The sequence below is a fragment of the Myiozetetes cayanensis genome, unplaced genomic scaffold (genome assembly GCF_022539395.1).
Source record: "Myiozetetes cayanensis isolate MyiCay16 unplaced genomic scaffold, myiCay2020 scf5-8, whole genome shotgun sequence".
NCBI classification, from domain to species: Eukaryota; Metazoa; Chordata; class Aves; order Passeriformes; family Tyrannidae; genus Myiozetetes; species Myiozetetes cayanensis.
In genome coordinates, this window is record NW_026087742.1 from 27,719,538 (window position 1) to 27,863,716 (window position 144,179).

The 144,179-nt window shown below is 39.9% G+C and overlaps 1 protein-coding gene and 1 gene segment (V, D, J or C); both read right to left on the reverse strand.

The window, feature by feature from the left end:
• Positions 1 to 25,073: 25,073 nt before the first annotated feature.
• Positions 25,074 to 110,688, reverse strand: EPHB6 (EPH receptor B6). 3 transcript variants are annotated; one of them, XR_007630879.1, is made up of 18 exons: positions 110,109 to 110,478; positions 91,606 to 91,824; positions 81,139 to 81,203; positions 76,229 to 76,925; positions 63,239 to 63,394; positions 60,802 to 61,140; positions 49,967 to 50,091; positions 48,758 to 48,920; positions 47,845 to 47,959; positions 45,109 to 45,164; positions 44,874 to 44,993; positions 44,237 to 44,484; positions 43,090 to 43,305; positions 41,940 to 42,089; positions 41,598 to 41,791; positions 40,206 to 40,361; positions 38,504 to 39,151; positions 25,074 to 25,303 (listed from the first exon to the last, which is right to left on the reverse strand). XR_007630879.1 is itself a non-coding variant. In XM_050332095.1 (17 exons), exons 2-17 carry the CDS (start codon positions 91,697 to 91,699, stop codon positions 39,043 to 39,045), a joined length of 3,003 nt encoding a protein of 1,000 aa, XP_050188052.1. In that variant the 5' UTR covers positions 91,700 to 91,824; positions 110,581 to 110,688; the 3' UTR covers positions 25,074 to 39,042. The 3 variants fall into 3 exon arrangements, 1 of the variants encoding a protein (XP_050188052.1); XR_007630878.1 differs by having other exon boundaries at positions 37,525 to 39,151; XM_050332095.1 differs by lacking the exon at positions 110,109 to 110,478 and adding an exon at positions 110,581 to 110,688 and having other exon boundaries at positions 25,074 to 39,151.
• Positions 110,689 to 137,482: 26,794 nt separating this feature from the next.
• The window catches only part of LOC126649562 (T cell receptor beta constant 2-like), a 15,426-nt gene continuing 8,729 nt past the window's right edge, over positions 137,483 to 144,179 (reverse strand). Inside the window, 4 exon segments of the C gene segment in view lie at positions 137,483 to 137,793; positions 139,541 to 139,647; positions 140,732 to 140,749; positions 141,155 to 141,490. Coding sequence covers positions 137,767 to 137,793; positions 139,541 to 139,647; positions 140,732 to 140,749; positions 141,155 to 141,490 — 488 coding nt within the window.

A 144,179-nucleotide genomic window follows, 5' to 3' on the forward strand; every position in this document is an offset into this window, starting at 1 on the left:
CTGTTTCATATGGGAGAAAATGAAAGTAAGGAAAAGGAAAAATTATCAGACTAGAAATGGAGGAATAGAAGACAGAAATAGAAGAGAGAAAAAAATAAAAAGAGAAAGTGTTAAGTGATTTCCTAAAAGGTTTAGATCACAACTACATTATTTTGTGTCAACATTAAAATAAGGAAAAATTTCTGTAAGATCATTACAGAGGGTGGTGAGTGCTCCCTCTAAAACACATCTTAAACCCTATTTACACAGTACACATGATCACATACCTTCAGGGAATAGTGATGTTTCCACTGAAGAAGAAAGTGTGGGGTTTCTACACAATGATAATATGATCTGCAGTTGCAACTTCAGATGTAAAAAACCAAACGACCCAATAAAAATATTGCCTCTGATTTTCTTCTTTCATTTTGTAAACATGGGGCATATGAATTTACCAACACCCTAACTAAAACTGCTAAAACATCACAGTCTGAGACAGAAGAAAAGAAAGACCTCCATCTTCCATGGTCCATTTTGCCTTAATCTTGTCTTGAACAAGTGGAGTGTATAATGTCTGTAAAGTTATATTAGTCTTGGAGAAGGCATGACTTTCATAGGATGTTTATGCATAAGCAAGTGAAGGTCTGCTCTACATCACTGGTTGAACACTTACTGAAGGACTTGAGTTCATACAGCCTTGGCTTAAAAATCACAAAAAGGGAAAGAACTTCTGTAGACATGCCAACAGAGTGAGGACGAGCTCCTGCTACAGACAGCAGAGCACTGCTAACTCCCAGCATTCATTCTTTCTCATCAAAGCAATAAAAAACATCTGAAATATTTTCTTTATGAAAGGACAGCTTGGAGGAATCTGTTTAGCATCTCTTAAGTTTGTTCCAGAACTGTGTGTATGATTTATTTCTCATTTGAGAAAACACGTGAATCATTCCATCTGGAGATGTGGTTTTAATTATTCCAATTCTTCTACTGCTATGTGGTGTCCTCTTTGCCAATTTTCCTTTCCAGAAACTGTTTCTTCTTCTGTTTGTCAAAAGACAATACACAAGACAATAGACATTGTTTGACAATGTCTATTGTCTAACAGAACAATGTTGGGGGTCTTCCAAACATTATCAGAAGTACCTAGTACTTAGAAAGTAAAGGCACCAGTTACTCTTTCAAGCTACAACTCAAAAAATAAGTGGAAAAGAGAGAATTGATGATTTGTTAGGTCCAACATTTCCCAGATTTGCTAGAATTGGAGTGCAAATTATTTTCATTAACATATATTGAAATCCTGGCACAGCAGAGATCCAAGTTAAGAAGGATTAAAAGAAATTTGAAATTCTGAATTTTCCATTTGTGGCTGAGATTTTCCTCATCAGCATTCTTAGCCAACCCATGGCTAAAATGAGCAATGAAAGCTGAATCTCATGAAAGTTGTTTCCCCAGCTTAGAGACTGACAGGACATATGTGAGAGAGAGATGTTTCCCAGAGACATGTAGCAAATGTGACAGGAAACCCTAAAACATTGTGACATGAGAATGGATCCAATACATTGCGCACATCAGACTTTGCCAGGTCTCTTTCTTTATGTTTTCTGCTTAAGGCATAAATAGAAGACAACAACAGTCCTCAATAACTTGTCTGCCAGATGTAGTGTGAAGTATGGTTTTGGCTTAACCTTAAAAAGTCTTAAAGATAAAAGTAGAAGATAACAGAGGATCAGAGGGGTTAAAGACAGATACACTATTTACATTTCTCCCTATGAACTCAGTGACTCCAAAGAATGCAGAAGTGAAAAAATCCTGCACAGACTGAAGAAGGTAAAAGAAGAATATAGCTCTGATTTCTCATTACAGACAGAGAAGTGGCCACCAGGACATGGAATGAAACAGAAAAGAAAGCTGGAAAAACTGTTGACTATTGAGGGGAACAGTTGACTCCTGGCTGTACCCTCAGTGCTTGTTAAGGACAGCAATTTCCTTATAGAAGATAAAAATAAAAAATGTTATCCTTTAGGTAAGCATGTAAAGGACTCTGAGCTTTGGCTTCATTCGTGTCTGTGTGCCTGTCACTTTGTGAATATTCACGTGTGTACAGTCGTGTATGCACTACCTTTCAGCAATAATATTTTCCTTTCAGTACCTGTGAAAGATGAATGTCAGTCTGGTGGCAGTCTTTTGGGGATACCTTTATATCTTGATGATGCTTTTAACTGAACAGTGTCATATTAAAAGCTTTTTCTCATAACAGCTGCCTATTTTACTTCATAAACTGTCAAATTACTGTTGACAGTTCCAGTACCTAATCATGTTGGGTCATGTTAGTATTCAGATGTCCGTACTTCAAAGAGAAGCAAAGTATGAGTCAGGCTTTTACTCTGAGGAAAATATGAATGCTGCAGAATGATAATGAATAAGTTGAACTGAAAAAAAAAAAAAAAAAGAAATTAAATACATTTACTAAATCAAATAAATTAGGACAAAGAACTGTGGAGTTAACTTTGAAGGTAACTGTGGGAAGAAAGAAAGAATTGAATTTGTGTTTGTGTACATATGTTGGAGGCTGCTGACTGCTCTGATTAAATCAATGACGAATGTAAAAAGTAAAACCAGATTTTTCCCTTTTAAAAAAAGGCCACTGGAAAATATAATTTTAAATAAATGTGCAGAAAGTCTACAGCTATTGTTAGTGTATGCAAACCTAATATATAGAATTGTCATGTCCTTTTTTCAAAAAAACTGATGAAACCTCAGAATTCTGTTTACACAGATTTAAGCACATCAGCCTCAGCTACAGTCTCAAGTGATATCCAAATATTTTGTTTCATATTCTCACTGGACTTGATTGTGGTCATGCCTGATAAGACAATATTTCCTCTCACCAGCAGAGAACTTACCTGCCCACCCTTTTGAACAGTATTGTCTCTGTGCTTTCTAGGAACAATCTCATCATACCTTATTTGTTAACCTAATAGTATATCTTATTTTTCTTACTTAGACTGTAAAAATCTTTCAATAGGCAGTGCTCTGTAGTAGTAAAATTCCCTCCCAATTTACCACAGAGCAGCATCATAACAGAAGAGCTTATGCAAAATTCAATAGTCAAAATACGGTATCTAAATAAAATATTTGCCACAGCAGCTCCAGTTTTATGCTTGTAATAGTGCTTTTATCCCAGAGTCACCAACTGGTTTGAAATGATAAAACGGATCAAACAAAGGGACATTTTAACAGGTATTCATTTTTCTTATACATAAAACCATTAATGAAATACAGACACTTGTTATGACATCACAGAAATCACTGATGATTAAAATTATAGAATAGAAATTTTGCCAATGACATGATTTCTAGCACTTTTTTTCTTTCAGCTCTTGACATAAGAGCAAGTCTCAACTCCGTTTTTTAAGGTTATATATAAAAAATTAATTACAACATACAAATTAATTTATAAAAAAATGTATGCCCCACTCCAGGAAGTTAAATTATCGTAACTTCATGTAAGAAAGGGGAAAAGACATTTCTGTGTCTTCATATCTGAAGCTATTCACATGGTCACTTGCAATACATGATACGAAGTGTTTCCAATGATACTGGTGATTTTGCACATGATGATCTTTGTAACAAATGAAGCACTAATCATCCTTTTCATGCAAATCCAGTTGTATGCTGATCACTTACATGGTTTCTGGTTTTGCCTTTATAATTATGTTTTCCAAAGCATTGAGAAAATTCAGTGCTGTAAAGTATATCTTTAACCAGTTTAAACTATCATTTCCTTGGTAAGGTAAGTAATTTAAGTATTTTTAATTTAGTCCAGGGTACTTGTATTTTCACATGTAGAAGAGGGATGACTGGTAGTTTGGTTTTGTAAGGAAAATTTTGTTCTTCTGATGTGACCTTACCAGTATGCTAGCTCTTTTTGCCCTTCCATATTGATAAGAAACATGATACTCCTCTGATTTACAGGAGTTATTAGAATGGAAGAGAGAAGACAATGAGTTTACATTTCTCCATAATTCCTATCTTTTAGGTGCAATTTCTTCAATATCTTTATAAAAGTTGCTTTGTAAATGTAAAACCTGTTGAAAACATTGAACATTTCCCCTTAACAGACAACTCTTCTGCAGTACCTCTCTAAGACAATGTCAGAATCAGTACTTTCAGGCAGCAGATTAAGCACATCAGAAGTCCTGTACTATAGAGCTCCTATTCTCTGGATACCAAAGGAGGTCAGAATAATGAAATAAACTGCTCAGCCTTTTTGAAACTGTGGCATCTGTTACAGTTCTAGACACTTGCTGGCTGTTCTGGTAAAGGCTTTCTTTAATGAGTAAGTAGACTGTCCATGAAGAGTGGAAGCATCCATTTTGCAGATTCAGGAGAGAAGAATTCAGATGTATAATGCTGGACATATGCTCCTAATTTGTAATTGCATCTTGGTCTATAAGACAAAATCATGTGATCAGTTCAATTCAAAACCTTCCTCATGTTTGGTTTCAGGAGTGTGTAATATATAGCAGGCTTTCACCTACTTTCCTGTCAATTTATCTTGACTGTTGAGTTGTTATTAACATTTTACATTTCTTTCTTGCATAAGAATTACTACTAGACATCAACACAGAAAATTGTTCCTCTCTTTGTTTTCACGTGTTCCAACCACAGAATTGTCTTCCCATCATGACCTTATTCAGCAATGTCATGTAGTCTGGTTTTACCGAGACTTTTAATGTGGGTCTTTAGGAATGAGCCTTTCCTGTACCACAGCATCTGATTTAACAGCAGTTTGGCACTTACTTTCCAGGGCAGCAGGTAGGGTTAAGTTGTTTAATGGCAATTTTCCATGTTGACAATGCTCTTTTCCTCCCATAAATATCTAAGTAATTTACAACTGCCTCTTACTCAAGATTGCTTTTCCCATTGAACATATAGAGAATTGATAGTGCTGCTGTGCATGTAGGAACATTCTAAAGCTGTTTCTCATATGGACAACAACTCTGTCTGCACAGAATCTTTAAGGTATACTTTTCTATAGTTTTCTATATTGTTTGTTTTTAAAAAGAGCAAAATTCCAGACACCACTGATGGCTTTCAGCTTCTAGTTGTATGAGGCAAATTATGCTAATGATACATAGCTAAGTGATTATGTTTCTCTGTTTAGAACAATGATGTCCTAACAATGTGTTCAAGTGGGGCTGTTTCCTCCAACAACCCCTTTGTATTTACCTTGTCTAAAGCCTCTTTGTTCAGGAAAGTGATGCAACTGAATAACACATTAAAAGTGCTTTTCCTTCATTCCTTATACGCAGGTGATACCAGTGTTTGATCATATCACTATATTTAGAACTTGTTTTCAAGCTGGAGGCTTTTCTTTTGTTAGTGCAGAGAGGTAAAAGATTCAATGGTGCTAAATTATATGTAATCTGTGCCAGGAAGGGTCATGGAGGGTGATTCCTCACTATCATTAGACCATACTACCTTAGAATCCCGCTCACAAACTTACCAAGCTTTAAATAAATCACAGAAACAGTAAAAAATAAAGAAATCTCATTTAAAAAAAATACAGGATCATGAAAAACAAACCAACAATTACAATGGAAAACAGACATATTTCTGTAAACAAGATCATCTGTTCGATTCCAACTAAAACTGCTTAGTTAATTTCCAACATCAGGCAGTGGATTTCCCTTTACTTTAACCATGAAAGTATTAGTTAGCTGCTCAGTGTTAGGTTTTCTCAATGGTCAGTGGTGGGAGACTGCTTCAGATAAGAACTCATTTTGCCTTCTCTCAGTTATAGAGGGAACTTGTCGGCTCTCTGACTGTGACATACAGACGTCTACCATTTAGAATAGATGCCTGCCTCTGCAGCAATCAAGACTGATACCTTGAGCTTCAAGGAAGTTTCTTTCCTTAGCTCTCACTTACTTAGCAGGATCTTGCTGTGGTAAGATACTTGTTACTTTTAAAAACACACACGAGTGACTAGTCTAAACTAACAGTAACTGCAGGTTAGCGATTTTTTTTTTTATGACCCCTGAAAGCAGCAACTGTTAGTGGTGCAGATTTCAACGTTGATTTCTCTGGAAGTGGTCTACTTTTTGACAGTAATTTCATCCTCTTGGGAGTCCTTTCTATATTATGATAAAAATTTAGCTAGCTGCATTTCAATCAGAACTACAAAAGGAATGAAATAGTAGATAAAATTTCATGGTTTTCTTTTCAATTTCCCTTTAAGGAAGGTTTATAGAATGTCCCCTTTTTAAGTGGGAAACGCAACACATCAGGTGTCATTTGGCGTTCTTTGAGATTCTAGTGAGTATTCATTTTATTTAACATTTGCACTTCACATAAATTGTAGTTACAGAAAACAAAGGAATTTGACTCTATTGCTTAGCTCAGTATCACTTTGGAGATCTGCCTTCTGCTTTGACCTCAGTAGCCTCATTTAGAGTATGAACTGAATGCCTTCAGATCTCAAAGTTAGGGCTAGTTTTCAATCAGAAATCCAGAAGAGATTTTTAACATGTCAAGACTGCTTACTGGAAACTGCTGGACCCCTAGTAGCCCAGTTCTAATGAAGGACATTATTTCACAGGTGTAAAAGATTAATATTTACTGTAGGTAACCCTCTTGAAATGAGATCAAAATTTATAATACTTTAATACCAACTCTCTAAAGGTTAATTGACAGATTGGAGTTACACTGATTCCAGGTTTATTTTCTGTTAATGCTCTTGCCTTTTGTGTGTGTGTATTTTTTGTTTGTGTTTATTTGTTTGCTTGTTTTTCCTATTTCTTGAGTGTTTTGCATGTTTTCTATTTCTGAATTTTTTCTGGGTGGTGTGTTCAGTTCTGTTTACTCACTAAACATTTTCCCCATTCTGAATGTCTTTTGTTTTCTGTCCACCCATCAAAATCCTTCCATTACCCATGTATTTTTCATTAGCTCAGCCTTTTCTCTTTATCATCAATTCATTATGAGAATGTTACTTTAGCTTGTTCTCCCCATCTTCTACTTCAGAAAGTAGCAAGAGTTGCAAAGGTAACCAGAGTTACCAATAGGGCTAGAACTTCACACATTTTGGGAACCTGGCCATATTGATATTCAGTGATCTTATTGAACTACTGAATATGGTATCCAGAGATAGTTCTCTAATTCTTCAGAGAAGGATTTGTGAACATCACATTCCTTACCCCGTTGTTGTTCCTGGAATACTTTTTTTCATCAAGAAGAGTTTGCTTATTTGAAGTGGTTTTTATTTCCATGCTTTAAAAATGTCAGTAATCCAGTCAAGGAACAGATCCATTACTATATAATAAAATCAGTGTCCTCAACCACTGCTAGAACAGGCTGGAAGGAGGGCTACAGAGGTGATCAGAGAACTGGAGCATCTCTCCTATGAAGACAGGCTGAGAGAGCTAGGGTTGTTCATGAACAAGAGAAGGTTCCAGGGAGTCTTTGTTGCCTTTCAGAACTTAAACAAGGCTTATAAATAAGGGGAAGAGCAACCTTCTACACAGGCAGATAGTGACAGGATAAGGGGAACAGTTTTAAACTAAAAGAAGAGAGATTTCGATTAAACAACAGGAAGAAATTCTTTACTGTGAGGTTGATGAGGCACTGGAACAGGTTTCCCAGAGAGGTTGTGGATGCCCCATCTCTGGAAATGTTCAAGGCCAGATTGGATGGGGCTTTGAGCAGCGTGGTCCAATGGAAGGTGTCCCTGACCATGGCAGAGGGGTTGGAACTAGCTTGGAAGCTCTCTTCCAAACCAAACCATTCTATGATTCTATGAAATACCAGATTTTTTTGCTCTTGTCTGTTTACGAAGGGAAGGGAAAAATAGAAATTCAGGAATGAATTTTCATCTAGAGTTAGCTAACTAATGATAAAATCCTAATTGAGAGAAGGTTCTTGTTAGCGTTACTCTTAAAAGGTAGTACCATAGCCCACTTAGGCTTAAACATGCATTACTAATTCCAGGGCAAATTATAATCTTCCCACACCCTGCAGTAGTTCATCAGCACAGCAAATTCAGTATGTAATTAATTGGTACTCTTTCTGTGCCATGGACGATAACTCTTAAGCATTTCCTACATCTCTTGCCTACAGAGAGCTGCAAATACTAAGAACATAAAGCTAATTTACCATAGTAGTATTTGTGATTATCATTGAAGATTGGGAGCTAATTGGTCATGCTAAGACAAATAAAATTTAGTGTTACTGCTCCCATTTTTTATGTGATGGAACTGAGATATAGATCTGAGCTGCTCAAGGAAATAACAGTATTTGGCAGCATGGCTGCTGTTATGTTAATGTCACTTTAATATATATACCAGAGATAAATATAGTGGTGTAGAAAGTAAAACATCTTCTCTTCAATCCATTCTACTGGGTATATACAGTACATACTGGGTGGGCTCAGATCAACTTCAGGGCATACAGAGGGATGGCAGGCTGGAGAAATAGCCTGACAGATCTCCAAAAAGTCCAACAAGGGGATGTGCAAACTTTTGCACCTGGGGAGGAGCCATCCCATGTATCAATACATGCTGGGAGCCACCCAGCTGGGAAGCAGCTTGGCAGAAAAGGCCCTTGAGGTTCTGTTGGACACCAAGCTGACCTTGAGCCAGCAAAGTGCTCTTGCCATAAAGAAGGTTGCTTTAGACAAAGTGTTACCAGCAGGTCAAGGGAGATGATCTTTCTCCTCTGTTCAGCTCTGGTGAGGCCACACTTGGAGTTCTGTGTCCAGTTTTTGACTCCCAGTACAAAACTCTTTCAAAGCACATAAATGGTTGGCAGAGAGTGAGAGAGACTTTGTTCTGATCAGGCAGGACAGGATTTTACCTCTTCTAGGCCTTTTCCTTGTCAAAAGTCAGGCCCTAGCCATTTAATCACTTTTCAAGGGACTATTCTTTGGCTAAGAGGACTAAAACAAAGTATGTTTGTCTGATATTTCTAGTAAGTGCTCCTGAGAACACAAGCATCACTGCTATCCCTAAAGGAACCATCAAAAGAGCAGTGAAACATAAGTTTGCTGGTGTGAATGCATGTGCTCCTACCTAATCTGAACCTGAGCTTATAAAAGACCCTCAGGTGACAAACATACCGATTTACATAAGTTCCCCTGACCCCTTTAAAGCCATTCATCTGTTTGGACAAAGGCAGATGTCTCATCCTGACTGCCCCTGATGCAAGGAGGCAATAGAGGTTTATGTTCCTGGTCACTAAGGTTCTCACCCTTGTGCATGTACATCTACCTCCAGACACAATTCCTTTGAAAGGAAGGCAGTGGTCATCTGTCCACAAGGGTGGTGAGACTCCCTGAGTTCACAGGGTGTATCCTCATGCAGCTCAGCAGACAGGGTGTACTCAGAGACCTGGCTCAAGCCAGCCTGCCAAACCTGCAGCAGATTACAGTCATTCCAACTCATACTTTACATATCAAAACTAGTTTTCTTTGATTTCTGGTCATGATTACAGTATGAAGCTGCCATCCTTGATTTATGGTGACAGCTAGATGATACTGTGGCTTTGTTATATCTTTTTAACAAGAGATCTGTAACTTAACTGAGCCTCATGCATCAGTTTTGGATTACTGTACTTCTCATGCTCTTGCAATTGAGTTGCATGAGAGAGATGAAACAACAGCCTGATTCCCGGGGCCTCACACTGGTTTGTTTTTTTTTTTCCAATCTAGCATGATCAAATTTTCATTCAGGGATAACAAGTACCTGCAGGGATATTTTTGTAGGCGTAACAGAAATCTGTATTAAAGAGATCTTATGGAGATAGTTCCATTTTAGTCTCTCTGCTGATAATCTTCTGGTTTAATGACTCAAACAGGGGGAGAAGACCATCTTAAGATAGCTGAAGGGCATGGGCAGCTGTTACTCAGGACTGGGTTTGAAGTATATGCATGTGGGGCTACTTGCAGCAGAAAGAGATGAGAGAAGTTTGCCTCAAACTTAAAGCAGAAGAGCTTTAAGCAAACCTTCACATTTGTTCTGCTGCTGAAGACAGGGACGAAATACACCTGAGAGAGAAAAAAAGTGAAATTAAGAGGAGGTAAAATGGAGCCCCTGACAACTTTGGCACTTCTCTTGTAAATCTGCTGTTTCTTTTTGAAATCTATTCTTGAAAATAGGTGCTGCAAGTCCTGTGTGGAGTATAAACATGACTATTTGGGGAACACAGTAGATTTCCTACAGCTTCTCTTTAAAGCAGAAAGTAGTTTGGGAGAGAGGTGCTTGCTTGCCGTCACTCAACAACTCTCCAGCAGGCTGTCTCTGAAACTCAGCCAAATTGCCTGCCTTAGCCAGGTGTTGCAACTCCCTGCCACTCTTCTGCACCAACATTTTCTATGGGAGCACGTTTCCCACTTGGGTAGTCTTATCCCAGGTGGAAAAGGGAAGTGCCATTTACACATTAGAGGGAAAAAGAGATGGAGGTGATGATTTGAGTTCAGCTGAGGAGGACACAAAACCATGGGAATGGTCCTGCCTAAGTATCATGGGTTGCTCCTCTGGCTCTGGAACTCTTTTTTACACACCAGACAGGGTGAAAGAACTCAAGTTAGGTTCTTGGATGAAATCAACTTATTGTAGAAAACAAAAGGTATGTCCAAGGCTTGCTGTTCCTTTCTGCCTTTTGCTTCGGTTTTTGAGTTTGTTTTTTTTCTTGTCTGGTGTCCCCACCTAGTGTTTATCTGTTTTCTGCCCTGAACTCCTGCCCTAAACTTGCTCCAGAATTGCTGTTTCCAGGCAGCTTGGAAACAGTTCTTCCTTAACACCCATATTTCATTGGGTGTTAAAAAATTTGGCATTCCAAAGAGGCTAAAAACCAGCCAAAGGACACTTCAACTCAGTGGCCTAGCTGATTTGACAGCTGAGAATTCAACAGCTCCAAATTGTGAGGGAAAGCACAATAGAGATCATAGGAATCTTTTACCATCATTATTAGTGTGTGGTCTCGAGGGAACCATACTCTGAACTTTGGCCCAATTGCAACCAGAAATTTGATGTGTCACACCCACAATTATTATTACTTGTCTCTGACTCCTCTCTGCTGAAACATTTGTGGAGAAGGAAAAAATTTTAAAGCATTTTAAAATTGTTTGACTGTGGAGAAGAATAAACCAGAAATTACAGGAATGTTCCACCATCCCCATGCAAGGTCCTAGGGGAAGAAAGTGAGCCAATGAGAAACTGTATTTCCCCTTCAGTGAGGCTGAATGTGGACATGAATGAATGTGGACACAATATCCCAAACAACCTACATCCACTCTATTACTCTCCTTGTGCCAGCACCAATGCTGAAGTTGCTGTGCTGCAAGCTGAAACAGAGATGTGAGTTTGTTGCAGAAAAGAAACCTGAGAAAAAGAAACCCGAGGTTTGTTTTCAGCTGGATGGATTCTTGATGTGTTGTGAGCTGAACAAGAATTAACACTAGCACAGGTGACTTCATACCTGAGGCAGAGATAAGGGTGAAGCTGAATCCTTCTGACTCTCCCCCTTCCCACCTCCAGTTCATCTGCATCCCAAGACAAAATATACCAACTGTTGATGCACCTTGCTCTGCTGCCATGCTTTTGGTATCCTTCTTTTCTGATAGTGATGCCCAGTGAGGGGGGCATAGCCAAATAGTCTGAAATTGGGCTGGTGAAGGGACTTCCAATTCAACACTGAACTGTGTTTGGTGAATGGGCACCAAACTAGTTTCTCTAAGTTTTAGCTATCTGAAAAGTATCTCATCCTTAATTGCAGGGACCTGCACATAACAATCATCATTGTGACTAATTTTCAGGATCCATAGCATAGGGACCATAGTGTCAGTGTTACTGAAACAGTATTTAGGAAAGAGAGGGGATGACCAATGTTACCTGATGGTCTATGGTTGGGTGGTCAAAATACAAGCAGAGGAAAAAAAGTATTGTCAGGGTAAAAAGTTTTCACAATGCTAACATAGTACCTGCTGTGGACCCTATTCTTGCAAGATATTTGGGGAATCTGAGTACTGCAATGTGAGTGATTATTTCCTGTGGGTGGCCAAATAGGTGAATCACAGGACTGGCTTGATCAGTTACTTATTCTATTAAGTCTTAGGGTGTGCATACTGTAATTCTATTTGGCTTAATCATGTTCAAGGCTTGCACACAAGTAGCTCATGAACATAGAGGAGGCAGTAAAACTTGGCTTGAGAACTGGAGTCCAGAGGGCCAGTGATTGCACAGTAACTAGAAGGTCAGCAACTGGAAACCTTTCCTCTTAGCCCTCCTGCTCTATTACCAATGTTCACTGCCACTGAATTAATGAACCTTTCAAAGCAAATTGCAAAATTAATGGAATGTGTCTGAAAACAGGAAACGGGTGAGATGTTAGAATATTTTCATTGTTAGCAACTTAAATTTTTAAACTTTGGCCTATTTAAGAGTAGGAAGAGAGTAACAATGACAATATTATAATATTCTAGCCCACTTAGGGCTAGAAGCAGCCACAAACTGAATGAGAGAACGGAACAGTTACAGAGCCAACATCCTTCGGAAAACTTGCTCCTGCCCCATCCTGTAAAGGAGTGACACAACTTTCTGCTGGACAGTTGTGTTTAGCCTTGGTTATGGTATCTCAATAAATAGGGTGAATTTAAGAATGGGTGCAAAAACTTATTCAAAGCATAAAGCAAATATGAACGTGGGACAGAGTTAAAATTGTTTGGTTTAGAAAGAATCGAAACTGGGAGGGTGAAGAAGAGAAGAGGACTCCCTAAAATCATGAATGAGAAAGAAGATGATGATCCTATCCTTCTTGTAATGGAAGAAATAAGAGAAGTTTTCAACTAAGACAAAATCTGCTTTTTACAGGAGATGAAATTTACTTCTGGAACAGTAAATTTTCTACAAGGAAAAAATTAAAGTGTAGAGAATCCAGAGGCTGGGTTTTTTTTTGTTTTATTTGGGATTTTCTGTAAGTTAGGATACATTCATACCATGTCTGGAAGCATGAATCCACTGTATGCAGCTGGAGATTTGAGAGACTTGTTTAACAGCATTCTCAAGGTGAAGCTCTACCAGGAAAGGGACAGTTAAATGTACTGCAGATTCTCCCACCATCAATGCTGGTATGACAGTTTACAGGACACCGACCCCACCCCCCAACAGGCACACTTAAATGCCTTATATACTTGAGCGCATACAATAATTTATATACATGAGTGGATCTGATCCTGATATAAGCATTTAAGAAGCATCTGTCATCTTTCTTCATCATATATGTCATTGGTCAAGTTCTCTGACAGAACACTGAGTGAATGAACTGCCATTGTGTCACAGTATGGCCAAGGCTATGTTACCCTACTTTCACAAAATGAAAAAGGAAATCATTACAAGCATCAGGCAACCCTGAAATTTAAATCTGGTAAATGGCCTTGGATAACTTGTATTACATCTCCCCATTTTCAACCTTAAAACCTGCAGGGTAGAGCTTCCCTTTTGGTTAACTCATGTCTCCCAGTAGGCCTATGTTGATTAAAAACTTTGACTATATCTTAAGGGGTAACATACTGTAATTGCTGTCTGCATTAAAAAGTGGACTTGAGGATTTCATTTATTTAAATTAATATATATATTTTTTGACTATGCATTTTCAAATTATTGTATATCATTAGATTACACACATCAGTAGAAAATGCACAATATTTTTTTAACAATACATACATTACTGATGTAGGAAAGTCTAAGTGCTATCAGTTCATGTTTCATATTACACCGAAGTTGTTTATTCAGATATCTAAAAAGCACCCCACTACCTGGCAGGAACTGGAATTTCATGTAGAACTGTCTGGGACATTCTTCTAGATGATTACACAGATAACATGCTGAGGAATGCAGCACTGCTAATAGAGTATTAGGAAAGTAGTCATTACCATAAATGACTGTATTTTTAAGAGTGACTTTTTCTAACAGGTTTATCTAAAAGGTTATTATGTAACACAAACAGCCCACAGCCGTTGCATTTTTATGAGGTAAATCTGACTCTCAGTGACACTGTCTAAACCCATTGACCTCAGTTAGCCCGTTCAAGTGGGTCCAAGAACAGATGACCTTTTGACCAACATTCACCTCTTCTGTTGTCTCATGAGGCTACACAAATAGTTTAGGGTGTTTTTTTTTTTTTCATGTTTGAAATACAGCTTTGTTTTCTTTTACATTAGAATAGAATACTATAATTCTAGTTGGAAGGGACCTACAGCGATCATCTAGTCCAACTGCCTGACCCCTTCAAGCCTGTTATTAAGGGCATTGTCCAAATGCCTCTTAAACACTGACAGGCTTGGGACAACCAACCCCTCTCTAGGAATCCTGTTTCAGTGTCTGACAACTCTCTCAGTAAAGAAACATTTCCTAACATCAACTCTAAACCTCCCCGGGTGCAGCTTTGAACCGTTTCCCTGTGTCCTATCACTGGATCCCAGGGAGAAGAGACCAGCACTTCCCACTCCACTTTGACCTCTCACGGAGCTGTAATGAGCAAGGGGGTTGCCATTCAGCCTCCTTTACTCCAAATGAGACAGAGTACTCAGCTACTCCTCATAGCATTTGCCTTCTGGCCCTTCCACCAGCTTTGTTGCCCTCCTCTGCACACATTCAAGTGGGGCACCCAGCACTCCATGTGAGGCCCCACATCAGTGCTGAGCACAGTGGGATAATCCCCTCTTCTGACTGGCTGGTGATGCCGTGTTTGCTCCCCAGGACGTGGTTTGCCCTCTGGGCTGCCCAGGCACACACTGCTGACTCACACTGAGCTGCTGCCCACCAGCACCCCCAGGGCCCTCTCTGTAGTGCACTGGCCAGCCACTCCTCTCCCAGTTTATACTTGTGCCCGGCCTTACCCCATCCCAGGTGCAGAATCTGGCATTTGTTTCATACCAGTGGTGACTGCCCAATGTTCCAATCTATCCAGATCCCTCTGCACGGCCTCTTGTCCTTCCAAAGAATCGACAGCACCTCCCAGCTTGGTATCATCAACAAACTTGCTAATGGTGCACTCAACTTCTGCATCCAGAGCAATTATTGATAAAAAGAATTGGCCCTGGAACTGAGCCTTGAAACACTGGTGGTGACCAGTCACCAGCCAGATGTATCCCCTTTCACTAGAACCCTTTCAACCCTGTTGTCCAGCCAGTTCCTCATGCAGTGCAAGGATTCTCTGCTAACCCCCCTGATGTGCTAGGGAACCAGGTTATCAAAAAGTCATGGCGTCACCAATGATCTCAGTGAAGCACAGAACATTCCCTAGCAGCAAAAATATCTGATAGTGTCGTGCTACTGGTATGTTTAAGATATCTAGTAAGTTCTCTGAGGTAAGAGCCACATGATCCAGTTAAATTGCTCTTGAACCCTGTGACTGGCTGGGTGATCATGAAAAGCACATGAGGTGTGCCTGCCGCGTACTAGAAATCAAGTTCCTTTCTGTGTATAAGGCTAGACACAAACTAGAGGCTGTGGCTATTTGTTGCATCATTCTGTTCATGATACAAGATTACAGTCAGAAAGACAAGCTTATTTGAAAAGAGAACACATTATTTTCACTGTGTTTTCCATGTCAAATACCTGGGGATCTTTTCAAGGATTACCCAAGTACCTGAGACATAAAAAGACATATTCTGTCCAGAGCTACAGAGTCCTATAACTGGTTCAGGCCTTGTCCAAATCCACTATGTTGTGGAAAGTACCAAATCTTTTCTCAAGGACCTTCTGAGTGTAATATTAGAGGATTGGTGATTCGGTACATAATGAGACTCAGTCCCATTCCAGGATAACCTGGTCCTTGTAGACTTCACTGTCCTTCACCAGTGATTCTCCTTTTGCATGGAACAATAGCAGGATTCTGCTATGCCAGAGAAGAAAATGCAGGGAAAAAATTCTATAAAAGCAGAAAATTTTGGATTGCCATCAGGCAATGCACTGAGTTCACAATATGCAAAGCATGAATGAGATATACATCTTTGTGAAGTAATAAAATGCTGTTTTTTATGACCCATGTGCATACAGAGTGTTTGCTGAACAGCATTGCAGCAATAACATATCACAGATATAAAATATGATAGTGCTGGCTTCAGTTCTGTGCTGAGAGATGGTCTGTAGCTAGGGATAATGATAGAGAATGGGAACAAATTAAGATAACTCCCATTAGTCTGCTTTTACCCAATCTGGAATTGCTGAACCCTGGTCTGAGCCATAGGCAAAGAAGAGAAAATAGTGAATTGCTCCAGAAAAAGTTTCTATGCTGAGCTCCTCTTCTACCGACAGCTCTTCAAACTTCTTTTCTGATTTGATTCCTAAGAATCAAGTCTAAAATGAAACACTCCCAGAGTAATTTTGAACTAATGTCAAAGCAGAATCAATCACATTTTTATCATGCAAGTTCTGATTCTGAAAAACTGTGTATCCTTAGGGTTGGAGACAAATAATCTGGGCACTATGTGTGACCTGAAGCAGTTGATATTTAGAAATGCTGAAGTTCTAATAGATGCAGTTGATATCTCTATAGCTTTAGTCACATCATATGCCTTTTTATGTATGACTTTCCCCATGTGAAGATACTGTGATGTTGTGTAAAAGGGATATACATTCTACTTTGTCACAATTATTTAGGAAACATACCACCAAAGCAGTGTCTGCTCTAGTGATCACCTTCCTGTCTTCCATCCTTCTTTCTGTCTTTCTTTTTCTAAAGAAGTTTTGCCACAGGCCTATGGAAATATTTTTCTATTTGCTACACAAAAGAGCATCAACAAACAGAACTTCAAGTGCATCAGTTCCATTGGTTGCCATTGCCTTGGGTATAATAAAATAACTGAAATTACTCAAGCTCAATAAATGCCCCTGGGTTTGTGTGTGTTTAAACTTTCTCAGATTCTGTTGCAAAACCTCTATAAAGTGCAAAGAAAAAGGCTTAAAATACATCTTGCTCTCAATAGTGACCTAACTAAAGTGAAAGAAACTAGTCCTTTGGATTAATACAATAATTGACTACATTGGATTAATACAATAATTGACTACATATGCACACAGATTACAGGGCTACAATTTGAGAGCAGACTAACTGCTGTTTTTCAGAATTATTTTATTCCAAAGGGACAGGGAACCATTTCTATTCTGTTTTCAAATAGTGCAGAGTGGTGAATATGTGATGTGGGAAAACAAAATTCTAGGCCAATGCTTGCTTAAAGCAGCACATAAGGTAAGAAGGCAGCAAATAGTATCTGTGGCTGAACTCTTTAAGACCAGAGCATTGCTCCTGTTATTGTTTAGTCAGTCTGTTGGGAAGATGGGAGAATGGAAAATGAGACCTTATTCTTTTGCTCCAAGGTTCTCTTTCAGGTTTCACTGCAAGCTTAGTGCAAAACTGGATAACATAAAGATTAATGAAAAGAGACAAGGAACATATCGCTGCTGTTCACTGTGTCGTCAGTGATGCAATAATAAACAAAGATTAAAACAGAGGGTTTTTTGACAATCTGGATTCCATACATAGGAATGCCAATTTTGGGCAGGTTTTTTGTTTGTATGGTTTAGGGGTTTTCCTTTTTGGTTGGTTTATATATGGTTTCTGCTTTGTTTGTTTGGGGTTTGGGTTTTTGTTTTTTATTATAAAGCTAAATAAAACAAAATTATTAAGGAAGAAAGCTATCTATAACAATGGACTGGGTGTGAGGGGGGAGCATTGACACTGAAAACCATTTTAGGGTAGTAGAGTATAAAGAAATCAACATGACAGTCAATGTGAAACTCTTGGCATGCATATTAAAAGTATTATTCAAGAGAAAGAATGTAAGTTGTTAATTAATATGTAAATTGTTAAAGCATCTGAAAAGTTAAAAAACTTGTTGAAGGGAACCCTAAGAATGAATCAATGATTGGAAAAACATGCCTAGCACTAAAAAGCTAAGAAATACAGTCCATAAAAGTATTGAAAAAAATAAAAATGAGAAGTGCCACTTTACAACTGTTAAGTGTCTTCATAGGGAGAAAATGCCACATTGGCAACACCTCTGTAAAGTACCTGAGAATGATGTAACAAGAATCAGTGGTTTAGAACTTAAGCCAATGTTAATTTTAAACAAAAGGGGTGATATTATCTGTAACAGCAGCGTTGATTAACTGGGGAACAAAATTCCTCAACAAATGGTAAATTTTTAATCCTCAATACTTTGTGGAACACAAGTTCTATCTAGATGTCTTTACCCAAATCCCTGATATATGTGTGGAGAGATGTAAGAATCTAAGATATCTGGAAGGTCAGGCTATGTGGTTTTCGGGTTGCTTCTGACCTTAAATTGTAATAATCCCCTTAATTTTAAAGAAGTAGAGAGCTCAAGCTCAGTATATATGAGAACAGGGGTGGAGAGGAAGGATAGTGGGGGAAACAAAGGAAGGTAGAAACAGCTACACATTACCAAGATCAGAATTTATCATGTACAAACATCACCTTCTGCCAAAATGGAAATAAAGCACATTTTGTGCTTGACCTTTTTTTCTTGCCTTTGTCCTCCTGCCCTGGCTAAAGCCAGAGGTGGAGAAAAACCTGAATTCTGAGGAGTTTGTCAATGCTGTGCTAGTCACCTAGTTTTAGTGACTGGGGCTAAGACAGTTAGTATCTGCTGTCTTATAACTCTTACATGCTTCTTTACTGCACATGATAAAGGTATTTGCCTTGAAAGCTGTAGAATTTAGGATTCTGAGCACAACTCTGTGTGACAGAGAGAGACCATCGTGCTTTGTTGGAGAGTGGACTGACTACAGCAGGACCCACCCATGAAATAACTGTTATTCAGGATAAAGTGAAAGCTAATGTGAGATAAGACTTGTAATTTCTGGTACATATTATTTTATCATCTTCCCTTTTCTAGGAGTGTTACTTTGATGTGATCTGTACTGTGACTGGAATTCCACATCTATAGAGCACAAACCAAAAGAAGGCTGCTGCAGTGCCAGAGCCCTGTGCTGTGTATGAGCCCACAGACCTGGGTATTGAGCTGGTCACTAGTCACTCTTTCCTGAGAGAAACTCTCTATGCTAGTATGTGAATAACAGCACTGGTATAAGGGGACAAGATGGACTAAAGACAGCTCAGGTTTTTTCATGTTACTGTAGAATTTCTCAGTCAGCTTATTTTTCTCAGTATTTTCAAATCCTTCTGTTTTCTTATTTGCAAAGGTAAAATTCCATATTTTCCTTCCTGTATTTCAAGGCCTGGGTGGTGGCTTTCTGAGTGGTTATCTGTTTCAGAGTTTTTTTTTAAGCAAGGGATTAAATGCTGCATCAGCCTTGATGTGTAGTAGACCAAAAATTAGAAAGACAATAGAACAAGAAAGTGTGAAGAAACTCCCCGTGAGAAAGCTTTTATGTAGGAATGTTTGTGGTAGTTTAGCTGCCTGGGATTAACTCATTTTTTTTAGCAGGTTTTCACACCTGTAGTGATGTCTGTGCTGCCTTAGTTGGCATTTAAAGCTTGCTCAGGTAAATAAGATGGAAGACACAGTAGTGACATCAGTTTAAAATCTCCCAGTAGGATAACATTTTCAGCTACTCAGAGAGAAAAATAGCTGTTTTAGCTGTCAGTTTAATAGTTAAGCTGTTTGGAAATGCAGCACACACAGAGAAGAGATATGGAACTCACAGGACTACACAGCCTGTATTCAAAGACAAGATGCATTTTGAAACTGTTTGGTTTGTATCACCAAGGGGCAGAATGCAGTGGGTATCGAGTTCCTGGCATTGATTTGAATACTTCTGTGATGTGGAAGAAAGTGGGCTCATGCATCAACTCCCTTCAGAAAACAGCTCAACACATTCATTCCTGGCCTTTGGCATCTCTTTCACTCTGGAATACAAAAGCCCAAGGGTCTCACCTGGATCGCAGCTGATTGCAAACAAATCTATATTCAGCATCTATAATCAGTGAAGTAGGATTCTGGCACAAATTGGTGTAACTAAACTCTGAGGGATTGGCCCAGATGAAAAAAGTTTCCTTTTTGTATAGAATCAAACTTCTTCACTTTGTACTAGAAACAGATTAAGTAAATGTAAACTCTCTTAAGGGTGTCTCAGGCCTCTGCTTTATGCAGAAAAGTTTTAATTTCAGATTTTTTCTAATTGTCATAAATATATTCAAAATAAATTGTCACATAAACCAGCAAAGCTTTGTATTTGCTAAAATGGAACCATCTCAGGTGGAGAAAATAAAAACCAGTTTATGTTGTGCTGTTATTACTTCTTAACAAGAACTCTGTTTCAAAGGAAAGCATCACTTTAGCAGGTATGTAGGACATAGATATCAGAACTATTCTAGGTCCAAATACAGATTAAATAATTTCTGTTTGACCGAGCATTTTCAACAATTATTATCTTCATATTCAGCTGATCTAACATTCAGAAAAGCTGAACTTCTATGAATTCTGATGGAGGGCTTAGCCACAGAGCAATAGATACCACCCACATAGAAGACTTCTTGCTAGTTAGGAGGACATGTATGCTAACCATCACTTACCATATTGTGAGTCAGTGGAGAGAAATCATGCAGCAACTGATGCTTATCATGATTAGTTTGAATCACCTGTCTCATTCCCCTCTGCTGCTACCTGGAAAGTTCTACTGACACTTCAGAATCTTAAGAATAAGTCCAAATCATCTGGTCATCTATGTATGCGATTTTTTTTTTTAATTTTAGTTACAGAACAATGTAAAATGTTTTATCCAAAGGTAGCAGGATTTTTGTGGGGAAAGAGGAACCTCGCTGAAAACTCTTTTCAAGGAGTCCCTCAGCGTCTCAGACTGCAAATCATTATGTAGAGCACGACATTCTTTTCTTCCAAGGTGAATCACTATGTTCCAGATATTTTGGATGAAACTGGCTCTAGCTACTAGTCATCGTTTCATGCAAATGGCTTAACTCTGAGCAGCATGGAGTTTGTACTGCGGGCTCAGGAGCCAAAAGTGTGCCGCAGTTCAAGAGAATGTGATTAAATCAAGCAGACAAAGAAGGATGCATTTAAAAAAATTATTTATTTCTATTACAAGAACTCTGTTAACTGATAAAGTAGCATTTTCAAATTAACTAAGTGAGACTCATTGTCTGAGCCAAGGTGCAGGCAAGCCTGGGAATAAGAACAAGGTATATAGTTTTATGGATGAACTCCCTGACATTTAGAGGTAGCAGCTGCATTCCAAGGTTGTAAATTTGGCCTCATAAAGCCTGTGCACTTTTTATACATGGGCTCTGATAAACACCCAGGTGTCAATGGCTTAGCTAAAGATGACAGTTTAGGTGGGGATTAGGTTGATGTCTGTAGTCACTTGAACTAAAACCTAGTTCAAATGGCTTGTATTTCATTGGGGTTGCCAAATACATATCTTCTCCAAACAGAGATATGCTGAGCAAGTATCTCAAGTTCAGGCAGAGATGAATTCCCTCAAGCCCTTCCTGTTCTCCACTCAGATCTCTGCTGCTGCCTTGTGTTCATTTATTCTCATTGCAGCAGAATGGCTACGGCGTTCTCATCACTGAGCTGCCTGTGGTACTAGAGCAAGACTGAGATTTTAAAGGTTTAAATAAACATTTGAGGTAGTTGTTTGAGGTAGGCCTTTTTGTGCTGAGTTGTTCTAGGCATCTCTCAGTTCAGCACCTTTTTTTTAGTGTTAGAAAAATAAAATAGACTGGTCTTCCTGTCTCAGACCAAATTAATTACATTTACTTTCAAAAAAATAAACCACCACCAACACTAAATCTTGAGCCTTTACATGGGAACTGATATGAAGGATTGCTTTCTGGATGGTTAGGAAATTTAGGTAGATTTATTAGTATCTGGGTTATTTTCAGTCATCTCATTTTTCTCACGTGTCTTTGCATTTGTAGAAATTTATGTAAAAAGGTTGCCCATTTAGGCTAAAAAGCCATTGTCCCTGCCCATATGTGTTGCTTCAGATGTTTTTTCTCCCTCTTTAGCATGGAGGAAACCTCATCCATAGAGTCTTCCCAGTCCAGTGAGAAAAAGAAATACAAGTTTTGTGCAAAGTAAGTGTACTTCTGGGAAATTCTCAAGTTCAGTTTTTGCTGTCCTGAGAAGTTCACATACATCTGTCTATATTTGACACCTTTTCCATAGGCCATCAGATTTGCTGCCATTTCAATGTTGAGCCTGTTTTCCCAAGGACAGTATTGCTAAGTCTTTGTGGGAAAAGGGGAGGAGAAGGGGAGGAGAAAGGAAGGGAAACGAATACATACCTTCCCCCGCCCCCCAAAAAAGAAAAAAAAGCACTGCAAAAATAAACTGGTCAATATATGTATCCTCCTGCTCTTATTGCCAAATCCATGCTGTTCAGCTCTGTGTCCTGGGCAAAATTAAATATTTATCTTTTGCAGGCCACTAACACACTTGACAGAACTATTGTTACCTAAACTATCATGCAAGACAGTCCTTGCTGGACTGAGGCAGCTGTTTGAGTAAGAGATGGGTGAATGAAACAGCACCACTTCTGAGATACCACTAAAGTACTGTGTAGAAACCTACAACTTTCCTACCAAAGGGAGCAGATGCTCTGTGTTCAAATAAAAGCAAGTGAAGTTCTGTCCTTGTTTTAATACTGTGACACTGTTACAGTATTTAAACAGACATACATGGAATTACATCCTCAAAAGATAGCCTGGAAAGGCTATCTGAAAGTCAAACTGAAACCATAATTAGTGACCAACCCTCAGGTTTTAAGGATTGCTTCGGGGGTTAATAATGAAACAATAAACAGCTTTCATACTGATATGTTCTTCCAAGAGAAGTGACAAAACCTCATTGCTTGAATCATCTTAATATGAATAATTGGTGACTAACAACAACAAAAAAAAGAGTAAGCCTAGTGAGGCATGAGCTGAGATTAATTCCAGTATTGAAAGGTAGGAAGGACACAAAAAGAGGGAGCTTCTCCCTGTTCTCTTCCTTTGTTGACTGGGACTTCACTACAGATTAGCAATAACATTTCAGAGCATGGAAGTACCAGGTGAGTGATACTCTTCATTATAATTGTAATCAAAATATATTTAATGCTTCTTTACTAAATGATCAGGTTTTCACCATTTTCAAAATTGGACTTCTATTACCTGAAGAAAAAAAAAACTCTAATAAAGGAACATAATTTTATAATTCTGGGACACTTTCACAGCCTCGTTACCGAAGTTCATCAGACATGTACAACTATCTAGCCTTATATATGCATATCCAATCAGGTGATGAGCACCTACTTTAAAAATAATTTCAAATAATATATATTTTACAGAAGTTTGATTAATGTTTTAATTAAGGGATATTGCATTTACTGCATCTTCACAGAATTTTAATGGTAGACTTTAAAAATTCATTTTAGGCATTTTAGTATCATAAACAACCTGCTGAGAATAAAAACAAGAGAATGATAGGCACAGATGCAAACAATTTAAGGCAAAGGGAGAATTATACAGACAGTGACCTTATCCTTAAAAATAAAGCAATAAAATTATTTAGAGTGGCCCAAAAGAACACAAAGAACAGAAACCCATAAAATTCAGGTAGAATGGTAAGAGATCCTTCTCCACAAACACAGCTCTGTAAGGCTACAAAACAGTCCCCTCAAGCACCCAAGCCCAAGCATTTGTAATCTAAATGACTTAGACTTCAGAAATGGCTAAAAGTGTGATTTTGGACTACCCAGGGTAGATCCCAATGAAGTGACATTCCAGGCTTTAATGTATATTTTCTTCTGAGAAAAATTATTATGTTAAGCTTGACTTTAGACCATATTTTTAATTTCCTGTAACTCCACGTTCAAATTTTCAATTATTCTGTAATCAGCTGGCAGGGCTTTTTTTTTAATTATTATTATTATTATTATTATTATTATTAATTTTTATTTTTCCTTTTTAAAAAATGTTAAAATTTTTTTTTCTTTTTTTTTTCCCTATATATAATTCAGATTTAATCTCAGTTCATTCCTGACTCTCTCTCTGGGAGTAACAACTAACAGGGAGACACCATCAATTTTCTTGAGGAACCTGCTAAACTGAAGGACATCTACATTGTTGCCATCTACTTTGCTGCCTATTTCTAACACTGAAGACATCACACTCTGCATGGATGGAGAGAAGCAGAACAGCCCCTTTTTCTATGAAGTACTCAGAAACCATGGAGAAACATATGAAGGGAACTTAGAAGTCTTGGTAGAAGGGTTTCTCCCATCTTTTTCTGGTATTCTTATGGAGGATCAGGACCTACTTTCCATAATGGATTGAGGATAAATGATGAGCCCTCTATCTTTCAGTGTTTCATTGAGACTAACATCCAAACACATACACATGATATCTTTGTTTCCTTGTGCTGAAAGACAGCAAAACAGAGGTCCTAGATTGTAACTGCAGAGGTTTATATTACCCACTGGACCATTAAGGAACTATTACAACCACTTTACCTTAACAATCTTTTTAATTAATCAGGTATCTCACTGCTGGTAAAGATGAGTTGCTGACAGCACTCCTAGTGTTATGCAGAACCAATGAATGCTGAACAAGTGCTGACTATCAATTCAGGCATACTCCAGTCTTTTTCTGTATCCTTTCAGCTCTTTCTTCTTTGGTTTCTGTATGGCACTTTGCAGATGCAGATCAGAGGGATTGTCCTTTTTCTAATTTGGTTCTTCAGCCTTGTGTATCTGTGGTGCAATACCCGTTGAAAAATTCTCTATTACCTCAGTCTTGCCCTTTCAGCATATTTGTCAGGCTTGACTTCTCAATTTCTTAAGCACAGCCCACCCCATTAAAAGCAGGAAGGGTTTTTACTTGTTCCTTATGAAAAGCATGATGCTGATTACATTGTCTTAGGGTATCGCCTTAATTTACTTAAGTTAACAAACTGATGAAGTAGTTTTTTGTTTTTTTTTTTTTTTAATTATTTAAAAATATTTTTCTTTCTTTCATTTTGGCAAAGAAACCTGGCTGGGTCCATACAGTCAGAACCCCTGTGGCTCTCAGTATCAGAGATAATTACAACAGGCACGCAGCCAAGCTTTATTTTTCCAAAAAAATTATTTATTTCTCTTAACAATGACATCTTTATCTTCAAACTTTCCAGAGGGGTCATTATGTATTGTATTCAGCTGAAGCTCCCATGCTGGGATGGAGCAAGATGAAAGGTTTGAATCTTTAATTAGGATTCTTTTTTTACCCAAATTTCCTGGTTAGAGCAGAAGGATGGGAATCAAAGAGACAGCTTTGTGTTCTCCCAGTGTATTTCCATCTGTCAGAAAGAAAGCATTTGGTTACTGAATTTTGTACTGTGACAAGAATCACTGATCCTATTTATTTGAGACTGGTTGATGAGCTTGAAACAGGAACAGAAATACAGAAATAATGCCAGGAATATGTGTGATTTCTGCATGGATCTCAGATGTCACGTGCTAGAAAATGCTGAGGCCTGGCGGTGTAAGATTTGAAAGTAATTTGACACCTTGTATAAAGTCTGGTCAAGTGTAGTAAATGTGCAATAACCCTGGAATGCTGAATTATATTTCCTTTGTGACATTTTCATCAGATCTCTATTCATTTGAAAGCTAAATTATCTTCTGGTTATGCAAAATGTCTGATTTATAAAAGGCAGATAATTTATATATGTATCTTGAGAGTTCTCAAGTGTCTGCTGTCTTGAGAACAAAAACCTCTAACCAAGTCTGGTTTGCTGATGCAGCAAAACTCATTTCCTGTAACAAATGTATTTATTTTAAGACCATGAAGGGACAATTTTTATTGTTCCAGGCTCTGGCAATCTCCCCTGCTCCAGTCCTTGAAGGGTAACGAGCTATTCAGAAACTTCTTGCTTGTAAAACCTGTGGTACTCATCAGAGGGGTAATGCCTCTGGGGCCTGTATGTTTGGATAATGGGCACAAGACTGTAGCTGTAGCAGAGAATAAACTTAACAGGCTGGACTGGAAACGGCTGAACAGTGGGGATTCAGCAATGAGATGGTTAATTTATTTGTATCTCTGTAGGTGCAGTAGGGGAGAGAGCCCTTCATGTGACTGCCTTGTAGGACAAAGTGGATGCTGCTCAACTTCGATGGAGGCAGCCCCAGAGCTTGTTATTGAAACAACATCTGAGCTGTAAACAGGTATAAATGCTGAGCTGAAAGGACAGTATCAAGATACCCAAATGATAGAAAATGATCCAATAATGATCCAGAACCGTGTTAGAGATTCACTGAGGATCTCAAAGAGCTACCAAAAATTACCTACTTGAGAATGTTTTATTTTATTGTCCCATGACTCAGTTTCTTGGTACATCTGGATACTCTGCTCTCACTCCAAGAGGTAAACTGTGTACCTACACTGTCTAAGAAACCTATGTACCTAAACTGTGTACTTATGATAATCTAAAAAGCCCATAAGTTAATTTTTTCCTTGAAATCTATCCCATTTTCAACTTTTTTTCACAGTTTCTCATTCTGATTTGATTTGTCTGGATTGATAATTGAGAAAGATCACATTGTGATGACCTCTGCAGACATGTTTCAGTGCTGTGAGGTGCAATATGGATTCAGATGATGCTGCTTTTCCTACCTGAAGCTCATTCTCACAGATGTTGCTACACAGACATGCCAGAGGAAGCAGTGTAAGCAGTCTTAGGGAGGAGCCTCCTCTATGAACAAACACAATCCCTGAGAGGAAAATGCATTTGAAGTTCTTGTACATTCATGTAGCCCTCAGGAGCAGTAGTATTTATTTTGTGGGTTCACCTAAATTTAAGGGTGAACATTACATTTTGCTCCATGAATTTTTCCAGGAGGATATCACCTTTTAGAATGATTTCACAGCAGCTCTGTGCATTGCATGAGAATTACATCCTCCTATTTCAGAAAAAGTCTGAAAAAAGTAGTGAATATAGCGATTTATGTGCGAAATCTAGCTATGGTCAGTTTCCTATTTATGAATAAGATTCTTCATTTCTCTGTGCCTCAATTTCTCCATCTGTAAAATACAAATTATTTCAGAACCATAAACAAAGGCTGATTCAAAATTTGGTGAAGTAACATTTCCAAGTACTTGAGATACTCACATAGAAGCTATTAGAGAAGTGTGAAAATATGAGTGGGAACAGAAGTGGAATAAACAAGGTGCTAAAACACTTTAATGAGAAATGCTGACAGTGAGTATTGTTCTTTTTGAGTGCCAATTTATTTCACAGTTGTAGTATCTGCTTTTGGGTCAAAGTAAAATGAACACTGCACAGATGATAAACCAGACCAGATCTTATGGTCCTTCCCACAGGACAAAACCCAGACTGTCTTCTACAAAGTCACTCCTAACAAGAAATGAGGTGAGAATCTTGAGAATTTCCTGAGACTTTAAAGAAATCCTACACTTCATCTCCCTTGTTCCATGGATACTCATCACTTATTCTCATGGAAATCTTTGAAAATCCTGTATTTTCCCAAGTATCTCTCAGTATATCTGTGGCTGTGCTGTGGATTTCTAGCTGTTGAAGTGCTCCTGGCACATTTGATATGGTGTGATAGACAATAAGGAAATCAAGTGTTGCAGGAGAGGCTGCTCCTCACAGTGCTGTGATGAAAGAAACCAGCAGTTTGGTGAAGGCGATAATGGAAAAAGGAGATGATGTCAAGAGTCCTCGGGCCACTGAATAAATTTGCAGACACAACCATTACAATCTCATCTACTTGGATATTCACCTGTGGGCTAAACTGCTCTGGTGTCTTTATTTCTGACATGCTAGCTGGGTGTCTTTGCATCTGTCCTCCTTTTCTTCCTCTTTCTATCAATCTGTCTAATCAGTAGCATGTCCGTGTGTCTTCCACAAACCCTAACTTCAGAATTGTCAAGGCAGGCAAATCTTGTCAGAGAACTTTTCTCCAGAAGTTTGGTCTTCATTAAAAAAAGAGGTAGTCTTTAGTTCATGTACCCTAGTGGAACTGTTACCCACAGGGAAATGCCTGCCTGAGCCTGCAGGCAGCCTGATACGGTGAAAAGAAGCACCAAACTTTAATCGCGGGTGTGAACTCCGTAATATAATGGTACTGACAAGAGCTGTTAATGGCTTCACTATCACCCATTACAACACTAATACAATTAATCTGTAGCTTCATACCAGATTTTCTCTTGTGCTCAAGAGTATTAGCTCTTCAGATGCAACTATAAAAAAATTCTGCAACCTCAACTGTGAATGGAATTATGCAATATGAGGTTCTGGTGTCTGTGGAAACAAAGTCAGCACAAATATTATCTAAAAACCTCCAGAAGGGCAGACTGTGCAAATGTATCCATATTGTTAATAATGTTTTCTTTTCAAATGGAACTGTTTTTCTCCGGGTCCACATGTATTATAAGGTGATATTTGATATCAGCTGTGGCTTCACAGTTTGTCCCTTCAATTCATACAGATCGCTTTGTGACAGTGATATTATTAATTTAAAATACAGCTGTCTGAAAGTATGTATATATGAAATATTCACATAATTTCTTATCTACTCTTTTGAAATTGAAGAACATTGCTCCAGAGTGCAGAGACTTGTGATTTTCTTTTCAAAGTTGTCTTTCCAATGTCTTTCACCTGTGAATGTATTTATTTCTTCCATTCTCTCCTGTAGTCTTCGTGTCATGGCACCTCTCATCACAACACATCATCTCATCTCTCCTAATCATACACTTCAAAAAAAGTATACAACAGCCATAGAGAACAAATTTTCAAAAAGGCCTCAAAAATTCGACAAAAAAAGGATTGAAATATGATAACCACAAGTGTAGGCTGAATATCAGGAAATATTTGTGACAGTAAAGAACTGGGGATATAAAGTATTAGGTAATTAGCAGACATTACAAAGCACTGGTCACTTAAAACTAGAGTAGAAAAAGTAAAGAATTATTATATGTTTGCTAACACTCAGTAAGGCTCTTTCTTGACACAAACCATCTATCTGCCTCTGATAAAAAACCCTCTCTTTGAAATGCTGGAACATTTCTGCTGACAGGATTTGACAAGCCAGAGAACATCAGCATAGTGCTTTGTTGCATGAGAGAATCATCTTTTCATTGTACTGTTAATCTGAATTATCCCTGAAGAGCAGAAAATCTCTGCAGGACAGATGTAAAAGAATGCAAATCCAAAACAACTGTTTTCATGTCTATATTCAATTTCAGTTTTCATTTCTCCAAATTCTATACCTTGCACTTTGTATTTCTTTTTATAAAGTTGGGGCTTTTCCTCAAGATGCTACTGGGCTGAAATGTCATTTAATAAAAACTGGAATAGTACAATAAGTGCCAATAGTTAATTTATGTTAGACAATGATCTGGCCACCATACTTGTGTGTCAGTGTTTCAATGCCACAACCTATGAGTGTAAGGAATTAAGTTTAGAAGAGAAATTTTCTACTACTTTTCATACTGACCCATCAATTCCTTTTCAGTCAAACATCTCTGTGGTGTATATATGTATATACCTGTGGTGTATGTATATATTATATTTATATATGACTGTACTATGTGTATATTAGAATTTATATCATTGTCTTTCCTGGCAACATCAAGATCTACTCCTACTGAAACTAACACCAGAGATCTTTCCATCCCATTGAGTTTTCAGTATTCTCCCTTAAAACTGTTACTGGTCCATTGTCTAATTTCAGATTAAAAAAGCATGAAAGCTTCCAAAAAATGGTCACTTATCTCTCCATCTACATGCTTAATGAAAGCAACTTTTCAGACAGTTAGATACCTTTCAGATGAAATCTGCTACAGATGGTGGTCTAATCTTACTCTTGATTACTTCACTGTTAATATAGTGACATTTCATTGAAGTAAAGGCATTTTAAATGAACTACTTTTATGAGGAAAAAAAATCTGTTTAAATAGAGCCATTATGAGGCTGAAGAACTCCTTTACATCCTACTCACACTATAAAATAAGATTGAAGTGGGATATAAGCCTTTCACTGCTTCTCTGTGCATGATGAACTGCTCTTACATGATGAATGCTAAGTAGGTACATCCACTCAGGTTCCATTTTGCCCTGTTAATAGAGATTGTAAATAGGAGGTAAGATTATAAACAGGGATTAAGATTAATATAAACTGTTTATTCCCTCTTTGTTTGTCCTTTCTAATGTTTGTAAACAATTATTATCTTTGTTATGCTTCCACTTGCATTTCATTATATGAATAGTTCTTTTTCTTCAACCCCCAAAATCAAGAGGAAATTTATCCTTTAACTCCTGCACCAAAATGAAACACTGAAAAAAAAGAACCCTGTTATAAACTATGCCTGTGGCTGTATGGCTTTGCAGAAAAGAGTCTGGGGGTCCTGATGGACCACAAGTTGAACATGAACAGTGTGCCCTTACCACAAATAAGGTTAATCCTGAGCTACATTAGGCAGAATGCTACCAGCAGGTCAAGGGAGTGATTCTTCCCATCTGCTCAGCTCTGATGAGGCACCACCTGGAGTCCTGTGCCCAGTTCTGGGCTTCCCAATGCAAGGGGGACATGGAGCTGCTGCACAGGGTCCAGAAAAAGGCCACTAAGACAATTTAGGGAGTGGAGATTCTTTCCTGTGAGGTAAGGCTGAGAGAACTGGGACTGTTCAACATGTACAGAAATCTGATGAGAGTGTTTAAAGAAGGCAGAGGCAGCCTCTTTCAGTGGTGTCCAATAGCAGAAAAAGAAGCAATCAGCACAAACTAAAATGCAGGAGGTTCCATCTGAACATCAGGAAATGTATTTTACTGTGAGGGTAATAAAGCACTGGAGCAGGTTGCCTAGAGAAGTTGGGCTTTGCAGCATTTTCTGTTGAGGCTGTAGGTCCAAAGCAGTTTCTTACTTTTAAAATTCTTCATGGGTTTGCTTGTTGTTTGTCTTTTATGTTCTTTCTGCCCACTCTGGAAGTTGTTCTTACTCCCCCTACCTCTCCTCTGATGAACATAAATCTTTCATGTGCTCAGTCTTTACTCTCTGCTATGACTTGATTCTTTTCAAAATGATTTTCTCTCTTTCTCAGGCAAACCCCCTAGACTAGTCTACTGCTTTTGCCTTCAGCAAATAATTTTGGCCTGTTGTTGTGGGAATTTCAGATGAAGTGGTGGTATGTAAATGGAGACAATTTTTGACACGGAGTCCTCCCCCTGGATCGTTTGAATGATTCAAACTCAGGGTGAAAAACATTCAGTCTAAGACACTGGTAGACTACAAACTTGAAGAAAATGAAATTAGTTCTCCAGTTTACATTCATTAGATTAGGGATAAATCTATACTTCTTTTTGCCTAATGCTGCCATCTAATCAGATGATTGAACAAGACAGAGGAGATCCAAGAATGGATCCTTGAGCTAACTTGGTATTCCAAAAAATGAAAAAGCAGGGGAGATTGATGACTGGGACATTAAGGATGCAATTACTTAAGAGTAGCTCATTATTGTGGGATCTCGATTACAACAGATTGATTTGAAGAGAGTACTGGAAGGGGTGGATGTTATTTTTTATTTCTCTCGTCAGATTAGAAGACTCAAAAATTCACATGGTTACATGCCCATGTGAATGGGATCACAGATCCCAGCTGATGTATGGAAATAACATCGAGTTGCTATGATGGAACACATACATCATAGTCTTGTGCAATCCCAACAGCACAATTAGAGTTATATAACAAATGACAGGATAATTTTACAGCATGACTATCCAGATCCACTAAAAGACTAGAACACCTAAATGCCCAAGCCTGTGATGCACTGTTGCTCTGCCTAATCTATTTCAGTGAGAAGATGCAGTTGTTTAAGATTTTGTTGACGGATGTATTTAGATCCTAGGATACTGCTGCTGTGCTTACCCATCAGATCACAAATATGTGACTTAAGAGTTTATCTTGTCTATGTTTGTTCTAGCTGTACCTTGTAAGGGACCTGATCTGATAGGTACTCTCTGAATATACCTAAAAACTCAAAGCAGGCATGGAAAAAACTGATACAAACCAGAAGTCATGAACCAATATATGGCACGTGGTAAGGCCTACCTTTGATAAGGCCAATAGGGAGACTAAAGTTCTGGATCACTTTAATTTTTAGACATTTTATATTTGTACATTCCTAACTGCGATTAAAATAACACTAAGAAATAGGCCCAGGATTTGTGACTTCTGCCCTTAGAGTTTCAGAAAATTGAAGTCACAGGTTCATTCTGTACTGTATTTAAGAAGGGTTTACAACCCAGGAATAGCTAGGTGCCTGATTATTCTGACAAGGTCCTGAACAAACAAAGGAAAACTGTGTTTAGGGAGGAAGTGGCAGACAGTGATATATTTTCCTTAATTAAGGTGACTCTTGCGAGTATTTAGTTTGAGATTTGGATAGCAAAGCTCACATAAAATTGATCTCATGTGGTTAAACTTGACTTATGGACCATTTTATGGTCTATTAGATTGATAATTCTGACTAAAAACTGCTTAGCATTGTAGAATGCCAATATAGGTGACTCCATGATTCTATAAAGATCCACTTTTTGAGAACTCTCACCCAGGGGTAGTCCTTGACAACTGGGAAAAAAGAGTGCACTTTCTATCTACATGGTATGTGTTCCTAAAAAAAAAAAAAAAATTATGTCAGAAGGATCAGAATGTCCTAGTAATCAAAGAACTCAATTGTGAAAGGCTTACAGTGATCTGTGGGTGAATAAGTCAGTGTAAGAGGCTCGTTTCCTGTCCATGTATAGTAATAGTGAGACTGGTTTTGTCTGTTCTTGATATTCTCCTCTTAAAAAGGAAGCCCAAACATGTGATGAAAAAGAGAACCATAGCAATGAAGGGAGAACTAAAAAAGATGTGTGACAGGGAGACATTTAAATATTTCAACTTTAGAGTATAAAGAAGTGAATATGTGATCCAATGATGGTGGAAAATGCAGAAATATCAGATCACAAACAGCTCTTTATACCAACTGGGTAGTGTAAAAGAAGTGCCAGGCAAACATCAATTAAAAATCATCATATCCATAGGAAAAAACAGTCCAAGGTATCTTGCAGATTCATTATTCCTGAATTAATCAAGATGAGATGCCTTTCTAGCAATGATTCTTCAGTCAAGTGTAAGGTAAACTCATCTGTGGGTCAAGAGGTGAAATGCAATGTCCTTGAGGGTAAAGATCAATGTTCCTTCTTCTGCCTTAATTTCCATGGCACTATTCTCATGGCTTTTTGTGAGAAGACTTGGTCTGATTTCTAGTACTTTGTATAACCTGCAGATGATATTTGGAGGCCCCATGTTCAGACCTGGGTCCACAAAAGGAGGGCTTATTCAGAGGATCTAAATTCAGGATATGAGTTCAGAAGAACAAAAGATATTTAGTCTCCTACTTGGTAGCTCTGATAGAGCAATAATATTTTACCTGTCCAAAAAAACCCAACCATTGCTTCTCAGTACAAACTCCAGGCAACCCAGCTGTTGACTGTTCTTACTGTAGTCCTCTTCATTGGGGAAACCCACATTTGTTTACCATGATAATTGTTATTAGTTTGTTCTTGTTATGAGTCCAGAGAGATGACAGGTTAAAATAGCAACAGTTTTACAACTTATAGTAGAGACACTAAGGGTATACTATAATTACTGTCCTTTTTAACAGAACAACATGAATAGATCTATTTTTAAATAGCTTATTTCAGATAGTGCCTTCTCATTCACATCTGTCGAACTAGCTGACTTGTCTGAATAAACCTGATTTTCTTATTTTTAATCTCCTGTTCACTTGCAGAGTCAGTATGCTTCAAAGAGGATTAGAGTCTGTTCTCAGCAACAGAATTGTTTATAAATGCTCAATCTGTTACAGCTGTCCAAATGTATGGGCAGTATAGGTTTGGTTAAAAGTTACCAGAATGCAGTGAGAGGGAGTTGTACAGATGTAACTAAAATTCTAGTATTAGCCAGCAGCGTGTATAATTTCTAGAATCACTGTAAACTAGAAAAAAAATCCAACCTTACTTAGCATGGCCTGAATTTAAGGGATTAGTTTTCAGAAGCAAACAGCTTTCCCACTGTTAGCTAAGTACACTTGGCCTTGTATAAGAAAAATAAATAATAGATCAAATTGTATTAACTGGTTGAGGCATAGATGCCAACCCATTACACTCATACTTGTGACTTGCTTTTATAGCAGTTGACTAAAGGACATTACATTACGTTATTCTTTTCATTCAAGGAACAGAGATCATGGAAGAAACCAGAAAGAAATCTCAATATGTTTTCATGAATCTGCATGTTTTAAGTGAGAATATTTCAAGAACAGAGTTTTCTTATCACTTGAAAAAGGGAAATGAAACAGCTAAGCTCCAAGGCTTTTAGAGAGCAGTTCTGTATTTCAGCACACCAGGGGGAGAAATTCCTCTTTGAACAGGTCCCAGTTACAGATCAGAAGGGTCTAGAAGACACAGTGATTTCTCATTAACTCAGTGCAACCCTTTCAGTAACACTGAAGTGGAACAGCTTCATACACACAGCACGATGACCTTGAATGCCAGAAAAAAAGTAAATTCCGAGAGAGGTGCCATTTTTTCCATAGATTAGAAAAGTGAAGGATTAGACTAGCTTTCTAGTTGGGCATGAGGTTTGCTCTTCCATACTGTTTTTTAATGATATCCAGAGATTCAAATTTGCATGGGATCTGCAATCCTTAGGATGCTCAATACCTATGAATAGTTGCTAGCATGAAAAACATGTGATAGTTGATTTCATTGCTTTTCTAGCATTACCTGGTTTCAGAAAAAAGAAAGAATCAGTTTTGCCTTGAACCCAAATCTATTGCCTAGCTGCATCTGTATGTGTAAAAGTTGTGTAGCTGACTGTTGAGAGAGTAAGCCAAAGGCAGGATTGATTCAGTCTGGCTGCCTTCACTTAGAGTATCCCTCAGGTAGACTTGGCTGGAATTCCTGACCAAGGAATATCCAGTGGTAGGGACAGTTCTTTCTTTGTTTGCTTATTAAAGGTAAGTTCCTTGGTGTTGCTCATCATTTCCTACCACACCCAGAGGTTTCACTCAAGTTCATAACATACAAATTTTCTGGGACTAAGGAAGCTACAGCAGCTTCTTTCTTTCTAGAGAGCCCTAAGTGCTGAACATATTTGTACTAAACAGGTAGCCTCTTTCAGCATTTCTCTCCATGAAGCAGCTTGTGTTCCCTAAATTAGCCCTAATATAGTACTGCACTAAGTTTATATCTTTCCATTTAAAAAAAACCAAACCCAAACAAATAAAACCCAAACAGGGTCTGCAAACCATTTCACCTGCATGTGCACTGAGGGTACTCAGGTTCAAAACATAGAAATTCCTCTGTAAGTCAGACCATCACGGAGCCTTTGTCAACATCATTTCAGGTATGGATGCAAAAATCTTAGTTTCCATGCTTGTCTTTGAACACTCTGGTGAGCAGGGCCTGTTTCTGACATGCCATGGCTCAGTGAGGCAGGGAGTGCACAGGCATGTAGCTCCTGGCTGAGAATTTCACTTGGCTGCCAAAGCGGCATAGGTGGGAACTTGCTTGCCCGACATGCTCTTTGGCAGCACAACACATTAACTGACATACCGGTGCAGATCCAATTATCTGTCTGGGAGGCTCTCCAGCAACTGACAGTAAAAAGGCAGGTTCAAGGAACCTCATCAGGAATAATTACAAAACAGCTTGCCTTAAGGTGAAGTTTCTTCCTGTTTCCAGACAGTGAGAAGTTGGTGTTCAAGCTATTAGTCTTAGCAATATATTCTTTTTAACTATAGCTATGACTCTTCTGAGCTTTCATACAAATGCCTAATGCCCTCAAGAAGATCTATGCATTGATCCTTGTGCATTTAATTTACTCATTATTCTTATACATTGCATACTACAGAAATCATACAGAGTAAAGGCGGGCAATAACTTGTTTATCTCCCATTACTCCTCTGGCAAACAATATGGTTCTGTAAGAGTTTTTGGCATTGTTTCTCACTATTCTGGTGAAGGACAGATATCAGGTGCCTAGGTGAGCCCCACTCCTTTCCCTCCTGATCCTTATCCCTACCTGTTGAGGGTGCTCATATACTACAGAACATCCCAGATGACTGTGGAAACAGAATGCAGCATTTCTGTTTTCAGACAATTGAGAAAAGTAAGGTCAGGCTATTTCTAACATTTTTACCATGACTGCCTTTCCTCCATGCTTGGAGAGTTGAGGAGTGATATGATGACAAATAACAAAAGTTGCATTGCAACATCAGAACCTTTGCATTCCAAGCTACGGAAGAAAACAAGCACTTGAAAATAAGGAACAGACTGCGAATAAAGAGAATGGAGAGACTTCTTAGAGAAAAGGGTTATCCATTTGCAGTCAGTTTGTGATGCCAAGTCTGTCCCTGTGCAGTTCTAGCCACAGCCATGACATCTTGACACTTGACTTAGAAATATCATGGGGACGTTTCAACACGCCTCAGAAGAGGAGGAAGAGGAGATCTAAGATGGCTAATCACTACATGACTTCCTTGGTATAGCAAATAAATCCCTTTCCTCTGACTGTGAAAACGACTTTGCAATATACTTCCTATGCTAATGTTGTACGGTTAGAACTACCACCATGCAGGTTACTTCACTGCAGCTCCCCATAAGGGCCTACTAGACCTCATTGACAATAGAATAAGATTCAGACAAGGCTCCCATTTTGTCTTCCATTGCATGAACAGAAAGAGACTATTTATTTTCTGCATATAAATTTCCAGGCTGAAAAGAGGCCATAGGATTTGAACCAGATTGCTATTTTTTCCACTGATCCTGGCCACCCAAGGCATGGAAAAGAAAGGCTGCCGCATTTCCCCAAATGGCACATAGAACTTCTAGAATACACTCATATATGAAGATGCGTATATGCACTGTTGTCCTCTGGTGAATATATATGGAAGGTGCTAGAGACCACAGATTCCCCTCAACATCTTGTGCTCAATATGCTTTCTGAAGAGGACAACACTTCTTCTGTCTCAGATGCCGTGGGTGGAGCTGACAGTCAGTCAGCATACACAGCACTGGATGTGTGAGTATTACAAGTTTACAGAAACCCCTTAAAAAGCACAGACTGAAATTTTCTGGGGTTGGACTCTAGTCTGATGTGTGGGGTTTTTTTAAACCTTCACACTCTCTTTGTACTGCCATGAATGTTTTATTCATGTTTCCTTGCATTGTTTTTGTATTGACTTTTTTATATCTTGAAAGAATGTCCTTCTATTCTCCCTCTTCAGCTAAAAAATATTAATGATAATGTTGCTCTAATGGTATAACAAAGAGCCTGAACTGTGTTGGCTATTCTAAAGTAACTATTCTGGAGCACTTCCCATCATATTATTGGACTCTTGAATCACTATTAAACATGGTTTAGACCGAGAGCCTTCAATTGCTGGGTTGACTGGGGGAATCCTTAAATCTGCACAGGAGTAGTATCTGAAGTACTTGTGATATTCTAACCTTGACAGCTGGGGAAATACAGTAAGTTCATGACTAGGTCACAGTGAGCCAGCAGATGAGCACAGATTGGAACAGTCAGGGTTATTTCCTCTCTAGACACAAAAAGGTATCATCATTGGGGTCTTGTTTAACAGGGTTTTCCATTTCCTTCCTATGTATTGATGAGGTAGCAAGTGTATAGTTTTCCCCAAGTGTATGAGTTTTCCTCTCAAGCTCAGCTTCATGTTTTCTTACTCCTGCATAGGGATAGATAGAGAGATACAGTCTTGAAACTCCGCCCCTTCTCAAAGCAGATCTTTCCTTAAGTCTGTCTGAAGAGGTACCTAAGCTCTGTCATTCTGGTCACTCTCATGTACCTCAACCAAAGAACATAGTTGATCTCAAGGACATTGCTAATGCTTTTTTTAAGGACTGAAGTGACTCGTGGGACCGGTACCATTCCCTGATCACTCTTGACAAAAACTTGTGAGAGTTTCACCTTCCTTGTTCCAATTGTCTATTTAAAGTTCAGTACTATAGGCCTGCATTTTCTTCAAAAACAATAGTCAAGCAGCTGTGCCCGAGGGCCAGGGTGAGAAAATGAAGAAGTATTTTTCAATAGCAAAGGGTTTTGGATTTTGTCACAATCTTCAGTGTCTGTAAGGGGGTCAGAAGAGAACAAAATCCAAATGCTGGGTACTCAGGATTTCAGAGTATCACATCTTTCCTCGCAAGAATGGGCTTGTGAGAACCAGAACCTATTTGTTTTCCTCTTTACTTGCAGATCCAGCAGGATGGGTTCTACGAATCCTTATTTATCCATTCTGTTGCAGTCCCATAAACAGAGTTGCATAGCACCGAGGATGGACTGTTCCTCACATAACCAGAAAAGATCAGTAATTTCCATCATGGAGCAGACCCAAGAACAGCATGTGAAATAGCATTGAATTTTGAACCCTTTACTCTCAACCTCTTTACCAGGTAACGTGTTATCGCTTACCACATATTGTGCACCAGCTGGAACTTCAGTTCTGGACTGAGCTGGCATACCAAGTGATAGCCTCGTGCTCCATCTGAATAATAATCTCTCAGACCATTCTTCTGAAAAAAAATGCTAATTTTTTGTTGCCTTTATTATGTCTTTGTAGCTTTTCTGGGCTCTTGGCCATAGATAAAGCCTGCTGATGACTTTGTAAAGTTGTCAGATACCTTTTGTTGGCAGAGAAGAGGCAACAGGTGCTTGTGATCTGTCCAAGTTATTATTCCATCTCTGCCCCATGTTATTATAACCTTCCCACCCCAAACCCATTCCCAGTGTACGATGTCAGCCACATTTAATTGTCACCAGTCATTTAGCTCTGCTTTCAAATCTTAGCAAGGCTTTGTTTTTGTTCGTGGAAGAGGACATGTAGTGTGCACTCTGTGTGCATTGTCTTCAAGTAGCATACTGATACTTTTTTTCTTACAGTGAAAATCCCTCTGAATTCCCCCAGAACCTTTCCAGAGTTTGAGACTAGCAGAATAAGGATGGTGTAAACATCACACTTCAACTGGTTCAAGTTGATTCAAATGGACTCGCATGAGCTGGATGCTGTTTAGAATCTTCTTTTGGTGACCAACGAGGGTGATGCCAATACGCTGGATATCTCTGCAAAAGAACAAAGGACATGGAAATTGTTAAAATGGGCTGCTTTGTTCTGAATGGTCTCAGTCCATTTTGCTGTACATCCAAATCAATGTGCATGGATATATATGTGTGTATATCTGTGTATTCTGAGAAACAGCTGAAAAGGCTTCTGCTTTTGCTTGACAAATGTGTGTGGGTGGAGGGGGGTGTTGGCAGAACTTGGCAGGTACAAAAAGAAGCAGTGGAAGTGGGCCACAAAAAGGGTCAGAGGATTGGAACTCCTCTCCTATGAAAAAAAAGGGGAGTTGGAGTTGTTCAGCCAGGAGAAGAGAAGGCTCCAGAAAGACCTTCTTGCAGCCTTTCAGTATATAAAGGGGGCTTACAAGAAAGATGGAGAAAGACTTTTTACCAGGCCCTGAAGTGACAGGACAAGGGGCAACAGTTCCAAACTGAAAGAGGGAGTTCTAGAGACATAAGAAAGGGTGGTGAGACACTGAAACAGGTTGCCAGAAGAAGTTGTGGATGCCCCATCCCTGCAACTATTCAGCATCAGGTTGGACAGGGCTCTGAGAAACATCATCTAATGAAAGGTGTCCCTGCTCATGGCAAGGGTATTAGACTAGATAATCTTTAAAGGTCCCTTCCAACCCAAACCATTTTATGATTCCAAGAACGTTCCTTTTCCTGGCTCCTGTCTTCTATGTAACAATTCAGTCCAGTACATGGTGTGGCTGATTCTACACATCTACTTAAAAGTGGTTATTACCTGTGGTAGCTGTCATGAACATTCTGATGTAATAGTTTCTGTGCAACACTGAGAATATGTTTTCTAATGCACACTGCATAAGTACTAGTGCTTATAGAAACACACTACAAATGTATCATGGTATGGATGATGTCCAGAGACTCTAGTAATATGTAAGAAACAGCAGCTACTTTTCTCTGGCTTCCCTTTCCTTTTTCATGTGTATGTTATTCTCCACATAGCCCTTACTGAACATTTCTCAGACTGCTTTCACTTTCTGCGTGGAAAACTCAGTGTCTGGTATCTTTTGCTCTCTGTCCCACTACTTACTCGAGAGTCATGCGTGATATGACATCAAATGTCATCAGACCAGCCTGGTCAAAATTCTCCTTGTAACGGCCCATCTTGATAGCATCCAACCACTCATGGGCATTGCTGAGTGAAGGGAAATCTGGAGGACAGTTGCTCAGGAGAGGCTGAGATGGTCTGTAAAAAGAGGCAGGTTCTAAAACCCAAGTTATCAACTTCAGCTGACCACACTAGTACAGTAAGAGTTATGAGAGAAAGAGGACACAACCTCTGAAGAGTACAGAATGAAGAACAATGGTATTTGTTCTTCATGCCCTGATTCCTAAAGTCCCACTGTGATATGCTGTTTCTTGGCTCCCTCTGTCCCCTTTTCTGCCTAAAAACAGCCATACAAACCCAAGAAATTTATCCTTCCAATTGCTCATACTTGCTCAGGCACATTCTTTACTTGTTTCCCATAATCTTTTCACACTTTCTGGGTCTAGGCCTTGTAGCTGGGCAAAGAGCTGCACATTTCTAAAGGAGAGATGAGACCTTATTTACCTTTTTACCTTTGTGACTAATTCTGCCTCTCCTAAATGCTTTCCTTGGATCAGATAGTAACCTATGAGACAATGAGTGTGTTGTTTCAGCTCCAACACCCATCAGATAAAAGCACAGTAGTAAAAGGCCAAAGAAATGACTGTTCACACATGGCATTTGCTCTTTTCCCCATCGTCTGAATCTGTCCCAAAGCTGTAACACTTGCTGCTTTTAGTAAACCAGAAATCACTAGATACTTCCCCTCCCCCAGCTGTGGAGTACATTCCACAGAGACAAGATTTATAACCACAGGGAAAAGCCCTCCAGGCCAGCAGGATGTAATTTCGTCATCAGCCCAGCAGTCATCTAACCTTGGCACCATTTATTCCCCAGAGTCTTCTCCTTTGACCTCCTGTCCCTTGTTCCATCATGCTGCAAAATGCAGTTGGGAAAATATGGGATGCGAGCTGCAGTTCTAATTATTATTTTCTATAAATTTTCTTCTCTCCTTAAGCTAAGGTCTTCTTTTCCTTCATCATCTCTTGTGGTCACACAGTATCGTGTGATCACAGAATATCTTATGCAGCTGCACCCAGATATGTCCCCTCCCTTCGTTCCCTAAGATCCCTCTCTCATTCATCCTCAGTGCAACTCATTGAGATTTATCTCCTGTCACATTCAGCACTCACGACTCCTCATCACCCATTAAATGAATCAGGATACATATTTTTTTCAACCTGCTTTCCCTTTTTTTTTTTACTTCCTTTTTGTTTCCAGTCTCAGACGGGAGGGTTGGAAAAAAAATCATATAGCCTGATTTATTGTTTTCTGTTCCTCATGATGTGTATCAAGAGACAAGTCCTATTATTTTGCATTTAATCCTCATCTCACCTGCTGGTCCCAGTGCCAATAGCTTTGAGGGCAGATGGCTTGCGAATCATTTTATCTAGGGCACTGACTATCTGCTCAAACTTGGGTCTCTGAACTCGTTCCTTCTGCCAGCAGTCAAGCATCAGCAGGTGCAAAACAGTTGGGCAGTCTGGGGGTGGTGGCAGGCGATAGTCCTGGTCAATGGCATTAATTACCTGCAGGAAAAGAAGAACAAGGCTTTATCGTGGCTGGGAAAATAAAAGACAAAAGACCTTCAATGACTTGGTGTGTATGGCTTTCCTCTGCTTGAATTGATACAGAACAGAGAGGCAGATGTACATTCTCACCACTTCTGAAACTTACATCCTGATTGGACATGTCCCAGTAAGGCCTTTCACCATACGACATCACCTCCCACATTACAATGCCATAGCTCCAGACATCACTGGAGGAGGTGAACTTGCGATACTGGATAGCTTCAGGGGCAGTCCAACGGATAGGGATCTTGCAGCCCTAGAAAGCAGACAGAAAGCAACCATAAGGTTAGTGAGATATTCACTATTTGTGAAAATGACATCAGTGAAACAGCACAACACAACTCTGAGCATAGGGCGACAGTACAGTTGATTCTGTCTTGTAGACATTGTTGGTTTAAATTCAAACTATGTTCAAGGTTTCAACCTTGTTTTATTGACAAATCTAGATGAAAAGAGAGAATCATCCCTCCTTTCTGCTACAAATACCATGATATTAACTTTCACACCTCTACTTTACACTGAAAGCAGCATACAGTAAAAGCCTCCTGGAAGTCACAATCATTTGGAAATCTAAAGCCATTTAAATAATCCCAACCTGCAACACTACACTCAGTGGCTAGCATTAGGTTCTTTCTCTTTCCATCTTGACCTCTCTGACTGCAGGTATGACCTGCAAGATGAAGTATCATTCAGGTGCTGGTTCTTCAAAATAAACATATCTAAAAATTGTTTCACTTCTCAATGACTGAATTCTTCTGCATCCCCCTCATCTTCAACTCACCTGTTATACTCCCACCCTTTTTGTAGTATGTGTAGAAGATGGTAGAACTTCATAGACAATAAGTTCATTTGATGGTTGGTTATAAGCCCATAAATATACTTAGGCCATTTATCTTTTCTGTAGGAAAAAAACCTGGTGGTACAGGATTTCAATCTCTTTCAGTCCTTTATCCTTCCTGTAAAAAGCTAATGGAATGGGGGAAGATAACAGCTACATCAGGCTATGAAGTTTGACCTATTCACCATCATGCCAAAAAGAACAGCACCAAAACTTCACCTGGCAGAGTGAATCAGATATTGCTATCTTTGTTTTTTGCTGGTTTGGAACAAATAGCCCCAGAGATAGAAGGCTCTACTCCACTGTTCTCTATGTTCTCAGGATGGACTAAAAAGGGTACACCAAAACAAGGAGGAACACAGAAAATAACTACAGCTGTCAGCACTGCTGACTAATTCACAGCATTGCAGTAACTCACCAGACCTCCAGTATAGGTGGGATTTGAAGCATCATCCTCCAGAAAGCGGGACAAACCAAAGTCTGACACCTTGCACACCAGGTTACTGTTGACTAAGATGTTACGTGCTGCCAGGTCACGATGCACATAGTTCATGTCGGAAAGGTAGCGCATACCAGCTGCAATCCCCCGTAGCATTCCCACCAGCTGTAACACACTGAACTGTCCCTCCTTCTGCTGCAAGTGAGGAGGCAAACAGAGGCTTTTATGACCACAAAACACAAAGCCAACAGGGAAGATTAATAAAGAGCAAGGTAACAAGGCAGATTTATGAAGTTAGGGAACATAAATCTTAACTTCAGCCAAAATCTGAAGGTTAAGGGACAGCGAATAAGAAAGAAGGGCGTGCTTAAAGCAATGAATCTCAAATGAAATCAGACACTAGTAGTTATCTTTTTCTGAAGGCAATTCTCCTCTTGTAGTCACATTTTCCTTTAGCATCCTATGTCCAGTCGCACTGAGATGGCTAAATGAATGTCAGTAGACAAATCTGCTCTTACAAACATCTTTACAATTGGCTCTATGCAGTTCTACACAATGGGTTCATGGACTCTTCAAAATGTACCTGCCAAAGTATTTGTGGTTGAATTAGTGTATGAACCACTAAAAAAGAGAAATGAAGCATCTATACTAAAAAGATGCCTGCATTTATGTTTCATTACTAGAAAAAGCACTGAAAACTATGATTCAAAAAATAACTGCAAGATTCATTACTTCATTACAATGTTGAAACTTGAAAATATTCTGTGGAATAAAGACTTAAAAACATTACTAGAAAGGCAAACTTTGGAACATACACATAAGCAACTGAAAGGCTGTGTACAAAGATAAACAATTTGGTACTGTTTACATTAATTATTGGAGTTTGAGAAGTCTAAAATAATGAAAAAATGTTATATGGTGGTTGAGCTTTTGAAATATTTTCACCATGATGGTCCAAAACCACTTACTCTGGTAATTTGCTATTATTTCTATGGCACCTGAAGAGGGCAATTGAGGACTTAAAGAGATAGGAGTGAAAAGGAAGAGCAGGCAAAATTATCAGATCTGAGACTGGCACACAGCAAGATGAAGAGGTAACAATTGTGGGAGACTCTGGTTGTGGTACCCTGAGGAAGGAATCCAGTGATCCGTTCTCCATGAACTCTGTGACAATCATGACTGGTCGGCTCTTGGTGACCACACCCTCCAGGTGGATGACATTGGGATGCTCAAACTGCCCCATGATGCTGGCCTCGCTCAGGAACTCCCGCCGCTGTTCCTCCGTGTAACCTGACTTCAAGGTCTTAATAGCTACTGTGTATTCACGCTTCCCTGGGTGTTTTAGGCGCCCAAAGCACACCTCTCCAAACTCTCCTGTCAGGGAGGGAAGAAACACACCTCAAGTAAGGAAACAGCAATGAATTTTAGTCAGGTGTACTAAAGCATTCTACTGTGGATGACTTCAGGCGCCGTTTGGAAATAGGGTTACTAGGACTGTTCAGATTAAGATAAAGTTCTTGATGAAGACTGGAGACTACATATTCAGGGTTCAAATGAGAAGTTCTGAGTTTTAGGGTGTTTTAAACTTGGTTTGGAGCCAGCATCTAAGGGTAAGTAGGTTAAGATGAATTTTGGTAAAAATGAAGGTTAGCTATCCTGGCACTTGAGGTACCATGGATCCATGGGTCCATTTCAGACCCACAGTGTGCCAGGTCTCAAGGTGAACAAGAAGGTAGTTTAAAATCTGAAGATTCTCATACTACCTGATCCAATGACCTCCTCAATCTTGATGAGAGACACATCGATCTCCTTGGCAAATTCTCGAATAGCTTCATTTGGATCTTCATAGGTTGAAGGATCAATATAATACTTCACTCCGAGTCCTGCAGTGGAGAAGACAGCCCAAAACATCACCAGAATCAAACCCTGAGACAGATAGGCGTTAATGATTCCTGAAAAGAGACAGGCCCTTGCCACCTGTTGCTCAAAACCACTTACCTCGTGCACCGATATACTGCTGCAGGCGGTCTGTGTATGGAGTCTCTCGCCTTTTACTGCAGGACATAAAGGAAAGTAAAGTCAAAACACACACAAGAGTCTCTCCTAGATGTCGGGGTAGGCTTCTCAATGCAAGGCTCAGAGAATCCTTGAATTTAGGGACACAAGATGGGTGTTAAGATCCTGTCCATCTCCAGGTAACCAGTACATGCTTGTTTTCTATGTGGTAGTTTTTACACCACTGTTTGCATCCCCACTTTAGATATGACAAATGAGAGGGCCTCCATCACTATCCTGAAAAAAGATATTACAGTTTAACATCGCTGTCCTGGAAATTATCTTGCTATTCAGGCTAAATTTGCATTTTAATTTCACCAAATTAAAACAAATTATTCTTTTTGATAGTAATCTAAGCCATCTCCTATGATGCTTTTTAAGTTCTTTGAAAACATTCTAAGAGCCATTTACTCTAATACTTAATTTGTATGATTTTCCCAATTGTTTTTCCTCCTGGACTCTTAACAGCATTTATGTTGGCAATTCTTTTCATAAGTATGGTACCCAAATACAACAACAAAGAGGCAGAGGTACAGAAATCTGTTCCATGATGGGATTCTTGCATGTGCAGATCAAAACAGGTATGGCCTCTATTACTGTAATATTTATTGCATATATGCAACCAATTTCCAGTAAGCATATGTCCTTCTCAAAACAGGCACTTCTCAGATTTTATTCTTTTAAATGTGTGCAATTCAAGCATTTTTTCCCACACAATCTAATTATTTTCTAAGTTTCATCCTATTCTTTGTTTGCTCTAGATACATTTTCCAGTTTCAATCCACTTTCTTTGTTACCAACAGCAATCATTTTTTCCCCAAAAAATCTACAATTCATGCTAGTTTATAATCATCATATTAATAAGATGAGATTGTAAATCAAACTCTGTGGTATCCTGCAGTAGCCCTGCTGTATGCATGGATTTGTGTCAACCCATATGTTTTGCTGTTTCAGCACAAGACCTTTTAGCTGCTGATTCAACTAGCATCTGAAGGCAGAGTATCATGAAACGTTATGTTATTTTTCCTTAGGAACATCGCTAATTCTGTCATTCTAACAGATAACTGTATTATTTTGAGAACACAGACAATTCTACCTTCAAATTCTGTTCTGTTGCACAGAGCAATTGGCTTTACTGGGGCACATACCTAAGAGCTCTAACGCCGCTGTTGCACCTTAAAGTCAGGTCTACTTTAATGTTTTTTTTACTGATTATCTAACATATTAATGATTTCCCATCATTAAAAATACCCAAAACAATTAGCTAAAATAGGTGTTTCACATTGCATATTGCCTGAAAAATGTGTATCAACACTTTATAAAAACAAGTTAAAGTTATAGCCTTTGACTCCACATATGTTCAACTTTTTAAAGAACTACTCATTTCACATGGTGTTCCTCATTTCCTGCATCTTCAAACTGACTTTTAAAATAGAAATTCAGTATCTCCACTTTTTCTGAACAATTGTCTATTAATTGTACATTATCCTTTAAGTATAAATGAATCTTTTTTTAATAGTACTTCCTTATATGTATATTTACAGATACCCATTAATGTCTTTATCCAACACAGTTTTGGTAGTATTAACTTATTCTGGGTTTGGTTTATTTTTTTTAGAAAAATATATGTTTTATTGAGTTGTGCACATAATATCACATTTCCAGCTGTAACAAGAAATGATATTTTTAACAGTTCAAAGCTACAAAAGAAGGCAACAATTCAATTATAACAATATTTGATAATTCTTTTCTTTCTAGAGAGAAAAATATTAAAAGAGAATATACACAGAAGGAGAAAACAAATGCAGAATAGGGAAGACAACAAAAAAAGAAATCATTAAAACCAGAAGTCAATTTCTAAAGTTAAGTAGTTTATACAATTTTTAGGTCAGCAGAAAAAGCTAAAAAGTCCCTCTTGTGCAGAGGCACAGTAGAGCAAAGATATAGAATCCATTACTGACAATCTAGGGGATTAAGTTCAAACCTCAGTAAATTCAAGGAGCAGGTAATGACCATTTCTTTTCTTCAAATAACAAACCCCCCTTTGTTTACTTTCGTACCTCTACAAAAGTAGCAACCCTTACTTTTTTCTCTTTAAAATTTGTCCTTCTATTTTTACTATAGCAGATTATCTCTACAATTACTTATACGCCCTTTATTCTTTCCAAAATGGAAAGTGGTGTTTACTTTCTTTAACGTATATTTTATGAATTAATATTCCATGGAACCATTGGGGTTGTATAGATTTTACTTTTCAGCAAATGAGCCCTTGGTTCTTGGTGACAGGGTATTTAGCACTTTCTAAATAATCTGAATACTTATCTCACCACTCCTTCTCCACTCCATTGTTTCATTCTCCACTTGCTTGCCTAAAATGCAATTTACAGTCCCTTCTTTAAAATGATACGTTTAAATACCTTTAGAGCATCAGCTTTAAAATACTTTCTTTGTGTTCATATTGCTAACTAGCCAAATATCAGCTAAGTACGTGAGTGGTTTACCAAAGGAGAGGCTCCTCAGATAGGAATAATGGGGCAGATCTTTCCTTAATTACAAAATGGCATCTCAAGGACATCTGGATAAATGTAGATCAGGCTGTTTCCCTTGGGACGGGGTTATGTTGCGGGGGTAAGAAAGTTCCACTGTCTGAAGTGCACATGAGCAGGTCAAGGAATTCACCTCTTGAAGATGATGGCAAGGATGGCAATGGCAGCAATTACCAAGAAGGCTAGACCACCGAGTGCTGAGCCCACGATAAGCGGCAGTCGGTCCTGCACCATCTCCGAACGCTCCCCTAGAAAGGAAGACATGTGCATACACACATACAAATGCAGAGGACAGCAACTGTTAGAGTTTCCCTTCTACTCAGCTAGGTCTCACCCATAATTCCATCCCTACCAGCCCTTTGCTTCCCAGTCACTGTGTTTCTCCAGTGCCTTCCTTTCTACTTCTGAAAAGCCAGTGCTCCCTCTGAATCCACTTTTCCATCCCCCGCTCCACTGACACCTGACTACTCACTTAAGTATAGGCAAGCTCTACACCTGGGCTTTGATCCCATTGTCACCATCTAATTTAGCTTGCAGATGACACAGATGAGTACCTTTGATCCATACAAATGGATTCCATACTGCTGGAAAGCAAGCTTCCCCATACATGCCTGTGCCTCATCTATCCTTCTGTCCTGTGTCCCATCTGTCTTTAAGACTTTTACAGAGCTTTCAGCTGTAAGATGTCTCATGAGACATCCCGTGTCCCATGTAAGATGTCCAGCTGGAAGTCAAGCTACAGCATTGTATAGTGCTATGTACTGCAACATCCCTCTAAAGAGAGTTCTACTGACACACTCTGCTCCCGCTGGTCAGAGTTACAGACGCAACAGGGGAGTATGGCAGTAGTGTAAACAATACACTCTGATAGTATGGAGCTTCTTTGAGTGAACAAATCTGCATATGCAAATTATGATATACAGAAATACAAGTTGAGTTAGGAGTGTCTGGTAGCAGTCCTCCAGAGGATAAGCTAATACACTCAGGGACACACACAAGCGAAAGATGATCATGTACAGATCTGAGTACAAAATGGTAGCACTTACCTCCTGTTAAAGTCTGGAAATACATCTTCCCACTGTATGGGCCATAGCCCACTGCTGTTCTAGCTCGTACTTGGAAGGCATAGATCTTGCCTGGGCTCAAACTTGATATGGTGGCCATGTTGGTTTCACTAGTTAAGGTGAATGAATTATCCTCATCTTCTGCCTGTGAATGTCAGTGACCAAAAAAGAATGTGAAAATTCTGCCCTCGCTGCTCGCTCTCCTCATCAAGGCATGGTAGTTTCCATGTCAGCCCAATATTCTTTGAACCTGTTACAGAGCCTCCCAATCACAGCTGCTATTCCAGACATTACTTTCCCACACACTACTTGTTCCTCACTGCTGTTTTTCATTCCCTTAGGCTTCTGTTAAAGACTCCATAGGCTCTTCAATCTAAACGAGAGTGAGAGACAAAACTACCTTGTCCTGTGATTTGCTTTCTACAAACTCCAAACTCATGTATTCTCCTAGGAGAATTCAGAGTAAGAACACGTGTAATGCTGTATCCAGGAAGCTGCTAGACATCACAAATCCCTAGACAGTCCCTTTTACCACTAGAAAAACAGTAGCCCTGCACAATTCTGCAAAAATATTTATGTGAAAGATCAAGAATATGGAATGGGGGCTTATCTGAATAGCCCCACATACCTCTTCCCCTCAAATCAGAAGGATTAGGAGTCACAAAACGTGAATGGAGGACAACTTTGTATTTGCCATCCTGTAATTCCAGCACAGAAAAGGTAACTGGTATTTACCACTTAGCGAATGAAAGAGTGCATTCCTCCTTAAAAATTTTCTTGAAGACATCTGCCCAGGCATAAATGGGGACACACGACTTCCCCTCACAAACACGACAGACTTTTGCAGTGAGTCCAATTCCAATAAACACATTTAGAGAATTGAACTCCTTCTGCTGTTACCTGTGTCAGCTGGTGCTAAACTTATTGTTAGTCACAGCTTTTAAGCTTAAGCAAGTGTCTTCTATTTGTTTTAATTTGCAATGTCCATAGAGGTTTCCACGTTGGGAAATGCACATGGACTGATGTCCGATGAAGTGTGTATTACTTCTGGTAATAATTCTGCTACAGTTTGTTCTTTCCTCCTCTGTTCTTTCCTCCACCTTGTTCATTCTGATCCAGGGGTGCATCTCCCAGACAGGAGATTTCTCTGTTCCTTATAGAACGATCAGCACAGTATCACTTCCTACTCACCTTATCAAAGTAGCGTAGCTGGTAATCCAGGATTACTCCATTGGGCTGATCTGGCTGAGGCCATGACAGTGTGATGCTATTGGTAGTACGACTCACCTGATGCATCATAGGGACTGCAGAGGGGACTGAAATAAAAGAGAGAAAGGAGAGATTGCAAAGGGATAAGCTTAACAATGAACTATGATTGAATATTCATTACGATGAGTTAATAAGTTAGGTCAGCTTTTCCTTTAATTTCCTGTAATTTGCATTAAGTGTTTTGTAGAATAACCAGAAGAAATCTGGCACATTATTACTCTGCTGGGAGATACAGTCATTGGCAACATGGACAGAAAGAAAATGAAGAAATCCACATCCAACTGATCATGCACAGGAGCTAAATTATCTATATTGTAGCAGCAACATAATTCTGATCTTCCAACTCGCTATTTTCACATTAAGACGAGAAGGTGTTCAGTGCCACTACCTTGTTTTAAGATCACACTTAGACAAAGAATGTGATAGTGGTCAGAACAAAAGCAGAGCACACTACCTCCATTCTGCTTCCCCCCAGATTCTTTGCCTGAGGGAAAAAAATCAAGTATGGTCCACCAGAGCAATGAGGCCTTTCACTACCAGATCACTGGAGCAAACCAGAAGACAGAGGCAGATGGGACCAGTGCCGCATTAAGGAACAGACTTTGGAGCATGCCTCTGTTCAGTTGCAGATACCAGAGAATGAAAGCACTCCATTTTCCTAGTCTGGCATGCAACCTTGTGTTCAGACCAGCTCCTGGATCTCAGACCAATCTCTGTCAGGCCTGCTGCCTAGATGTCAAAACTTTTACTGTATTTGAGACTCTCAGTCCAGTCTGAATGGGCTTCTAACTATCACTGCTGCCTGGGACCACCACCTAAAGGTCACTGTTAAGTGTGCATGTGTAGAAACGTCACATACAGTTTTTTCTGACTGTTCTTTTAAATAGTTTGCCAACTTTCTGTCTTTGGTAAACACGGCAGTCTGGAATACTACCCAGATGAAATTGATGGCTCACTTGATTACATTATGATATTAAGTACTTAGATACTAATTACTGGGGAAAATGTCAACTTCCCTTTATGTAGAAAGCAAGGGTCTGGACATAACAAACATAAATGAGGGATTTAAAAGCATGAATCTGAATCAGAAAGCAAAGAAGAACTTTTGTCTACCAACTTTAGAAAACTTTTGATTGGTTGTTCTTAAAGCCTCAAGTTCAGTTCAAGACTTTGAGAATTGTGTAACTGCCATTAATTCTCTCTAACTTGGAACTCATTAAATCAGTAGGCAGGAAACACAATACAATCTTGAAGATAATATGAGTAACAATTTCAAATACTGTTCACTGAACCAAGATTAGATTACAATGAAAAACAATACAAGGGACTACTTGGGGTAGGTTTGCTTTTCATTTTTTTATCTTCTTAGAGGCACCATTCACATGTTCTCAAGACACCAGAGGTTCAGAACACCTATTTAATAGCAGGTCCTCTCCTAAAGTAGTTAGCTCGTAAAAAAAATGTCCTCAGAGTAGGAAGGGAGATGAATGGCTGTTAAAGCCACTTGCATGTGAAGTTTTCTGGAGAATGGAATTCCATTTCTACCAAAAACATCCATGAATCCATGTGCTCACACATGCATACTCCCCAGGTTCATGCAAAAGTTAAAAGAATGTGAGTTACACCTTAGGAAGAGCTTTTCAAGCAAACATTCCAGTATAATTGTAAGAGGATCTTTCAGCCTACCAGCTGTCTGTCCACAAAGCTCTTAAGTTCTGCTTTCTCTCTGCAAGCAAAAAGTCATGTTGCCAAGAAACCTCAAGTAGAGCAGCTAGGGAATCCTCATTTTCCTAATGGATGCAACATTTTCAGCAATGTTTAAATTTTCCAGAAAAAGAATACCAGTGAAAAGCTGTCACCTAACTTCACTGGTTTTACAAAACAGACAAACCCCATAGACTTCCTTGATGTGAGGAATGAAGCAGAGAAATTTGGCAAATGAGCAAAACCTGCAGAAAAGTATTTTCTTCCTCATTAATTGTGAGAAAGATAAAAGAAATGTTTTTAATAACAAGATAAAATTATTCAGAAAAACGTAATTCAGATGGGCTTCAAACAGCTCGGGCAAGTGGGAACTAATTTAAAAATGTAAATGAAACAAGAATGTAAGAGTATAAACAATAAAATGCTTTCTCTCCTCCTTATTCCTTTTATTTTTTACCATTGCTTGTCTTTCAAACAAGACTGCACAACTAGTTCACCTGAGATAACTTGTCAGTTAACACTTGATCAAGACAGATTCTGCTACATTTTAAGGTTACAAAAAGTTTAACTCCCTTGTTAAAGGGAGTTAAAGCACACACCTGGAGAGGAGCAAACCTAAATACACAACAACACTGCCATGGAAGAGCCCACCTCCTTCTAGTTTTGGATGACGATTTTGCAGAATGAGCAGAGTTAAATCTCCCCTCAATTCCTCTCCTTCCCCCCTCCAACAGTTATTCTTCCCACCCTTCTCATTCCTTCCTGATCCCAAATTTTTCCCCTACCTGGAAGAAATAATCAAAGTCAATTAGCAACATTTCACCTGCATCTTAGTAAAAAACATATCCATTCTGACATGAATACGTGCTATGAATTTTTAGCTACCCATCAACAGGCTATCTTTTGCCAGCAGTACAGAGACTCAAGCTGGCACTGTGCATAGCACATTTAGGCACAGCAAAATCTGCAACAGAACAATGATGTTAAATGGTACTCTCCTCAGACAGGCAGTATACAGAAGCAGGTTATAACTACTTGAATTAGACATACTGGAAAACAGAACAAAAAATCACTCAAGTGTATCTTTTAACCATGTGCCACAGCATTCTAGAATCTTCCTACTATACAGGTATGTCCATCACTTGGGGTAGTCACATGGTGGTGGTGGGTATGACCAGGATAATGCAGTCTGTTGTATTAAAAAATACTAATTTCAGTGATATGTACCTAATAAGCAGACAACACTTAAGGAAAAAGTAAGTATTCTTAGTAAATAAAGTAAGTATTCTTATTCAGTAAAAATTCTCAGAAATAAAACCAGATACAATTCAAAGCAAGGCAGGTTGACTTTAATCTGCCTCTCCAAGACAGAGTTCAGATTTTGATACGTGTGCCTCTCTTTTAAGGAAAAAAATTACAAAACACTGGCCAGGGAGCTCTCCTGTCACTTCAAGTAAAAGAGATATCAAGATTTCTCCACTGAAAAATGTTATACAACATGATGTGAATATTAATACTAAGGTGATGTGAAATGTGAATGTAATTGTTGGTGGACTAAGTACATTTTTCCTGTCAGAAGTGTATTATAAAGTTACTCTCTCAGTGTTAATACATTAAGAAATACAAATTTCAAGGCTTTATGTCTATAGACATTCAAACTATCATACCTCTGCTGGCACAGAAGTGCTAGATGAATACTTTCCTTAGTATGCATGCCAACTATCAAAAATGTTTATAACAGAACTTTGCTTTCAAAGCTTTGTTTTGTATACACAAATGTGTTCAGCTCTGTGTTGATTTGTCACTTTTATTAATTTTGTTCTTTTCATGTGGGGTTTATAAATGTAGCCATGTTAGGTCCCTGTCTAATGACCACTGAAATCACAGGGCCTGATTCAATCCAGTGTGGGTAGCTGTATTAGATGATCATTGTAGGTTAATTCCAACTATTCTATTCTATTCTATTCTATTCTATTCTATTCTATTCTATTCTATTCTATTCTATTCTATTCTATTCTATTCTATTCACTGAGATGAAAAAACATGCTGTGAGATCAGACCTCTAAGTAAGACTGAAAAAGCAGTGTTTTTGTATACTATTCATAAAATAGCAAATGGAAAATTCTCCCATATATAGACCTAGTTAAAACAGTCCAAACACCAGTTAAATTCAACTCCCAGGTTCTATATTCTGTGAGTTGTCAGTTGCAACTCTTCTACATTGTGGGTCATCCTGGTATCAGTGGATAAAGTGGATTTAAGATAGTTTGAGCACCTTGAAAATGCTACATTCTCTGAGTTACTAATGTTTGACAAGTTTCAGCTGTTTTCTAATAAAGGTGATGTCCTTGGCTGTGGTATCTGCTTCGGCCAGTAACACATGCCTGCAAGACTAAAAAATCTAATCTCAATCAACAGATTAGTAGAGGAAGGAAGGTGAAGGAAGTGCAGACTCTTATAACAGTACATGGAGATTCTTACTTATGCAGAGCACAGTCAAGTGCCATTCTCAGTAGACCAGGAACATCTCTGGCATGTAACATTCAATCCATGTTCCATACAGCTATTCAGGAGAGCAGATGTGGCCCCTGCTTGGAGGAGTCCCATGGCATAAGGCCCGGGAGAAAAGAGTGGATCTAAAAAAGCTAGTTCATACGCATGGGTTATCTCTTCCACGTGCAAAAGCTATTCATCCCAACAAGCAGGAATTCAGGCAAAAAATGCCAGGAGGCCTGCATGTTTGAACAAGGAGCTCCTAGCTAAACTCTAACACAAAAAAGGAAGAATACAGAGTGGGACAGGTAGCCTGGGAGGAACAGAGAGGCACTGTCCAAACATGTAGACACATGGCTGGGAAAGCCAAAGCCTGCCTGGAATCACATCTGGCAACTGAGGTCAAAAGCAAGAAGGGTTTCTCTAAGTACAGAAGTGGCTAAAGGAAGACCAGAGAAAATGTGGGCCTACTGCTGGGTGGCACGGGGTCCTGGTGACACAGGGTATCTTCTTCCCATCAGTCTTTATCAGCAAGACTGGCCTTTACAAACTCCAGTTCTTGCAGACCTGGGGGAATGCTGAAGCAAGGAAGACTTTCTTCCTCATATCAGATCAGGTGACTAAATATTTACACAAACTATATAATTTCACAAGCCCTGGTCAGATACATCCATCAGGGAGCTGGCTGATGTCATTTTGAGGCCACCCGTGATAATCTTTGAAGCATCGTGGTGATTATGAGAGGGCGCCTGAGAACTAGTGGAAAACAAATGTCGTTCCTCTCCTCAACAAGGGCAAGAAGGAGGCGGCTAATCCTCATCTGCACCCCTGGGAAGATGAAACAACTAATCCTGGATACCTTTTCTGGGCACACAAAGAACAAGACAGTAATTGTGAGCAGCCAGCATGGATTCTCAGAAGGAAACTCAGGTCTGATCAACCTGCTAGGATGAAATTTCTGGCTTGGTGGTGAGGGAAGAGCACCAAGGGATAGTTACTTTCTTGACATCACGAAGGTGTTTCACACTGTTTCCCATATCTTCATAGAGAACACAGTATGGGCTTTAAGCATTGCCTCCCATAGTATCCTCACAGACAACCTGAATTTGATGAAGTGTGGGTTGGATGAGCAGACAGTGAGGTTAACTGAAAACTTCCAGAACAACTGAGCCCAGATCAGTGGAAGGGAGTGACAGAGTAACAGACCAGGCAAACCAGAGCAGTTGTTGACTCTCCAACCTTGGTGATACTCAAAAGTGTTCTGGATGTGGTCATGGGCAATTTGCTTGAGGTGACCCTGATAAGCAGAGGAGTTGGAGAATATATTCTCCAGAGGTCTCTTCCAAGCTTGGCCATTTTCTGACTCTTTCTAGGTAGTTATGTGTCTTCTTCCCCTTCTGTCTCACCCCATAATCTTCTGCAAGTATACAGTTTGATCAACCTCAGCTATGCCTCTAATGTTCTCTAATATGCCTCTATATTCTCTAACAGTAGCCCCAAATCTACCACTTTCACATTCACATTCTTGTTTCTCCTTTGTTACCTCTTCAGATACCCTGTTTTCCTCATATTCTAAGCAAATGACACGAAGATCCTAGCTTTGTTCCACACAGCTTCCCACATATCATCTTCAAGGAAGATCAGTCTGAATATAGTATGGAAACTCCCTTCTTTACATGTTTATTATCTTATCCTTATTTTGAAAATGTCCTATGTCTTTTCTACACATTTCAATTTAATTCTGACCCTTTCTCTAAATGCCTGAAAATACTTTAAAAGTATCTTGTATTGTCTTCTGTCATAACCTTGTACTTTACTTCCTATGGAGGAAGAGTGTTTTAGAAGGGTAAATTAGTTATTTTCACTTCCCTTATCTCTATTATTAATGGTTTTTGTGTATCCATTCCACTCATATTTAATAAAGAGGAAAAAATCCTTTAGGACAAAAGGTGCCATGTTGTACTTTGTACCTTCTATTTATACTTGCTCAAAAGGTTTCTACCTTCATTCAAACAGTGGCTAAAACCTGAATTGTGAAAACAAGCACATTTTTTCTCTGCTCATGCTGCAGCGATCAAGCATAGTAAAAAGAGAAACTGGAATAGCTTCTTTTTGTGGAGTGACCACAGAAATTGTTATTAATTCCCAGTCATAGCTGGGAAAATCTGCTGAAGATGGGTAAGTTGACAAATGTCATTAATGTCACTAAGGGGAAAATTAAACCTTAAAAGAGTATTTTTGTTGTTCTACATGAATAGAAAATGAAAAAGTTAAATTCTTAGGGACCTTTGGTGAATGCTGAGGGTTGGCAATTACATCATAAATAAGCAAATAGCTTATTACTTTTAGTAAATACATAAATACTTTGTTCATACAGAGGACAATGAGCACTTACATTCCACTTGCTTTACCTGCTGGTTTTAGCCTGGAAAAACACAGTAGGTAGCTTTTGACAGCTCTCTTGTTATTCCTTTCTTGTTTTGAACAAGAAAATACCTTGCCCATTTCCCTGATCTTGCCAACTAAGTCTACTGTATTCCTTTGGCTCTCTTTGGAAAAGCAAACATCTTCCAGCAATTCATCCACTTCCCTTTATAACCTCATAATCATACTTCGCATTTAATTCTTTTCCTCTTCTCACACCATTTCGCCTGAAAATCTTCTGTCAGGTCCTCTTAAATTTCCTGGCACTACCCATAACTGTCCTTGTCCCCATTCAGCCTCTTACACAAACCTTCAGACTGTCTAGCACTCATTTCTGCAGCGCTAAGATTTTTGGTATTGCCAGGTCCCACTGCTCTGATTCCAGCTGATGCAAAAGGCTGCTACGTATCTTCTCACAGGTACAAGGCAACCTGGTCAAACAACCTTTACCCTCACATACCTCCATTAGCTCTCATAATGTCTCAATTCAGTTAAAAAGCAATCCACTTGCTTTTAGAAGTCTGTATTGATTCACTCCAACATCTGAGTCTCCGCTGTCTTTCTCTTTTCCTCTTCTTTCTAGGAATGTAACAACTGCCTGAATGAATAAGTTCAGTAGCATGTCTCTGGCAACAGACATTACTACATGCTTCAGTACAAGGAGTAAGAAATAAAATGGACAGATATTTAAAGCTGTGCACAGAGGAAGTTTCTTCAGAGTCCTTTAAATGAAAACCTGACTTCTGTCCTGAGACATTAGAAGAGATATTTGTTTACCCTGATAAGTACACTTGAAGATGTTAGAATAATTAATAAAATTTTAGTCAGTTTGCGTTTTTTTAAATAATATGGTTGGAGTTTAAGTTCTTCCTATTCTTTGTGTCAGGTTCCCACCTGTGAAGAAGGTGGGATTCATTAGAATTCATTAGAAATACGTAGCAGCCCTTCCTCAGGTAGTTCCTGCTATTTGGAACATCCTTCCAACATTTTACTATATATCCTGACACTTCTTGAGGTATTCACCCTCAGCACTTTAAACCTGAGCTGAAAGCCATTCCCGTCTCTTGTCTCATCTCCTTACAGTTCTTCTGGTAATTAGCAGATCATATTTGCATGTCACACTATTACTATCCAAACAGGTTTTCTTATTACTATCCAAACAGGTTTTAGGTTAAGGTTGTCTTATTATAGTAAAGGACACTTTACAGTGCCAACCCTTCTTATTCTGATTTCAGACACATAGGCACTGAAGAATAAGAACATCATAATCAGTCTGCCACAGAAAAATGTGATTGTGTAACCAAAGGATCCCATGGCACTTTGAAGAAGGGCCAGAAGACTGTGAGGGGTAAAAAACTCTTAGACGAACAATTTTGGAGACTAAGATGAAGAGTGAATAGGTACCATGGGAAAAAGAAAAAGTATAAATGTTCCAGCACAGAATATTGCCTAAGATACCTCTAGGGGGGCAGGTATATTTTTTGGATCAGCAATGGAAGAAGCAAGAGAACTCCGACTGATCTATGAGTAAGCAGAATATTCAGAAACTGCCAGGATTGGAGGGTCTTTTTTTCATCATCTTTAATTCAATGGAGAGAAAATTTTTGCTATGGCCCTTTATTCTGAAAGCTTATCTTTCTCCAGTTTGCTTTTCTGGTACCCTTCATGCTTTCCTGTACCTTTTTGCTTTCTTTCTGCATGTAAAGTCCTGAAATTTCCATCTCTGCTTGTATAATAATAATAGGAATAATAATAATTGTTATAATAACACAGCAACCACAAGCATCGCTAAAGTGAAAAGCTGCTGAAGGGATCAAAAGGAAGGGGTATGGTTGAGATAGTCCTTGTGATGGAGGAAGCAGGTCCTTGTTAGTATGAGCTGTCACTACAAATCGAGGGCAGCTCATCTCAAGCTCACTCCTAACAATCCTGAGAAAGAGGAAGGAAAAAAAACCTGCAACCAAACACAAAAAAGAAGCCACTCAGTACACATGGCTGTTTAAGAAAGTTGGCCTCCCTTGAAACTGCTTCAGTGCAAAGGAGAGGCACCTTAGAGAGAAACACCCACACACTCAAGACACCTAAAGACACCAAGAGATGCCTGGAGGAATAGGAGTGGTCAGAAAAATCAAACAGAAGCAAAAGAATAGCATAGATTTGGTGATTCCGGGAAGGAAGAGGAAGTAGCTGCTCAATTAAATTATCTCTGATATAGATGAGGAAGGTTGAGATGAGAAGTATGAAGAAAGAGAATTCTGGAGGATGTTAATAGAACACCCACCTGTCTCCAGGAAAAGCCAAAGGAACTGTCTGGAATTACCATACAAATTACCCAGGCACATTTTACTGTAAACAAAAACTGATCACCCACTTGCAGCCAGCCTCTTAAGGGGACCAGGTATCCTACAGATGCTCTGCTACTCAGTGTCTGTCAGGTAACATTTCAAACGGTAGAAACAGATGTTGTCAATCCCTTGGCATCCTACCAAACAGTAGGAAATTACTTGGGGTGTATACATATTTCTTTCCATATGATAGAAGCAGAAATGATAAGATGTGATTTAAACAAGATCATGATGCCATATCTGGCATCATAGCACTTTTCTTGAGATTTATCAAAACCCTTGTTTTGCAGGGGTTTCTACATGACACTCTGGAATCTCATTTGAGATTTGTTTCAGTTTAACATTTACACAACTCTAAATGTTTGCAGACATTTTCTGTCACTCAGTTCAAAATGTTCCCCCTCTTTCTCCTCCTCGTCACATTACTCCTCATTATATCCTCTTAAACAAGCTGTGTACAATTCCTCTCCATATTAGCTTATACATGCTTCTAAAAAACAACATATGCCCAGTCTCTTAATGCTGACATTTAGCAGAACTCTATGCCTGTACATATGGAGCTCTCTCCAGCTCCAGTCCCTGTAGATGGTGTTTACAGGAAATCAGAATTCGTCTGACTGCCCACACAAGCCATTAGTATCCTTGTTTAGTCATCCCTATGGTTTAGTTCCTAGTTGTAAGGATCACAACATCTTTGAATATAACTGTACAACACATTTTAATAATTCTACCATGTAAAAAGCAAAACAAAGTTTCTTATTAACAGGAGAATAGTTTTCCAAGACCACATATTAGAACAGCAATGCTGAAAAGGCAAGAACAAGGAAGAAGAAAATACACGTCATGTAGAAGAGCACAGAGCAATTTCAATAAAACAGGAATGGTGATTCTGCTTCTGGATATTTTATCAAAACTCCATTTAACGGCTCTCCAGGTATTGTAAAACCATGGTTGTCATATCCTGTTATGACCCACCAGACTACACAATCTTAACACATGCCATCCCAGGAACATGTACATTTAGGTGATGAGAAAATATTGTATACATTCTTTCTTGTCATACAGCACCTCTCTGTAATTTTACCTGTACCTTCATCTTTAGACAGTGCTTATCTGTTTTTCCACTTCCTTATTTTATTATGCAGAAAGGTAAAGGTGTATGGATTTGGTGAAATACTCAATACTCTTGTTAAAGTGCAGTAGAGTATGACTGAAATGAGGAGAATGGACGGTAGAATACAGGAACAAGAGAGGATGGAAAACTAGAGTATCTCAAAACACAGAAATACAAAAAAGAAATGTGAATGGTAAAAAATGCTAGAAAGTATGACTGAAGAATAAGAAGATGAAATGGAGAAAAGTAGGAGATGGAGAAGATGAAGAGGAAATGAAGAAATGCTCACCAAGGCCTGTTCTGGCAAGCTGACGCTCATAAAATTCCTGTCAAACCCTGGCAGTGTCCCCTTTCCTGCACAATGAAACCACATGCCTTGTCTGACATGCAGAGCTACATCTCCCATTGGCGTCTTCTCCAGGGCAGCTTTTTCCTCAACAATCACATCAGCTGCTCTACTCATTTTTCTGCCAAGAGGGGAAGAATGGAAAGCCCATTCAGAGAAGGAATGAATGAATGAGAAGGGCAGAAGTGAAACTGTGGAGCTGGCATGGAAGGATAAAAAAGGGCAAAACACACAAGTAAAAAGACAAAGCTCCAGGATTCAAAAGATCAAAGCAAATCAAGTGAGAGACAGAAGTAGAAATTCTGGGACTCGGACACAGAGGTCTCCTCACCTGACTGGCTGGTGCTAACATTGATGGTGGCATAGTGGGGTGTTTCTGAACTCAATTCAGTCACCAAGTTGACAGCCTGGATCTCAAAGGTGTACTGCACACGGGCCAGGAGGTTGGAGACTTGCACGCGGCTTTCTGTCAGGCCCACTTGGCGTGGTTCAAATTGAACGCTGTCCCCACAGCGCACACACGGCCCTGAGGACCCGGCTGGGCACACTTTGCAGATGACATTGAAGAAAACATCCTTGCGGCCACCCAGGTCCTTTGGGAGGCGCCAGGTCAGGAGCACGTTGGAGCCAACAATTTCATAGCTAAGGTCACGAGGAGCAGAAGGGATGCCTAGAAGACAGAATGAAAGATCAAAACCCCATGAAAGAATGGGAAAGAGGTGGGGGAGGGGAGAAGATAAAGCAAAGGGAAAAGAGCAGAAGAAAAAGTTGCTTTTTCTTCTCATTCTTACTCTACTCTAGTTGTTTCTCAGAACAAGGCTAAGAAAAACATATTCTTCGCTAGATCAAGCACACACATTAACAAAGGAGCAACTGCATTATCACATTTTAGAGAAACAAAATTATAAAGAAGGGTCTTTGTTTCAAGGGTGTGACTTTTTCATTTCCCTAAAAGAACATTGTTTAGGGAAACCTAAGTCCTTTGAAATGTTACACAAGTTTAGTAAATGTATGTCTCTACTGAGACCTTGAATTCTCTCCTTTGGCACCTAATATCTCTGAACTCTCTCAGACTTCAGTTAACCTGTCCCATTTATTGCAGGAACTGGACACCAGTTTCCCAGTGATTATTCCTGATGCCAGCAAGATTCCTCAATGGCAATGTGGTTAAACTCTGACAGCTGAAATACTGCCCATTCTGTGCATTCAACACTTCCCCTGCAGTCACAATGAAGAGAAGGAGGAAAATGCAGAGGGTCAGAATAAGGTATGGTGATGAGAATGGGACAGAACACTGCAGCTAAAAACTGAAAAGTTCAGACAGGTAAAATAGGCAGCATTACTGCACTGCTAAACCTGGGCACAGACACAAAGCAAGAGGGGAAGGGCAGGGACAGAGAGGCTCAGTAACGGGGAGGGGCAAGGAAAACATTATTTACAGAACATTTCCCTCTGAAGGCTGTAATGAAATCCAAGAATCCTCCTTCTCACCACTGGTCTGTAGTCAAGAAATACTGATGAAAAAGCAAAACATTATCCTTGTCTAACACTAAGCATTGTAAAGGATGTCATCCTCTATTAGTACAAGTGCATAAGACCTTTGTGGGGGGAACTCTCTGGATGCAATTTAGCTCATTGCTGGAGCATTTGAGTATTTCCAATAGCTATATTTCCCATGTTGTTAAAAATATAAATTATGTTGGAAAATTGCACACAGAAGACTGTTAAATAATGTATTACTGAAAGAGGAAGTATTTGTACATCATGAAATGCCAGAATTATGTTTTGTTTTTTGATCTTAACGGGGCTCACTCAACATTTGCAGTGTGGTATAGCATTTAATTGCATGATCATGCACTAGTTTTCCCTGAGCATTCTCACTACAGTCAATGCAAAGGACAGACAACTGCTCAGGAATAAATAATCCCTGCAAATCACAGACTGTTTGATGCTGGCTGTTGAAGGTGGATTCTGTGCAGTATAGGAAGCAAGGGATTACAGAAAAACCCCACAATCACATTTCCTAATTTCTGAGTATTTAACTTCTGAGCCATACAGTGTTTCCCTGACACTTCTACAAAGTTCAAGGGTGATGCTTGACATATTATTTAAGTTATATTTTTGAGTGCTAACAGGTATCTTTATTTAATTTTCTGCATCTACTTATTCTTTCTGGACCTATTAATAGTCAATGACTGCAAAATGTCATAACTGATGAGAACCACTGAGAAGCTAATGGAAAAACAAACTATTTTTCCACAAATAAAATTCACAGAATTTGAATTCTGTGCAATAAATATAGTCTTCACACTTTGAATGAAAAAGGGAAGAAAATACTGGTTAACTCCTTCAATGAATACCTTGTGTATGAAATGAGTTTAGCACTTCATGAGAAATTAGTATGCCATTCTCTCATGAAAAGCTGTACCTTATGCATACTTGCAATGGACTTATTTAAGATTGGAGGAGTCATCCACAATTTGACATTTTTTAATTTCTGAAACCTAGTATTGCAACACTCCAGTATTCTCAAAATTCAGTTTCACCAACGTATCAGCACAGTAAAAAGCATGTAGGAACACTTCTGCTCTGTCATCTACATTCAGTGAGTGGATATACCCTGTAGTCAACTGCAGGAGCAAAGGGAAGTTTAGGATTATTCCAGCAGTCTTGAGGAGAGGTGAATTGCAACTCCCCTGAATCATTTGGGCACACCCTGTCTCATTAACTGCCCTTCTTGCTTTCAAACACTTTGTCCAAATACTTACCAGTGCAGGGAGCATCAGAATTGTCTGAAGCTGATCGATAGTAGCGGTTCTGACACACACATTCACGGGAACCTGGCAGTGGAGCGTGGCTGTGGGCAGGGCACAGATGGCAGGGGTCATCTCCCACAGACACTTTAAAGAAGCCCAGTGGACAGGCTAAAGATGAGGAAAATGAGAGAGGCAAAAGCAGGAGAAATATTAATTCAGATTTCATGGAGCATGTACTATTCAAGTTGCAAATCCAAAACAATTTATTTTATTCTATATTTAAGTCCTTAAATTGATTCACTGGTAGATGAAAGAGAAGCAGTCCAGAGACAGCTTTGGCCATCTGAATTAATGGTCTTCTCATTACTCATTCAAAGAGCTTTAAAATTGGAGAAGCCAAAGAGCACAGCCGTATGATTGTTTGAAAATACCATACAGTTACATGTATTACCCACATCCACTTCCCCCCACCCAACACACCTATAATAATTGCTTAAAGTAGTATACACTACCATGGCTGATTTTACATCAAAATGAAGGGCAAACACTAAGATTGGCAGTCCTATTGTTTTCCTGTAGATCTGAAAACTTCCCGGTAATGGATAAAATCATCTTAATTAGTCAAATTTTATCCACAAATGCATAGAAACATGTATATGCAACAAGCTGAAACAAGGATGGAAATCCATCCTACAGGGAAAGAGAATACAAAAATAATAACATTAACAATCTGGGAGTATGGCACATTCTAGGTTTGGCAAAGATGCTATGCTGAACTACCTAATAGGAGGTGCTGAGACCTTACACTGAAGTGCTAGGGTACAGCTTTTACCATTTTTATCTAAGTTTTATGCAAGTTTTCTAAAGTTGATTTTCTATAAATAGATCTATACATAGATCTATAAATAGATCCAGCTCTTTTAGATTTTATGGACTAATAAGCTCAGGTGAAAGTTCATTTGCAGACTGGCATTTGGTTAGCTAACTTCACAATAAAGAGCATTTACAAGGAATGGGACCCTTTAGATAGACCCCAGCTGAGCATTTGATGTCAAAACACACAAAGGACACCCTCAAGACAGCAAACTGTTCTAGTGGTTACCAGAAGCAGAATATCCCCAAGGATTGTGGATAGCAAAAAATTATCTGAAGAAAGAAAATATGTAAGAGAAGAATATTGTATACAGGTGTTATACGAAATTGGGATCAGATGTGTTCAATTCCCTTTGCAGTTACAGGCGCAGTCCAGACATAACAGCCCACAATATCTGTGGAGTCCCATCAGCTCTATACCTCTTCTTCAGCATATTACTTCATCTTCTCTCTCAAAATTCTTCTTGGCTGAAGAGCAACCTCCATATGTACAGTGATAAGAGTGGATAAGACCTGGAACAGGTCAGACCGTAAAAGGGAGTTCAATAACTCTGAATGATAGCTATTAAATAGGAGAACACTGGTTCTTCCAAGCACTAAAAAATTGACAAAATTCAATGTGATACATTGCTATTCAGTGTGTGATACGTTGCTAAAAGGGAAGAAGAGACTGGAATTTTTTCATATGATGCATGATGGTAAGAAAAGAGCAACTGCCTTTGCTTCAGGCCTGTATCCAACAAAAAATCAAATTGTTCTTATATGGAGAGATATAAGATGTCCCAATGGATAAAAAAAGTAAGTAAGATTTTGACCATGTTATGAATTATACCCCTTTCACTCAGTTTAAGGCTCTGCTAACAAGCCACAAAATGTAGAATATAATTTTCCACACTAACTGGCAAATGCACCTGCACTGAAACTATGAGTGTTTGCACCTGTGCTGAAACTATGAGTATTATGAATTGGAAGTTCTCATCCAACTCACTGCAGCATCATTCAACTAAAATGCACCAATTCCAGGGATCTTTATTTATTTCAAATTTAAGAATGCTGAACTGAATGTGACTTTTTTTTCTTACAAGTGATTTTATCTCATTTGTTTTTTCCTGCATCAAACTCCTTCTCAAGCTTTTGTCAAGGCTTAGAACTAATGGCACATTCATTCCACTTGTCAAAGTAGACACTGTAGAAGATTTCTTTTCTTTCATTTGGCACTAAGGTCTGTTACCAAGTGGGACAACAACCTTGCTGTTGGTCACAGTAGTGAAAATGAATAGGTAATGGTAATGTCTGTCATCCAGGTGATGCTAGAAGGAAATCTGTAAAGGATACGGACTTTATCCCTGCAGTACAAAACTATATTTACCCTACAAGGGCACTGCTAAGAGAATTCAGGTAGGTTCATATTTAGCCCAATTGCAAATCATATGGAAAGCCAGCAAAGCCGTGAATTTGTCTGGTATTTAGTAAATAGAATTTATTTAAAAATAAATCCATTGTGATAGAAATAAACAAATATTTATTTTTACACAGTTCTTTGAAGTCTACCAGCAGGTTGCTGTTGAGCCTGGGGATGCAGGGATGAGGTCTGCAGGGATGGTACACTATTGATGAATTAGACAAAGATAGTAAGCAAAAGTGCAATGTTGTAGGTTTTATGTAAAGGAACGAACATGTGGCACCTCGATAAAGAAAGCCAGTTCATATAAGGTAGAACAAGTCTGTTGCTTAAAACACCATGCAAGATTTCACCAATGGTACGGGCAGTCACTCCAAGTGACCATAAGCACTTTGGAATAGGTTATGTGTAACAAATACTAGAGATCAAACACATACATCTGTTCTTCCTTATTTGCTCCACAAAATCTAATTTCATCATCCATGCTCTGTGCTTGACATTATATGCCTGAACCATATGCAAAGGTGTGCTATTGCTCTCTCCCTAGAACTGCCAGTGTGACTGCTGTCACACTTAGGCGATTTCTTGCTACCTGTGAGCTCTCTTACTCATTGAGGCAGCATCTGTTTTTGAATGAAGTTCTGAAACTGTAAAAGTCAGTGAATGAAGAATTGTTTATTTATGCTGAAAAGATATGACAGCCTGAAAACAGGTGACTTTACAGTAAATTACAGGTTACAAGAGCAATACACAAATTACAGTAGTAGGCTTCCGAGAAAAACTTCAAATATGAGCAACAGACAAAAAAGAAGGGGAAAAAAAGGCCTAACTATATTTAAAAAGGAACCTGGCCTGTTTCTGAAGTGATTTTGTGATACAGGTACTATTCAGAGCAAAGTAGCAGACAATGTAAACAGTTCCAATGTCTCCACACCCAACACTCCCTTGTCCTATATTCAACTTCAGCAGAGTGTGAAGTAGACACATAGGCTCTTCTATAGTAAGCACTCCACTACAGCTCAGTACACTGAACAAATAAAACTTCACTGCAGCTGTTTCACCAAAGCCCCACAAATTTTAGTAATGGCAGCCTGGAATAGATTGATATCTTGGCTACACCAGGGTGTCTCAGAGAGCTTCAGATGCTTATTTGTGAAAAACTGAATGGAGCTGAGAGCTGAGAGCTGAGAGCTGGAATTAGCCTCCCATTCAGAGGCATTGATCCTCAAGGGGGACTTCAACCACCCTAATATCTGCTGGAGGAGGAAGGGCATAAGTGATCCAGGAAGTTCTGGAACACATCAGCAACTACTTCCTGACCCAAGGAATAGAGGAGACAATGAGGGAGCTGCTCCTTGGATCTTATGCTCACAAACAAAGAAGGGCTCATTGTTGATGTGAAGGCTGAAGGCAGCCTGGGCTTCACTGACCACGAGATGGTGGAGTTCAAGATCCTGAGGGCAGTGAGCAAAGCAAAAAAGAGAGCTCACTCTCAGAGAGCAGATGTGACCCCCTTGGTGATCTGGAGGAGTCCCCAAGACATAAGGTCTGAGAGGAAAGAGTGGGTCCAAAAAAGCTAGTTCATACGCATTGGTTATCTCTTCCACGTGCAAAAGCTGTTCACCCCAACAAGCAGGAATTCAGGCAAAAAATGCCAGGAGGCCTGCATGTTTGAACAAGGAACTCCTAGCTAATCTCTAACACAAAAAAAAAGGAAGGATACAGAGGACAGGTAGCCTGGGAGGAACAGAGAGGCACTGTCCAAACATGTAGACACATGGCTGGGAAAGCCAAAGCCTGCCTGGAATCACACCTGGCAACTGAGGTCAAAAGCAAGAAGGGTTTCTCTAAGTACAGAAGTGGCTAAAGGAAGACCAGAGAAAATGTGGGCCTACTGCTGGGTGGCACGGGGGTCCTGGTGACACAGGGTATCTTCTTCCCATCAGTCTTTATTAGCAAGACTGGCTTTTAGAACTCCAGGCCCTGCAGACCTGGGAGAAGGCTGAAGTAAGGAAGACTTTCTTCCTCATACCAGATCAGTTTGCATAAATATATAGGTGACTAATATCTAGGTAAACTAGATAATTCCACAAGCCCTAACGGGATGCATCCATCAGGGAGCTGGCTGATGTCATTTTGAGGTCACTCTTGATAACCTTTGAATGAGTGTGGTCATGGCGAGAGGTGCTTGAGTAATAGCATGCAGCTTGGGCTCACCTTCATCCTTGGGATGCTGACGGAACAACTAATCCTGGATACCTTTTCTGGGCACACGAAGGACAAGAAAGTAATTGTGAGAGCCAGTATGGATTCTCAGAAGGAAACTCAGGCTTGACCAACCTTCTAGGATGAAATTCCTGGCTTGGTAGATGAGAGGAGAGCAGTGGATAGTGACTTCCTTGACATCAGGAAGGCGTCCTACACCTTTTCCCATGATATCCTCATAGAGAGCGCAGTATGGGCTTTAGGCATTGTCTCCCATAGTATCCCCACAGACAACCTGAATTTGATGAAGTGTGGGCTGGATGAGCAGACAGTGAGGTTAACTGAAGACTTGCTGAACAACTGAACCCAGAGGGTGATGAACAGTGGCATGAAGTTTAGTCAGAGGCCAGCATCTAGTGGTGCACCGCAGGCCTCAATACTGGGTCCAATATTGTTCAACATCTTTATTAATGAAATGGATGATGAGTGTACCCTCAGCAAGCGTGCTGATGACAAAAGACTGGTAGCAGCGGTTGATACACCAGCAGGCTGTGTTGCCATGCAGAGGGACCTTGAGAGCCTGGAAAAATGCACTGAGAAGATCCTCATGAAGTTTAGCAAGGAGAAGTACAGACTCCTGCACCTGGGAAAAAATAAATCCATGAACCAGTATATGCTGGGGGCTGACAACCTGGAAATCAGCATTGCAGAAAGCATTCTGGAGGTCCTGGGGGACACCAAGTCATAGAGGAGCTAGCAATGTGTCCTTGTGACAAAGAAAGCTAAAATGGTATCCTGGGCTGCATTAGGGGAACTGGTGTCAGCAGGTCAAGCGAGGTGATCTTTCCCTTCTACTCAGCTTTGGTGAGGCCACACTTGGAGTCCTTTGTCTATATCTGAACTTCCTAGTAAACTAGAGACATTGACATATTGGAGACAATCTAGCAAAGGGCCACAAAGATGCTTAAGGGAATGGAGCGTTTTTCACAGAAGGAGGACCTGGGAGAACTGGGATTGCTCAGCCTGGAGAAGGCTTCCAGAAATCTCATGAATGTGCACAAATACTTGAAGGGAGGATGCAAAGAGAACAGAGCTAGGCTCTTTCAAGTGTTGCTCAGTGACAGGTCCAGAGGTGAAGAGCACAAATTGAATCACAGGAAGTTCCCTCTGAACACACAGAAATACTTTTTACCATGAGGGTGACTAAGCACTGGAGCAGGTTACCCAGAGGGGTTGTAGAGTCTCCCTCATTGGGGAAATTCAAAAGCAGCCTTGACCTAGATCTGGGCAACCTGCTAGTGTGACTCTACTTGAGCAAGGAGGGGTTCAGGTGTCCTCCAGAGATCTCCTCCAAGGTCAGCTAGTCTGTGATTTTCCTTAAACATATGCAAATTAAAATGTGTGGATAGAACCCTGTGGCCTTGGCTGCCTCACTGCCAGATCATTCACCACATCTGTGATTGTGGGTGGACAGGGAACAATGAATGGAAAGTTCTTGACACTAGGCTACATCTCATTTCAGATGTTCAGAAGTGAAATGAGAAAAGGATTGTCAGGTTCCCTCTGAGGGAGGAACCTGAGAAAAGACTTTGAACAAAACAGATAAAAGTGTAAAAAAAAGGCAGTAAGAAAGAGGATTCATCTGCGTGGTTCCACTCACACTGCAGAAATGGCAGCTGAAGAACTATGGAGTGGAATACTGAGCAATTTAGGAAGAAAGATCTCTCCACAGTGCCTATTTTTTTATTGTCTAATGAAAAAAATAATTACTGCATAAACCTATAATCTCATGCTGTTATTTCCAGGAGGGATGACAGATACAGAGAAATGATCATGCTTTGAAACCCTCGTTCTGCCCCTGGGTATTTCTATTTCCAGAAGAAAAACAGTAAAATGAAATCACACAGCATATTGCAAGCAAAGCTGATTTACAGTAATTAAACATGATTCACATCTCCCTCACCTTCCTAATGAATATATAGCTATAAAAAAATACTATTACTTAAAATTTGCTGTTACTTATACTTTACAACTGAAATTTTTGCCAAAAAGGCTGGACTGAATACAGTAGACACCAACTGGCCTCCAGCTAAAAGGAGCTAAAGAATGGCCTCCAAGGGCAGGCACTGCAGCTATCACGAACTTTCTGCTTCCACCTAAACCCTGCTTCTGCATCCAGTCACAGAGGTGCTTACATTCATGAGCACCTTTATCTCTTTTCAAAATTGCATAAGATAGGCTAGCTCACAGCACTCAGGACCTTAGCCCACAGATAGCAATAGTAATTGTTCCCATGACATGGAGTTTTTCCTGGCATTGCCTCAGTCCAGTCACTATAAATAGTCAGGTCAAGTCAGGAGGAAAGTGAAAAAAATTCCCTGGCAATTTAAATAGGCAAAAGCCACTTCCTTTTATTCAAGCAGCCACAGTGAGCCTAGGGCTGTCTTTATACACACAGACAGAATCAATCTCTTATTTGTTTCTGAAGGTTCTTACCTTACATTCCCTTCTTACTGCAGATGATGGCATCAGGGCTACCTGCCCTGGTCCTGCAATGTCTGCAGATGACTACTGTGCTCACTGGAGATAGTCATAACAAATATCCAAGCTGAAGCAAGTCTGCCATCACTAGGACTCGCATGTTTTGCTTTAGTGAACATTACCACTTCAGGAGAAAGACCCAGAGAAAGCCTGAACAAGAGCAGCTTCTCCTGAAACACCTCCACTGTGCGCCTGCAGAACAACTTCACACAAAACACCAACACCAGCCAAGCCACTGAAGGCCTAGTCACCAGCGGTAGTACAACTTATCACCCCCCAGGCACCAAGACTTTCCAAGAAAACACAGATCTAGCTCTCATTGATTCACAATATCCAGTGCGAGGGCAGAGGGTTGCAGACCTAGCACCTCAGGGGGCAGAGCAAGCTGCCACTTCCCATCAAGTCAAGGCTACTATGAACGGAGAAGGCAGAGTTCGGAGTGCGCAAGCGCTTTTCCTTCAGCTTGTCTCAGTCGTTTCTCATATCTTGGCACAGCATCAGAATGCCACAATAGTTCAGCTGGGCACAGCTCATCTCAGACATTGACCCAGTTTTCCTCAGCTACAACACTCGCTCCTGTGTTGCCTGTGTTTGCCTGACTGCTCACTGGAGACAAGTTCCACCCGGAAGGCCAGAGGAGCAGTTTCTGAGAGACTTCTAATAATAGCAAATATCAAAACCAGCAGAGAAAAGTGCTGGAATCATGGAGTGGCATGGGGGAAGAGGAGTAAAGAAAATGAAAATCAGGAGAGGACAGACCAAGAAACAAAGAGATTAAGAAAAACTCACTGGAAAGCTCACTTGGACAGTAAGGCCAGAGAGGAAATATTCTGAGAACTAAACAAAATGCAGCAAGGGGAGAATGACCAAGAAGGGTAGTTGGGAACTTCAACAGAGCTTTATGTACCCCCAGTAGTGGTTTCAGGGAATAAAGGTGATAAAGGTGACACTGACTTTTTGTGCACAGCTATAATTCAGAACTGAGGTGGGACATAGGAAGACACTTAGAAAAACATAAAATTGCTCTCTTCTTTACTGAGACAAGTGATCTGTTTCTTATACGGGAGTTGTGCTCCCAGGTGTACTGTGGGGCAGCAAGAATAAATACTAGATACGAGAGTACTGTAAATGAACAGTGCCAAAGCTGGCATTGGAGTCAAAGTGGGAAGGATGAATTTGTGACCTAGGGAAAACTGGATGTGCAGAGCTACAGAGGGTCCTCAAATGAGAATGACTCCAAGCAAGGGATGGAGTTTGGCACTCAGAGGGCAGGATAATGGAAAGGAGTTAGTAACTGATAATATTGTAGAAATATGATGTAGACATTTAGACCTTACATCTGTCATAATGCAAGACAGATAGCATAACTAGTATGCAGAAGACACACTAGAAAAGAAAACATTAAGTATTTTTTAGATAAAACATTGCTTTTTTTTCCCCACCCAGAAATAAGCTTGTGACTAGCTCGTGGTGATAGGAAGTAAATTCCCACTGGGCCAGGCTGTTACTGTACATCTTGCATCCTCTTCTGAGGGAGGTGGGATCAGAGGGAGGTAGAAGCAAGTCATGGTGAACCAACAGTGCCCTGGGTTGATCTAGTTTCATTGTTCCTACAGCTGTTTGGGTGGGGAAGAGACAGTAGATAATAAAAGACACATAAGGAGAGAAAAGTGTGGATTTTGAGTTTTAAAGGAAAGCATCAAATCAACTGAGATAAAATAAATGAAGTGACTAAGAACCAACCCTTTCCTGCTGAACTGTTGATAGGAGATCAGTTGAGTAAGGGATTTTTTAGTTAAAAGAGGCAGAGCTGAAGCAATTACTAGCTAATTATACATGGGAAGACTGCCAGGGAATGGGTTGTGTGAAGGAAAAAAAAGGCAAAAACAAGAGAGGAAAGATTTGGGCAGGGTAAGGATGAAATACGAGTCTAGAGCAAGCACTTGATACAGAGAAAGCAGTAAACTACTTGAAAAGCACCAAAATGTATGTGTATGTAGCAGAAAAACTGATGAAAGGAGCAATATGGAAAGGGAAAAGAAAAAAAAAAGAAAAAAAAGGTAATCTAGCTCAGGGCACCAAACATTATTGTCAACTGTGAGATTACCTTGAAATTAAAGCTTTTACTCAGGAGAGGCTAACACACTGGTTATTTTCATTTTGAAGAAGAGTAGGCTGTGGGGTGAAAACTTAGAGCTGGCATCAGCCACCTAATGGGAGGATATGAAGAAGGTGTAGGCACAAGGTGGTAGAACACGAGATGACACACACAAGCTGTAATAACCTCTTATTACATCTTACTAAAATCTCCTTCTACATAGGAAAAAGTAATTTCACCACAGGTGTTGTCAAACACTGGAATAGTTGCCCAGGGACATTGTGTAATCTTGATTTTTAGGAATAATGAAAACTAGACTAGAATAGGCCTTGAGTGACATAACCCAATTTGGTCCTGCTTTGAGCAGTGGTTGGAGAAGATCACTTCCACAGGTCCCCACAATGTAAATTATGCCATGGTTTTAAAGGAAGTATCTTTTAAGTGATTAAAATTTGAGAAGAGCTTATCGTGCTTTTTTCTTTGCTTATAATTATGTGCATATTTTTACCAGACTACTGAAGCTTTTGCTCTAACATAAATCTTTTCTTATCCTTATATACTGAAAAAAGTTTATCCAGGCTGGTCAGAAAGGGCATCTTTTAATAATAAAAAAATAAACATGAAATACTCTTTTGATTCCTTCTGCAATCAGAAGGGACTACATATAGCCATAGGACACTGGCAATTTTACAGAATCCTTACAGTTACTGCAGATGACAGGCAGACCTTTTGCTTGCTTAATACTCTTAGGGAAAGAAGAGAGAAGAAGCAGGCATGTGGATGGCTAACCTCTCTTACTCCTCCTCCTCAGCCAGACATAGGGAGAAAAGCTTGAGGGCAGAGGTAAAGAAGTTATAAAGACTGGGAGCTTGTTTACCAATTACTATCACAGGCAAAACAGACTTGGCTTGGGGAAATTTAATTTAATTTATTGCTGATTAACATAGATTTGGATAATGAGAAAACAAAAACAAACATTGAAACAACACCCTTCCTCCTCCCTCTCCCAAGCTCAGCTTAACTCTTTCCACTCCAAACTTGTTCTTTCCTCCTCTCTCTGACGGGAGTTTTCTGTCTTCAGCTAAATACATTTGTACAGAAGTGCCACAGATATGGCCAGTCAGTTCAGCTCTGTCCTGAACTCTGTCCTTCTTCATTCAGAAGTCAGCCTAGCACTTTATCTAGCAGTCATTTATCTTCTTCTTTTTGTCCACAATGCAATTCCTGAAATACTTTAAAAATGTCTCAGTAATGAATTGAAAATATGACTTTCAAAAGCATCTGGTAACTTAAATCCTATATGACTTTTAACTAAATGGGAACGATAAGCAGTGGGCAGTGTATCCCATGAAACACATTATTTAATTGTTTGTGGGGATGGATTCGGGAACAACTGTTTTCAGTAACGAATATGCCAATCGGAGAGAAGTCTTGGGAGAACAGGCAATCAGTCCAGAATTTTGGGAACCAGTAGCCTAGGACAGCCTAATCACACAGAACGTTCTGCTTCCATCCTTCTACAAGGAAAAACACAAGTTGCAGAAAACCCTACCAGGTAAGGTTCTCTGTGTGTATAAATCTACCCAAAGAAAAGGAGCTAAGGTCTCAACTTCCTTTTTTTCCTCTGTAAACTCCCATTCTTCTTTCTGACCGTTCAGCATGAGAAGTCTGCTCAGATAAGGTCAAAAGTGAATCCCATACACAGAGTCTATCCCACATCAGCCAGAGGGCTTACGAAAGGTTGTTGTTTCACTCTTCTATCTAGTTGAAGAAATTTGCCATGTAGTAAAATACAGCAGGCAGTCTCATAAAACTAATAAAAGAAAGTATCGTAACTTATGATAGGGGGCAGGGGGAAAAAACAAGGGCTTTCTATCTATCTGCTCAGAATGGCTCTTGGCAGATTCTTTGTTCTAAATAAAGAGGTAACAGCTGGTCCAGGAAGGACTCCACAGGCTTGCATATGGTGAGGGGGAAGGCATGCCCACACACTCTTCTACTAAAGTGTAAGAAGGAAACTTGCTTCTCCTTTCTATCCTTGGTTGATTCTTCAGTCTTATTAAGAAGAGTTCTCTGCAGTATCATCAGTAGAAATCTGCCCTTGGGCTATTGCTTTTGTTCTGTATTTCATCTAGAACACTGTAGCAGCTCTGTATCATGGTGTACTTCTGTTCTTAGGAAGGGAGAACATACATATAAAGGCAACGTGCTGGAAAGGACTCCACACAAAGAAACAACAAGCAAGGGAAGAAATCACGAACTGAATGTGGCTCCATTCAGGACAGTAACATATTGTTAGCAGGAGAAGAGATCAGGAACACTGATCAAGCCAGAGGAGTTTACAGGAAACATGGGCAGAAAAAAATACCCTCTAACATTAAGATTCATTATTTGTTTGTCTTCGGCTGCTCTAAGCTGCTCGTGGAATCTCAGGAAGCAAATGACGGGAATGGAGTTTTGCAGCTTGATAGACTGTCATTGTTTCAGTTATTCCTTATAGTGTTTACCATTTTCATCTCTCTCCAGCTTCTGTGATAATGAGGCTGCAAGGAAGTATCAGCTTTCATTGAATGGTATGAAAAATGGAAGACAGATTTGTTAAATTTTTATTTACCAAGCCTAATTTCATTATTTTTTGAGTGTTTAAGACTACTATCTGATATTAAATTATTGACTGGCAGTTTATCTAAACTGGGAACTAGTCATGCTACTGATGCAGACAGCAGAACTAGTGCCATACAGAGCTGCTCTACATCCACCTGAGCCTACTGTCTCAGGAGAAGCACTATAGGAATGTAGTTACACACACATTTTAATTATTCTCAAAGTTTAAAACAAACGAAAAGCACTTACCAATTTTAATTGCTTTATAAGTCTCCAGCACAATGACCTGTATTTTAATAAAGCTATTTTACATGACTCAAATCACTTCATGAAGCACAAATGTAAAGTAATATATTGACAGCCATTAATTATCTCTTGCACTTGCACTTGGTGTTAACCAGGATATTTATACGCCTAATGTCCGACTCAAACTCTTATTTGAATAAATTATAATCTGACTTTAAAATTGTATCTGCAGTCAAAAGTTGTTTCCACATTACATTAATCTTTTTAGATTAGTAAGCGTGGTGCAGCAACATTTACATTGCTGAGAGATTTTGAGTAGATGCATATTAAAACAAAGGAAGCATGAGAAGAACGTTCTACAAAAAATTACACAACCAACAGAAGCAGTTTCCTTTAATGGACAGTCTTAAGCTTCAGATAGGAATGCAGTCATGACATTAGACTGGGTGTTCAGGCTTGGTCAGATTTTGGCCCAATATCACTTCCAGGTGATACATAATTTATTCTATTTCCTCCAACAAACACAGAACATATAATGGGCCCCTGGGCAGAGAGTACATTACTCGTAATAATAATACCATTATGACTATTTTTTCTTGTCAGGTCAGCCCTGACACATGTTCCCTGTCCCACGACCAGAGTGTTGTCATTTCCCCTTTTTTTTTTTTAATTACTAGTTCCAACATCACTAGCAAAAGGGCCAAAACTAGCCAGGAAAGTAGAGTGTATTAGCTCTGAGCTCAGGTCTGCTCTATGTGGCATGTTTCTTCTAACACTGTTGCCTCTTGCTAAAGAAGCAAGCAGCAGCATAGTTTTAGCCAAAGCACTAAATTGAAGAGTACCATTCCTAAACCCCTCCAGCTCCAATTTGAGGTACTAGAAGTGTCAGAAGAGACTATTAGTAGGCGTTCACTGTAAGAAATGGTTTAACCCCCTTAGCTCTGTGAACTTTTCGCTAGCGCCAAATACTGCTGATACAGAGAATCAACAAAAAAGTGGCTGCCTAAAGGGTGGAAAAAAATGGTTCTCTCACCTTCGCAGGCTCGTTCATCATCAACAGGCTGGTAGCCAGCCTTGCAGGTACATCGTCCAATGGCCACCATCCACTCCCCTTCTCCATTGCAGTGCAATCGAACACTTGAAGACCCCGTCGTGCTTGTCTCTTCAGCATTTGGCACACACGTCCCTGGTGACTCCACCAGTGAGGTCCTCTCCCCTCCAGCAAACGTTTCAGGAAAGGAGGCAAATCCTTTCACCACAGCTGGGCACTTGTAGAAAAAGACTTGGACTGCCACCAGGGACATGCAGGCTCCTGAGTCCTGGAAGGCCAGGTAGAAGCCATGCTTTGTAAGTGGTCCAAAGCTACGTACTTTAACATTCATCTTTACCACCTTCCCAGTGCTGTCCACCTGGGAAAAGCTTTCATCAGCTGCAATAGTATCCACTTTGGTCCAGGGGCCCTCGCGCCACTCTGGCAGGTCCTGAGAGGCTATGTCAGCCTCCGACTGGTGATAGTAGAGTGTGAAAGTCTCCTTGCAAGAAGAGGCCACAGTGCGCATGCTGGCACAGTCTCTCACTGAGAAACGGAGGCGGACATGGACTCGGTGGGCTCCGCGTCTCTCTATGAAGTGAGTACGCAACCAGTTGTTCTGCCCTGGTTCAGCCACATTACAGACTTGAAAGGTCCGGATCAGGCGCTTCTTGTCATCCAGGACACTTACCTCATCCCACTACAATGGAAACAGGCGAAAGAAAAGAAAAAAGAAACAGTAAAAAAAAACCCAACCAAAAATAAAAAAATTCAGTGCTCAACTGCATCAAAAATACAGGACAGGTCTTTGTCTTCCCCTTCCTTCTCTTTGCCATGTCTGGGACAAGACTTGAACCTGCTGATGCTATGAGCAGCACAGCACTCTATACAGGACAAAGTATGACCTGTAAAGAAGAGTGATCAAAGTTTTGAAGTAAGAACTGTTGTGACAGAAAACATAACTAATACAAACTTGTCACATGGCATTCAGAATCTTAAAATTGGAAAGTCACTTTCTTCCCTCCTATTTCCCCATGTCTTATCTCCAGAGACAAGACACACAACATAAACAAATGAGACAGAGCAACAGACGCTGTTCTTTGGAAAACACATTAAAGTCCCTTCTACCCAGCTTTACCACAGTTGGAGCTATCCTCTGACATCTCCTATGCACACAAGCCACTCTGCAGGGCCACTACAGGGGCAGGCCCAGATCTGGTTTGTGCCAGGAGGAAGGCACAAAGGAAGGACAAGGAGGGGTTCCTGTACTGGAAGTGTGTTATGGTACAAAGCTGTAAGAGAAACCCCTTCTTACCCTCTTAGTTGGCTTTATAGAATAGGTACAAGGTCCTGAGTATGACAGAGGAAGTGCACAGTGAGACAGAAGAGAAGGGACCTGATCAAACATTCTTGTGAAGATCTGACCAACAAACTCCTTGCAACATGATCTGCATTAAACCCATACCAAGAAGAAACAATGGCAAGTTATGGTCATTAGTGACTCTGTCTTGCATGAAACAGAAGCACCCACTTGCAGATCAGAACATCTTTTTAGGCAAATTTGCTGCCTCCCTGGGGCCCAGTTTAGGGATGTCACCAGATGATGGAAGACCTTAGTACAGCCTTCAGACTATTACCCACTCCTGCTTTTTCACATGGGTACTAGTAATGTCCCAACAAAAAGCACAAAGTTGATCAAGAGAGATTTTAAGGCCCTGGGAAGAATACCAAAAAATTCAGGAGCACAGGCAGTGGTTTTCCTAATCCTCTCAGTAACGCTGAGACACTTTGGAAGAAACAAGTGATCCCAAGATATCAATACCTGGCTTCAGGACTGGTGCTTCTGCCAAAATGACAGGATCCATTGTCCCAACAGGAGAAACACATCTTTGCTCATAAACTGGATGGACTGATTGAGAGAGATCTAATCTAGAATTGATGAAGGAAGGGCATACCAACAGGAGAGCTGGAGGTAAACCAAGAGTTGGCATGGCATAGCCTGGGGATAGCAGTGCTGGTGGAAATATATATGCTGCTTTTGGGAGCATGGAGGGCTCAGGAGCACAACTGAAATATTTGTACATCAATGCACACAGTATGAATCCTGGAATGATAGAACATCTGAGTTGGAACGGACCCACAAGGATCACAGAGTCCAATTCCAAGCCCTGCCACAGATCCACCACAAGAATCACACCATGGGCCTGAGAGTGTTGTCCAAACACTCCTTGAACTCTGGTAGGCTTGTTGCTGTGACCACTTCCCTAGGGAGCCTGTTCCAGTGCCCAATCACCCTCTGGTTAAAGAACTTCTTCCTAATATCCAGCCTAAATCTCCACTGACACAGTTTCATGCCATTTCCTCGGGTCCTATGACTGGTCACCAGAGAAAAGAGATCGGTGCCTATCCCTCCACTTCCCTTCATGAGGAAGCTGCAGACTGCAATGAGTTCTTCCCTCATCTCCTCTTCTCTAGTGGAACAAACCAAGTGACCTCAGCTGCTCCTCGTATGGCTTTCCATCTAGACCGTTCACCATCTTTGCAGCTCTCCTTTGGATACACTCTAACACATGCCCTTCTTATACTTCAGTGCCCAGATTGCACACAATACTCAAGGTGAGGTGTCGCAGCCTGGGTGAAGGAGAGGCTATGACAGCACACAGGGTTCTTCACTCTGTTGTAGGTCTTTATTGTAGATGGTAAATGACGCAGCAGACAGCAGGCATGCTGACCACATACACACAGCAGGAGTGAAGGATGCTATCCACAGACTGAGGGGAGAGCATGCCTTTTATAAGGTTCTGGATGGAAAGGGCTAGAACAAGGGAGGAGCATGGGATTGACAGGGTGCAACTACCTATGAGGAAGTAGAGATTTAGGTGAGGCAATTAGGAACCAATGACTGAGGGTTAAAGTGTTAACAGTGTCTCCTCCTGTGCGGCAAATTTCAGCCAATCAGAGAGGAGGAAAATCATGAGGGAGCTTAACATGCATGGACATGTCCTAACACCTAATACTGTATATAACTGGGGTACTCTTTTAACAAACATGCATTAACAATAATCATAAACCCATAACCGTACAACTCAAAACACGGATAAACCGCAATTAGTAGTAAAGTCCATTAGTACAGTCCAATCAATATCTCTCATAAACAGCACGCCATTTTCTGTATTCTTCTGTTCTTCTTTTCTTGTCCTTCTCAGTGAGGCTGCCCCAATGCAGACCAGAACAGGACAATCCCCTGCCTCAGTCAGCTGGTGATACTTTGCCTGATGCCCCCCAGGACATGGTTTGCCCTCCTGGCTGCCAGGGCACGGCTGACTCATATTCAACTTGCTGTCCACAAGGACACCCAGCTGCCTTTCCGGTCTGCTCTCCAGCCACTTGTTCCCCAGTCTGTACACACCCCATCCCAGGTGCAGAATCCACCTCTCGTTAAATTTCATATGGTCGGTGATTGCCCAATCCCCTAATTTGTCAAGGTCTCTCTGCAGGGCCTCTGCCTTCGAGGGACTCAGCAGCTCCTCCCAACTTGGTACCAGCAGCAAACTTACCTAGAATTCCTTTGAGTCCTGAATCCAAGTCATTTATTATGACATTAAGGCACACCAGCCCTAAAATGGAGCCCTGCAGAACCCCACTGTGAATGGGGCTACATTTGGTTGGTGACTGGTCAGCAGCAGTATTTCTTCGGCAAAATTCTAGGGCCAGTTCTGTGCAAGGTATTTATCAATGACCTGGATGTAGGTGTTGAAGGCACCATTAGTAAGTTTGCTGTCAAGACTAAACTGGCAGGTTCTGTCAACTCTCTGGAGGGACAAAAGAGCTTGCAGAGGTATCTGGATAGATTAGAGCATTAGGCAGTCATCCATGGCATGAAACTTAACAAGAACAAATGCCAGATGCTCCACCTGGGATGGAGTTACTCTGTACACAAGTATAAACTGGGAGAGGAGCGGATGGAGAGCAGCCTGTAGAGTGGGCCCTGGGGGTGCTGGTGGGCAGCAGCTCAGTGTGAGTCAGCAGTGTGTGTCTGGGCAGCCCAGAGGGCAAACCACGTCCTGGGGAGCATCAAACACAGCATCACCAGCCAGTCAGAAGAGGGGATTAACCCACTGTGCTCAGCACTGGTGTGGCCTCACAAGGAGTGCTGGGTGCAGTTCTGAGCCCCACCATTTCAGAGGGGTGTGTAAGTCCTGAAATGAGTCCAGAGAAGGGCAAAAAGTCTGGTGGATGGGCTGGAAGGCATATGCTGCGGTGAGCAGTTGAGGGTTCTGGGTTTGTCTAGCTTGTAAAAAAGGAGGCTGAATAGCAATCCTCTTGCTATCTGCAGCTTCCTGAGGAGGGGAAATGGAGGAAGAAGCTGATCCCTTCTCACTGGGTCTAGTGATAGGACGCATGGGAATGGTTCAAAGCTGCATCAGGGGAGGCTCAGAATTGACATTAGGAAACATTTCTTTACTGAGACGGTGGTCAGACACTGGAACAGGCTCCCTAGAGAGGTGATCAATACTCCAAGCCTGTCAGCATTTGACAATGCCCATAACAACATGCCTTAACTTTTAGTCAGCCCTGAAGTGGTCAGGCAGCTGGACTAAGTGATTATTGTAGGTACCTTCCAACTGAAATATTCTAGTCTAGTCTACTCTATTCTATTCTATCAGTGCTGAGGGATATTTATTTATATTAGGACAGTGGAAGGCAGATGGTAAGGAGGTGACAACAGTATACCACCCAGTATTCTCCTCTCTTAACAATCTGGCTTTGCACAACACATTGTGTTCAAATTGTTCACATGTACAAAATCCATAAACAAAGTCTCACTGCTTCCAGTTTCCCTTTCTTCATCAGATGCATGCACGTCTTCCCAGCAGAGGCACGGTAAAGAAGAGGACAAGGGAAATGCTTACCCCATCAGAAGGGTGTGTGGTCCAGCCAATCTCTGAGGTCTCTTGAGTTGTATCCAGAAGTATTTCTGTTTATATTTAAAAAAATTAAATAAAAAGAGTATTTGGTGCTATTCCAAGTCAGACTAAAATCTTATCTGTTCCTTACAAGATTGTCTTGTAGAGGGCTTCCATACACCAAAAATATACATTAATGTTTTGAGATTAAATATGACAGTTATGCCCACACTAGCAAATTAAGAAGGCCTAAGATGGGGGCAGAGGCACTGGGCACATAATCATGCTAAGTCATGATTAGCAAGTTGCTTGGCAATGTTCTGACCAGACTTTCCCAGGCAAAATGTAATCACACTGACAGCATGGAGCAGAGTCATCATAATGAACATACAGACGAGACCACTCTCTTTTTGGAAAGGAAAAGGTGGGACAGAGAGATGAGTTACATGAATGCATGTCAGTCTCCTTAGGACTATGGTTGCCTGTTTTATTTGCAGGTGTAAATGTGGACACAAGGCCAAGACATGTTTGTTTCCAGTTCTGGAACCAAATTTCTTTTCGGGTTTAGGATGACGACCCAGTTGATCCTGTAATGGATTCACTTTGTTCTGGATCTGGGCATTACATTGCAAGCCTGAGTAGGAGTCCCAGTTTTATCAGGAAAATTAGTATTAAATAGTCTGTTCCATTATCCTGCTCAGGAGTAGGGCACAGGCCAAGTTTATTCCCACAACTGGTTTGCATTTCCATTGTTATTGAATCTACTACTGGAGGCAGATACTAGTCTTGACAGCTCTTGGACATGTTATTCTCTATTTGGGTACAAAGAAATACAGAAGAAATTGTGACAGTGCAAACTATAAACGTATCATTCTCCAAAATACTTGTCAAGGTCTGAGACGACCTTGGAAGTTACTAGTAAGGAAGCATGTGCACTTTAATGTGTAGATTTATAGTGAGTACACAGAAGAAGAACAAGACTCTCTTGAATAGATATTTATATGTGTTGATAAATACTGTATGAATGAAATGCTTTTTCTTTAATTCTGGAAAACTTTATTTGTTTATTTTGGCTTTCCTATTTCCATTTTGTTGCTTTAAAAAAGCAAAACCTTAAAAAAAGATCAAAAAAGCCAACCTGGAACCCAACAGCAACAGCCAGCTTATTTACAAATAGGATTCATTATTCCTATTCCTCTTGTAGAAGTTTATAGATATGACTGTTCCATGTTTTATGCAGGAGAGAGATCCTCAATGGTTTCTATTTCCAATTTATGGATTGCTGGTGTCACTATCCATACCAATGCACCTAGGGATTCACTCCACATTAATCATCAGAAAGGAAAGACTAGACTCATCCTAAAGCAGACATGATCAAGTGAGCAAGCTTATCCAGACCTCAGCCTTCACTGATGTCCCTGAACTATGTTCCCTATATACCTACAAGAGACCTTGTATTTCATAGACCTTCCCGAGGAGCTGATTCCTTGATTCAAAAGCTGCACAGAATACCTGGGCAGGCTTGCCAAAACTGAAAAGAGCTTACTGGTTAAGTACAACCCTCACTAAAATTGTCTAACAGACCTTGAGAAATGCTGAGCAGCTCAGTACTCAAGGGTAGCTTGGCTCAGATGGTTCTCTGAGCAGCAGAACCTCTGCAAAAGGCCTATGTCTCCCTGAGGCACAGTCTTCCCTAGGCTGTCCTGGCAGCAGAGGAACTTGGCATTCCCCCACACCCATTACGGTCTCAGTTGCATGGTCTGGCACAGGACTTGCACTGCCTCATGTCATTACTTCGCCACTGGGTTCCCAGACATTGCCTTGAAATAATATACAAGGTAATTTTTCAACACACAAAGAACTTTTTTTCTAATCAGGTTTGAGTCTCCCATTTACCAAAGTATAATGCCTCTACCCCATGGAAACTCTAGAAGAAAATAAAATAGAGGAAAGTTAATCAGGGCACAGAAAGCCAGATAAAAAGTGAGAAAGGCAAGAAGAGGAAAGAAAATAGAGAAGACTTGCTCAGCAGACTGCTTGCCATGTCAAGCATATTCTCCAGATAGCTTCTCACCAGTGAACAAGGTAATATTTATCAAGCACATAAGTATTTCACAAGCAAACAGAAATAGGCAGCCTGAAGCAGACAGAACTGTCCCTCTCACAGTGAATATTTTAAGTCAGAAAGCATTAGGAAAATAAGAAAAGTACACAAGAATTTTGTGTGCATAAATCTCATTTCACAACCTGCAGTCCAAAGTCCCTCACTATTTTAATTCTCTTTCTCCCTCTCCTACTGGCTCCATGCCTTGAATCAGATCCCCAGTCACACTAGCTGCAGGCACACTCACAAATCTAACAAGCTGTTAAACTGCTCTCTGATTCTGAGGACAACAGGCACAGTATGGTTCATGTTTACATGGCTAAAAATTCCAACTCCAAATAAGTGCATGGTTGCATCCAGTCATCTCTGAGGAGTGGTCCTTGGTCCACCCTAACTTCTGACCTATATGTAGACACTGTTTATCATAAGATTAACTGGCATGGGCCAAACACATGGATGTGCTAATAATTTAACACTATGAATGTGTTAAATGTGTTAAAAGCCTTCAATATGCCACTACATCAGTACTGATGATTGATGTGGCATTCCACATCCTCAGTGTACTCAGTATTCTGCTGCTCTTCAGTGCAGATATAAATGATCTGTTCAGCTGAATTTGCCAATTTGGAAAAAAAAATGGCTTACACCCTTTCTATCTTGCTCAAAATCAAGGATCTTGCAAGATCATGTTAGACCCAGGCTCAGTCCGGTCCCTGATGCTGCTAGAGGCAACACTGATTGAGGTCATCTCAGAGTACCAATGGAACAATATTCCATTCTACATTAAATATGGGGAATAAGTAAGACATCTGAGCAATCTGGAGGCTTTTAAACACATGAAATGATGACAATTCTTTTTGACTCCTGCTTTAATTTCAGTTTTGAAGAATGATATTCCAATTTCATATTATGAGAGCTATTTTAGTTCAAAGAAGAGAAAAACAACTGATGAGAGATTCCCCTGTATTTTTCTTCCCTGAACTAAAAAGAAAACGATCATATTTTACAGAGGAGTCAAATGGGTTCATTACAGTCTCTGTAAAACAAAATTTTAAACTAATTAAACTCTCATTGAAGTATCCTTTGTTCTTGCAGGCCAGAAAGAGTGAAAAAAAAATCCCCAATACTTAAGCTAGTACTAGTCTACACTTACATCACAAACCAACTTCTTGGGCTACGTTATACTATAATGTCAACATCAAGAACAACTGGCCAGTCTGGAAGTTGCTATTACAGATCAGGATGCTCAAAATAGTCATGTTAATGATTTCAAGGTTTTGGATAGCCTGTACCTTCAACCAAGACTATTTCGTGCTTACCTCACAGGCAAAATTTTCTCCTGATGTGAGTGGATGACAATTCACCCAAGGATGACCCTTAGATAACCTTAATGGAGGTAAAGATGGCCCAGCTGCTTTCTGAATTGAAGAATACTTGTCCTCAGTGTCTTAACAGTGCAGTGATGCAAGAGGGAATTATACAACCCAAGCCTGCCCAAACTATAGCCATTGACAAGAAAGTTGATCCTGAGAAGACAGCAAAAGAATCTCTTCATCTGTGGGATGAGAATCTGGTGCAAAGAATGACCACACCATTGAATTACAGAATGAAACAAGCTGGAAGGGAGGTACCAGAGGTCATCTTTACCAACACCCTGCTCAGGGCCAGGTTAAATTACAGTAGGTTGCTCAAAACCTTGTCCAGTTGAATTCTGAATATACCCAAATGTACATGAACACTGCTAGATAAGGCAGTACAGTAAAAGGTAACATTCAGAGAGTTAACTTTGCTATGGAGCTGAATGCCCCAAGCAGCAAAGCTCTAGCAGACTCCTTGAAAAGAACTGAAACGTTACTGAGCTTATTCTGCCTTCTATGATCATGCCTTGAATGTGAACAAGTAGGAAGACTGTGAATGCTCTCTAAGAAGGCTGGAAAGAGAAAGAATTCTCTGGGCTTGTGCAAAAATATTGTTAAGCGTTGTCAAATCCAGTAACCTCACATAAGCAAGGTTGCTGCAGCTTCATGTCTCTGGGTGCAACCAATAGCAAGGTTGAGTGGGTATTCCCAACAGGCACACACACAAACACATATAGGCACTGCACATATGTGAATGGCCAGCCACGAAGATTAACAAAGACAGAGCCACTCACCAGTCATGCAAATAGAAACAGCACCACCAATGGCCTCATCCTGCTCCCCTTTCTGGGTGGTTAGGATGAAGGTTTGTTAGAGGGAGATATATATGCATTTATATACAATATGGATCCCTGCAATAACTGTCCTTAACCATTTAGTCTCCAGAAGCTGACCTCTGGATCTGTCATCTCTCCATATGCTGGCACCTGAAGCTTGCAGCCCTACTCCTTTTGCTAGTATTCAGACAGCCTCACTCTCTGCTACATGCCTTCACACACACACAGAGGCACGCTATGGATCCTCTACTAACTGGCTTTTTAAGCATGCAACCTACCCAGTAGCTAGCCCTGGATTCTTGTTCTCCTAGGTTGCTGACACTTGGACTTCTGAGCCTCCAAGGTCTGCAGCCAGTTGCTGTAGTGCTGCCCCACTCCAGAGAACCCTACGTACATGTACAAACACATGCACAGGCACACACACTATGGATCTCTCCATTAACTGGTCTTAGACAATCAGCCTACCCAGGAGCTGGCCTTTGGATCATCTTGTCTCCAGTTGCACTGATATACACAACATATAGACAGGACTCCCAAAGAGCCCCAAGAACTTATGGTGACCTCAATAGTTGACCTGGGCCTCCTGATTCCCTCAGTAGACAGCCCCCTCCATCTGTCTTGCTCGCAGAGATGCACACATACAAACACATGTCCTATTCATCTTCCAGACTCTCTGGCCTTTCCCTGGTTTCTCAACCCACTTACTCTACTAACAAGCTAGTCTGGCTTGATATACAGATCACAGACTCACCAACAAAAGCTCACTCACTCCAGTTGCTTTTATCATAGATGCACAGATCCTATGACCTGTGGTCCAACCTGAGTTCCTAGCACTTGATTTTCATCCATTTCAGGCTCTCCAGCTTCTGGTAGCACTGACTTATGGGCCACTACGATCTGTGGTTCAACTCCAGTTGCTGGTATATAAATGTCCACGTACACACATACAGCTGCAGAGTGTTTGCACAACTGGCCCTTTATCTCTCTACTTTCTCACACATAATCCTCCCCAAAACTACACTGATCCCTCCCTTTTCCTACCTATGGTTCCTCTCCTAAACAACCCACAATAAGTTCTGTAGAAACCCTAACTGGTCTTCCTTACATCCCCTAATAAATACCATAGCCCTGATGGCACTAACCACCTTCAATCTCCGCGGTGTTCCAGAGAGCACTTCCATTTACTTAACTTAATGCATTCCATTCCCACTCTGTGGGCTGGTCACACTCCTGTGATAGCCCTGGGAGAAGCTGGGTCAGGGTGCTTACTTCTCTGTTAGGTTATTCAGTTCCCCTGCCTTTCATTGCCCCTCTGAGCAGCTTTGAGCATGTGGAGAGGACTCTTTTATCAGGAGCCTTTTATCACTCAACTGAACCAATGTATTTATGCACGGGGTTCTATCACCCAGAGACAGAATACAGTCGAACAGTTGGGACGCCTTAAACACACTAGAACTTCTTCCAAAACTAAACAGCTATTGTGGTGAAGTAAAATCAATGGCCAGTGACATATAGAACTGTCACAACTATTCTGTTTTTCAAAAATTAGTTGATGAAATAAGTAAAAAACCAAACAAAAGTAGTAAAAAAATCCTACTTGTTCATAAACTACCCAACACAAAGATTGACATTATTTTTTAACAAAAACTATCTTTTTTAAAGTTTAGCTATGACTTAACACAAAAAACCCAAGCTGCAGGTTATAAAATATGTCTCCTAATATAAGAGAACATACACAAACCCAATCTATATGAGACAAAGGAGTTTGAATTTTTTCTTGGCTAAATCTATATTTTGAAATCATTCTGCAATCAATGATCTTGTATTACTTCTCTACTCCTATGCAATTAATTTAAAAAGAGCTCTTTGGAGTCAATGGGCTATGTGTTTAGTAAGTTCCACGAAGTATAATATTAATTAACTACTTGCTATGTCAGAGCAAAATGCTGATACTATCAGAACATCAAAGTTGTTATCTGAAAGTAGGAATTCTCACACCCCAACCAGGAGTTATGTGCCATCTGTGAAAGAGAGAAATGACAGCCAAATGGTCTAGGATAAGGAAATACACAGATTTTTGTAACACAGATTTTAAATTTATGAATGACTGTGTATTTTTGTCTTTACCTGCCCTTTTCTTTCGTTAAAGCTCTAGCGAAACTGCCAGTACTAGCATGTTTTGCTACTTAATCTACTGATGTCAGAAGATGCAGACATCAAGAAATTTAAAAAAAAAAGAAGTTTCACCTCTCCATATGAAATCAAATTAAATTACTACCTACAACGTTTCTAGTGATACAATATAATGTGTATTCTTCTGCAGCTTAAGAGGTTCATTCTGCAGCACCCACTATTGAGTCTAGAACTGGGATCCAACTGCTACTGCCATCAAACTGGCTACTTTTGATGATAGCACAGTGTGACTTCTAGTGTTTATCTGTGTTTTCCTGCTTACTTTTTTTCACAGACATTAAAAAGCGAGCTTATATCTTCCGACGTTTCACTGAAGGATATTTTTTAAGTCCCAGATACCCTACACTACAAGAATGCCATTCTTTTTCCTTGAAGGTTTAATTACCTTTGAATATAAACAGTGTTAGTTGCAGCATGAATAGTCCCTACTGTCCTACTAGCCTCTGAGCAGCAAGGGCTAGCCTGCAGTTTGGGAGCAGAATCAACACAGGGCTATGGTACATGCCTGGGAATGTACCTGGGTGTCCTGGCATAGGGAATGCACATGAATCTACTCTGTAAGAAAATTAATCAGAGCTGCTGAGACTGACCAAAAGGATAACCCCTGTCTGTTCCCCATTTACAAACAAGCTGCACATCCAAACAAGTCTCTTTCACCCTCTGCATGTCTACAACAGGATATTCCTCTGGGAAAGCCCTGGGTCTTCCAAGCATGCAGCAAAGATTTTGGCATGCAGGTAAGAGCCAGGAAAGAACTTGGAAGAATATGTTTGCCAGGATTTTAATAACTCATGTGAGTCACAAGTAGCTGAAGTAAAAAGGCAATTTTAATTTCCCCCGAAATAAATTAACATTAATTTAAACCTTTCTTTGTATATACTAAACTGTATCTAATAAACTAAAAGACAAATGTTTTATTTTCTTTCAAAATTCCTTTTGAGGAAAGTATAGTTTTCCTCAACTTCAAAGGCAAATCAATTTAAGCAATCAATACATTATTTTCAGCAGCCCAAGATAACAACCAGTTAACAGAAAAGATAGGGGAAAAAATGAAATAAGAATGTCTGACCTCACTACCTTTTTCTTCCACGTTCCCTTTTGCCAAGGAGACACTTTCAATGTAAAGAGGTTCTACCAAGGCAGAATAATTATTCTCTATCTTGCATTTCTGGAAGATAGTTAGAAAGGCTGTCCAGCCATTCTGCAGGCTGGAGAGCTTGTTGTAAAACAAATGCAGTCACTTACATGCAGAACACATCATTCCTTTGGAACATATTTAATGAGTTCTGCAAAATGAATTCTGCTTGTGTTTATAGCTGTAGACATTTATAACTCAGTCAAAGCAAAACCAATATTCCACATAAAATTCATCTTGGCACCCTAGTAAGAGCCATTTCATTAACAAGTTATCACTTGCTCTCACCTGTCTTGACTGCAGCCCATCAGGCATTCTTAAATTCTATGCTTCACTAACTTTTACAATCAGAAAGGTTAACCTAAAATGTTAACTTAAATGTTAAGTGATAAATTATAATTACATACATATATAGATTTTCAAAGAAATAACATTTCTGTGTTTCTTTGAGAGAAAGGAAAAATCCATTACTTCACCCAGCATGTAGCTCAAAAATTATGCTCTCCAAACTAAATCCTCAAAAACTTTTGCAAAGCCAAAAACATTGGAAACTTTCAAGCAATCTTGTTTCCTTTTGTAAAGCTAAAATAGCAAGTTTACAAATGTCTTCTGTTTGCAAAGCAGTTTTCCCTCATGTTTCCCATGCAGTTTTTTTTCCTACTGTAAAAATCATGTCTGGAAAACTTTGGACAGACATGCTCACTCCTACAAAATTAGTGTGTCCAAATACTAGAGCTGTATCAAAAAAATTCAGCCTAATGATTCCTTATTATGCGTTAAAACCAACAACAATAACAACAAAAATATTTTCAATTGCTTACAAGAATGTCTTTACTTCTGAGTGTGAAGAAGTCTGAAGTCCCACTAGGTCCTGTAAAAGCATGCTGTCTTCCATTTATCAAAACTATTCTGCCTAAAAAGGTATTTGCTCTCTTAATACTGCATATAAAGATGGTTTGAATACTTTGACTACTTCTCTTCCCCTCTCTACGGCTTGTCCTTCTTTTCTTAATTATTTACAGTAAGGTTTAGAAAATTTCCAAAAAAAATTAGTTTAAGGAAAAAAATGATTTACATTCAGACTGAGAAATCTAACTCAAATGCCTGAGAAACACCTGGAAGAAAAATTACCTTGACTGATTTTCCCACTCAATTCTCTTCAGTTAGAGGTGAGACATATTTTAGACACCATCTAAAAATTCTAAGAAACATTACAAAAACTAAGGACAACACTGGATATTCCCTATATTTTTCAACTAAAATCTGAAACCTGAAGTTCAAGTTTCTACCATATATAATTATGAGTCAACAAATCAGCCATGGGCCTTTTCTTTCCTTATGGACAACCCCGTACTAAAGCAAAGCTTTCTACATAGCTATCATCAGACTTTCCTCCCCTACTGCATAATTTTTCTTTGGCTTTTGACCACAACAAAAATACTTACCTCTGAGATGCAAATCAGGTTAGGAGTGCAAACCTAGGACCATGCAGCACAGTCACAATGAAGGTGCTGACTCCCCTGACTCTGAATTGAGAGTTGAAAATCAGCTCATGGGAATCTTTACTGCTTCATCTCCACAGGCAAAATTTTAAATTTTACTGTCCTATTTTAATCCAACCAATTCAACTACGTGATCTGTGAAACTGCATCACACGGTGCTTTCTCAGCTCTTTTATCTCTACAAACTTACAGGAGTGAGTATAGAATTCAAAAAATGTCAGTTCCTACAGGCATCACTGAGTTGCTTCATATTTGCAGAGAGAATTGACTTTTTCTCCCCCTTTTCTATCTCAATTCCTTTACCAGTTACACAAGGAATTACACAGTATTTTGTAAGATAATTTTAAAGTCAGTAATTAACAGAATTTCAGAGATATAAGAATCTGTATTGTAATCTTACACCAATTATCTGAACTCCTCCCCCACTCCCCTCCCCTCCTATTAAGAGAAGTGATGCTTTAACAAGCTTTCCTCTTTTTATTAGACCTCACACTATTCTCTTTTCCTATCCTCTAGGTCTTTCCTTGTCTCCCTTTGTCTCCTCCACTCCTTTTTCAGAGGCTTTTAGAAATGCAAGAGATGAACATTCATCACAAAGCAGTACAGTTCATTGAGCACATGTAGCTGCAAGGATATTTCTTGGAACAAACAAGAGGACTGTTTACAATACCTCTGCCCTTCTCTAAGTCTCTTCCATAGCTCTCATCTTATCTCCTGCTCTCATCGCCCTCCCTCCTACCATCTATTCTTTCTTCTAGCATTTTCTTGGCCTCCCTTTTCTGCCCACCTTTTTTCCCTGTTCTGCCTTCACTGCTCTCTCCCTCCTCTCCTCTACTGGCTGAATGTGAACTGCCTCTTCTTGTTAATGCAAAGCATTCTCTCCACATCTATTATTTTAGGCAAGTTGTTCAAATGTGAGAAAAAGACTCTTGATTTCAACTCACTGTATGCTGCCTTCTAGAACAGCCTAAACATTCAGAGATTGTTTCACAAAACAAACACAGTGCACGAACAGGAACACAAGAATAAAATACATGCAAAGCATAAACAAGGAGCTTATTTCCTGACCAAAAAAAAATTATTCTTTGAGGCAGTCATTTCTGAGACAGCTAATAGTAACATTCATTAATGGTCTTTCATAAGAGAGTTTGCCTCTCCCACTAGAAACAATACTAAAACTTTTACATCTTCAGAGATAGTAATCAACCCTCAAACAGAAAGACAAGTCCTCTGTGCTCATCTGGACTAGGAGAAGTATACTGGAGGGCACACCTTTTTTTTTTTTTTTTTTTTAAATCTCTACAGAAAACTTCATTAAGTTGTTGCAATATATATCTGTTCTTACCTTCTAGTGAGGTGACTAGATGAAAGAAGCAGACCATCCATATCCAACCCATTCCCGCCACTCTTCTTGCACTGATGCCACCATTAGAATCCATGAAGATTCTCTGTGAATACCACCATCTTTAACAAACACACACCACTCCTTTGACACGGTCAGAGATTTCTTGGAGTGTTTTAATATCTTCACAAATCAAAGCACAGAGGTCTTCACACAGAAATACTGTTTAAGGAAAAACAGAAGATGGAAACAGAAATCAGGCCACAATAATACAAAACTGGCAGTTTTTATACACCCACTCCATCACTTACTACTTCCGAGGTACAAGTGAGACAGAGAAGTACAGACTCAGCATTTACCACAGACCCGGCCCTCAAGACTTCAGTCAGTCACAGGTGTTTTGTACACTGCCTGTACAGATTTTGGGACATTCATGGCATCAGTGAGAGTGGGTTTTCTCACTCTCAATCTGTGAATCTGTACCACAGTACGGGTTGTACCCCTGCTGAAGTCCTGGCCATTTGTATCTCTCTGGTAATGTCTCTTAGAAGGTGTCCTTTCCACTTCCACTGTATGTTTTTCAAATTCTGTCTCATTTTGCCTGTTCAGGACTCTGCAGGGCAGTAGCTATGACAGGAGAGTTTTTGCCAGCACAAATCTGCATGGCTGACACACTTGTAACTGTGTATCAGGTGCAGGCATTTGTCCCTTTAAGCATACGACTGCACAACATTACTGAAGCTGGACAGCATTTTTCCCACTGATATGTTGCACGTGAGGAAGCAAACGTTGTGATATTTAAGGTCAAATAGGGAGTCTGTGTTGCAGCCAGAAAAAGCAGAAAAAGTCTAAGTTTATCGTCTTAAGTGGGAAAAAAATCCAAACAAAACTCTATCACCACCATTAAGAATCTGACACACAGGCTTATCTCACAGAAAAGGAGCAGCATTTAGCCTAATCCAGCATTGCATGAGATCAATCCAGCACAATAATTTTGCTAAGCAAGGTAATTTTGGCTCCATCTGCCCAATTGTCGTCCCACCAGAGAAATATCACAATAATATGTAGGTTGCATGCAAAAAGCCAGTATGTTTTGTTTCTTCAAGTGCTCTTTGCGCAGAGCATTGAAAATACTTCACTGTCTTCAGTGAGACAGTGAAGCGTAGCTAAGGAGAAAGAAAAATGTCTCAGGCAATATAGAGAAATGGCTCAATAACTTGGCTGAAACAGCAGAGGGAAGAGTTGTAATTAAAAGGGGCAGCCTCAGTGCAATTATCTGAAAACCTTGCAATGGAGGATTTGAGCAAGCTGGGCATAGCAGAGAAAAAAGCAGCCTGAGGAGCATGCAAAAAGGCAGTGGAGTGCAATTTAATTTTCTTTACTGGAGAAGGGGAGAAATTAACTGAACAAGATGCAATAGTTCTCTCTGCCCCCGAAAGAACCTAGAACACCAAACACAGTTGAACCAAAGGCACTGGGCATCACTAAAAGGCAAGGAAACTAAAGGAACCTCAGCAAGAGGCAAAAACGTTGATTCATGACTTATAATAAAAGAAAAAATAAAATCAGTTCAGTATAACAGAGGAAAAATGAAGATGCTATAATATACAGGTACTGCATATTAGTCAGTGTATGCATCACAATGTATCACAGAAGGAAAACACCACTGGATGTAACTATAAAAAGGACAACATTTCAGACTGAATGATCAGAAAGCCCTTCTTTACAGAGAGAACTATCCAAACACATAGCAGTGTTCTCCTGGAATAGGGCTGAAGACTGCTGCCTGAGCCACAAAAACCAAGACTGGGTACACCAGAACCAAGCCTGCATGACTATTCTATATGGAGACATAAATACTCACCATTTGTACTGCCAGTCAATCTGAAACATTATAATATCTAAAAGCTTTTTTATTACGCCAGTAAAATCCTGAGAGATGGGGACTTTTAAACATTCATTTTAAAGGCAAATAAATGCAGAAACAGAGGTCAAATAAACTGAACACAACTTTCATTTCAGTCAATGGGACTGCATTCATTTACAGAAGGTTTGAAAACAGCTTACAGTCTGGATTTTCTCATGCTACACAACTAATGAGTGGCAGAGCAGAAGACAGAACCCAGATATGCTCTGGAGGCTGAATCTCAGGCAAAAGTATTGAAATTACCACAGATATAACTAAAAAAAAAAATCCCTTGTACACAAAAGCTTCAAGGAAATCCATTTTTCTGCTTTCCTCCTGACCTGCACATCTCTCTTACAACGTCTGTTTGGCTTACCCTGGTCAACCCTGTATACCGGCAAAGTTGCATGGCTCTTCATGAGGAATCATACAGCCTTTGTCCAGATTAGACTGGAAATTATTTTTCTCTGAAATAAATTGTGGCTAAATCAAAAAGCTGGTTATGACTAAGTAGTTAAAAATAGGTAATTTTGCCTTTTTTTATTATTATTATTTTTAAATTTTATTTTATTCTGCCTCTTCCACACCTCAATGGAAAATGCTTACTCCACAACCAAGGAGAGAGACAACATTATGGAAGCGTTTAAGGGAGAGTAGGAGGGAAGCACTAGCCTCTCTGAATTAAAGAGTACCAAGCCCCTAAATTGCTAACCACTGCCCTGCCCTTCCCCCTAGCACTTGATGTGTATAGAATCTGACTACACCCAAAGACGCTCATCTTTCATTCTTCAGTTCTCCTACTATTTCTTCCCTATACCAAACTACGTAAACAGAAACCTCAAACCATCCCAACTTTTAAACCACTCTCTTCTCTTGTCCACACAAGCACCTTTTCATGGCCTTCTCATCTAGTTACTTCTTCCAAAACTGCTTTCAGAGAGATTACTTCTTGCTATGGAATCCACTATTCCCTCTTCTCCTCCAAATCTAACTGCAAAGTAATACACCTTGTCACAACAGGACTCTTCAAAAAACTTCCTTAAATACCCTTTTATCATCCTGTCTCTCTTCCAACTACATGAACTTGTTGGTAATGTACCATCTGTCAATCCTCTTACGCTAACTCTTCCATAAAGGATTCTAAACCCCTTTAGACATGTATTTCCTTAGGTAGTGGAATTCTCTCATTCTCCTTGGAAGTCCTGAAAATCCTAAAGCATCTGAGAAGCATGACAGTTCCTGAGAATCCCAATGTCTTTTAATGATTCAGCCCTATAAAACTGTGAAGATCCCAAGCAGTTGGAAAAGACGAGTAACTTTTGCTTTAGCACCAAGCTCAAAGAGATGGAGGATGGAAGCCTCCAGGTTATCTGCTTACATTATTCACCAATGCTATCATGGCTGTTTACTTTGGCACCATCTCTGTGCCACTGTACCTGGATTACCAAAATTTATGTTCAAGATCCCAATAAGAGAGATGAATACAATCATCACCAGTATTTTCAAGAATCTTGGTTTCTTAGCAGAACAACCAGAGAGGAGAAGAGTTCTTTGGGAAACTTGTCAAGATGAGTTTTGAACATTGCCGAGGATGGAGATTCCTCAGCTTCTTTGGACATCTGTACCAGCACTGAACTGAATTTTTTTTTAAATTATTTTTTCATGAGGGACTTTTTTCTTTCTTCTATACAGTCAGAATCTCTCTTGCTCTATTCCATGGTTTATTTCAACAGAAGAGGGATAGCTCTTGCCCATCATCTTGCCCAGCTTCTTATACCCAAGACTACAAACACAAACGATTTCAGCTGGAAAGTCTCAAATATGAAACATAATACACCTGGCTTAGCTGGTACTATTTAAGGTCTGTTTCATCTCACCAGACAGAACCAGTGCTGTAATTTCTCACTTTTTCTGAACTCAGTCTTGAAGTCAGAACACTTTAGTACAATTCCAGGCAAATGATGCTCAGTGCTACAGAACAGATAGCAATAGTGTTTCCGTATGTACTAAATCAACAATGTTATTACAGTTCTGAGCTTGTGGGATATCTCTCACAAAGGGGGCTGCTATGGGCCAATGCTGTAATCGAAACTGTGGCAAAGTATTTAATGCAGTGAGTATCTCTGAGGCAGTTTCCTTATGCAAATAAAGGATTTCCCCAAAGTTCAAGCACCTGAAGAGCCATGGGCACTAGTGTTGCTTAACAGGTCAGCATTAATTCAAAATTCTCTTCTATCAGTACATATGCTTTTATTAGAAAGGAAGCAGATTTGCTCCTAGGTTTGTGTAGTCATTTATTTTAGAGTACCCCAACGGTATATGTCTTGAGTCTTGATGGAGGTGGTCATACACGTGACAAACCTAAGATAAGCCTCCTTAAAATGGACTGATTCTATTTCTTTTGGGTTTGCATGGCACTCTGAGACTGATCAAAACAGTGACAACAATATAAACAGTGTTAATTCTGTTCTGCTGGACCTAAGCTTTAAAGAAAATACCTTGTTTTCTAATCTTTTTGATTCTATCCATAAATCTTTAGACAGACCTTCACTGAAGCATGTTCTAGCTTAGTACGCAGACAATATGTAGTCACAGATGAGAAAGTAATGCACATTGACCCTATTCCCCTCTGACAGATACACACTGCAGAACCTGACATCAAACAACATTAAACATGCATCTGAACAATGTACCTGGTGTGGCTTCTGCAGGAGGAATTCAGGCATACTTTTAGAATTAAGAAAAAAGCTAGGATTGTTCAGGCACTGCACAAGCCTCCTGAGAAAATACAAGGGCCTGACAGATTCTTCTTCTCCATTAATGAAATGTAGCTGTTTCTTTGAGTTCTGTGAAATTGGAGCAAACCAGAGGCATCAGGAAGAACTATCAGTCTTGTAGCCCTAATCTCTACAGAAGACCTATGGGTAGTTCTGATATTCTATTCCTTAAAAGCTGATAGGAGATTGATCCACTGCAGAGAGGATGCTCTGTCCTGCACTACTTTGTAAAAATCTTAACTCTAATATTGGTTCAAATACTTTATTCTCAGGATGCATGGAAGCAAATGGAAACAATGGACATGACAACACAATGTAAAAATTGTCAGTTCTTAATCAAGAGTTCCTGACAGCCTTCCTTATTGGAAGAACACTTGTGTTTTTAAATGTGCAGTCAAGAGAATAACAATTCTGCATGCTTTAGTGCAAACTACATTTCAAAACACGAGCTAACACTGAAGCAGACCAATGTCCACCTAGCCCATGTTTTCTCTGCACCACCAGCGCCAGGGAGAGCTACATGGAGATGGCTTACAAGCCTGGCCTCCACTCCCCTACTATTCCTCCAGTATCCACAAATATAAGACAAGGGTTACTAAAGAGTATCCCCCAATACATGCCCATTAATATCTCTTTAGGAATTTATCCAATCCCTGTTTTGAACTTGCAGCAGATTTAGAAAGGTATCTATCCTTGTGCAACAAAGTAATTTTATGTATCTAAAATTGTTCTACTAATAGAAGTTGAAATAGTAACAATGCCAATTTTTTTTTAAGCTTTCAATTCTTCTTAACTGTCTCAAGATCTTTTCCAAATCATCTTGTTTCCTCCCATTGAACAATGCTTCTTCCTCATTCATTGTTAACTGACTCTTCTAGGCTTATCTCACAGTAGAAATCATTATATGGGTACAACTTCCCTCTGCCACACTTGATTCCACATATTTCCCCCATATTTTTCTATCCTTCTTCACACAAAGGATCTAGATGCAATATAAATGCACCTCAAAAATACTTCAGGGCAGAAAATGCTGTACCTTTGCAAGCACAGTCTTTCCTCCTCTTGCACATTTTGCATTGTGACTCATATCAGCTTAATATTATCTCTGAGTAAGAAGCATTAAGAAGATAAATGAGCACAACATCTGGGAGAGTCAATAAACTACTATTCCAATTAATTTGTGCTGCACACTGATTCATCACATTTAGTCAGCGAACAAAAAGTGGAATTAATACTTCTCATTCATGATAAACAGGGAACCACGATAGTATTCATACATCAAGGAAGAGGCTTTCCCTCCTCCTTTGTTGTCCCCAGTGTTCTCCCACTATAACTGCTCCTTTGCCACTGAGATGCCCTTGCAGCTATGGTCATGCATCTCATAAGGCTAAATCTCACAATGCTGTTGTGAAAAGCTGTCATTCAACGCCTGTCCAACACTTTGAGCATTACATAATACTGCCTACCTTCTTCCTTAGACAATAATTACAATAACTGCTATTCATAGAAATCTTTCTACACCCCAAACAGGAAGTGAATGGGGGGAGAGCAACACATAATTTATTGCTCTGGGCTTTAATATTATGAAGTTAATGTGTTTTCTTCAAAAAATCTATCACTGGGACACATATAGCAGCACAGAGAAATGTTCAATTAAATAAATAAATCATCTTGATAGTTGCTGTATATCCTTTTATCTTATGTTACCATTTGAGATTATTTTTAATTACTCCAACATACTTTAAAAGTACCAGAGAGGAGAGTGGAATTTGTAACAAAGCCCTGTGGGTTTTTTATGGTTTGTTCAGTTTATTAATTTAATTTTTAGAGAAAGGCTCAAGGTGAAATATATAACTAAGCTTAAAGGAATTCTTCTTCAACAGCATACTTCATAAAATATTTCCTGTAGCTGGCTTGATCATTTGCTTCCTACAGATTATCTAAATAGACCTGTGTCTTTTGGGATTCCTTAAGTTTACAATGACAATCCAAAGGTTAATTTTGAATGTTCTCCAAAGAAAGGCATTTATTTCCTTGTTTACCATGGAAACGCCAGGAGTCTTCAAGCTGATCTTCCATGCTCTGATTATACATTTCCCAGTGGGATCCAAATTAAGAACTTCCATAGCGAAAGTTCCCTCTTAAAGGGAAGTAAGAGATGCTTATTTTAATGAATTTTTATTAAACCCCTGAGGCTCAAATACAGAGCCCAAATTAGAAGCATAATCACTCAAATGACCTCTACAGTCAGTGGACTGAGCTGAATCATCTTCAGCAGGTAACTAAGATCGGCACTAATTAAAAAAAGGGAGCTATGGACAGCTGAGCAGCTCCCTCCACATGACTCCCTAGGTGCAGCCTAAAGGTATCTGGGGAGGTTCTGAGCCCTCGTGCTGCCTTCCAACTCACACAGGTGGCCACATTAGCATTTCTTTAGATAACTACCATGCTTTCCCTTAAATCTCTCTTCTCTGCCACAACACATACTTGGCTGGAATTGGCTCAAGCAGGCATTGCTTGTGACTCTAGCCTTTCTTCCTAACCAAAATTCATTCACAGCTGCCCTGTGTTTCCATAGACTCTCTCAATGCCTTCACATTACATTTCTGCTATGCCCAACCAAGATGGACACTGATCTCTTGAAACTATAGCAATTAGAAAAAATATTCAAATTAAAGATACAGAATCTTCCTTCTATCTATTAGGTACTTAAATTACACGTATATTAAGTACAACTCAGTTCCTGAATAAAATCTCTTCTCAGCTCACAAGATTTCACTTCATTGACAATTTATATAGATTTGTGTACTTTTCAAAGAAACACTGGTCATTATGCTCAAGTTTCTAACACTAACACCTGGAAACAAAATTCCAACTCTAGAATATTAATAACATTAATGAATAAAATACATCAGGAAATTCATTGTTGTGTTTGTTATCCATCACTTGCCTGACAGAAACTCTCCTAAAAATAACAGGAATTGAAGTGATATAGAAATCACTCCCCTTTTATTTCCATACAGTAAATAAAGGAGACTGCACAAAGAAGAGAGAGAAAAAGAATTAGCAGCTGTCCATCACATTTCTCTTCTTTGATTGAAAAAGAAGATGACAACTGTACCTACCGGGTATAGTTTCACTGAGCTGTCATCAATTTTACTCTAATTTCTCAGGATACTTTTCTCAGTACAACTGTGCATAGATTCTTGCAATGCACTTTTATCTATGTGGAAATAAACATGATGTTTTCAATGTCAAGTATGACTTACCTTTGTACAAAAGGAAGAAGGAAGACATAAGGCTTCAGAGATAAAAAAAATATGCAATTCACAAGTTCAAGGGCACAGCAGCAAACCTTTCTCAAGTACTGTGTAAAATGTTGCATTTCCAAAATTCTAAGCACAGGATTTTATGATTATGTTACTAGACTCAAGTATCTCTGAAGATCATCACATTATTAACTTCTAGGTGAAAATAATCTGTGGTAGTAAAAATCCTTTGAAAAGTGATATTTCCTTCTCTGGTACAACTGGCAATAACTAAACAAACACTTCAAGTTTCACAGAATTTTATGACAGAGTAAGTTTGAAAAAAACAAGGAAAAAGATGCATACTATTTTGGCATTAAAAAGGGAAAGGAAATGAAACTTTCACAAACACTTTTTAAACAAAGGATGTGTGACTGTCCTGATTTCAGCTGGGACAGAGTTAAATTTCTTCTTAGTAGCTGGCACAGAGCTGTGTTTTGGATTCAGTATGAGAATACTGTTAATAACACAGATGTTTTAGTTGTTGCTAAGTAGAGCTTATTCTAAATCAAGAACTTTTCAATTTCCCATGCTCTGCCAGCGAAGAGATGCACAAGAAACTGGGAAGGAGCATGGCTAGGACAACTGACATGAACCGGCCAAAGGGATATTCCACACCATGGAACGTCATGTTCAGTGTATAAACAGCGGGGAGTTGGCTGGGAGCCACTGATCGCTACTCAGGGACAGGCTGGGCATTGGTCAGTGGGTGGTGAGCATATCCTGCATCACTTCTTTTTCTTGGCTTTTTTGCCTCTCTCTCCCTCTCCTCTTCTTCATCATTGACATCATCACCATTATTATTGTTATTATTTTATTCTAATTATTAAACTGTTCTTAATGTTCTTATCTCAATCCATGTTTTTTACCTTTTTCCAGTTCTCTTCCCCATCGCCCTAGGGGGTGGGGGACAAGTGAGCAGCTGTGTACTACTTAGTTGCCAGCTGGGGTTAAACCATGACAGTGACGTAAAGAGCATGTCCCTAAAATCATGTTCTCATCTACACAGCAATGCTGATAGTGCTTCTTTTTCAAGTGAAATTAAAGTTATTATATACCAAGTTCTGATTGCAGATGGATGGAGAGTGATAAAGAACTCAAGCACAGTGTTTGCAATGGCCAGACAAGCAACGCCACAAATCAGACAAATAACCTTGACATTTGCTGAACAAGTCTGCAATTGCATCTGCAAATCTGCACAGACGAACCAAACACAGAGCTGCAAAAGAGCCTTAAAGGCACTGTCAGAATGCTGGAAGAGAAATCATGGGCCTGAAGGGTTGAGCAGGGGGAAAAGTAAGATATGGCTTGCAAAACTAAGATATGGATAAGCTTAAGAAAAGGGATGTTTTATACTAATGCTGTTTCCCATTTTAAATTAAGAATGCAGCCTTACATGGCATGTCTAGAAATATATGAACCAGTATCTATGCACAGACAGTCAAAAAACACAATGAAGGGGAAGAAAACCCAAACCAAAAATACTTTTCTTAAACTGTTCTTTATGGACCAGCTTGCAAAGTCCTTTAGTAAGAATTTATATTTTCTTCAGCTGCAGTAAAGAATCTTCATTTTTTGTAAAAATATGTTTACTGTTCTCATCTTTCTCTGATTTTGCTTTTGCCTTCATGAGGGTTTTACAGTAAGAAAAATTTAGCAAAAGCTATTTGTATTCACAGTATCCAAGGCTATGTTGTGTGTGGGGAGATAGTGGCAGCACTGACAGCCAGTTCAAAGATAATGTTCCTCTTCCATGGGAATTCCCAGCATTTTGAAATTGCCTTTCATTCCATGAGAGAAACTGTCATTTCAAAACAGATTACAGAAAGAACTAATAATATTAAAGCATCTTAATTTAAGTGCAGGTCTTTTTATTAACCTCCTTTCTGGCTTCAATGAGGCAACTTGGGTTTTCAGAGAATGTGCTTCATAATTTAAGGGTTAATTAAAACTACCTTTTTCCATTTTAATCAGTTTCACAGCCTTGGGCTGTCATAGAGCTTGGTTCACAAATTGTTGGCTTCGTGCATTTGCAGATAGAGGCTACTTTTAAAACTATTTAATTACTAGCATTATTTCTCATCATTGTTTTTATTCCTCTTAAGAGAAGCAAGACTGCTTCTTTGTAAAACAACAAGGCAGAAAAGCATTCAAGCATAATCACTTTACTGACTTGTGAACTGCCTTTACCTTGTTGTCCAAACCTCCTCCTCCAGCCCCGCTGCATGCAGTTGTTTACCAGGTAGCCTCCATTCAGTTATACCTCTCACAAAATTGCAAATGCCAGGTTTTGAGTTCATAAGGTTGCCCTAACAGAGGCCTGTAACACATATTCCCTGAATGGAAGTGGGAATAAACAACTATCTTCAGTCAAGTTGATTCCCTTACGTTTTACTAACTGCACCAACAGGCTATACAATACACAAGCCCTAGCTCCAACACATAAATTAGAGCGTTTGATGTGGAAATGCATGCACAAAACTAGGAAGCTGTGAAGGAGAGAGAAAATGGTTCAGAGAAGAGTTCTACCACACAGTTTTCATCTCTATATGACCATGGTTTGCCTAGACGGGAATTTTCTCTGTTCTACTATTAGTTTGAGTCTCCTGTTCCCATTAGGCACTAAAACAGTACAAAATAATCCTACACTGCCCTGGTCATATTCCCCAGAGCTGTACACCAACACTAACTGTGGTCTGTCTACAAGTATTTTTGCAGGAGGCATTACTGAACTGTGCAGTAACAAGCAGCTAGGGAGGTACCTTGGCAGCAATCTCTCATGGCACAGTAAGAACACAGAGAAAGAGACTATGAGACTTAAAAATTATTTTGGAAAAACTTTGAGAAAATAGATGGTTTCTTCAGTTTTGTTCTCTTCAGTTCCAGTCTCCAAATCCATAATGCTCAGTCGCTTCTCCTCATGTTAACATGGTGTCATTATTAAAAGGAACTGAGCAACAAGAACAGACATTATAAGGGTCCTGTTGAACTTCAGAAACATCTCACTTGGTCTTTAACACTAAGTTTCTTTTAAATTTTGTCAACAATGATTCATGCTGGTTCAACGCTTGGACCAGGCTCTCACTTTGGTTTTTGAAATTGTGTTGCCCAAAATTGGCTCTTGTCTACAAGACAATTGAGACAGAAACAAAGCAGAAATGGTAATTTGAAGAAAAGAAGTGAGATCAAGGTTGCAAACAAGCAAGAGATGACCTGAACAGGAATGACTGTTTGGAACAATTACCTGAGTTCAGTGAAGCATCAAGGAGCCTATGTGTAGCAAAAGCAGGTTAGAGCCCCACCAAAAATTTGAACTTGCCACTGGCAGAGCCTGAAGAGCAGCCAACTTCATTCTCAGGTCTTTCCCTCCTCCTCCATCCTGCATTTCCAGTTCGATGTTTCCACCCTCAGGAAATGGGAACATTATGTGCCACTAATACTTCAGCAGAACAGAAATAGTCTTAAGAGGAAATGGGAAGGCCAAGCAGGTTATAGTAGAAAGATATTTCAGGCTCATAGCATCTCTTTCTAATGCATGTTTGTATTACTTTTCGTGACAGAGATGAAAGCAGTAACACATAAATCTCAGAGTTCATCCTGCCTTCTCTGTGTCTCAAAGGCTTATTTATACTTCAGTGTGGATGCTGGGGCTCATTGCTCTTGTTACAACCACGTCCAACCTCAAAACCAAAGGATTACATTTAAAATGGAGCGAGTACAATACACCACTTCCTTTTCTTGGACACCAACCAGTCTTGGTTGTAACACAGCAGATCCAAGATACATTTTCTGTCAAGAAGGCAGTCCCTCCCCCACTTGCTGGTGAGACGGTAATAATAGAAATGAAAAGAGTGGGGCAGACATCTTTATTTAGACAACATCTGGCCTACAGCCCCAGTCAACTGTAGGATTTTTGTCTGTATATTTCTTTAAGCTTTCCTAGTTATTTTTTAAAATGACATTACCAATAGGACTTCCATGACTTTCTACAATCTACTTGGACCTTTCCTGGAAGAAAACATACCATAGTACTGATCCCAACATTATCTACTTTGGGCAATTTGAGCCAGTCCTTTTACTTTGGCTACGTTGTTTAGGATCCCATCAATAGTCTCCCAGGTACTATAAGTACTCCAGAGCAGCATGTTTTCAGTCATCATTAAACTAGTTTTTTTTAATAGATTTAAAAATTCCATAGAGTCTCCTAATCACTTCTGTTGCTCTTCACTGAGCTCCCAGCTCATCAGCACTGTGACAGAGAAGTTGACACAACCAAATACAAATAAAATATATGCATTTACATCGGGGATTGTCCAATTTTAACACCACAGGTTTAAAGACACAAAAGAAAAAGAGAAAATACAGTAGAAAACCCCAGGCTGACCTGCTATAATCTGGGGGGTGGGGAACATAGTTGTTTTCAAAAGAATCATCACCATTTTAAAATACCTTGCTGAGGTTTTAGGGCAAGTTCCCCCTTCCAACTCTTTATAACATTGTTAGACACAGTGGGCTGGTATAGACCACCAGTTAAGAAAAGCAAGACAGGTACAACAAACCAGGAAGCCTATTATGACTATTTCAGAAAGGGTTGTCCAGTAGGTGTTAATTTATCAGACAGAATAAGACTTGGTTTAGTTTAATTCTTTTAAAGAATTGAACATTTTTATTTTTAATCTTTACACTGTGTCATCACACACACTCTTCTGGGTGTAATTCATTAGGTATAATCAAAAGAATCTACTCACGAAACAATTTTGTTATTCTCTTCAGTCAACAGTTATTTATTTACTAATTTGATTTCATAGAATCATAGAATCATGGTTTGGGTTGGAAGAGACCTTAAAGATCATCTAGTTCCAACATCCCTCCCATGGTCAGGGACACCTTCCACTGGACCAGGTTGCTCAAAGCCCCATCCAGCCTAGCCTTGAACACTTCCAGGGATGGGGCATTCACAGCTTCTCCGGGCAAGCTGTTTCAGTGCCTCACCACTCTCTGAGGAAAGAATTTATCCCTAATATCTAACCCAAACCTACCCTCCTTCAGTTTAAAGCCTTACATGTCCTGGTCAGAAGTCCCTCTCCAGCTCCCTTGTATCCCTTTTAGGTACTGGAATGCCACAAAAATGTCTCTCCAGAGCCTTCTCTTCTCCAGTCTTAACAATCTGAGCTCTCTCAGTCTGTCTTCTGGAAGAAGTGCTCCAGACTTCTTTTTGGCCTCCTCTGGGACGGCCCTCCCTTCATGGCCCTCCGTCTTCTACCCAAAGTTGTGCTTAGTGCTTGCAAGAACCTGCAGCTTCCTGAGACCACCCAGAGTCCCTTCTAATTCCAGACTGGTAAAATTATCCATGAGAAACACGCAACTGTCAACACAATACTTCCAGTCAGAGTCAAGAGGACTTTCGACTAAAACAAGGAGCACAAATCATGCATCATTCCCCTTACATTACTTCACTAAATGTGTTTCTGGTGCTCAGCCTGGAGCCCTGAGCAAAAAGGTAGTTACAGTAAAGCTCAAAATGAAAACTAATTACTCTTCAGCACCTGACTCCACATACGTGTCCCAGCAGAACACACCACCAAGGCACATGAAAACTAAGAAAATTCCCTCTGTCAAGTGTTTAAGAGACCGCTGGCTTACACTCAAGTCACCAGAATTTGTTCTCAAATTGTCTTGTACTGCTCCTTTATGTATTTCTAACATGCCTAGATACTGGAAGAGGAGAAGACCACTAAGATCCTCCCTGCACTTGTAATAAAATGAACATTCCTCAACAGAACTCTTCCACTCCTGAATCCATAGTGATGGCCGTGGTAAGTGCTGATATGCTAGCCCCCTTATGAAGAACTCATGCACCAAACGGGATTAGCAAACTCACTGAAAAGCGAAAATGTCAGTACATATTCACATTCTCTTGCTGCTGGCACCAGCTGAAAGCCTACTGACATTAGCAAGGGCAGAGACCATCTGGGAGACAACTGCAGGCAAACACCCCAATCCAGCTGTGCTTCCAGCAGCTTCTTCCTGGCTCAAACCCAAGGAGGAATAATTTCAAACATCTTCCTGCTGCAGAAAGCATTCCAGATTCTGCGTGCTGTAATCAAATTGATCCTAGCTGTGGGTGAAACTTTACATTTGGAAAGTCAAAAAGTTTTATAAACAGTCCAATTTGAATTTCCAAATTGAAATTATTCAAAACCTGCCCAGAAATCTCCACAATACTGTCCCTCTTGTGACATCCCACTCTCTTCTTAAAGAATAGTTAGGAAGATAAGAGAGTTCTGCCAAGGAGCTGTGCTTCCATTTGTAGACATCCTCAGGATCTGAGAGAACCTGTGGTAAGCCTGATGCTAAAGGCCTCCACGCAGGCGTCTGTATCCTACACACTGCCTCTGAAGTGGTCAGCTGGGCCAAACAGATTCATATCATGTGAGTGTTTTGCAGTAAGTGGGAGAGAGATCAGGTCATTTAGGGAGCTTTGAAAGCTTTACAGTAACTTGAAGAAACATCAGCATGCTAAAACAGAAATGTTACAAAGAGTCAGTAGTCCTCCGTCTCTAGCTTCTAGGGTTTAATTACATGATTTAGACACATTGGATATTTTCCAGAGACATGGCACAGAGCAAAAAACTGCACTTGGAAACTGCAGAATCAGCAGAGGAATCATTTACTTGGCAAGCTTGAGCAGACAGAAAAAAAAAAAAGGCTCTCTGAAAATGAAGTCATATATGTTTCAATATGCAGATCTGGGCTGGCGAGAATTTCCATCCAAAGGTGAATCAAGACCTTAAGGACTCAGCCTTTATACGTAAGGCTAAAGTGTTCAAACTGGAAAGGCTGTGTTCTTATAGTATCCAGCATCTTCTCTCTTCCCAGGACAGCACTCTTTTTTCTCCTCTTTACCCATTGCTGTGTGCACACACGAGCATGCGCACGCACACGTGCATATGGGAGTGGGGGTGTGTGCATGTGAAACGTTTGAACAAAAATTTTCTTGACAAGCAAGCCTGAGCAACAGAATGCACAGAGGCCTCTGGAGGCATGGAAAATTGAAACCAGTGACTAGAAGAGCTTTTTTCAGAAGTGGTCTCAAGAACAATCTTCAAATGGGAATTCTGTGACAGAAGCATCAGCCTGCTCTGTAGTGACTTTTTAAGAGGCAATACAGTGCCTTCAGTGGGTCAGTACCTCCATAAAGAACACACCTTTTAATTTTATTTTTTTAAAATATAACGTGATAATGCTACACTTAAAAAAAATTCTGTTGCTTGTGGCAGAGGAATATTTCTTGAAAGCACAACATGCCTCTGAGAACAAGGTCCTAGTGTAGTTCTTCTTTGTTAAGTTTGAAGCTCCTTGTATAAATCAAAGGTGAGAAGAGTGACAACATGAAATGGAATTTTCTTACTCAGATCTGCTGGTCACATGTTAGAGTGCCGTGGCTGAAATGAGTAATTAAGGAGTTTTTATCCTTTTGGGGGTCTGTTTACACAACACAGTCAGCAGCACTGGAGACAGAGAGCTAGTTTACTACTGTACAACCTCTACAGAATTATTTACAGAATAACAATGTTAAACTTGTGCACACCCCAGAAGTCCATGACACTGCATGGTTGCCAAAGAGAGCAAATACGGGGAGAAGAGGAATGTTCGGCCCAAGTCATGCTCAGCCCAAGACTCAACACACAGAAGCTAAATTATTAAGGTTGCAAAGGGTTGGAAAACCACTGAAAGTGTGGAGTCGGTAGCTGGAAGAAGTACTTTATCTCTATTGTTTTAAGATGATACAAAACTTGCTAACAAAACATAAACTTTTTATTTTTTTAAACAGTAAGATATAACACTAATATAATATTAAAGCAGGTTTAAGGAAAAAAATGACAAAATATTGACAATATTTACAGGAGGCTCGTCAGTTTCCCCACAGAGTTTTAATCAACTTTTCACAGACATGAGTCTTTAGCTTTTTGAAAAAAAAAATAATAAAATTACATGTTTATAACCAAGAACAGCCAATCTGGAATATTCTAAATAAACACATTTTCACAATAGCACCCTTTTTGGGAGATACTGACCTTTTCTTTTGGTGGTTAAACCACACTATAAAGCTCTAGCTTGACCATACACACCAGTTTGTACTTCTTCCATATTCTACCGTTTGTGTGTGCAGTAAACATGTGCAATATGGCCACAGAAATGAGAATTAAAAATAAACTTTGCAACCTTAAATGTGCTCCAAAAGTATTTTGCAGTCATCTGTAGGGACTTTAGGATAACCTCTGCACTGTTGAGGGATAATGCATGAAACACAAGGAAAGAAGGTTTTAGGGTGAGCAGATCTGTAAAGGGGAGCATTCCTGAAGCCAGAGGAAAAGCATGCATAAATTTTGTAACAGTGCAGGTATCCAGGGAAGGAGAGTTGACCACAAAACCATTTTATCTTAATGGAGGCACACAAGACAAGGAGTGCAAAATTATACTTATCTCTTACATGATTCTCTGCACATGGCACATGCAATATCAAAGGGGAGAAGGGGAAGACATCTGCACCTGGGCACAAAGAGGGATGTGAGTTTGTACAGGCATAAAGAAGACAATTCTCAATGGACTGAGGGATCAGCTCCCTTGTCAGACACATCTGCTGGAAGCCTATGGGAGCATGCTGGAGAATAAGCAGCTGCCTCCTTGGACCCACCAGCTGCCTTCCCCCAAAAATGGATTTACACTGTACCATTGGTCAGCCTGAAAGTAAAATACAGAAGGCAAAGAGAGTAACAGCCTTGGGTAAAGAAAAAGATAGGAGGCTTTGCTCCCCCAACCCTTTCCAAAAAGTCTCTATAACCCAAGCTGTTCTTGCCACAACAGCTTGGAAGAGCTGAGAACCTCAGAACAATGAAAGAAGACATGCCTTTCTGCAGGGTTTCTGTAGTTAAATTAGAGAGAGATACAATCCCAGTTCATACAATCTCCAGCATCCCACAGTAATGGGCTTTCCAAGTATCAAAATACCTGGACACGTAAACAATTCCGAGCAGCTCAGTGTAAGTGCAAGAAAGCCAAACAGGAGGGAACTCAAAAGACAGGAGAAAAATATTTAGGCTAAGACAACATACATGAAAGAGGCAGTAAAGGAAAGGAAAGCATGCAATTACATGCAGTTAACTGAAGCCTGACAAAACACTAGTAAAATAAACTGAAGTAGTGGCAAGGTGTTGAATTTATGGAATGAAGTTCTAGAGAGAAACAGATAGTATTTTTTTTCAGCACTGAGATGGGGTAACATCAATGGAAAAGGATTATTAAATTGTGGATTATCTTTTCCTTTCCTTCTCCCAAAGGAACCTCACCACTGGAATTATTTCAAACTGGAAATAAAGAAATAACGAAAAATAGTCAGTAAATCTTGTAATAATGGCTTAGGGCAGGTGGATCAGCTGTGACTACACAAGAAGTGCAACCACATTCAGTTCCATGCTTCTGATTAGAACCTATATAACAAGGAAAAAGGGAGCCTCACTCCACCCCAGCTGAAGCTGCAGATGTGTCTCTGCATCAGAGGTATCTGGTGGAAGCAACTCTTCTTGACTTTGTTGTTCCCATTTGCCCTCTCACTCTCATTCCTCATGAAACTGCATAACTTGGTACACTGATAGTGAAGGATGACCCCTGGGAGATTTGCTTCCACATCTTTATTCTCTGACTTTTAGAACTTGTAGGAGAGGCAGGTGATATTCACCCTTCCTCCCAACTGAGTGAGTGTAATAGCAAGAGACGCTTCAGAATAAGTGAAATCATCTCAGTAGATCCACAAAACGCAAATTTAAAATTACCCATTACAACAGCCCCTCCCACATTCACAGATTTATTTAGCTTGAGTAGTAGTAACTTGCATCATCTCCTTGAAAAATAGGTTAACATGGTTTTTCTCTGCCACAAGCACTCATACAGCCATCTGTCCCCCAAAAGAACGCTGAACAACCCTACCCACACACAAGGCCACGCAGCCTTCCTCGTATCGTTCCATGAGAATCGGGAACCTACACCAGCATCCATCCACCCCTACTTCAGAGACTTCAAAGGCAGCAATTCCCTATGGCTCTTCAGAGAGCTAAAGACAGAGGGAAACAACGGGCATGGGAGCACACCAAACGCACCGAGCATCTGTGGAACGTGTCTGTGTGTGATAGTAATTTCCGTGAGCGGAGAAGACGACGCGATTCCCCACATCTGTCCTCTCCGTGCCCACAGACGGCACCTGACATTAGAGGTGCGCTTGGGGGAGGGTCCCAGTAACGCAGCCTTAGAACAGAAGACACCAGGAGAAGAGGAAAAACCCCACATAACCCGAGGAGTTTTAATCCCTTTCGAAGTAGTACTCGTTTGTTCTGTGTCTGCCCCTCCCTCGGATGGCAGAGACCGGAGGGTACCCACGACCACGGCCCCGCTCCCTGGGAGCGCTCCGGTCGGGCTCACAATGCCCGTCCCTGCCGGCCCGATCGCCCGCCACGGTACCTTGTGCAGGACTCCAGCAACACCCCTTCCACTTCCCACATTACTCGAGCAGTTTTCGCAGCAGCCCTTCCCGTTAGAGCCGCGCCGACCGGCCTCCCGGCATCAGAAAAGTTGGACAAAGACCATTTTTCATCGCGCGAGTTGCACCATCCCGACGGGCCAGCGCCAGCTCTGCCGCTTTGTCCCCTGGCCCCGTGCACAGCCTCTGGCTCTCGGTCGATGCCTTTCAACAAGTCGGATGCTCGCGAGCAGTCCCGATCCTTTCGCTACTCTCCAGGCCCTTCTCCAGGAACGGTTTCTCCCCGCCCAGGATCCCTCTCCTGCAGGAGTCTCTTTTCCTCTCGCTTCCCAGGATCTGCCTTGTCCCTTTCTCCGGGTTCCTCTCTCTCTCTCTCTCTCTCGCTTTCTCTTCCCCCTGCCTCCCTCCCCTCCTCGCCGTGCCCCTCCTCCATTCTCTCTCCGCCCCCCCGACCTGCTTTCCTTCGCAGAGGCCCAGTGACGGCAAAGGGGGGTGGGGGCGCTGCGAGACCCCGCGCTCCGGGGCGGCTCCAGGCACTCCTGTCACTTCCGCGGCCATCGCCATCCTCTCTCCCGCACAGCCCCGCCGGGTCCCCCGTCCCCCGCCGCCTCAGGCAGCCTCCCCTCCGCCGCCCGCCCCTCGCAGCCGCTCTGCTGGGCGGACCCCTGGGCGGCACCGGGTTCTCTTCGCGATCCCGGGCTGTGCTGCTCGGGCCCCCTCCCACTCCCCCCACCCAGTCTCTTCCAGAGGGGGGTTTTCCAACTGGGTCTTCCCTCGCCGCAGCTTCAAGGTTGCGGCCGGGCGCCCTCCTGGGGATCCCGAGCGTGGCTGCAATTGCTCCTGCCCCAGCCCCTGCCCAAGCCCCGGACCTCGCCCCTGCCACTGTCAGGTTCAGGTCAGGAGGGACACAGATTGGCCATACAGGACTGGTCCTTGACCAGTCTCTCTTGACACTGTTGAAATTCATGTTACTATGTAGTGTCTCCTACTGTTCGCGGCAACCCCACCTCAAGTTAGTGCTTACTTGAGTTCTACCTCCAAATGTTCTCCCTCTACTTAGCCCTAATGAGGCACATCTGGAGTGCTTTGTCCAATTTTGGGCTCCTCAAAACGAGGGAGATGTGGGGCTCCTGGTGTGAGTCCAGCAGAGGAAAGGCTGAGGAAGATGGGCCTGTTTAGCATCTAGAAGAGTTGTCTGAGAGGGGACCTTATCAATGTCTATAAGGATCTGCAGGGAGGGTATCAAGAGGAAGAAGCGAGGCTCTTCTCAGTGGTGCCAAGCAATAGGACATGAGGCAACAAGCAGAAACTGATGCACAGGAACTTGCTCCTGAACATGATGAAGAACTTTGCTGGGCAGGTGACTGCACACTGGAACAGGTTGCCCAGACTGATTGTAGAGTCTCTCTCGTTGGAGATACTCCATAACCATCTGGACACAACTCTGAGCAATGTGTTCTAGGATGACCCTACTTAGGCAGCGATGACCTCACCAACCTTACCCATTCTGTGATTCTGTGAAGTGTCACAGAGGCAAGGTGCTTGTTTGATTCTAGATACTAACGAACCTCAATCATTGGGGTGAATCAACCAATTCTCCCAAAGGAGAATTCTCCCAAGGGAGAACCTCAGCTTCCAAAGTAGAAACAAAGGACTGGGAGCATCTTTCTGGGTCTCTCCTTTCTCATTCTGCAAATGTCACTGGGCTGAACACAGAGAAATGCTAGAGGATGAGGCATGCTGCATAAGCCTCTCCTTGTACCTGCCATTGAGTGAGTTACACAGGCAACTGGCAGAAAATGAAGGGTTCAGTGAGCTACAGTGTAAGCACAGTGTGCATTAAGGACTGAATGGAAAATATATCATAACTCAGTGGCTTACAATTCACAAATAACTTGATAACATAGAGCAGAATTTTGGGCTTCTGCTGACAAAGTGACTTCCTTTGGTTTGAAGTATGAGCTTCACATTATATACAATAGAAAGTGACTGTGAATCCCTTACACATAGGACACTGGTACACATACAAAAGGACAAAGAACATTAGACACCCCACTGCATGATAAAATATATAAAGTCTGCTTAAAAGAAGTACCATCAGCAGATAGTGGCACATCTCAGCATTCAAAAACCTAGGGCTAATTTCCACACAGCGCAGCCTTTTCTAGCAGTTCTGTATATATACAGAATAACACAAATACCTATGTCTTCCCAGACAGCATAGTTTCTTTCTTAATCCTCTCTGTGGGGGTTTCTAGACACCAATTACAACAGACTTCTTTCCTTCCAACTTCCCTCCCCCCTTTCTCCCATCTGATTCTAAAAGAAATTTTCTTCAGGAGAAATTGCAGGTATTCAGCTTCTCTTGGAATCTGGTCCTTACTCAGTAGGGTAGTAAATTCTTGCACATATGTTTTCCTTTCTTCCTCGTTTTTGTACTATGAGGAGCATCTGGCCCCTAGAAAGGAGCAGAGGGACTGTACCATTGCACCGGGGTCGGGAAAGAGGTTAACAAGCTGCTTTGTTCAATAGCTGCAGAAACACTTCCTCCCCTTTATGGTAACGGAATATTCCCCCCAAAACCTCCTCCTCCTCCTTCTTGTGGAATGAAAGCCAAGCATGAGCAAACTGCTACACTGAATGGGGAAGTCTGGGAAAAGTTCCTGTGCACGTGTGCACATGCAACATCCAAACAGTGTTTAAAACTTCACCTGATGAAAGGTGAGCTGACAGTCAATCTTTTACGAGGGATTAATTTTATGGCAGCGTTTAAATGTTCTTTCTTCAATGTTGCAACATTTTGCAATGCTGCAGCATTTATATATTTAAAAAAAGTTTCCAGTTTCTGAAATCTCCCTCTGCTGGGCAGATTATTACACCAGAAAAACTCACCTCTCTCAATATGAAAAAAATCACAGCCAACATGACAGAAACAGACAAGCAAAAGCTCTCAATCCAAAACTACCATGGGTGGATCAGACTCTCAGGACAATCTTAAATGTGACAAACCCAGCATACATCATGCAACAGTGTGGCTGCATGATACAGAGCTGTGATCTCCAAAGTAGGGTGCATGCACCCCAAGAGGTACGCAAGACAACCCATTGGGGTGCAGGAGAAAAATATTAGAACTTCAGTAGTACATAATTTATAAACAAATAAATTGTGGGTGTACGCTAAAGCCTTTTACCAAGAGGGGTATGTGATCAAAAAAGTTTGGAGAGCACTGATATAGAAAATCTTGTGCTCCAAATTACACAGACAGACATTCATTTTATAGACATGGGATTCCCCAAAATATTGAGTTTCAAATATCCAGACACACAAACAGATCTTGCAATATTTGAAGAAAAGAAGAAGGTCCAGTTATTAAAACGATGGTGAGGACAGCAAAGCATAATTCACTTCTTAAATACTCTCTTCACTGTGTGAAACATGTTAGGTCTTGAAGAGAAAAGAATTGGAATGTGCAGGGCAGACCACACAAACCAAAGAGAAGAAAACCACCCATGAGAGAGTAGCTGAGGAGGATAAAAGGGAGGGGTTGGGTTAAGACAAGGGGAATAGAGTTTCAAAGGAAAAAGAGAGAAAAAGGAGGGTAAGAGTGAGAGAGGTGGGAGACAGAGGTAGAAAAAGCAAGATACACACAGAGCGACTAAAAAGACAGACAAGGAAAGAAAGAGATGTGGAGAAGAAAGGGAGGAGCTGGCACCAGCAAATAGAATAGCAGGCAGAGGAAAGAGTAAGAAGGTTACTATTTATACATGAGAGGACATGTTTGACAAGCAGTTTTGAAGCAGAACTATTCAGTGGATAAAATCTTCAAGATTTTTTCAAGGGCAGATTTATAACTGCAACTGTCTGAAATAGCATATTTTCCTTTACAGATTTCTGAAAAATATTCATACATCAGTAAATTAAAACCTTGCAATATCCTCTGGATATTGTTTTGTTTGTTGATGTGTTTGTTGATATTGTTTTGTTTGTTGATGTGTTTTCTTCCTAAGAAAAACCAGCAGAGAAAGAGGAGAAGCTTATGAAAAATTCATAAGAGAGAATTGAAAATAATTTGACGAAGCACAGAGTTGCAAAAGGAATGAGGGGCAGCCCAAAATGGAGTGTGAAAAACCAGACCTTTAGAGTCTCCACACTGGCTCGGGGCAACCATTAGTATTCACCTCTGCTTAGAGCTTTGTTTCCTGAGCTTTAATGGAAATAAATCTGAACCAGAAAGGGGAAAAACCCCAATCTACATTGGTCAACTATGCATCCACCTGTATTTTTAATTATTATTTTTATGGCGTATGTGTATCAGTTATTAAGAAAATTACCTTCCTTGATTATTATATCAACCTGTCTTTAAAATATAACAGTGTATTAATTTTGTTAATATGTATTAGTTCACAGTATACACTGTATTGTCATAAAGTTCTGAAATTTTATTGAAGGCATTAGTATTGTTCCTGCTTAAGTAAAAGAAACTAAAGAGTGGCCTAGTCTTGGAAATAAGGACTTTGCTTCTTGGAAGCTTACTTTGTCCATGAAGGATAAAGAATACCTGTGGACAACCAAGATAACACCAGCATTCTAGACCACATCTTCAAAACCTTCCCTGGCATCCCCTGGCATCATAGGTAAGTAACTACAAGAAGACTGACTCCAGGGATGTCTGCATCAGTAGATAAGCATTAAGAATTCTGCAAAAACGTAGATGATTTGCAGAGATTTACTGTGATTAATAATCAGTAGTGTGGGTGTTAGTGATTAGTCAAATCATGTAGTACCTGAATGTTTGAAGGGTATAAGAATTGTGTGTAAAACCACATTCGGGTTGCCCCAATTTGGCTGGAACACCTTATGCACATGAATTAATATTTACCCTTGTAATTTTATGCTTTGCATCCTAACCTCCCTCCTCAGTTGGCACGGGCCAGTAGCAAATTTTCGCAACAATCTCAAAGGTGAAGAAACAGCTAGACTTGTGCCAGTTCACTGGAGCTAAGACCTAAATGTTTGTTTATCTATTCATTTTCTAGCATTCTCCCTATGTAACCCAAGCATTTTAACCCATTCATAACACAGATTGAGAGCTAGTGTTCATGATGCTAACATCCAGGAGGAAAACCAATGATTTCTGCTGTGGACTAGGATCTGGGGAAATTTAATAAGATAAGTAGCTGCCTGGGAATCCATGACTGGGTTTACAACAAGCCTAGTTTCATGCTGGGACAGGACACTATTTAGTCAATTCCATACAGACCTGCAATCCAGCTGTGTTAAGTTCAATACTGCCTACTAGGTTTTTACCTGAATGTCCAGATATAGTAAATTAATTTGTAGCTTACTGGGACATGAGACACTACAGGGTTTCTGAAGCTGCCAAAGGGGGAAAAAATAATATTCGTGAGCCCTACAGCCATAGCTCAATAACAGAAATGTGCAGTGAGAGAGATGTATCTTTATTTTGTGCATGTTGTTACTAAACTGCTCTGAACTCCCCAGAGAGTATGAATGTATACGTATATATCGCTTATAAAGGTAGTGAAGTTGTGAACTTGTATGTGTTGCAATATTCTCTGTATTCTATCAAGCACTGGAGATTAGCCCTGTCTATCTGCTGATCTATGTTGATCCATGTTCTAAGCTTCACTCACTTCCACTGAAGGTGTGCTGCAACCACAGTTCTTGACCAAGCATGAAATTTCTAATTACTGATCATGAAAACCAGGAACTTCAAACTCCTGTTGTAATAGCATGGACAAAGTACTCGGTATTGTTGGTTTAACTTGGAAGGGAGTTGAAAATAAGTTGCAATTATCCCACTGTTTTGTTGCTTCCATAAGAGTGTTTGAAAGTATTCCATATTTAAATCAGATCTGTGCTAGATTCAGGTGATTGTTGCTCATCTGAAGAATGACTCCAGAAAGCTGCTTAATATTTAAAAAAACTCTGCTTTTACAGAGCTTATGCTCTAGTGGAAAAAAATGGGCCAACAGTTACGTAGATGGAAAGGGAAGTTGCATTTCCTAAGTGCCTGGGATTTAAGCAAAACTGCCCTGCTAAAAAGGTCACATAACATGGAATTTTTTCTTGGAAGCCCAATAGAAAAATAAGGACATTAAATTATTGGAGCTGAAAGGCAGAGAGGTGAAGGCTAAACATCCTCAGGAAGCTGAAGGGATTGGAGCTGAGGTTCTGTAGGAGAACGCAACCCACGGTCTTTTTCAAACTGGACAGCTTGCGCCACCCTATGTCCAAGTCTGCCAGTAAGGTCTCTGAGCCTGCTCAAACTCACAGCAAGGGGTTGTATAAGAGACTGCCACTTCCCTTTAGCTCTTGGCTGAAAAATGAGTAGGGAAAGAGAACTACAAATTTGGTTTGGAATAAAATGATTTATTTTCTTTCTGAGAGAAAAAGAATGTGGGAAGTGTTAAACCAATTTTGTTCAGCCTGAAACACCATTTAACTTAATTATTTCAGGAGTTCTTCAGAGAAGGAAATGAATGGCTAGGTACATAAAGATGCTGGCAGAACCAGTGTTTCATCAACAGAACTGGTCTGTACCTTGGCAGTTCCTGAGTCCAATTCCTGGCCCAATCTGTTGCCTGGGGGCCAGTTTTTTCTCCAGAGAATGCTTAATTACTGTTTTAGTGACTGACCACTCTCTCAGTGAAGGAACTTTTCCTAATGTCCAGTGTGAACTTCCTCTAATGCAGATTCATATCATTTCAAATGAATGAGAAGAAAATAAAAATGTTTTTATTAATCTGTCAGCAACAAAAGAAGAGCTAAGGAGAATCTCCATCCTTTACTGGATGCAAGGGTAAATGTAGTGACAAAGGATGAAGAAAAGGTACATAACACCTTATTTGCTGCAGTCTTGAATAGCAAGACCAGTTGTTCTTCAGATACCCAGCTCCCTGAGATGGAAGGCAGGGACAGGGAGCAGAATGCAGCTCCCATAATCCAAGAGAAACGCTCTGTGACCTGCTACACCACTTAGACACACACAAGGCTTTGGGGCCAGATGGGATCAACCCAAGGGTAGTAAGAGACCACGGCAAGTGCAGGGCAATCAGGGGATCAGGCCCAGCTAGGATGAGTTCATGAAAGACAGGTCTTACTTGACCAACCTGTTCTCTTTCCATGACATGGTGACCTGCCTAGTGGATGAGGGAAAGGCTGTGGATTTTACCTTCTACCTGGACTTTAGTAAAGCCTTGATGCCATTTCTCATAGCATTGTCCTGGAAAAACTGACTGCTCATAGCTTGGGACAAGTGTAATTTTCTCTGTATTATAAAGTGGCTGGATGTCTGGGCCCAGAGAGTGGTGGTGAATGGAGCTAAATTCAGTTAGTGCCAGTCACTAGTGGGGTTCCACAGAGATCAGTATTGGGGCCAGTCCTGTTTAATATCTTTACTGATGATCTGGACAAGGGCATCTAATGTATCCTCAGTAAGTATGCAGCCAACACCAAGCTGGGTGGGAGTGTTGGTCTGCTGGAGGGCAGGAAGGCTCTGCAGAGGGATCTGAACAAACTGGATCAGTGGGCTGAGGTTAATGGTACAAGGTTCAACAAGGCCAAGTGCCGGGTCTTCACAACATGAAGCACTCCAGGCTTAGGACAGAGCAACTGGAATGTGGCCCAGCAAAAAAGGACCTGGGAGTATTGGTCAGCAGCCAGCTGAACATGAAGGCCAATGGCATCCTGGTTCATATCAGAAATAGTTTGGCCAGTAGGACCAGGGTCATCCCCCTCCCCTTGGCACTGCTGAGGCCGCACCTCAAGTCCTGTGTCCAGTTTTGGGCCCCTCACTACAAGAAAGACATTGAGGTGCTGGAGCATGTCCAGAGAAGGGCAACAAAGCTAGTGAAGGGTTTGGAGCACAAGTCATATGAGGGGTGGCTGAGGGAGCTGGGCTTGTTTAGCCTGGAGAAAAGGAGGCTCAGGGGAGACCTTATCACTCTCTACAACTGCCTGAAAGGAGGCTGTAGGCAGGTGAAGGTCAGTCTTTTCTCCCAGGCAACAAGCGATAGAACAAGAGAAAACAACCTCAAATTTTATCCTGGGAGGCTTAGATTGGAAATTAGGAAAGATTTGTTCATCAGTAGAGTTATCAAGCATTGAAACAGGCTGCCCAGTGAAGTGATTGAGTCACCATCCCTGGAGGCATTTTAAAGATCTGTAATTGTGGCAATTAGGGACATGGTTTAGTAGTAGACTTGGCAGTGTTGGCTTTATGGTTGGATTTGATGATCTTAAAGGTCTTTTCTAGCCTTAATGATTCTGTGCTTTCCTTGTGTCCTACCACTGGTCACCAGTGAGAGATCAGCACCTCCCACTCTATTCACCTCATTCTTTAAGCTGAACAAACCAAGTGACCTCTTGCTCTGGAGACCTTTCATCATCTTGGTCACCGTCTTCTGGACACGCTCTAATAACGTGATGTTCCTCTTCCATCGTGGTGCCCAAAACTGCACACGGGACTCAAAGTGAGACCGCCCCACTGCAGAGCGGAGTAAGACAATCCCCTCCCTCAACCAGCTGGCGATGCTTTACCTGATGCACCCCAGGACACAGTCAGCCCTCCTGGCTGCCAGGGCACACTGCTTGCCTCATATTCAACTTGCCATCAACCTAAACCCCCATATACCCTTCTACAGGGCTCTTCAGCCCCTCATCCCCCAATTTGCATGTATTAGAATCCAGGATGTAAAGAGAGAGGACTAAGATTTGTGAAAAAGATACAAAAAAGAAATAAAGAAGAACATGGAGAAGGGAGTGTAATTTTGAACCAGATCTCAGGAGAACAGAGCCAGTCGGGGTATTTGAGAGTAATAAAATTTTCCTTGCACTGAAGTCTGCATACAGGGGTTCAGAAGCTAAAGATACAGTGTGTGTGGGTTCTAGTATTTCTCTAGTTCTGTCAAGAAAGTATGGAATTCTAGGTTGCTGTACGTGTAAAATCACACCAAGTTTGCAGTTTAGGAGTAACTTTCAAGAACTACGCGTTGGGACAGGGGATGGACGCCACTTTGTGTTTCCGTGGCCGACAGTCCCACCCGGTGGGCAGAGACGGTATTGCTGGGTAACAGAACACGCTGCCTGACATCCAAGCATCCCGAAGCACAAACTGAACGCATGGAACAACCCCCACTGACCTTCAGCTAATGTCAGTGCCGTTTACTGAGAACCGGAGATATAGAAGCATTGTGAATATAAATTTTAGAAATTCCGTAGAAAAAACCCCAAAACTTGGAAAAGTGCTAACCCTCTGTGTTTATGGGTGTTCACTTGCACTGCACAGTTCAGAGTACTGAACTTGGTAGAGAAGGAATTCTGAAACTACCTACCTTATCTCCAGCATGGCAGGGATACTCATGAATTCTAAGTGACTGTGATTAATCATTAATCATTAACTACTACTCTGATGGGCTTTTCTCTGCCTCAGAAATTATCTTGGAGCTCTCTGTTTAAAGTCAACCTAATCCTAGTGGCACAGTGTGATGTTATACTGAGGAAAAATAAGTTATTTTTTAAGCTCAAATGTAGGCACACATTCCCTGTCTAAGCTATGTTGTGGGCAGGTCTTTACTTCTGTTGTTGGTAAGATGGCTGAGAGGCACTTTTGTTCTGCAGATCCTGCTTTCCACTTTTTGTTACAAAAAGCAGAAAAAGCCCTAGTGATCTTCTATGGACCATATTTACAAGCTGCCTGTCCTCACGTTTACAGTCTCCTGCTGGGCCATCTAAAGGCTTTCTCTCCTACTTAGTGACCACGGGATTGATCCATAAAGGTTTTTGGGAGCATCTTAAAGGCAGAGTGTCATTCAGGAAATGCCAGCTTGAGGTATTCACACTGATACTTGTGTTACTCTGCCAAAATGCAGATATTTTTCTCACATCCTATTAGCATTACTAAGACAATAAGACAAAAGTCCTTGTACAGACAAGACCGGGGAGATGTCATCCTGAAAATATAGTAGGTTTTACAGAAAATGTCATGGAACTACTTCTACAAGGTCTGTCAATGAGAGTCAGGCTTCTGAGTACCATGTGTCGTTAGATCTCACCTGCACGTCTTCGATAGGTTCCAAAGCACCAGAAAGAAGGAACAACTGGCATGGCTGTAATCTTAACTTTAATGCAGGCTTCAGCTTTCATATTTCCTTTATTTTTGAAAATGACATTATTAATAACAATACTATGCTTAAGTTTCTCTTTATACCTCAACAAAGCAGAGATAGAAACTGTAATGCTGCTGATATAGAACCATGCACTGCAGGTTACTTCTTGCATAAAAGGAGTAAGAGTTTTGACAAGGTGTAATCAAGGGAACAATAAAAAACTGCAGAAAAGGAAGGAAAAATGGTAAACTTGTTGCTGTGCTTCACATTAAGACTGGACAGGTCATCCAAATAAAAAAGCAAATATGATTTGTGCATGCAAAATGCATGGTTCAGTTGTTGCATCCTTACAGTTGATTTTGTGCCTACTAAGAGAGGAAGACATAGCAAACAGCTTGTTTGGGCACAAAATGCAGATGAGCAAGAGGACACCCCTCCTAAAGCAGCTAATGTACCCTGCTTGCAAGGAGGTGCTTTCTGGTTTTACATTCAACAAGATGAACATGGATGTGATTGAAAGGTTTCTATCTGTCGCTGCAACAGTTTGCATCCTTGACTAAGTATTCTCTGGCTCAGAGAAAAAAAATACCTTCAAGAAAAGGCTGCAACTTCAAAAAAATGCAAGACTGTTTTTGAGAGTCAGTTCTTAGACTGTGGTTTGCAAAGAAAGTAAAGCTATTTTGTCCACAGTAACGTGGGTTTGCTTTTTTACCATAAATAATCTAGCCTAATGTCTTGCCTTCTACATCAATGTCCTAGGGACAGGCCTTATTCCCAAATTATCTTCCTTTTGCTTTCTACAAATCAATCTTTTTTTCTCATTCCCATTTATCCTAAAACAGAGTGTGTGGCGATTTGCCTACCTTAAAATGAGTCTATGATAGTCTAGTATTTCTATCTAATGACTTTCTGTCATTCCCTTGATATGAAGTGCTTTTTAATGAACTGATGAAACTCTTAATTTTCCTGGACTTTGAGTTACTGCCTGAGCAAGACCAAATCAATAACTGTTTTGAGAAAACCAATTAAGAGGAGAGGTAGTTGCCACATGGAAAGAGGTTCTTGACAGACTGTTAAAGAACTGACTGCCTAGTCAGTTTAGGGTATTGGTATTTTTACATATATATGTAAAGAAGAACAGAAATGAATGTGAAAAATTCATGTTTAATTTAGATTTATCTCTTCTTTCAAAGATGGAACACAACTCATAAAAGGAATACTCCAGGAAAACGTGACTGATTTGATACCCATTTTTTCAGTAATTCTCTGGTAAAATGATTATATGGAATTTGAATGTTGAAAAAGCTTAATAGGAAAATTATTAACTTCTGATTTTCCAGGAAGTTGAAAAGATAATTGAAGAGGGAGGACCAGAAATAAGTTAAAGGAGGGAAAGTAAGAGCCACAGCACGCCCAAATATCAAATCCAAAAGAACGAGTTAACGGAGATTGGAAAAAGGAAGGTTTTGTAGTGAAAAATAAAATCAGGGCAACAGATAAAACATCTGGCTTCAAAGTCCCTGATAGCTCTTGCTGACATCAGTGCTGTTGCAGGACAGGAAAATGCTGACATGGTTATTGTTGTTGTTCCTCCTTACAGCTGTTGAATGTAAGAACAAAATGGAGCTGACAGGACCAAGAGGTGTGTCTTCTCTTTTTTTTTTTTCTCCTTCCTGCTTTCAGATGTGCACTCTCAGAACTTCTACTGCTCTCCATGTTCCATTTTTCATCTCCAGGGATCATCAGTCCAGCTTCTTGGAAAACTAAAGTGGAAAACTTCTATGAACTAGCAGTTAGCCCATGAGGAAGCTTTCCCAGCTCTGTCAGTTTGTGCTGCTCCAGATAGTGCAAGTATCCTGTGCAAACATGTCATGGCTACTTGTCAGAACAGTCAGCTCACAGCGAGCACAAGGAGTTTTATCAGTAATGACACAAGAGTTGTGTTACTGGTGCCTGGAGCTTCACGCTGAACCAAGTTCTTGCATAAAGCTACCTTAGTTTAATCTGGCACTTCCTACCCTCGCTGATGGTAAAGGCCTCAGATTGTTTCTTCATAAATACAGGCTATTTACCTTTTGTTAGTCCTGAAAGCTGAATTAAAAAGGAATCCCTCATTACTAAAGTCTTCTCGGAGATTTTATTTCAGATCATGAGTACAATTACTCCCAAGTTCCAATGAAATCCTAAGTTAACCAAAAGGCTTTTAATTGACTTTCACCAATATCTCTGATAATTTTTGTTCACATTTTCATTGTTATTTTACATATAAAAATGGGATTTACTGGAAAATATAAAACTGCCTTCTCCTCCTTGAGAGCATTCTTTAAGATCTGCATTTCCAGGGTGTATGGAATGTGGTTCATCCACCTCAGTCTAAAGAATGCTGATCAGTGAGAAACCCACAAAAAGGTGAGCCCTCAAGTGTGTTCATGCCCTGGGGGAAGGGGAAATAGGATCAGCTCACTATCAGCTTAATTATATGTGGGAGGGACAATTTCTTTTGACTCATCCTGCTTATATTTATGCAGTGTTTTGGCTAACGCAGCTCATGCTAAGGCCTCAGGTGTGCTGGGAGCAATGCCATTACTTCAGAGTGAGAACACCACACAGGCAGGACAGGTGCCCAGAAAGAGGTAAAGGGCCATCATGCAGCCATTGTCACCTGCAGATTGCTGGCTCCTGCAGCCATCTTCTTTGTCTGGCAGTTTCTTCAGAATCTGCTGCCTTATGAAAATGGTGTAGACCAAATTTCCAAGCTGGAAGATATAAAAACATCAGCTTATGCAAAAAGCAGATACAACAGCAGCTGTATGCCTGAGACTTTCATGCTTCCTAGTTTGATACAGGGGATGTTCACACAATGATGGAAGAGGAAGGATGAACACTCTCACCATTGACTAGGTTACTAATATTTGTTGTAATATTAGTTTTTACAACACTAAGCATGTGGGGATTTTTTGCTTGTATGTGCACAAATTAATGATTATGAGTTCTAAATTATGAAACCTTATGATTTGAATGGTGAATAAGTGAATTCATGTGATAGACTAGTCTAGGCAAAAGGGGATTGAGCTCCTGTTTGTCATATTGGTTGTATGTCTTAATAAGCTCAAGAAATAAAGTTTAAATCACAGAGTATTTTATCCCGTAAATTTTGGAGATCCAAATGGACCATGACAAGGCATTTGATTTGACAGCTCCTCAAAACATGGAGCTGCTCCCTATGCATTCTTTTCAAGACATCTTCTTGATGTCATCTTTTCTTGATATCTTCCCTAACGTCAAGGAAAACAAAAGGCCAAATGATACATAAGAACTTGTTTTAAGGACAGAAGAATGTTAAAGATTTTCAAGTAGAAAAAACTTTGTTTTCTACTTTCTTTTAGATTATCTTGATATGAGTTTAACTATAGTGAATAATATGAATAGGAAAAAATCTTTTAGCCCTACTGTTGATAGAAATTCAACCTACCTGCTCATAAATCATCTTATGTAACTGCAGAAATAAGAGATTCATTGATTTTAAGTCTTTTATATTATTTGTATATTTGACGTATATTTGTTGCCAGCTTTATTTCATAGAGTTGGATTGAAGAAAATTGTTTTGTCATGTTTTGCATGTACATCAATATAAGTTCATTCCTATAACCACACTGCTCCCCAAACTCTTTTTTACCTTTACTAAGCAGTTTCAAAAGCTTGTAAAAAATGTAATAAGGATTGTTCTGTGGATTCAAGTATATTTGTAAAAGTCAGTAATGTTAAAGCAATGCAGAAGCCCACATACATCTTAGTGATGGAGGTTTATTAACACTTTATCTTTCTCTATGAAAAAGTCAAGATACTCAAATTTTCAAATGGAGTTTATTTGTGCTTTAGTTTGTGAGATTTTTTTTCTTGCAAGAACCACTCTGATTACCAAAAGAACATCAAACATCAAGATAAATATGGGTGTTTATGGGCCTAACTCTTATTTATGTTTCACTTCTTCTTTGCCAGAGTAGAAGTGTTTTCAGGTGAGCGTGACTAACTGCAAGAGTTCTTTTCTCAGGATGTGATAAGAATTATGAAATATAATAGGGTTTTTGTATATTGTTGCACAGTGAAAGTGGCCTGATAAACAGATTATGCTCATCAAACTACAAAAAAAGTTATTAATGTCACTCAGATTCAGGCAACTTTCCCCTCCATGTTAAACTATTTGCAGCTTCTAGTCAATTTTAGCCAATATGTAATAACATCATTGGAATAATCTGAACAGTGCAAAAATGGATAATTGTGGCAGATATAAAAATAGTCGCATTCTTTCTCAATCACAATCTGACTGTGTATACCAAATAATTAGTTTTATCTGTTAATTAAAACTGCTTTAAATATTGTTGGTTTACATCTCTATCTTGTAGTATCATCAGACAAAAAGATTTCTTCCTTCTCTGTTACAGTCCTGCTAACCTTTTTTTTTTTTTTTTTTTTTTTTATCATGTGGGTGAGACTGGAAGCAAAGAAATTAATTTCCTTTGGTGGTCATATGTGAGAATTTGTAAAGAGGTGCCAGAAAGCAAACTCTGCTCTTAAATACTTTTATCACCATGTGATAAAATACAGTTTCAGACTGGTATTAAGGTTTTGCTGACTTGTCTTCTTTCCCTAGTTTTTCGGTAAACTGTTGAATACCTAATGAGCAGTATATTCTACTCAAGAATGCATGGCAGACAGCATCCTTTAGGTTTTCTTTGCAGCTGTGCTGTAGAGCATGCTTCTTCACTTACATGAGAATTTAGAGATCTATAGCTTTTGCTTCCTCTGCAAAGTCTTTTATTGACTTCAGTGACAGCAAATTTACTCAAAATCAATACTTTGAATGTGAAGCATTGCTTAGGTGAAGGGAAAGCAGATACACTTGCTGGATCTCAGTCTGCAGGTTGCAAGTTGACTAAACATCCTTTCCTTGACTTTCCTTAACTTTATTTAACCCTCCATCTAGCTCTCCTCTGAATGAGGCAATACATCTGTCTCCTATCTGCTATTTCCAGTTTTGTCTTTTCTCTCACCAAAGTAGTTGTATTGTTGATAGACAAGAGGACTTATCTTTATGCCAACCTTTCTCTTTTACCATTTGACTCCTAACAGTGTCCATTCTCTCACTGGTTCTCCTTTTTAAGCAGACACAAGCTGGTCTTTTGGCAGAACCAAAGGATGAATATGCCTGCAACGCCCCTGATGCTGGTAGTTAAAGCAGAAGGCAGAATGTAATAGGAGTTGAGATCAGCTGCCCAAGGAGTCATCTGTCCTGCAGGACAGGATTTTCACAGCTTCTAAGTAGTGTGATATGAAAGACTAAACCTGGATGAATCAGAGAACATGGTGTATTCTAGGTTTGATTGCCAAACTGAAGGAGGCTGTAATACCTCTTGTTCTGTATGTGCATTTGAAAGAACAGAGGGTAGGATTTGCAGAGTGAGGTTGTGTAGTTCATAAGGGGGCGGGGGGGAAGTCTGAGAGTTTCTTGTGTTCTTAAGCCCTTACAAGATGACAAAAAGTAGTAATCCGTAGATCTAATAATGGAAATTTTAAATGGTTGCTTTGTTATCTGGAGACCAACAAAACTACAGCCTTATCACAGCTGAAAGATACTTGGCATAGGCATGGCAAACATATTTAGAAATGAGGAATTTTAATTGAGTGAGCAGAGGAAAAGTAAGATGAGAAAAGGGGAAAATGGAAGTAATCTGTAAGAGTGTTGTATGGGAATTACAGAGCACAACAGAGATAAGCATAAGGATATCACAAATGGCAGGGGGAGATAGATAGTCTGAAACAGTACTTGATTCAACTGATCTGTAGGTTTTACCTGCCTGGAGGAAGGCCAATTATCTGATATCAGTGATGTTGAAGGAAAGAAAGATACCTGGGTAGCTATTGCTTCTTCTTTTTATCATGATATTCTCTCAATACATGCGCAGAAATGATCTGCTATGCATGAGAAGACCTTTTGTCTCTTCCCCCCCAACTCCTTCCCTTTCTTTCTTCTTTTCTTTTACAGGTGAATTCTCTGATTCTCCACCAGGAGGGGCACACAGACAATCTTGCATATACTGGTTCCAATAACCAGTTAAGGGAGTTGAGACAGCATGTTTTAGTGCAGGCAGCAAAAGACGTGGAAGTTTACACTGAGCATAAAACCACCTTATCAGAAAAAAAGCCATAGGGATGCATTACTGTGCCAGGAGCCTTCAGTATGACCAAGCACATGCAGGTCCTGCAACAACGAAAAAATAATCTCCTTTACTCTTGACTGTGAGTGGATGAACAGACTAAGTTTCAGTCAGTAGGCCAGTTTCTTTCTCTTGCACCCTCACCAATGGATGTTCCTTGGGATATACAGCCCTTAATTCCTTAATTCTGTTATATATGCAGTAAGAATTTAGAACTGGATCGAATGAAAAAAAGAAGCCATCCAGAAAAAAAATGGATTGAAATTCTAGGCCTGAGTAGGAGGGGGATAGTACCAAATCTACATTGCCAGTAGGCTAACCGTGATGGCAACAGTCTTGTGCTGTGCTGAAACCTCCAGTACTCTCATTGAGCAAGAAACACATAAGGTTCTGAAACAGAGACACCATCAAGGGATCTCCTGAAAGCAAACCTACAACCCAGCCCTAAATAATGGTAGCAATCAAAATTCTATCAATGAAGGGTGCCAAGAGATTCCTGATTTATGAGATAAATAATTTGGGAACATATCTTGATGTTAGGAAACAGATGAAATCCATGCTGAAAGCCACACTGAAATCCTTCATTACGTAACTCATGCTCACTAGAAGAGTTGTCTGAAATTGAATTGACTAGAAAGGAGGTTATGGAACATGCAAATGATATTAAATGCCATTATTAGATCTCTTTCAAATAAAAATACTGTGACAGCACAAGTCTGAAACATCTGGCTTACAGACAAGAGCGTGTATTGTCTCATGTAAAATGTTCTTGATACCCATGATGGGAAGATGGCAAATGTAACACTAGTTTTTAAAAAAAATTGACAAATCTAGGAAAAAAAGGGTATGTTTTCTACATTTTATTTTGGCTTTTCTCCTGATGGGGTAATAGCTTGGAGATTCAAACAAATTTTCTTCCACAAAAAAAGCGCTATATTTTTTCTAAATTTTTTTAATTGTAAGTGTAATATTGTAATTTTTTTCCTTAAAGAGGTATTTGTATTTACTGGAGCAATTCTCATCATGTTTCATTCTTGTAAATATTAACATTGCCACTGATACCTTTTATCCACACCGTACAATTTCAGCCACACAAAAAATCAAAAAATGACTAGCTAAAAGGATGATTTGTTGAGAATTGTGCAGCTATGGGATGTGACTATAAACGAGTTCATATGTATCCTTGGTACATAGGGCATACAATATCTGAACTTGCTGGTGCAGCTTCGTATAATAACCTCTTGGGATGTAGCAATATTTAGTGGTCTGGTTCTACTGAGAGTAGGGCTGCATTTTTTCAAAGCAATTGATTTATATACTCTCACTTTAGTTTTTTTATGTTCCTGGAGGCCAAATCCATGAAGCCCATGTCCCAGACATTCATTCCCACTGAGAAGAAAGAAAGCCTATCACAACACTGAGCTGATGATTCCCCAGGTCATATTATGCTCAGAGCAACAGCAAGACATTTTGATGCCTTTATTTTTACAACTTCATTAGGAAGACCAACCTCTCTGCAAACAAGCTCACTGTCAGGATTAGGTGATGAGGTCTCTCCCTCCAACTGCCCCCACCTTGTAGTCCTAGAACTGATATACACAATTGGAAATTAGCATAAATTAAGTTTTATTCCTCCCCTTGCTTCCTTTGGGCTTGACTTAACCACTGGTGTGTAAAAGGATGCTGTGAATCAGATTTGGGCTTGAAATTTTTCGCTTTGTCTTAAATACTTAATTATTTGTTGATCAGACATAGAATCTCTTCCATGTGAAAAATCTAAGCTATAAATGTATATTTTTTATAGAGTAGAAAAACATTAGTCATTAATCTATTGGTGATACCCTACAACACAGTGTACTACAGAGTTGGTTTGTCTGGATTCAGATCCTCTCTTGAAACAACAAAAATATGTGATTTGAATCTAGATATTTTCCTCGAACATTTTACCTATGATATTGCTGTAGACCCCTTCTCTGCACACTGTCCCACATAAACCCAGAGGAAAACTCTATGTGTTCTGTGTGAAAATAGGTTTCTCCTTCCAGCCCATTTACCTGGATCTTAGGGCAACTTTTACATCCTATCTAGTTAGGTACTTCATCAGCTACTTCACACACTAGTTCCCCTCCTCATCAGCATAATGCTGGCTTTGTGAAATCCCATTCTCAATACCAGCTCTGAGATCTTTCTCCTACAGATAAAGAAATGTGTGTACTTCTGAGTCAATGCATTGAATTCAGCATTTCACAGTCTCCAGTTGCATGACAGACATACATATCTCTGGTACAATAGTTCCAGTTCCTTTTCGATGAAGTTCTGCCAATGCGAAAATAAAGAGCTGTGGAAAATATAGCCCCTAAGGATCACTGTAAACACCCACTCATTCCACCAGATGGTACCCTTTCACTTAAGAAAGAATAGTTTCAGTAGCACAGACCTTAGGTTGCTTAATATTAGCATTGGTCTCTGGGCCCACATTTCAAAGCCATAGATGGCAAATTTGACAACTCTCTCAGTTCCCACTCTGCACTCAAAATATCGTGCTAGGACACTGATGAGTCTTCTTAACGCAAGTTAAAAGATTATGTTAGAACCAGTGGTATCACTCTGGATCCTGGAAAATGTATTTATAATTAGTACAGGTACTGCTGGACAACTACAGGACAAAAGGTTGCTAGATATTTGCTTCAGGAATAACCCAAGGATCCTTCACTTTTGCTGTATGCTAAAGCTACAACAGGCTTCCATACAAAGCTCTTCCCAAAATAATATCATGCATGCTTGTTCTAACAGGCAGAAAAGGAAGAAAAATAATTAAGGTTTGAACATATGTGTTGTATTTTTCCAGAAAGAAAAATTCCAGAAGTTACCGATACAAAAATAAAAGTACTTTATTTGGTCGCACTAAACATTTTCTGGTTTATTTTGGAAACAAAATATCAAAAACTAAAATAAAACATTCAAGGGTAAATAAAAAGACTGTTGTCATATATGACAATATCCTGTTTGATAGAATAAGAAAAGCTTCCAGCTGAGTCAATTTGAAACTTTCTGCGTGTTGTCAACACATGCACAAACAAGTGTTTGCTTGAAATTTCTTGCAGGAAAGAGCTTGTTTTCAGCATAGATGCAGCTGTTACAGAGATCTCTGCTATTGGTTCAAGAGAAGCATGTGAAACAGACCTATATAAATCCCTTATAGGGGAAGGTTCATTGACTACTAAGGCAGAAATGAGAATGTGGACTGCTTGGTGTGTGGCCATGTACTTCTTTGGAGCAAGTAAGGAATAGGTAGAGCCATAATACCTGCTCTGCTGCTGAGAGAATGTAGTTTACTTGTTTTACTGCGTTTTTTTGTTTTGCTCTTTCTTATAGGAGCTGAAATCATTCAAACCCCAAGTCTTGTGGTGAGAGAAGATGAGAAAACTACTCTGAGATGCAGTCAAAATGACAATCACAATTCTATGTTCTGGTATATGCAGCAGCCAGGGAAGGGGTTGCAACTGATCTATTTTTCCTATGGTGCAAATGAAAAAAGAGAGGGTGACATTCCCAAAGGATTCCAAGTTAGCCGGCCAAACCTTACAGATTTCAATTTGGATATTTTATCTGTGACGATGAACAATTCAGCTGTCTATTTCTGCGCTAGCAGTATGGACACAACACTTCAAAGTCACTTCCTTTCTTTACATAAACCTCTCTCCTTTCAGAACTTTCCCTCCAAAGGGAGTTGCTCTCAGCACAGGAAAAGGGTGTGTAGGCTAATAACCTATTCACAAACATGATGTTGCCGATAAGTTGGAAAGAGAATAGGTAGAAATAAGACCTAAGCAGAATACGTACATGAAGTGCAGGCTAAGTGCTGATTTCCTCTTCTCTGATCAGGCATTTATCCCCTATCTATCTCATCAGGACAATCAGTAAAGATGGTTAACCAAATGCAGACATAAAATAAAGGAAATGCAAACTGCAATCTACACAGTCACAATTTATCATCCCCTATGCCATTTTCTTACCTGACACAGAACAGTTACTTGATATATGTAAGTCTGAAATACTTTGTAGATAGTGACTTCTGTGAGCACTCTCATTCCTTCTTGAAAATTATCAAGTGGTGAAAACCATAATGTTCTTCACTGTGCTTGGAAATATTAGCCTAATCACAACAAAACTGTAGAATTACCATTGTCAGCAATGATGAGAAGGAGCCTGAACAGAAGATGGTGCAAGAATAGAAGCTAAACAGAACTAATATGCAACAAGTTGAATTAAAGTGACAAAAGAGGAGCCATTACCATGACCTGCAAGTGCACTGACACAGTCCTGAAAAGTTATATGTATATGGAGGACATAAAGTGGAAAGGGAGATGGTCAAAGTAGTAAGCGGCTTAGAATGAATTTTTTATTTGCTACATGACCTCACCCTGATGGAATACTTCAGGTTTGCAATGAAGAGTCTTGTGTCTCACACAAGAAGACTTACTAGTGTCTTTCCATCACCAGCGTTCTCTCAGGTAGTGCCATTGATGCAGTGGGAGTAGTCATAGACTGAAATACTCTTTGGTGTAAGCTTTTGATGATGACAATGTAACAAATTGTTCTAAATTGTCCTAAACCAAAAAAGCACTAAGTAAGGTTCTTGTGATGTATAAAAGTTACCTGCATAATTTGCTAGTTCTGAAATAAAGAAGAATAGTGATGTGTTTCCAGTTTTGGAAAGGTTTAAATAAAGGATGAAGAATGGGAACATTTCCTTCACAGGCACAGCATCCACAATAAGATTATTTTTATCAATCTGGATTATGTCAAATTATATTGTAAATGTTGTAGGGCAAAGGAGTAATTACCACAAATGAGGATAACCATACTGGTCTTCAAGGGAAGTTTTCAACTTGTGATTATTGTGCAGCATTTCTTCATTGGGAAGGAAATTACTGGATTAGAGGCACATCCCTGAAGAAAAGGTGGAAGAACCTTTATTTGAGTCCTTTAAATATTAGCTGACTGGCTAGAGGGCAGCTTCGCAGAAGAGCAGCTAAACATGAATAAGCAGTAAACCCTTGCAGCAATGAAGGCTAATTGTATGTTTGGTTGCATTAGCAAGAATGCAGTTAGCATGTTGAAGCACTTTTGAGACTGTATTTGGAGTACCACTTCTGTTGTCCATATACAGCCCTGCCCCAGTACAACAGAGATATCAAAAATTGTGGAGTCCAGCAGAGGGTCAGTCACTAAGATGATTGGGGAACTGGAGCAGAAACATAAGAAGAGAGGTTGACGGAATAAATTTTGTTCATCATGGAGAGGAGGCGGCTAAAAGATGACTAATTGCATGATTCCAAACTCTGTAGAGGACAACAGTGGAAACAAGTGGGAACAAGCTGCAGCAAGATAAACTCTGATTAGACATAACAAAAAACACTTTGTCTTGACGATGCTTCAGAAATGGAACAGGTTTCTAGGAGATCTTGTCAAATTTCTGATAGATTGAAGATATTCAGAAATCACCTGGCCAAAGCTCTGAGCAACATGATCTAGCACTGGAGTTAGCCCTGTTTTGAACAGGAATATGGATTGAAGAGACCTCCAGAAGTACCCTCCCATCAAAAACATTCTACAAATTTGTGATTATCTTGCTTTGCTGGTTTGAGATACCTAAAAAAAAGCACGAGGGCTTTTTTAAATTGTAAAAGCAGATCAGCACCTCCCCCAAACCCACAAATCTTTAGTTTTTTTGTATGTTGCACAACAGAAAAGCAGCTGCACAGGCAGGACCCCATCTGCAGACTTGAGTAACAAGAAGACTGTGTGATAACTTGAGACAAAAAACCCAACAGCTTTCATAAGGCCCCTTATGTGTCACTGTTTTTGTCCAACTGTAAAATGGTGAACAGAAAGCCACATCCTGTGCCTCATCCTGAGAGGCTGGGGTGGTGGTGTGGTAAGAGAGGCTGATGTGTTATCAAAATGGGGTTTTTTTGAGTAAATGTCATACCGCATCCTGTTTTGCTAAAATTCAACTGCTGTTCCCTTAAAGAGATATTTTCAAACACATTTTGACACATCACCTGCTCTCATTCTGAGGTACCATTTTCTGTTGAGGCCTTCAGAGACATTTTCCCCTGCTGCTGACTCTATACTAGACCAAAGTTCCATTCAGGATCTCTACTCTATGCCTCCTACTACTTCTGCCTTTCTATTTCATTCTCAGATCTTCTGTTTCCAAAGCTCCCCAAGCACTCCTCTACCTTGGTCTGCTTTATTCCTACATCTGTTTAGGAAAATAGCAGTGCCTGCCAGCAAAAGCAAACACAGGACACACTGAGACACACATACACAAGTCACATCTCTCTTTGCATACACAGGTGTGTATGTAGACAAACAAACTCACTGTCAAGAGAGGAAAACATGAAGGGTTTAAATTTCCATTGAAGATACTGCAGTTAAAAAAAAAAAAAAGAGAGAGAGAGAAAAAAGGAGATATTATTTGAGCCCAAATATGTGTCAGCCCCTCTTTTAAAGTGCCCTGTTTGCACAACCATTTGTTTAATAGAGGGAGTGTGTGGGAATGAGGATTACATGGCTTGTAGTAAGCTTGGAGAAGAACAAGATTGGATTCCTGTGCTGGGTCTCAATTTCCAGGGACTGACAGACATGAGTTCAGTGTAGGAATATTCTTTTTATTATAGAATCTTAAAGGAAGTCTCTGCTATTTGCCATATTTTTTTTCCTACATAGAACTGTTTAGTTGTGTCGGTCCTTCAAAATGTAGCTTGTCTACTCCAAAAAATCTATCCTCAAGTTTGTCCTCCATTCACTTTGACCAAATTCTGCCATAACCACTCTGCAAATCTATATATGAGGTCAAAATTGATCTGTGTTTTTTTGACAGACATTAAATTCATCTTAATGTGTTCCAGAGTGATCTGGAATTATTTTTTAATATTGCATTCTGCTGTGCTCTAGTCTGTTCTAACTTCATAGAATATGAATAATTAAGCATCTTGGGAAAAGAAGCCATCATCTGAATCCAAAACCTTCTCCTTGTTTATCTTTGTCACACTTCCTGAAATGTGCCCCTTGCACAACCTTCTCATGAATCCCACTTGCTGAGAACTGTACTCAGCAAAATACTGTACATTGGCACAGGACAGCCTCATAGGATAGTATCAAAACTACTCACACCTATCCTGGGTTGAAATTCAGTGATAACCATGTTGAATCTTTAAATACTTTTTTTTGGTTTTGTTTTTGGTTTTGTTTTTGTTTTTTTTTTTTAGAATGGTAGCCAAATGTCAGCATAAAAGCAGTCCTCATTTTTCTGTTAGTAGTAAAGCACTTTAATGTCTGGTGCTGTAGTTTGACATCAATATCCTCACAATTTTTAGGAATCATTATATATACTGTAAGATCCAGTCTCTTTTGTTTGAACCCACTCTTGTTTTCTTTCCCTTCAACCTCCACACCTTTTGGCAGTTCCTCATGAATACCTTTTACATCCTACCTAGTCCTGCCTTTTTCTTTTCATGGATATACATTGAATTTAGATATGACAGTGGGAGACAGACTGCACAAGTAAGGGGGAATCATAATGATTAGCTCATTCCATAAGCAATTTAACTTTGTGACCAAGACTTGGTCAGTCACACAGTTCATTTCTTCTGGAGGACAGCCAGTAGACTGAGCACACACTGAGTAGAGTCTCTGGGAGTTCTGCACTGTAGAGGTAGTATATATTCTTCCAGAAGGCACTTATCTGACTTGAGGTCTCTTCTTCTTTGGTCTTGTCTCCACCTTCTCATTCCCTTCAGTTTATTCCATTAAGGTTGCCTGCTTGCTAGCTTTTTTCACAGTTTCATTAATCTGTTATTTTTAACACTAAAATATCCTATTCATAGAACAAATTCAGTAATCGGTTAATTTGTTACCTTCTTCTTCACAGTCCTTACTGTCTCCCTATTTCTTAACCTATCTTTCCTAAAGCACCATCTTTAGCCTTCTTAATAAATCTCTGCTGACTTCTCCTATTTTTCTTACCTAGAACAGTGAGACATGTTCCTTTTTCAAAGAAACATGAAATTTGCCTGAGAAGCTTGTTCAATCTTCCTCCTCCTTATTGACACAAAAATTCTATTTCCTAATCTACCATACCCAGAACAGCCACTCCTGAAACACCCCCCACCCCTGAAAAGAGCTGTACTAACCCCTAGAAAGGTAGTATGCTACTTCACTTAAGTAATGTCTACTGTGTTAAAATACCAGGACAACAGGGAAGATCCTGTTTATCCTTCCCTTGCAGTCCTTCACTCTCTCATTACTTTCCTTTCTTTCAAGCTTAAAAAAAAAAATAAATTTTCACTTAAACTGTTTTGATGTTAAGCATCCTCTTCACCATGAACCTACAAATATTGCTTTTAGGCATAGGATTTAGCAAAACACTGACTGCTAAACATCTCAGACAAGGGCTATCCTTTTTTTTAGGCAACTTGTCATATACCCTATCTTTTTGCAGTCTGGCAGATTGAAGTGTAAACACACAGACTGATGTTTGCCCTCACTCCTTACTTAATTCTGCAGAATTTGGAATCACCTCATGGTAAATCCCTTACCCATGGACTCTCCTTCCTGTAATTCATATAGCAATCAGGTGTTTAACTCACAAACTCTGATTTCTCCTCTACCATAATTAATGTTCTGCCTGCCTCAAATGAGGAAGGACACAAAACCAGGCATACTTTTCAAGTACTTTTAAAGTTTTATCATAGCCACCAGAAAGAATTTCTACTGTATACATTTCCTGTGAGATCTTGCTTCAGATAAGAAAATGCTGGCTCCCACAGGAAGCTCAGTACGTCTGGCATGTGCTAAAAAACCTGTTTGTCAAGGAAGGTGCAAGAGAAGTTGAGATGCATTCGGCTTTGTTGTCAGCCTCTGCTTATTACTCAGAGTAGTCACTGAAGTCTGTTGTCTGAATTTGAGAGAAAAACAGTAAGAAAATAAGTGCATATCTGTTGTAACAGTTTAGGTTTTGAAGGGTCAAGGACAAAGAAGCCTCCATTAACTCCGTGGTTCCCTCTCTTTTATACTCTCCTATCTTCTGTGATCTAGGAAATTTTGGGCACAGGAATTCACCAACTGTGGGGAGTATGGAGGTGTTTATTTTCTGTTCGCAGAACCCTGGAATACTGACTTGTACCAACTGATAATTTCCCCTATTCCATGCCCCACTTGGCATGCCCACAGAAAATGCTCACCAAACTTTTTTTTCTTCCTTCACTCTAGACTATATGTTTCATCTTTTTTTCAAATGCTGTTTCTTAAGCATATTATTTTGATTTTCAGACAGCAGTTCCTTGTCATCAACCCTTCTTCTCCTCCTGAAAATGCATAATTAGAGGTCTAATTTGTCCCTTAGTCTATCTTTCTATTCCTGAATAGAGTGTTACTGCCTTGATCTGCAAGTTAGCTTATGATTTTTGTTTCAAGAATCAAAACATCTTATTTCTTCTTCTAGAGGCTACCCTAGAATATGTCTGTGTTTCTTTTTGGGGTTTTTTCCCTTCTTCAGTATTGTTGTCTATTTTTTTGAATCTTTCAAAAGCAAAATGACCTATTATTTTACAATGTTCAGGGCAAACATGGCAAAAATATTTATGAAAACAACAATTGCAACTGGAAGACTGATCATCATCTGATCGTTTCTCTCACTGATACATAATGGAACTTAAACATGACTTCACTAAAATAGAAAATACAGATATAAAAAGAAATAATTTAAAGAAAAATTCTTTCTGGACTTCCTTCATTTTATTTCAAACATACTTGGTAAATAACATTCTATTAATTGTAACAGTCAGCTTGGTTTCTCCTCCAAACTGCAGTGGTTCTGTGTAAGCACAGATAAAAATTATAGGTAAAATTTGTAAAATCACCAATAGGTGTCCAAATGGCTGAGATTATTTCTCTGTGCTCAGTTTGTGTAATGGAGAAATCAATTCAAATTTCCTTCCACTGTCTTAACAGTGAAGCAAATGCTAAGACTTTGTGTGAATTATTGAAGGACAATTAAGTTGTTTGGTTGAGGATAACAAAAAGTGCTCCATTTCATAGAATCATAAAATCACGGAATTGTTTGGGTTGAAAGGGACCTTAAAGACTATCTAGTTACAAACCCCTTGCCATGGGCAGGGACACCTTCCACTAGGCCAGGTTGTTCACATCTTGTGAATGTGAGATCCATAAAGACATTTTTGAAAAAAATTATTTTCAGGAAACAGTTCTCCATTTTGTTTGAAACAGCCATGAGACTACATAAATAATTTCTGTAATCAGAACACCCAGTAAATCTCATTGTTCAATGCAGTATTTTCCCTTGCTCTGAAGTGTTTTGAGGAGATTAAAGGAGTGACAAGCACAGAGCAGGAAAAATAACTCCATTTTATAGGATTATACCCATCTGTACTCTAGCACTTAGATATACTTTTTTCCCTTTAATGACATTAAAAAAGACATGCCACCTTCTTCTCAAACCTGTCATCAGATCCTTTTGAAACAAACACATTAACTATCAGGCGACCTTTAATCTATTCACAAAATTTTTCTTCACTAACACAATGAGTGTGGTGCCATCACCGAGCTAATCTCAAGTAAGAACACAGTGAGAGAGAAAGCATCTACCATGCCTCTCCTGAGAGGGTGTCACTTTTCATCTGGCTGGAGTTCTGTTTCCTTGTCTACCACCTTTGAATTATGCATTGATTTTGGCTAGAAATCAGCCACTGCAGTGTGCAAGCCTCTAAAGCCTGCAGACTTGCTCCAGTTGTTGGTACACAGTCTAAGTACTGGATGAGTCTACTGTTCCCATAACAGATAAATTATTCCTATAAGGATTGTCAGTGAATGATCTTTAATGTGAGCTCCTCATGACACCACTCATCACTGAAAGTTGTGTGGTAGGACATTATTCCTACAAAAGACCAAATTAAAAGACAACAACTTGTGTTTTTTCAATGGAAAAAAGAGCTAAAACTTTATTCCTAAATCAAGGAGCTGAGTTCTCAGCCTTTGAGCATTAAAAAGGTGCTAGTTTTAAACATATGAGACAATACACTATGATAATATACAATCTAGAAGCACAGGAAAAATCCAATAGTGAGTACAAAAAAGTGGAGAACAGAAGTGGGACAAAAAGCCATCAAAAATATTTAGAAATTCTTAGAAGCATAGATCCTTTGCCATGGAAAGGTAGAGGTATAACTTGTGTTCCTGCTGATGTGATGAAGAGGGGTCTTCATTCATTCTTTATACAACTTGCCACCTACCTAATTGAAAACAAAACAGAATAAAAAATATTTTTAAAAAATGATAATAACAACAACCACCACCACCAAGCAAAAGAAATAAATACAGGAGTTGATTGGATGACCGTGCCCAGAGAGTTACCATCAATGATATAATGTCCAAGTGGTAACCAGTAATGAACGGTTTCCCTCAAGGGTCTGTACTGGAACCAACACCATTTAATAACTTCATCAGTGTGCCACTGATTCTAAGATCAAGTGCACCTCAGCAAGTTATGACACCAAGCTTAGTGGAAGTTGATATGCTTGAGGGAAGAATTGTCATCCAGAGGGACCTGGACAGACTTAAAGAGTGGGCCCATGTGAACCCTGCAGCCACAAGGATCAGTACAGACTGGAGGATGAATGGATTGAAAGCAGCCCCGTGATGAAGGAATTTGGGATACTGGTGCATGAAAAGTTGTATGTCAGCCAGCTGTGTGTACTTGCAGCCCGAACAGCCAACCATATCCTGGGCTACATCAAAAGCCCAGTCTGGCCAGCAGGTTGAGGGAAGTGATTCTGCCCCTCTTCTCTGCTCTCACGTGACCCCACTGACCCCACCTGGCGTACTACGTCCAGCTCTGGACTCCCCAGCACTTGAACCATGTTAAAGCAGATCCAGAGGAGTGTCACAAAAAATTGTAAGAGGGCTGCTATGAAGGCAGACTGAGAGAACAACCCCTCTTCAGAAGGGAGAAGAGAAACTTCTGGGGAGACCTTCTTGAGGCCTTTCAATATAGAAGAGGACTTTTTAAAGAAAAATAGAGATGTTTTACCAAGGCCTCCAGTGACAGGACAAGAGGCACTGGTTTTAAACTGATACAGGGTAGCTTCAGGAAGAAATTTATTATGTTAAGGGTGGTGAGACAGAATAGGTTGCCCAGAGAACCTCTGGATGCCCCATCCCTGGAAGTGTTCAAAGGTAGGTTGGACAGGGTTTTGAAAAATTTGGTCTAGTGAAAGATGTTGCTGCCCATGTCAAGGGGGTTGGAATTAGATGATCTTTAAAGGTCCTTTCTCAACTAAACCATTCTGTGATTCTGTGGCTGTGATCCAGTAAAATACAAATCCACTCCCTCTGGTATCCTTGGTAAAGGTCCAAAAATATAATTGAGATTGTTTTCATATTTGCCCTCAACTCTGCCAGGTCACTTTTCAAATACATCTCCCTGTTCTACTTCTAAAGGGACAAGTGCTGAGGCTTCCACTGCTCTCGCTGGGTATATCTTTCAACCATATGAGAAGCTTACTAATAAAAAGTATTTCCTAGCAGTTAGTTCAACTTCTCCCATTTGTTCACATTTACCCCACTATTCTTTGTAAATCTTTGTAATATTTGTTCAGATTTATCTCCTGTATCGCTTCAAAAAACCTGTTTGTTATTTTCACTGCAGGTATAAGTCCCTTTTTAATGGCTATAGAAAAGTATGATATATCTGACATTTCCCTTCTTTACTTTCTACAGAATTTGTCCTTAAGTCTCATCTTTTTCATGTGTTTAAAGAGCATTTTGAGAAGGAATTTCTCCACTAGATAGCACTGATTTTATTTGAGTTATGGAAAAACAGGAATAGAAAACTCATATCTCGTGATTTTTCAAACTAGACTGCACAAAACCTGGCAGAGCACAGGCAGAAAAATCACAGGTCTGAGAATAGATCTAGCCTGCATCCATTGATCCTTTACTAGTGAGTAAGCTCAGCCTTCAGGTGACACACTAGCTTACCTTGGCTCTCCACACCATACTGCTCGCCAAAACTGCATAGATCAAGGCTTTGCCACAGAGAATGAGGTAAGTGAGCTTCACAGAATTTCCATACCGCAAGTACGAGTCTGCAAAGCAAACATCATTTATGTATTGAATTGTCATCATCATGAGATACTAGATCTAATGTAGTTTTAATCAAATATGAACCCTTGAAATCTTTAACTAAGTCACATAAAGGAACTAGAGCCAAAGGAATGTTTCTGTTGACACCAGATAGCAGGAGATGGGAAAGAACATAGTGATCTGAAGAACCAAAAGAGAAAGCAAACCTGGGAAAGACAGAGATTGAGTTTATGCTAAGAAAACACTGTGTTTGTTGCCACACCTACTGAAAAACTAGGCTGTTCATCTGAATTCCCTCTTAGGAACACAAAATAAACTGAATCACAAGATAAGAATTTTTTTTCTCTCATTACTGTCAGTGGTCTTATGAGGGCTTTTGACATATCAGGCGAATTTTACACAGCCCAGAATAACATGGTATCTAGAAGTTTATTCTTGTAGATTTTTCACTCTTAAGGAGTTGCAGTAGTATTGAGATACCACCTCAATGTTGGATCAGCCTTAAGATTTCTGAAACATTAAAGAAGTTGGTGAAAAACAGAAGTGAGTAAATATGTATACATAAAGGACAGAAATGTAATTTGTAATCTGGATATCCTCCATACATAACTTCAGTTTGGAGGGGGATGTGGCTTGCCATCAGAAGTATGTCAAATTTTATATAGGAAATAGTCAAAATTTTGGATTCTGAATCTTCATGTCATAATCACTTGGATAAGTATGAATCATTTATTTCATGGCTGAGCAAGAATCTTCCTAACTGAAGGCATTGTTAAAGACAGGAGGAGATGATAAAGAGCAAATTACAGGAAGGTTCCACAGTTTTTCCTGTGTTTTCAAAAGGGAATCATAAGGAAGAGCTAAAACCCAACACCGCTGCTACATACAGTATGCACAGACAACTCTCCCAAAGTCTTTTATTCCTTATTTCTTTTTTTTTTTTTTTTTAAATCTAACATACAAATCACTTGGATGAAAAAGTAGAAGCTATTACTGTAGTAGAAATCTTACACACCTTGTACTTAGTGCCAGTAAAACTGGAATTAAAATACATACAGATATTTGCCTGTGAGAAGACACACATACCTTCTCTAACTGCACAACCTGAAAGACAATAAATAAACTCAAAGTCATGTTTCTCTTCAAATCAAACAGAATGTAAATTTTAGAAGTTTCAGTTTACAAAATACTGCCTAATTCATTATAATTCATTAATTCAGTAATTCATTTTAGTATAATATATAATTTATTATACTGTAAGTTTTACTATACTACGGAGATTTCTCAGTGAAAAGCTGAAGAAACTATACGTGTATAATGCTAATGTAGATAGAGAGGCCCAGGAATAAGGAGAGACATATTCTAATACCTACATATTTAGATACATATTTTGCCATAACAACATCCTGGATAGAAGTTTTTCATAGATGTGTTTCATATCATAGCACACACTCTTTTGATTTGTGATTTCTAGTTTGTACAGCATGGTGTACACATCTTTTCACTCACCAGCATCACCAGAGATAACTTTGTGTATGGATTTCTCTTTTCCATTCTGAAAAAATTTGGCAACACACTCAAAATTATTCAAAGGGTTGAACCATTCCCAGGCTGGGATCCTCAGTCGGCTGGTCAGTGAGTAGGTACTCCCATTCTGTGTGGAGAATTCATCCGTCCCCACTCCTTTTGTCCTTTTAACATCATTTACCATCCAGACCAGAGTGAGATGGTCAGGGTAGAAACCAGAGGCCAGGCATACCAGTGTGGCCTTGTTCTTCTGTTGGATCTCCTGCTTTGATGGGGAAAAGATGGCCACAGATGGAGGTATGATTTCCTTATCCTTCTCTGAAACAGAAAGCAATATGGCCCAGAGCCTCCATTACTCTATTCAATCAGAAACTCCTTAGAATTGTACTGTATTTGTGTTGTGTTACTCCTGATATACCTGGCCTTTTAACAACTGTCTAATAGAGAATTAATATCTATTAGATACTGGACACTGGGAAACTGAAAACATTTGTTTTCCTTTATTACACAGAAACATAAAAGGTCTGGCTACAGAAATGCATGAGTATTTGAATTTCTAGTATTGCCTCTGTCAGAAGAATAGGAGAGTTGGAAAGAAGCTTAGCAAATAGGTGGGCAGAAAAGTACCCACTTATGCTGTAAGGTCTGTATTTGTAATATTGTATTAATAGATAAGGGAGTCTGTTCTAAGGCACAAGCATCTTCAAAGGACTGAGCTACATTCCTGAAGATGTAGCTAAGACATGATGGTCATTGCAGTGTTCAAAATTATACTGTCATGTGGTACCCTACTTGAACACCCTATCTAAGAGGTGACTTGAAAGGAAAGAGCTAATCATTCTCACTGTCTGAAGTGAAGAACACCTGAGGTAGATAATATGAATCAGTCTGGGACAAATTTTGCTTTGGGTCTTAACTTGCCATCCTATTTTAAGACTAATAAATATCTCTTTATGCAATTTCTTGTTTAGGTTATCCTAGGTATAAGAAGCACTCATCCTAGACTACACATCTTCACAAAATGATGCAAGATTCTATACACTACAAACCAAAATTTGTCCCCTGTCCTATAGTGTTTAATACCTACATGTAAGACTAATGAGAACAGATTTCAGTCAAAAGGATGTACAAAGCAGCAATGAGAAGTTACTCAGAAGCTAGCCACTGTCCCCAAAAACCATTTTTTCCCATTATACTGAGTACAGAGCCTTTTTTACTCATCTAGTACGATAAACCCAACAGGTCTGCAGAATGCTTGTGGAAAGAGAAAGGCAGAGAGAGCTGTGGAGCCAAAGAGAAAACTATTACTGTCATTTCAGTGTGAAGGCACCATAAATTGTAGATGTCCTTCCCGACCACTCTCTCCTTTGTAGAGTGTTAGCAGAATTAGCAGAAATTTATATCTTGCATAGATATTGACTCCTAAGCACCAGTGTTTGCTTCCAAATGTTAGCCTTAATCATACCTAGATATTAACAGAGATAATTCCCTAGAAGATTTGGCACTGCTCTGCTTTCCTTTCAGTGGATATGAAGTTGATCACTTTTACTGCTCCCATTTAGCGCTTGGTTTTATGATTTTTTTTTTCCTATACTAAAAATATCTCTGACAAGTTCATTGGCTCATAGCCTAAATGGCTAATGAGTGAAGAGATGGAAACAAAAGGCGGACACAAAAGAAAAATGAGAGATCGAACAGACCAAAAAAAAGACAAAGCGGAAAGTAGGTGAAAAAGGCAGGCAGAAAGAATGGTAAAACTACTGGAAAGACAAAGAAAGTCAGAAAATAAGTATGTTTTAAATGGAATAACGGGACTGGTAAAAGCAAGAACAGAGGCAACCAGAAAAAAGTGTTATCAACAGCCCATTGTGTTCTCATCTTCCACACTGTTCATGGTAGGCACTGGCACAAAGCTTAATCCCTTCCATGCATAAACTCACGCATCCCCAGTCACACAGTATTCATCTGGCTAAGAGAAAAAGTACTGCAGTTCCCCCATTCCCATCATGGCAAGGTCAGTTTCGTAATTTCTTGTTCTCTTTCACTCCCACTCTCATTTTAAAATCATCTGTGTATATGCTGCGTATCATCAACGCAAGGGAAACTTTCAAGTGTCCTCCACATTGAGCACTTGGGTTAATCACAGCTACTTACCTATAACTCTGAGCACAGTGCCGGCTCCAAAGGTAGGTACAGCTAACCCCAGCTACACGGCTGCACACAGTCAGGCTATAACTCTCAGTGCCGTTATGCTTTTCCTGCCAGACACTTAGTTCCTTAAAATGGTACTGTTTAAAGGAACAGGCACCAGTGTGTATTTCTACAGTTTGCTATCAGATACGGCACTAGCAGATGGGAAAGGTTACTTTGCCCTGTGATTCCAAAGTGCCTTGATACAGGTGATGATAAATTCTTTCCTGGGAGGGGAGAAGGCAGAGACAGCAAACTGGGAAAAGGAGAAGGAATAGAGGAGAAAAGTGCCCTGAGAGAATCATAAGTTGTGAAAAGGACTGTTAGCAGATGTCAGTGTCCCAAAGCAATGTTAGGCAGCCTGCCAATCATCTATGTAGAGGCAAGCAAAGTGCCAGCAATATTACTCTTTCCCTGCCTGATTCAGCACACAGTAGAATCCAGACTCTACCTCTGAAACATTGTTTGGGATTGTTACATAGATGAACTGCAAAAACTTGCAGACTGAAGAAGCATTTTTCATTCTCAGCCTCTCTAATGTTTTCTTGGAGAATGGCAGGAAACAGAATTATTTATTCCTTTCTCCCTTCATGATGTTCCCAGAAATGAAAGACAGAGGCTACAGACAGAAAGATCTCAAAATTTATGCCTGCAAACCCTACGCTTCCATAATAGCGTATCTCATTTTAATAAGCAAACAATAAAGCATTAATCCTGTTCTCATGGCTGTATGTAAATTATTACAGATCATTATTCTGCTTTTAATTAAGAATGCTCCTGTACCCTAAACCAGTGTCACATATATCACAGAGATCTG

Bases quoted from the DNA above. Each gene is read 5' to 3' on its own strand.
- EPHB6 (XM_050332095.1), bottom strand. From the start codon at position 91,699: ATGGATTCTAATGGTGGCATCAGTGCAAGAAGAGTGGCGGGAATGGGT. The intron at 43,306-44,236 runs GTACCACAACCA...CCTCACTTGCAG, and splicing joins CACTGGATTCCTTCCTCAGG to CAGAAGGAGGGACAGTTCAG. The intron at 42,090-43,089 runs GTGAGTTACTGC...TCTGCTTTCTAG, and splicing joins CCACCTATACTGGAGGTCTG to GGCTGCAAGATCCCTATCCG.